The sequence below is a fragment of the Scomber japonicus genome, chromosome 5 (genome assembly GCF_027409825.1).
Source record: "Scomber japonicus isolate fScoJap1 chromosome 5, fScoJap1.pri, whole genome shotgun sequence".
Lineage (NCBI taxonomy): Eukaryota > Metazoa > Chordata > Actinopteri > Scombriformes > Scombridae > Scomber > Scomber japonicus.
The window spans coordinates 29,373,275-29,517,453 of NC_070582.1; the positions used below are offsets into that span (position 1 = coordinate 29,373,275).

At 39.4% G+C, this 144,179-nt stretch overlaps 7 protein-coding genes across 9 annotated transcripts in view; 3 read left to right on the forward strand and 4 right to left on the reverse strand.

Annotated features, from left to right (window-relative positions):
* The first annotated feature begins 18,689 nt into the window (after positions 1–18,689).
* On the forward strand, positions 18,690–47,886 carry LOC128359009 (fatty acid 2-hydroxylase-like). Of its 2 annotated transcripts, XR_008321424.1 has the most exons (8): positions 18,690–19,097; positions 40,157–40,267; positions 43,940–44,082; positions 44,382–44,482; positions 44,605–44,777; positions 44,988–45,240; positions 45,329–46,924; positions 46,965–47,886. XR_008321424.1 is itself a non-coding variant. In XM_053319422.1 (7 exons), the coding sequence occupies exons 1-7, from the start codon at positions 18,816–18,818 to the stop codon at positions 45,394–45,396; spliced, it is 1,131 nt and encodes a 376-aa protein (XP_053175397.1). In that variant the 5' UTR covers positions 18,690–18,815; the 3' UTR covers positions 45,397–47,886. The 2 variants fall into 2 exon arrangements, 1 of the variants encoding a protein (XP_053175397.1); XM_053319422.1 differs by having other exon boundaries at positions 45,329–47,886.
* A 3,734-nt stretch (positions 47,887–51,620) lies between these two features.
* On the forward strand, positions 51,621–61,261 carry LOC128358694 (fatty acid 2-hydroxylase-like). The gene is made up of 7 exons (XM_053319049.1): positions 51,621–51,914; positions 56,691–56,807; positions 57,920–58,062; positions 60,140–60,240; positions 60,380–60,552; positions 60,863–61,115; positions 61,194–61,261. The coding sequence occupies exons 1-7, from the start codon at positions 51,633–51,635 to the stop codon at positions 61,259–61,261; spliced, it is 1,137 nt and encodes a 378-aa protein (XP_053175024.1). The 5' UTR covers positions 51,621–51,632.
* A 2,547-nt stretch (positions 61,262–63,808) lies between these two features.
* Positions 63,809–76,942, forward strand: ano10b (anoctamin 10b). 2 transcript variants are annotated; one of them, XM_053319047.1, is made up of 16 exons: positions 63,809–63,877; positions 64,008–64,075; positions 65,314–65,585; positions 67,820–67,993; positions 69,354–69,491; positions 70,310–70,426; positions 70,668–70,784; positions 72,170–72,499; positions 72,713–72,895; positions 73,015–73,070; positions 73,157–73,231; positions 74,294–74,458; positions 74,556–74,747; positions 74,856–74,993; positions 75,096–75,212; positions 75,297–76,942. In XM_053319047.1, exons 3-16 carry the CDS (start codon positions 65,321–65,323, stop codon positions 75,318–75,320), a joined length of 2,091 nt encoding a protein of 696 aa, XP_053175022.1. In that variant the 5' UTR covers positions 63,809–63,877; positions 64,008–64,075; positions 65,314–65,320; the 3' UTR covers positions 75,321–76,942. The 2 variants fall into 2 exon arrangements, with proteins under 2 accessions (XP_053175022.1, XP_053175023.1); XM_053319048.1 differs by having other exon boundaries at positions 63,830–63,877; positions 64,005–64,075.
* Positions 76,943–79,965: 3,023 nt separating this feature from the next.
* snrkb (SNF related kinase b) lies at positions 79,966–92,402 on the reverse strand. Its single transcript, XM_053319234.1, has 5 exons — positions 92,276–92,402; positions 90,825–91,248; positions 90,161–90,555; positions 83,431–83,572; positions 79,966–82,061 (listed from the first exon to the last, which is right to left on the reverse strand). Exons 2-5 carry the CDS (start codon positions 91,058–91,060, stop codon positions 80,984–80,986), a joined length of 1,851 nt encoding a protein of 616 aa, XP_053175209.1. The 5' UTR covers positions 91,061–91,248; positions 92,276–92,402; the 3' UTR covers positions 79,966–80,983.
* A 2,062-nt stretch (positions 92,403–94,464) lies between these two features.
* LOC128358765 (probable E3 ubiquitin-protein ligase HERC4) lies at positions 94,465–103,219 on the reverse strand. The gene is made up of 23 exons (XM_053319149.1): positions 103,006–103,219; positions 102,732–102,852; positions 102,493–102,569; positions 101,812–102,033; positions 101,503–101,594; positions 101,065–101,195; positions 100,323–100,447; positions 100,145–100,221; positions 99,923–100,038; positions 99,742–99,801; positions 99,547–99,652; positions 99,239–99,434; positions 98,339–98,487; positions 98,102–98,218; positions 97,830–97,913; positions 97,349–97,504; positions 97,093–97,233; positions 96,823–96,992; positions 96,621–96,684; positions 96,434–96,504; positions 96,144–96,327; positions 95,916–96,018; positions 94,465–95,611 (listed from the first exon to the last, which is right to left on the reverse strand). Exons 1-23 carry the CDS (start codon positions 103,217–103,219, stop codon positions 95,379–95,381), a joined length of 3,009 nt encoding a protein of 1,002 aa, XP_053175124.1. The 3' UTR covers positions 94,465–95,378.
* A 4,055-nt stretch (positions 103,220–107,274) lies between these two features.
* Positions 107,275–127,538, reverse strand: LOC128359488 (uncharacterized). The gene is made up of 45 exons (XM_053319981.1): positions 127,294–127,538; positions 126,786–126,906; positions 126,505–126,581; positions 125,159–125,380; positions 124,931–125,022; positions 123,892–124,022; positions 123,560–123,684; positions 123,394–123,470; positions 122,928–123,043; positions 122,251–122,356; positions 121,916–122,111; positions 121,395–121,543; positions 120,804–120,902; positions 120,482–120,649; positions 120,219–120,287; positions 119,881–120,047; positions 119,715–119,772; positions 119,511–119,581; positions 118,744–118,927; positions 118,485–118,587; positions 118,031–118,222; positions 116,815–116,939; positions 116,064–116,295; positions 115,801–115,921; positions 115,565–115,656; positions 114,878–115,099; positions 114,657–114,748; positions 113,722–113,852; positions 113,358–113,482; positions 113,166–113,242; positions 112,935–113,050; positions 112,768–112,827; positions 112,449–112,554; positions 112,046–112,241; positions 111,746–111,894; positions 111,498–111,614; positions 111,179–111,277; positions 110,819–110,989; positions 110,544–110,693; positions 109,887–110,053; positions 109,721–109,778; positions 109,526–109,596; positions 108,255–108,438; positions 108,043–108,145; positions 107,275–107,590 (listed from the first exon to the last, which is right to left on the reverse strand). Exons 1-45 carry the CDS (start codon positions 127,508–127,510, stop codon positions 107,373–107,375), a joined length of 5,922 nt encoding a protein of 1,973 aa, XP_053175956.1. The 5' UTR covers positions 127,511–127,538; the 3' UTR covers positions 107,275–107,372.
* A 9,492-nt stretch (positions 127,539–137,030) lies between these two features.
* LOC128358766 (probable E3 ubiquitin-protein ligase HERC3) overlaps positions 137,031–144,179 on the reverse strand; it is a 10,650-nt gene continuing 3,501 nt past the window's right edge. The window contains exons 6-23 of the mRNA XM_053319150.1: positions 143,862–143,992; positions 143,478–143,602; positions 143,312–143,388; positions 143,081–143,196; positions 142,926–142,985; positions 142,217–142,322; positions 141,725–141,920; positions 141,490–141,638; positions 141,231–141,347; positions 140,992–141,090; positions 140,594–140,761; positions 140,329–140,478; positions 139,780–139,946; positions 139,629–139,695; positions 139,444–139,514; positions 138,308–138,491; positions 138,077–138,179; positions 137,031–137,880 (exon numbers count right to left, since the gene is read on the reverse strand). Coding sequence (XP_053175125.1) covers positions 137,660–137,880; positions 138,077–138,179; positions 138,308–138,491; positions 139,444–139,514; positions 139,629–139,695; positions 139,780–139,946; positions 140,329–140,478; positions 140,594–140,761; positions 140,992–141,090; positions 141,231–141,347; positions 141,490–141,638; positions 141,725–141,920; positions 142,217–142,322; positions 142,926–142,985; positions 143,081–143,196; positions 143,312–143,388; positions 143,478–143,602; positions 143,862–143,992 — 2,307 coding nt within the window. The 3' untranslated portion in view covers positions 137,031–137,659. The remainder of the gene's footprint in view (positions 137,881–138,076; positions 138,180–138,307; positions 138,492–139,443; positions 139,515–139,628; positions 139,696–139,779; positions 139,947–140,328; positions 140,479–140,593; positions 140,762–140,991; positions 141,091–141,230; positions 141,348–141,489; positions 141,639–141,724; positions 141,921–142,216; positions 142,323–142,925; positions 142,986–143,080; positions 143,197–143,311; positions 143,389–143,477; positions 143,603–143,861; positions 143,993–144,179) is intronic.

Consider the following 144,179-nt stretch of genomic DNA (forward strand, 5'->3'; position numbering starts at 1 on the left):
GTATGTTATTATTAAAGCAGCTAGCAGGAACTCTAAATTTACTCTAGAATGCATATTTTATAATAAATCATAGATTATAGATCTTTCTCACTGCAGACCCACAGGGCTCATCAATAGTATCATACACAAATACTCAGATTAGCACAGATTAGGGTAGACTTTCTGACTCGTCTGGTTCTATAAATACAAAGCTAAAATGAGAGTGTACGTGTGTGTCAGTGTGTGCGGACGTGTGCGTTCTTCGAGTATCAGCTTCCCCTTCGCGAAGAAACCAGAGCTTTGGCTTCCTGTTCTACAACCTGACTCCTTGCTCACGTTCTCACACACACACACACACACACACACACACACGAGTATATGGATGTATAGGAATACTGCATTACCCTGTAAGCATCTTGGCCATTAAACATTTAGCAGCAGTCTTGTCTGAACAGGTTTAAGGCTACTTTCCGATCATAGGGTCTCTGATCTCTCTGTCCCCACACACACACACACACACACCTTGCCAGCTCTTATTTTCTGTCTGCAGAAGAACAGGTGAGCTGTAGTTTCTACAGTATTTAGTAAACAGATGAATCACTCTGGGCAGGAAACACAGTGGTACTTGTGGCTCTTTTTCAGTACTTCCCATCTGACTGCTTTCAGTGTACTTCCTGTGACACTCATTTGCATAGTAAAAAGATACATGTCTTCTAAATTTAACCCAGAGGGAAACACATCAGATGTTGTACAGCTGAGTTTTATTTTTCATCTTTTGAGGTTTGAAAGGTACCCAATAGGAGATGGTCAATTTTTCACATCCAGTATATGCAATTGAGGTAGATTATAAATATATTAAAATGCACAGGACTTATTTTTGTCATTTCACAGTTTACACTACTACACTCACAATACTGCACTACAATATGTTCACCTTTGCTGTCAATTTGGAGGCTGCAGGTTATTCATTATTTTAGGATGTCAATGAAAGTTCATTTAATTTTGAATTATCTCAACAATTAAAACATCACTTATTTGATTCTTTTAATGTAAACTACTGAATATAAAACTTGAAGAGCAGGTAAAGTGTCCCAACTTCTTGTAAAGCCGTTGTTTATGATGATATCAGTGACACCTTTTTTTTCTGTTGTGGCATCCCAGCTTATCCGCTGTGAAATAGATCTGCTGAGCGTCATGTGAACATGCTGTGTCACATTGTCATCATGACTCACTGAGACACTTGAATAGAACTGAGCCGTTGTTAATCTTATAAGTAACAACTGTACTTCTCCTACGCTGACTAGTCCAATTACTCTTTGCTGTGTTCGACGTTTTAACCAAATTAACTCAAATTCCTCAAACTCGAAAGCAAAAATATTTTTTATTGATAAAATCAACCCAACTCTGCAGCTCTATTGAGCTTCTCAGCTTCTTTTAGCTCTTTGTTTTGCTTTGTAGACAGATTTACTGTTTGGTTCAGTTGGTGCTTTCATCAGCCCTGTTTCCTGTTGTTTAGTGAAAAGAAAGTACAGATAAACAGTGCACAGAAAAAGTTAGCGACTAGCCAGCCAGCCAGTTTAAGGCCTTTGCACAAACTTGATGTGACAATTACACAACATGAATCTGTGAAATACTTGCCTCTGAATATTTCGCATCAAAGCTATTCATAGCATATGGCAGCAGGGGCGGAGCTAGAGGGTGGCTTTTTGGGTTTCAGGCCCGAGTGTTTTCTCAGAAGCCCCACATCTTTTTTTCCCTTCACTTTTTCTGAACAGTGACTTCAACCAGCTGCTGACTGAATCTGACTGAATTTATAACAATTGTGATTAAAACTGAAACTTCTGAAGTCATTTCAGTTGTTGCAGAGTGAAATGCAATTAAAAATGTAATATTAATATTAAATATAATATAAATGTAATATGTATATTATATATATGTTTGTTTTCCTTTTGATCTAATCCCTTATTATCATTTATTTATTTATGTGCATTGTTTTTGGAAAATTGTTAATAAGGACTAAAATAAATCACTAGTATGTCTATTACTATGAATGTTTGCAGTCATACAATCAATGCAGTAAAATTAAATTCTGCATGTTAAAAATTGTCCAAGGCTGCGGTTGCATAATGTATTTAATTTAAGAATTACATTTGTGAAATAGTCCAATACATTTTGAAACTAAAGCTCACTATCATGAAATCCTGATTCCAGCATGTCACACCCATATGGCTCACATATAATGTAAATGATTCACAGTATGATTTAAGCCTGTAGAGAAAACGTGTAGCAAGGATTCAAGTGGTTACATATCTTAGTCATGGTTTACTTTGTTTTCATAGTAGCCAATCCATGTGACTCAAGTGCATATTAAAGAGCCATAGCAAGCCTTTGCTCTGTTTCTATAAAAATGGAATGTGAAGTTGGACATTTAGTCAGTTTAGTCTTTAAGTGACCAGATTGATTTCATTATAAATTATAAATCTGATAACTGTGGAAAACAAGTCAAAGTTATTCTGAGTAGCATATTTTAGATTTTATTTTTTTCCCCACACACAATATTAAAGACAAAGACCAAAACATGAACTGAACTCATTTTGAAGGGTTTTGACTTTTTATTTGCACTCTCTGATCATGCTAAATATTGGGGGAAACAAACAGTGGCCTGCATGTCTGCATGCTGAACTCCTGCCGCTCTCAACTGCTTCTTCTGCAACTGGTTTTCATCTTCATCAACTGGGTTTCTTCATGTTTGGGCTGCTGCTCATCTGTATTCTCATTCTTTTGCTCCTGGGGGCCTTGGAGTAACGTGAAGGAAATGCTGAAGGACCAAAAACACAGATAAACCTTTAATTTACTGCAAAATAAATCATAGCTTTTTCAGACAACAGGAGTATATACTTAGATTCATCTAGCGATCTCTTGCTGGAGCTGATTCTCACCCTTGGTCTCTTCTTGGCTATCTTCCACCTAGCTTTGACAGAAGGTAAAACACAAATACATTTAATAGACCCAGAGTTCAGTGCTGTAATACACAGTATCTTAATGGAAATGTTCCTTCCTGTGGTTACCTTTTTCTATACCGTGACTTTTCCTCATCTTCTTCTTCATCATGGTCCTGTTCCCTCATCGTCCTGGCGCTGTCCATCATCTTACATCTCCCGTTCAGGTCCTCTTCTTTTCATCCAAGTATAGCACTGACAGAAAAACAATCACAGACAAAACAACCAGTCAGAATTTAAAGCATAGTCTCTACTACTGTTCAAAAAGTGTACAATTTGTAGCTATTAAACTCACCTTTCATATTCCGTCTTGGCTGTCGGTCAGTTCTGCCTTCCAGTCAAATAATCACATCAAATGCTACCCTGAGTATATGATGCTCTTACCTGTTGACTCAGGGAAGAATTCACTTTACTTACCAAATTTGTACTTTTTTGTCTTTGTTTCCTTTTAGTAGCCTCTTATAGCTATTCAAATTGTCTTCCCGAATTGCACCATTGCACCAAGTTTCTTATCACTGTTGACACAGTTGTTATTCTGGGGTGATGTAGAATGATATGTCAACCTTGGTGGCATCCTTTTCTTATCTGCTAGAGAGGAGCTTCTCTGGGAGGGCATAATATGCGGGAGGTTCACATTATCCGCTCCCTGGATCACCCCCAACTCTAGGAGACACCCTGACCAGAGTCACGGCATGGCACGTCACCACAAAACTTCACATCACATTACAATGCATGGCCGTAAAACCTCATATTACATTGTGTTACCGTAAAACCTCATTTCGCATCAACACAAAACCTCGCATTACATCGCTTTGCTCACATAACATCTTAACATGTAACCATAAAACCTCATGTCGCAAAACCGCAAAACCGCGCAATATGTCACAACGCGCCAATACAAAACCTGGCGTCACATCTGAACATGTAAGCACAAAACTTTGCATCATGTCACAACACGCCAACGCAAAACCTCAAGTCACAACACGCCAACGCAAAACCTTGCATCATGTCACAACACGTCAACGCAAAACCTCACGTCACAACACGCCAACGCAAAACCTCACGTCACAACACGCCAACGCAAAACCTTGCATCACGTCACAACACGCCAACGGAAAACCTCACGATAAGTCACCACACGCCAACGCAAAACCTCGCATCAGGTCACAACACGCCAATGCAAAACCTCGCATCAGGTCACCACACGCCAACGGAAAAACCTCACGTCACAGCGCATAACCACAAAAACACGCGCCACATCACAATGCGTCACCAGAAAACCTCACATCACGAACTATCATCACAAGACGTCACATCGCAAACATTGGCCTGAATGTCAACAAAATAAAGGAGGGGAAGGAGGGGAAGAGGCGGCTCACTCCTCCCTACAGGTCAATGGTAAGACTGTAGAGATGGTACACAGTTTGAAGTTCTCAGGGATACACATCTTGGAGCTAGAACACCTCCTTAGTGAAGAAAGTTAATCAATGTCTGTACTTCCCAAAAAGGCTGGAGAGCTGGTCTGTACACATCCATCCTGTCCAGGTTCTACAGATGTACCACAGAGTCCATACTGAGTTGCTGCATCACTTTGCTGTTTCTGCACTTTAATCTTAAATATTGTTTAAAAGTTTGCTGCTCCTGTTGTTCTATGTTGGTTTTTGTTGCTTTGTCTTTGCTGTTTTTAGGATAACCTGTATGACATCAAATCACATCACGTCACATCACATCACATCACTTCACGTCACAGCACATCACGTCACAGCACGTCACAAAATGTAATGTAAAAGAAACTTAAACTATGTTTAAACATCAAACATTAAACATTTAACATCAAGTCACATCAAATCACATCAAATCACATCTAGTTACATCACGACACATCACATCACATCACAGCACATCACAAAATGTAAAAGAAATGTAAACTATTTTTAAACATCAAACATTTAACATTTAACATCAAGTCACATCAAATCACATCTAGTTACATCACGACACATCACAGCACATCACAGCACAAAATGTATAAGAAATGTAAACTATTTTTAAACATCAAACATTTAACATTAAACATCAAATCACATCACGTTACATCACTTCACAGCACGTCACGTCACATCACATCACATCACAACACGTCACAACACGTCACAAAATGTAATGTAAAAGAAACTTTTCTAAATTAGCTTTTAGTGCGTTTCCCTGGAGGGGCGCCTGCCGAGGGTCCAGCAGCTCTCCTCCGTCCACTGTTGCCACGCTGTCTGTTCCTCTCCTGAATTATGGCCCTCATTTTTTTCACCCACTTCGGTTCGGGACCGGTGCTGATGAGCCTGCTGTTGGTCCCCGTCTGAGGTCTCACAGGTGGGCCTGATGGTCCTGGCTGGGTGGGTGCTGCGGTCTCCAGGGGGGGTCTTGCGGTCTCCAGGGGGGGTCTTGCGGTCTCCAGGGGGGGTCTTGCAGTCTCCAGGGGGGGTCTTGCAGTCTCCAGGGGGGGTCTTGCGGTCTCCAGGGGGGGTCTTGCGGCTGGCAGCCTTCTCAGGATGATCTTGTTCCGATCCTGCACCACCTCGCAAGTCCAGTTTTCACTCTCTGGTACTGACAGGGGTAAGTAAGACCACGGTAAGATCCTAGGAGGGCTACAGGAGAAGCTGGAGGAAGAGTCGCAGACCGAGCTGGGGGAGACGCAAAGGGAAAGGGAAAAGGAGGAGGAAGAGGAAGAGCTGGGGGAAGAGCAAGGAGAAACTGAAAAAGAGGAGGAAGAGGAAGAGCTGGGGGAAGAGCAAGGGGAAACGGAAAAGGAGGAGGAAGAGGAAGAGTTGGGGGAGGAGCAAGGGGAAAAGGAGGAAGAAGAAGAAGAGCTGGGGGAGGAGCAAGGGGAAACAGAAAAGGAGGAGGGAGAGGAAGAGGGAGAGGGAGAGCTTAGATGGGAGGCAGAAGGAGTGTGAGAGGGTAACCTGGGTGTGGAGCTGCTAGAGAGCTCTGGTCCACGGACCCTCAGGAGAGCCGGTCTGGGACTGCCGGGCCTGCCGGGATTTGGGAGGAGGGCAGCAGTCCAAGTGAAGCGCTGGTCGACCTGAAAGTAGAAACAAAGCCAACATTTAATCAATATCACATGAACATATCAACTTTATTTTTACGACGACTTCCTGGAAAACATCCTGACTTCTTTAAATTACATGATTATTAACACATTACAATAAAACTCCATTAAAAGTCAAAGTCACTCATTAAAACATAAACAAATAAAGTTATAGAAGTGAATCTGAATCTTCATATCACCACATCAGCACTGATATATACTGAATGTACTTCATACTCTGTAATATTAGATGTAAAGCATCAGATACATATACAGTGGAGTAAAAAGGATAATATTTCAACAAGAGTCAACACATCACATCTCTATTTCAACACTGTACTTGAGTAAAAGGGTCAACTTTATCCATCCCCATCATATTGATTCAGATCATTGCCTTCACCCTCAATAAATGGTTAATCTGTTGTGTATTCTGATGCTTTACATCAGTAAAAGTGAAAATACCACACTTTAAAAATATTTTAAGTCAAAATGTACTTAAGTAAAATGACAAGAGTATAAGTAAAATAAGGTAAAGGCAAAATGACTGTCAATGCAATGTTACTAAATATATTATAATATATACAATTAACATGTATACAACATTACAGTATTGCATCTGGTCAAGGCACAGCTAATTTAACCATTTTACTTACTGTAGGTCATATTTTATAAGATAATGATTCAGTTTGCACATCATGTATTCATTTTTAAAGTGGTAGTAATTAAAGATAATAATAATAATAATGATAAAAAATTACAACATCAACCTTTATATACTGTTTCTGACTCATAATTAGTCTCTACACAAATTCACTTTCATAAATTCTGCATCAATAATTAATAAATGTTTGGATGATGAATTGGATTCACAATCACTATTTTCACATTTTATAGAATATGATTAATACAATATGTTTGAATACTGATTTTTCAATAAAAAATAAATAAAATAAAAAAACACAGGTCAAATTTGTACATTTGCATATAAAAAATGTGCATCAGCTGCACACAAATAAAAATAATTAATTGAATTGAATTGAATTTAAATAACATCTAATTATATTTTGCACAAGCCTTTCCTCACATTTTGAGTGGAAACAAGAAATCAACACCAAGTAATCTGCTTGTTTTGATTCTTTTAGTGTTAATTCATTCACCTTGATGTAAAAGAGAGCCTATTTTCATCTTGCAACATGTATTTTAAAGTTTTTTTTACCATAAAGCTGTATTATTAAGTAACATAATGTTTATACTGGTCCATGCAAGTCTTATGACTGTAGATAGTCTGCTGAGGAAAACATCCTCTGTAAAGGAAGAACATTGATCAAATTCCTGATATAACCATATATTATCATCATATATTATCAAAAGGGGTGGATCCTTAATTTCTGTTTAGAGTTGAAACACACCATATGAAATAGACTTCATGATTATTTTTTGCAATAGGAAGCTTTATTAATCCTTTTTCAAGACGTGTGTGCTCATGTAAACCTGGTGTAAACTCTGCACAGTCCCTATGAGCTCTTTAAAGAGTTTAGTTTGGTCAGCAGTCTGTCAGGTTTGATTAATTTACCCTCAGTTATAGCTTCTAAACGTCTCAGCAGTTTAATACACAGCAAAACAACATGGACTTTAAAATAATTAATCTCACATCTACATGATCTACCATAATGAAACCGGTTTGCTGCTGTCAGCTGCATCAGTCCATGTGTGGATGAAGACAGTTTATGAATATATGCAGCTTTTATAGGCTACTTGCAACATTTTGATAAAAATCTATCTATATGACTGGAAACTTCTTCCATGTGGTTCCTTTACTTAAAGAAAAAATTACAGTTCCATATAAAAAACTTTTGATGGCATTTGCTGTTTATAGCTTGATTGTTCCCTCTGAAATTGCTTCAAAAGGGATTTCTCTTCAAAAAACAATATAAATTTCGATTTACCAGCCTTTCATAAAAATACATGTGGCATATTTTCCACAGAGATTAAGGTAAAAATATATGAAATCAGGTCTGTATCTATGAATTTATGGTCATACCAACATAAAGCAACATTTGATTTTGACAGGAGCTTCATTTTCCTACATTTCATTAGTTAATTTGTGTTGTTAACATGTGATTTCAGGTTGGGGAGTGATCAAGTCTGAGTCTTTTGACTTAACATCAGTGTTTCTCAAAGTCTCTGTGGTCAAATACATTGAAAACACCATAGACTGTCATAGTGTTCAAATCTCACATTAGGCATGGTGAAAGTTAGTTTTCTCGCTGTCGTCAGTCTCTGTGAGTCTTTAGTTCTTGTCAGGAAGCAAGAAGTCCTCAGCAGAAGCGTTTATTTGCGAGAAATCGTCGAGTGAAAGTCGTGAAAAAACTTTTTTTTCTTGAGCGTTTGCTGTTGCTTGTGTTTAAAAGAGAATCATGTAGAAATGATTCACCATGGAGACGGATCCTAGCAACCATGGAATCCTCACTGTCCATTTTCTACACATCTGTTTTACACACCTTTTCTTACCTCTGTGATGTGAAGTTTCATCTAATCAACCTGAAAAAGGCCTGAGAAGTTGATATCTGAATATTAATAAATGTTTAAATCTCACAGCGCTCCTCAGTCATTCTGCTGGTTTGGTTTAATAAGCGTAAAAAAGCGTTTATTTAAAAAGCGACTTTATCTAAAGACTTTGGCAACATTTTGACTAATAAAGTACTTGTGAACTCGTTTATTTCCATCAGTTCAGAGAGTATTTTCATTCTCACTCAGTCTGTAGCTATCTCAGATTTGCAGCAGCTGCAGGATCTATACGTGCGTCTCCAAATTGAGAGATACGATAGCCTATGTGCGCATTTAACGCACTTGGCACAGTCGCGGTAAACTGACCTTCAACAATTTTGCTGTTGCGCTCAAATTCCTGTAAACACCGAACAGTCCTCAATAGAAAACGGTTCTTCCAGCCATCCAAAGCCCAAAGTCTTTAAATCGTTATTTCAGCACCAGCGGCGGAAGACACTGTTAATGAGTCCCAGAGAAAGCACAGCTGAGCAGAGATGTTATATTCTTACCTTTTATAGCCTAGTTTTTTTTCTCAATGCTTAAACTCTAACAGTGAATTCCTGAAGCACTATCTTTGAAACCATTACAATTTTTTCCTGATTACTTAGGCTTTATCTTCGAAACCTTAGGCAGTTTTTTTTTTACCTTAAAACTCTACACACTACCAACAAAACCAACATCAAACCAGCTAAACATCATACATCTCTTGCAAAAGCAAATAATTCTTCAAACTCTTTTAAAAAATGTGTTTTGTGTCAATACAGTGACACAAAACACTAACTACCTTTATTCATGGTGCGAAAGTCTGAAAAAATGTACCCCTTCTTTTGCCACATAACCGCTTTCTGTTTAAAAGTACTCATGACAGAAACAACAGTTAGAAAAAATATATTGACATACTTATGCATTAGTCATATGGACAAAAAGGCCCCAGTGTGTAAAGGCCATAGGAAATAAAGAGCTAATAGTAGAGTTTCACATGAGCTGGTGGAAACCAAAACAGAGCTAAAAGCAGAGTGAAAATTGTGTTTACATTTATCAGGTGGCCAAAAACAAGACTCCAAATGAATACTAATGTTGTCCCATGTCTGTAATATTATCAGTAAGAATGAGAATTACTGAAACAATGGGCTCTATCACCTGTAGTATAAATCCTCCAATGAGAATTCATCTCGGTCGCACACCTGCAGTAGCATATATTTGGACCCAAGACGACATTTAACGTCCCAGTGAAGATATTTCATCATTCAGCTTTTTACTGAGTGATGGGATCGTGTATGAGCATACCTGTTGGTCATTGTCTGTTAAATCTATTGAACCACACACATAATAGGAAGCTTTTTGAGTTTCTGAGTTAAACTCTTAATAAAAAAATATTTATTCTTAAACACATGTTGTATGTTAATGTCATACACAGAAATACTTTTCAAATTTTATTGCACAGAAATTCACAAATACAACACAGCATGCAAAGAAGAGAGGAGTGAGTCTCCTTTTAATTAATTTAGACATCAATTTTAGTAACATAATGCATCCTTAAAGCAGAAGATCCACTGATATTTAGAATTTTAAAAGGGTAGAGATTTTCCAAAAAAGTACACATCAAGTCCTAAAAGTAAAACTTAGTTAATCTTGACCACATGTACCAGACATGCTTATAGCTCTGTCAGTTTGTCATTGCCACATTTAAAGCCACAGTAATGATAAACAAAAGATTCATAAACTTTTTCTTTGATAAGCAACAGTGTACAAGTGAATAAGTCAAATTAATTCAAAGTTGTCCGGGTTTTATTTTGTAACATTTAACATCCACCCTGTCAGTTCAGGAACATTAAAACAAAAAGTCTGGAGGAGACGAGCAGGTAGCCTGATCCAGCCATTAATCCAGAGTTTGGTGGCTGAAATGGACCAAAACAGAAATAAAAATAATGACAGAAGTAAAAAAAGTTCCACTCTTGTAAACAACAACAAAATACACACAGGAATCTCTTTCAAACTTGCACTTTCTTTCTTTTAGTCATCAAAAAAACTTTCAGGAGAGCCTCCACTCTCTAAAGCAGAGATCACATCATCCTCTTCTGACGGACCACAAGCCAAGCAAACATCTTCCTCCAACATCCTCAGTCACATGTCAAGCTGTCCAAAGTGGAATAATCTGAATGAACTGTTCCATCGCAGGGGGACCAGATGAGGATCCCCCGTGTCACTGTGAGGGTCATAACTGGGTGGTAAATGGGGTAGGGGGTTAGGGTTAAAGGGTCAAGGCCAGGTGGTCAGGGCCAGGGCTCGTTGGTCAGCCGGCACGTTTTATACAGCGCTTGTGTCTGAGACAGCTGGGGATGCATCTTTTCTCCGACTTGGTACCGGGCGACGCCGGGGCCGGAGCTGCAGACCCCTGCTTTCTGTTTGAAGAGAGAGAGAGAGAAACCAGACACAAAGGCCGAGACATGAGAGGAGGAAGTGTGATTGAGTGTTTGTTCTGGCAACGACACGAGAGTATTTAATTATTTATTGACTCCTGTGGCCTCGGTCTCGACTTATTGAACCAGTGGTGTGATCACAGTCTGGAGCAGCTAAGACCAGCGCAAACAGGCTGCTTATAATGCTGTGTAAATACATCACTAATGTAATCATCAGCTGGGTGGATGGACACATAACTGTACACAATTGTTGGCACTTCTATCTTTAAAAAGTGTCACAGAGTGTTAGAGTTCAGAGTTCAAGTCACATTGTGTCTTTATATATTCATATTCTGTTTGTCTTTCAGAATACCCATCTAAATGAAATGAAATACCACCTCAGTACCACCTTCTAATGAGGTGGCATCATTTATAAAGAGCTTATAAGGTGTAACTTATGGCTTTATTAATGGTAAATAAATAATGTAATACAGCTCAGTAGATCAGATTCAAACCATTAATAAGATAAGATGCTTTATTCATGGCACAAGTTGTGAAAATTTACACTGATTGATTAGATTGTATGACCTGACTCATCTTTATGGAAAAAGGCTGTGGGGGATCAGGACCTGATTCCATTTGTTAATGACTCATTAAACATGTATTAATGACTCCCAACATTTTAAAGTGATTAAACAGAAAGGATTAACACCAGCCAGAAGGACTTTTCACAGCCTAATAACCCAAAAGTCATTCTGAAAGTGTTAATATAACTAATCTATAAATAGTTACAAACTGTTTATAATGGATGTTTAATTGGAAAGTGGTAATCGGATGTTTACGAATGAATGTGGCTGATTATTTTAATGTCTATTAAAATAGTACTAGGCCTATAATCATGGCTGGATCTACCATATTGGTGATCTGGGGCCCTTGAGCCCTCTTTTTTTTTGGCCTCTACAGAAATAAGAACCAAGGCTTGACCCATGTTGATAATTGGTCACTGTTGGAAACCTAGTATGTCCAAAACAAAATATGGAGTTACAAGGTTTCCACTGGACAGCAGCGTTATCCAATCACAGTATGTAAAAAATGTTGTTTAGGGGACATGAGCTTCAGTGTCAAAGGGCCCCTGGAGATACTAATGCAGCCTGGCCCTAGATATAATTGAGTGTGCCTAATACTATCTTTCTATTTTGTTGACAACACCTATCTTTTCTTTTTATCTTGATCTATTTCACATTAGGCTTAACATGTTATCATTGTCCAAGAACTTTGAAAGTAAAAGCTTTGACTCTTCCTGCCCCATCCTTTGGACATTTTAAAACTTCAACCTATTAAATACCAACTGCTGCTCAAGTTTCCTCCAGCATGAACTGCTTACAGGTTGTTCCAGTGGAGCCGCTCCTCACCTGGCAGCAGCGGTGGCGGCGGTGGCGGTGGCGGCCTCTCTGTTCCCGACCTGCTTCATCATCTTCAGCATGCGACAGATCTGCCTCAGGGTCAACTTGGGAGCATGGCCTGCCAGGCGGGGTCTCGGAGTGCAGCGAGGACCCCGGTACGTGAACAGTACCAGATAGGTGTCCCCTCTGGGTGCCTTCCCAAACAGCTGCAGGGGCTGAACACTGCTGTGAGCATAGCAGGATGCACACTGGGTAGAGAGAGAGAGAGAGAGAGAGAGAGAGAGAGAGAGAGAGAGAGAGAGAGAGAGAGAGAGAGAGAGAGAGAGAGAGAGAGAGAGAGAGAGAGAGAGAGAGAGAGAGAGAGAGAGAGAGCAGTGTGTTACAGATAGAGAAATACAGACAAACACATGCACACACATTGTTTGTGTATTATGCCAGCTTGTAATACATGAGAGAGATATTTCCATGCTGTCTAATTTTGTCTAACAGGCTTTGGAAACAGGATTAGGGGCATGCAAAATAACATTATTTGAAATTTTGAGGTTAAACAAATTCTAATAAGCCAAAAAAAAATATTTATAGGGAAGCAGTAATAACAATAGTACTAGAAATTATCTTTAATGCAACTTTTACTTCTAAAAATTATAACTTAAAATCATAGAATTAGGACACTATGATGTTTTTTCATGAGGTTTTCATCCTCAAACTAAACTCATTCATGGTACTTTCCTTTAATTCAACTTTTCTGGGTGAATTTGATATTTTACATACAAAGGTTAGAGTAAAAATAATACATGTACTATGCATTTAACTGTGTTTTTATGACTCATGTATTGCTCTGCTTATCTGTCTTCACACTTTAGCAGTAGGAAACTGGCCCTCGTCAAGATTTCCATGATACTGTGAATTTGACGGTATATATGTGCTTTAATAATAAGTGTGTGCATTTCACCCTTTATAGTCATCATACAACACCTACTCCAGTGTGTGACAATGAAGCATCACTCTGCAGCTGCAGAAGTTGCAGGTTGACTGTGTGTGTGAATGTGTCAGTCTGACTTGACACCATGTTCATTGAACTTCTACTGTGTGCTCATCTCCATCTTGACTATTTTTGACATATTTGTTACCTATGAAATCATTGTGGTGCATCACAGGTATCTATTTCATTACAAGTTGCTATTACTGGCCTCTAAACATGTTAATCTGCTGGAGCACAATGGATGCTGTGGTTCAAGCAGCCGACAAAATGAGGCCATGTGAGCAGCTACGGTCTCAGCTGTGTGCTTCTGTCATTCACACTTCAAACGTTACACTCAGGCACACACACACACAAACACACACACACACACACCTTTTTAATTAGCGTACGAGCCGCTGTTTTCCTCTTCCAGACTTAATCACCCTCACCATCAGAAACCCAAGACACCACACACACACACACACACGCACGCACACACACACACACACACGCACACACACACATACATACATGCACATACACACAAAGACAATTCAGCTGTGCAGATTCATTTACAGGACTGACACTAGATCATGTGTGTTTGCCTACCGACACTTGTTTACTCATGCACACGCACACACACGGACACAATAGCTGACCTGCTACTGTATCTTTGAATGGTTGTGTGCAAAGAAAAAAACTTTGATATACAATACAATCAGTATCAGCATGCACCACTATACAACTTCTTAAAAATCATATAAACCTCAGTCACACTGCAAGAATGGTACAACACTTACAAAACTTTTCACCATCACTAACCATCTGTAAATGCTATGACTGACCAGATTTGACCCATTTTTAAAGTTTGAGACACACACACACACACACACACACACACACAGGCACATATACTTACAGGGACGACAGTAGCCATAGAGGAGTGTTGATGCTCTGTAGTAAAGAAGTAATCATCAGTGTGGGAATTGTCGCCTTCTTTATACACACCGACATGACCAGGATAAACGATCAGCCAATCACTCTTTAGGAAACACAAAATAACCCTGCCTACTGCTGACATCACAGCAGTGAGGTCACTCTCAGCCTCACACACGCACACACACACACACACACACACACACACACACCCGTGGCTTCAGGTTTCAGACACTGACACGCAGTGTATTATTGAGGGCTCTTTTGTTATGTAGGGTATATTTAGAAGCAACTGTATTCTGGGAATGTGGGGGAAATATATAGGGGGGGGGGGGGTGGCTGGAAGAGAGGGATGCCGGAAAAGGGAATGAGAGGAGAAAAAGATGACAAAGGGAGAAAGAGGTGGACAACTAGACAGCCAGATGAACATCGCTGGGGCAATTGGTGCGTCACACACATCATCAGTCAGTACAATGTTGCACATCACTGACAGGAAGAGAGCTCACAACAGATCATTTAGCACATGCTGTGATGTGTGACAGAGATGGACCCGGACTGTTCAAAACATCATTCCAGTCATTGTCTCAACTCATTATTCAAGCATGCAATGATGCAATTATGAATTTTAAGTTCTAGGCAAGATGTACATGATGGGAAGCAATTCTAAAATGATGCACATAACATCTAAATTTCAAGATTCACTTTATTGTCATAAACAGAATGAAAGGAAATACTGTTTCCCACCAGCTCCAACAGTAATAAATAGGTACAAAAAATAGAAACCAAACAAATATTTCAGACACACAATTAGTAGTCATGCAATAAAACATTAAAAACACAACAATTTAGCAGCATTTCAGAGTTGAGAAAAAGGTGCATTAATGTGTGGATCTTCATCACAAGATATGTTTCATTTCAACAAATCTTAAGTATCCAATAGTTGCAAAAACAAAACAGAAGAATCAGAATTAAATTTTTGATTCTTGTCGTTTTAATCATCTTGTGACCCCTCAGATTTAATCTTGCGACCCTTTATTGGAGTCTCGACCCTTATGTTGCTTCACCAATGTTCTGATTCTCATTTGAGTTCAGATAGCTGGGTTTATACACAGTTACTGTTTGAAAGAATGAATCAATTCAAACCAAAATGGACTAATTATTCATTTGAATTATGTGAATTGTTTGTTTGTCAGTATACCACCTTCACATTCCTGTATGATCAGCTGACCTGCAGTGTGCTGACTAAAGGCTCTCCAGGTTACACTAGCAATTAGCTGATTGGAAGTGAACCAATTTGACACTGTCTCTGTTTTCTCTATAATCAGCACCAAATGACATTGTTGTTTCCATTCATGAAAAAAATAAATTGATAAGTTCATATAAAGTAACTCACCAAAAAAGCCATTACTGATCTTTACTGTTATTCTATATACAAAATTGCATCTTGGTCATTCATATTTTATGTGGTTTACATGGCTTACCAGCAGCTTCAATAAGGTCTGAAAAAAGCAGAGTGTGTGTGTGTGTGTGTGTGTGTGACTTTGGTTCAGTGTATTGCATGCTAAAACTTTTCCCCCTCACCCTGTAACTACCTTATTTGAATTGAAGGTTATAGATGCGCACATGTTCAAGTAAAATGTTGTGTTTAGATCAAGAACACAGATTATATTCATATTAATACAAGCACACGTCTGTTCTTTTCTCTCAAATGAACAAAATGAGTGACCATCCTGCAGTCATATAGCCATAAAGGTAGAGTAGACGTGAATATTTTAATATACAGATACAATCATAGATCTTTCTCACAGGAGACATTATGACTTGTGTGTTACTGCCTAACTGACATAGTTACCAGCACACATAAATAGAAAAGGAGCAGTGTTAATGATATTTAGCTGGCCTGTGCTTGTCCTGCAATGATAAGACCTGCTGTGTGTTATTGTTGCCTTGTATGGATTGTGTTATATAATATTAATCTCAGCTGTGTAGCATACACAAATACTCAGATTAGCACACGATTTATTCATTAGTGACCAAAGGAACGTTGAGACCTCATGACTCCTCTGGCTCTATAAGTGCAAAGCTAAAAGAAATGCTTGTGTGCACATGTGTGAATATTTTCTTATCGGCTAAAGCGTTGTTCCCTTTTGTCTTGCCTCTTTTAGACTGTCAGCTCAGCCCCATGATTAGGTTCTGTCTCATCACTCAGGACTTATAGACACGCTATAGAAATGAAAGAGTCAGCAGGGCGCCCTCGTGGCCTAATGCTTATAAAATGTCGTGTGTCTGACCCTTGTTGCATGCCACACTCCTCTCTCTGTCTTGTTTCCTGTCTAGCTACACTGATTCAACTAATGGAAAACTGCCACAAAGTGTTGCTGAGTCTTGTTATGGAAAAAAAGAAGTGAAATTATGCAGCTTGTTTCATTTAATAGCTCTTTTTGACCCCGTTGTGTTTCACTCTTCTATATGTTTTATATTATCATATAGCATTACTTTATGTGGACAATATTCTCTATTATTGCTATTCTGTTTTATTCATGGATGTAGATGAAATAACCCTCCTTAGAAAACATATGTAAGTTTTATACTGTTGTACAGTTATAGATACATACAGTTAGCATGTTTCATTAGTGTTACGGCCTAGAAAATGGTTAAATATTGCTCTTCTTCTTTTTCACCCTATCCCCACTTTCAATTTATCATAATATCAAAGCCAATGCTACAGACTGAAAAAAAAGCACCGTGCCAAAAAAAAGTGTTGAAATGCATGAATCATTAAGATTCAGTTCCTTCATTCACTTCCTAACTTTTAACTACTCTGAGAAACTCTCAATGTAACACTGCTCACTGACTGCTTCAGTGTATATAGTTCAGTTTAGATTCCGGGTCATTGGTGTGATGTAACTCCAACATTAGACATGAAATAGACACACAGCATTTATGTCTATCTTAAATATCTCAGTTACATTTTAATTTAATTTAGAATAAGACCCTCTCCATACATTCAGACTTTAACATTGACTGCCACTCTGGACTTATAATCAAACTGAAATAAATGAAAAATGAAAAACCTCTGCATGGAGCCAAACCTTAATATATTTTATATTTGTATTGATTGTTGGATTGAATTATGTCTAATTATAATAAACCTAATATTCGCATTGCCTTGCTCAGGACAGTGGGCTACAGCTCATGTTCACCAAAACACGCGGGTCGGCGCTCTTGGACCAGTGCTGGGTCTCACGCTGCATTCAAGAACTGTTTGTAATCTCCTAACCATGTCAAATAATATCATAAATTCAACTGGTGGCGCATTGAAAGCGATTTTTTTTTTACACAAATAAAAAGTATTTCCTAGTCTCTGCGTGTCCTCAGGTATCAGGTATTTGGATCTAATGGATACTTTTGAGCTATTTGCTGAACCTAGACTAGTCTATGTCATGTTCAAAACAGCTCGCCCACTTTGATATAATTTTTAAAAATCGTACTTTCACATTAGGACTTATTTTTACCATTGTGTTACAGGTCTCATTTTCGTTTTCACATGTGATATGGGGTATTTCCGACAGTACTTGAAGGCAGCAGTTGAGTTCATATGTTAGGTGAAGATAAAGATAAGGGAGACATGGGAACTACAAACACACCTGTTTTAGGAGAAAACATACCCAAACATACACTTTATTGAATATGATCAATAAATAACAAACATTTTTGGAGTTTTTAGGCTCACAACGACGTAGCTTAGCAAACATCTCTGTTAAGCATTTATTTAGATGTCAACACACTTACGAGCCAATCCAAACCTCATATTTGCATCATAGTGAAATTTCACTTAAGTCGGGTTGGCTTTTATCTGAGAGGTTAAATACCTGAAAGCCGCCTGTGGGCATTGACCTTATCTTATTGATCAGGAAGTGATGACTGACTATGACAAGCTCTTCATGTTATGTCACTCTCCACTTCACTTTCGCAGTCAACTTTAATTTCAACATATGATCTAAATTTTGAGTCATTCATGCATAAATAGAACACAGGTAAAGTTATTAGTTATCATCTAAGTGTGAGGTAAACTTTTAAAGTTATCTTTGCTGCTTTCGGAGCAGCAGGTGCGTCTGGATGCATGTGATGCATTCAATGAACAAATTGGAATCGGGCAAAATTGTACACTCGTTTCTCTTGAGATTTAAGGTGAAAATAATGTTATAAAATTGCGAACACTTGAGTATTATATAAGTACAAACCCTCTAGTGAAGCACACTCACATTTTGAAACCCATGTTAACTGTAGAGACTTGCGTTAACATCTAAGTAGCATCCTTTCCGAGCGTTTGAACGCCTCACAGACCCCGCCTCTCCTGGCTTGCTGTCATTTGTGAAGTTGAACTCTTGGTGTAGACAGCAGTTAGGTCGACGGCCCTCCGAGGAGGTATCTCTCTCTGTTCCCCTCCCTGTGTCTTCATTTTTTTTTCATTCAGGTGGACGCACTGCCTGCATCTCCACTGTCAAGATGTCTCCATCCACATCCCCCCAGTTCTTCACAGAGAGGGAGGTGGTCGGCCACTGCACCAAGGAGTCCTGCTGGGTGCTGCTGGGGACCAGGGTTTACGACGTGACCGCTTTCTTGCGGATGCATCCTGGAGGGGAGGCTCTGATACTTCGCAGGTCGGGTAAGGATGTGAGCCAGGAGATGGAGGGACCCCCGCACCGGCACTCAGAGAACGCTCGGCGGTGGATGGAGCAGTACTACATCGGGGAGCTGGACAGAGACAGCGGCAGCGAGGAGGCACAGGTAGAGTCCAGGATACCTGTCCCACATCACTGCCCTCACATTCATACAAACACCTGCAGAAATACCTGTTGCTATGGCTCTACTGCTGGATGTAGTTACTGAGTGTTAAATGTTATCAAAACTACACAAGATGATCTCTGTTTTGATTAGAGGTTTATCAATTTTGTAGTCCTTCTCCCACTTTAATATTTACATAGCATAAAATATGCAATTCTATATGAATTCAATGCATTATACCAACACCTAATATCATTATGAAACCCCTGTGATGTTTCCTTGTTAAATCAGAGGACAATTGTTAGATATTGTACTCAAAAGGAAAATGGCGCATATATTAATATTCCTAGTGTCAAATCATTATAGAATGAGTAGATTTTATAATCTGGGGCACTATTTTTTAGGCTTAGAAATACTTTGATTTATACAAAGCTGCCTTATCTGCCCAAACTGTGCATACTGTGTCTTGTACTGACACTCTGTATTGGCAGTGTAGTAGAAGAAACCTAGTAGTAGAGTTAAGGAGAGTTTATCAGCACAAATGTATAAATAAATGTAGTTAATTTGTAAAGTTTGAGCTTTATATTCTTCTATATTGCTGGATAGTTGAATCAATAATAATACATCATGTTTTAATTGTTCAATTTTGTGAGTAAGATCCAAATCTGCAGTGTAACAGTAACTTTACATCTGTCAGGTAAATGTAGTACAGCACAGTGTTTTCCTCTCCAGTAGAAATACACAGTTGTGTGTTTTAAAAGTGCTTTAGGCCTTTTGTGTGTATCACATCTAAACATTATAATCTATAGCTGTTTGGGGTCCTTTTATTTGGGCCCCTGGCAGTTGCCTATCTTGCGTAATGATTCAGTTGACCCTTGCGGAGACAGTGTCGCCCACATGCAGGACTGCCGCCTCTATGGAGCGAGAGCGGTTTTCCATTATTATGCAGTCAAACAAAAATACACACATTTGGTCTGGATGTTTCTGTCATGTTTGACATAGACGTCATTTGGTAAACATTCCCTTACGCCTGCCTGTGTTCAAATGTCACTGACGCCTCTTTAAAACCAGTCAAATCATAGTAAATATGTCCTGCTCTGAGCTGTAAGTATCCTTCACTGAGCTAATATCTTTCCCATCATTACATATTTTGGGTGCTGAGCAGGTGTTGGAGTTTTTATTAGTTGCTTTTGATACCAACACATTGACTTTGCCAAACACTTAGTGGTTTTGAAGTGGCGGGAAAGCTGATACTTGTGGTTTTGTGAGTTGCAGGTGTTTGTTTTTCTTTACTGGGTGTTTCTTTTTGACGTGTAGAAGGAAAGAACTCCCTGCTCTTCCTCTCCTCGTGGACTGTATTGATTTATAAGGGAGGGAATGAGGAGATTTCTTGTGTGTTCAGAGAGGAGCAGGGCAGGGAGGGGCGTACAGGTGATACGGTAGACCTGTGTGTGGGGGGTGGGGGGATGAGGGGGAACCAGCGGTGTTAATGAATGATTCAAGAGATGTGTGTGTGTGTGTATGTGTGTGTGTGTGTGCGAGAGAAAGAAACTGGTTTGTCTTGTCCCACTGGGGATAGAAAGACTACAAACACGGCCAATTTGAAAGAAGCGGAAACCTTCCATCACTTGTTGCCGGGTGAATCAACACTCAAATGAATGCTGTGTGTCCCTGTGTGTCCCTGTGTGTGTGTGTGTGTGTGTGTGTGTGTGTGTGTGTGTGTGTGTGTGTGTGTGTGTGTGTGTGTGTGTGTGTGTGTGTGTGTGTGTTTCCCTATAAATGTGAGGAGGGAGAAACAGGAGACTTTGCATGAATCTCTTAACAACAGAGTTGACATTTACATGGCTGGCCCACGCATGTGTTTGTGCGTGCGCCCGTGTATGTGTGTGTGTGTGTGTGTGTGTGTGCTCTCTTTTGTTAGGTGTATCCCTGCAAGCCCAAGTTTACACAATTACAGCAGCTAAAATTCTTATCCTCCTTTTGTTATGCTTCACGTTACAGTCACTGATAAGTCATATCTGTAAGAAAAAAAAATGTGACTTTTGTACTGATATGAAACTTGTGTTTAATGTAGGTTGGGTGGAGTATGTGTGAATAAGTGTGTTATGGTGAAGCAGAAGTTTGGACACATTTTCATGCACAATCACACAGGATGTAAACAGTCTTGGGACAATAGTAGTTTTTCTTATCTGCACTCCATGTTGTCCACTAATTACACACTTACCTTCTGATTCTGCATCAGTAGTACATCTTCCTTAATTCCAGCTCAAGGTGTGTGGAGAATGCCTCAGGGTGTAGCTGAGGTGTAGTAAAAATACTCTTTATGTGATATTGCTGAATGATAGAAGTGATGATGTTGAATGGATGCACATGTGGTCCTAATGAGGAACGTAGCAGTGAGCAGTTGCTGTGTGTCAATCTATGGTGACATGGAGGTCATGAGACTGATTTCAATCTGCTGACTGAGTCACAAGACATTCAAGTTCATTAAAAATCACCTCTGCAGTAATGTGTTGTTAAGGTACGGCTGGTAGTTATTCCTCTCTCTTTCTCCAGGTGTTTGATCACCTTGGTCTAACTACTAATATCAAAACTATCATGTGTTTCTGTTCTTTAATCATTGGCCTGATGACTTTGAATGAGTCACACAGTGTAACTTTAAAGGCATTTAAATAGTATTTTATACTTCATTGGACATGTAGGTCAATAACTGAAGCAGATGAATCATTGACTCATATGAAAATCATTAATCAATACAGTGATAAGGTTGGTAATGATATCTTATCAATATTGTATGTTTTTTTCTTCTTTTATGGCACACATTTACTCTCTCTACACTTCCACTTCCTGATAGTTCAACTGCCTCTCAGTTTATGGCTGTATCTATCTCATGAATAGATAGACAACATAAACATAGTCTGACTTATACATCAATCAGCTGATATTATCGACCGATGATGGCCTATCACAGATATATCAGTATTTTTTTCCTAAAGTTATATAGGCAGCTTTTTCTATATATTTCATCCTTTTTTCTTCATTTTTTTTGCTTTTTTAATTTATAGTTATTTATAATTATTAAATTCACAGTGAAGTTTACTGTTTCAGTGCACTGATGTCATTTTATACAGTTTATAGTTAAACTATAATGTCATATAAAATATAATGCCTGAAGTGTTTGATAACCACATGTGAGGGATCATTGTAAAATGTGTATCGGTATTGACACCAGCGCCAGTTTCAGTTATTGATTAATCTACTGAATGATCATTACCTTGAATACCAGAAATTGTTTGTCCATTGAATGTCATAAAACAGCGAAACTGCCCTTTACAATGTCCTGAAATTGTGTTTCCAGTTGTCTAATTTCTCCAATTAATGTTCCAAAACCAAGCTGGAGCCTATACAGTTTCTTATATACAGTCTATGGCTGGAACTGGAGAATATTTGGTGTGGTTTTTTCTTGAAAAATGACTTAAACCATAAGAACATCAAAATAGGGTCTGATTCTGATAGCACAGTGATACTACTGTTGTGGGCAAAGTTAGGGTTTTATACTGTGTGTTACCCCCCCAATTGCTTTTAAATACCCCAGCATGTTATTTTAAATAGACAACACTCTAAAATCCTACTTTTTGCTGCTTCACTTGTATAGACTGTATTTTGTCATGCCAAGTCTGATGTGGTTCTCTTGAGGCAACAGGTGCCACTGCCAGAGTAGGATATACTGCAGTGGTGTAGCACCCTTGTTCCCTTCGTTACTCAAAGGGTTAACCTCAGTGGAGCAGATGTAGAGATACAGGCTGCACTTTTCTGTTCCTCAGGGGAGCCTGCTGTACCAGTGTTTGAGTTTACTCAAAAAACATGCAGGAGGAGATTAAACTGGAGATTACAGAGATGGTGTCTCTCCTGCTTACATAAGTGATCACTGAGCATGCACATATTCTTTAGTAACTGGCATTTTTGTGTCCTTTATTTCCTCATTTCATCCCCTGAACAGAATCTCAGAAGCCAAAATGTGTGAATCAGTCCCAAATCTTTCCACACCAATGTTCAATAATTGATCACTTGTACGTTTTTAAATGTTCATTTGAGGACAGCAGTGGTAGCTTGAGGCAGGATTGAGTTCATGTTGCATTTTGCCTGCAGACACCAGAGGAGTACTAGAGAGCAGTTCCTCCAGGACTCAGTCCAAGATCTGCAGTAGGCCGTCGCTTCTAGTGTGTGTGTGTGTGTGTGTGTGCATGTGTGTGTGCGTTTGGGACCAGGTTTACAATCAAACAGGGATGCTGTTTATACCATCAACAATATAAACTGGTTTGTAATAAATGCAGATTTTCCTCCATTCAGAATCAGCGTTTGAAAGTGCTTTTCCACGATGAACATGAAACCAGGAACTGTCTGTCATAAAGTAAACAGCACACATTATAATATAAATCCTTGTTCATTTTGAGTCTCTCCGTCACTTATGAACCTAAGGGTAAAATTGTTAATTAAATATTACACAGTATTTCTGTTCGTTTCTGTTTGGGCTTTTCAAAATAAAGCTGGTGTAGAGGGAATTATGCATTTGCAGTCTGTCTTTAGGAAAAAATAGATTAAGGATTGGGAACGCAGCTGTGGTTTAACACAGTAGAAAATAGAAAGTCAAACTTGCTCAATAGAAAAATCAAAGCAAAGTGTCCACAGCGTTGGAGCTCATAATGTGTACAACTGGAGCATGTGTTCAGTAAATGATCCAGGTAGTTTAAAAAAACAAAACAAGCTGCATAAAAGTTATCAATCGCTGCATGCAGAGTTCAGTAACATGGAAAATAACACCTGCTTGATTATATTACTAACACAGACTCACTCTGGTTAGTGATTAACTAAAACAATTGGGACATGTAGTCCAAAGTTATTAATTAATACGTTGTTTAAGAAAAAAATATATCAGTGGTGACAATAATGATTAGTTATAGTTCTAATCATGCGCAGAGGGAGTTATTTTGGGTCAGAAAACATTTCACCTCTGAGTTTAATGATACACTTGACTCATTTTTATGTATACCTACTAGCACTGAGCAGCAATGATAAAAATGTAGAAATTCACTTCCAGATTTTAAAACTGATGCATCAGAAGTGGAGATAAGCTATCGTCTCTGTTATAGACCAAGCTTAACAAAATGCTGATCACGTCATACTAACATTAACATTTTAGTTTTGTCAATATTGGGCGCAGCCTCCCAATAAACTTAGCCTTGACCTCTAGTATCAGTGTAATGGTGTGTTACAGTGTGTCAGAACTGCCTACCCCTTTAAGTGTGTCAGTCATGACTGCACCTTTGTTTGCGCCTCGCTCCTGTCGCATTGTCTGGAAGGAATCGAGCCGCCGTGGCTTACATATATATACTGTAGGATGTGGAAATCGACTGCTCGACGGCCCTCGACGCATTCTTTTCATTATCATTTGACTCTCTTGCCACACTGCCTCTTTCATTAGTTGGACTTCGAATGTAAACACATTCAACGGAGCCGAGCGCAGAGACGGGCGTATTTATGGCCTGATGTGTAGGAGAATGTAACGGCACAGTCGTGACGTCAGGAAGATAGTGCTCGTATTGTTAAGCGAGCGGAATCACTAATGAGCGAGTGTGTGTGTGTGTGTGAGTGAATGAATGAATAAATGAACAACGGAGAGAGTATGGAAGAGCTCAGCAGACATGTGAGCAGATGGAGGTGAAGGGAAGCAGTCTGATAGAGGAGGAAAGAAAAACTAGAATAGTTTGGAGTAGCATACAAGCGAAGATGAGCGTGATGCCTGACGCAGATAGAAAGCAGAGAGAAAGTGTGAAGAAAGAAAGAAAGTGGAAATGTGTAGATTAGAGTGTGGAGTGAAGCATGGAGATCACAGTGGATGTTGATAAGTTTTAGTGGTTGAAATGCTGGAGGGCATGCTGGTCAGGCTGGTGGAGCTCTGGAATGTGGACTTTCATCTGCATGGATCTCTCTCTGCTCAATGATGTGATTGTCTTTCACCAAAGGGCACGGGGGAGGAAAGGGGGGGGGGGTGAGGGGGGATGAGTGAGGAGGGATGGTGGGTGTTGTAGTACAGTGTTAAGGAGTACTTTTTTATTTGAGTCATAAAGACTTAGTCCTTGAAATGGCAGTATAGACTTTACACTACAGATGAGCTGAACATAAACAGCCCCATCACTGTCCCCCCCCTCCTCTCCCCCTCCCCTTCCACCAAGCTGTCCGGTCACCCTGCCTCTTTTTTACCTGTGAAGAGCTGCTCTGAGTCTATCACTGTGGTGACACATTACCCGCCGCATTGTTTACCTTTGCTACCATAGAGACTGCCGACACTGCAATTATCGCTCAGGTGCAGGCCTCAGGTGGCTCCCCTCGTCGCCACGGTAACACCTGGGAAAAGAGAGAGGGCGAGGTGAGGTGAGGGGTGGGGGGGTGGGGCAGGGGGAACTGGATGGACACAGTCAGAGGGGATGGAGATGGAGGTGCAATTGATTTGAACAAACGTCTCACAGGACATTTAAGCCAACACTCTTTTCTCTCGGAAACGAGTCCTGAGATGCTCACTTGATTTTAGTTTTCTTTAATCATTATTTATTTCCTGGCATCATTATGCATCCTCATTAGTCTGTTGTGATCTATAATTAAAAACTAAACTACCTTCTGTCTTATTTTCTTTTCCTTTTAACCCAAACAGGAGCATCTATTTGGCTTAAAAAAAAAGATAATTAAACTAAATGGTAAATGGTAAATGGACTGTACTTATATAGCGCCTTTCTAGTCTGTGCGACCACTCAAAGCGCTTTACATGACAAGTCATTCACCCTTTCACACACATTCATACACTGATGGCAGGGGCTACCACGCAGGGTGCCAACCTGCTCATCAGAGGGAATCTAACCATTCATACACATTCATACACCGTTGGCACAGCAACGGGAGCAATTAGGGGTTAAGTGTCTTGCCCAAGGACACATCGACATGTGGACTGGAGGAGCCGGGAATCGAACCACCAATCTTCCAATTGAAGGACGACTGCTCTACCTCCTGAGCCACAGCCGCCCCTAACAACACTAACAAAATAGTGTTTAGGTTAAAACTGCAGTTAAAGGATAGATTGAGTGTCAAGTAATAGTTGAGGACGGGTATGTGATCCTGAAAATAACGCAACCGAGACTAGTTTGTCACTTAACAAGTTAATCTGCTTCCTTTCATTTGTTCTTCCTTGTAGTATCTGGCCATCTTGTCATCTTTACATATGTACAGGTCTCTCTCTCTCTGTGTGTGTGTGTGTGTGTGTGTGTGTGTGTGTGTGTGTGTATACAGTAATTGTGGATGGGATTCGTTGGCTCATAGCCCAGGGTGAGGGGGGGGGAGATACACACACACACACACACACACACACACACACACACACACACACACACACACACACAGACAGATGTGTTGTTGGAGAAAAACAAACCGTTTGAAGGTGTGAGAGAAACAGACAAGCTTTTCAGACACACCCAGAGGAGGAGGAAGGAGGAGATGGAGAGAAAGCTAGCCTGAAGGAGCCTGAAGGCCAATGTATGTGTGTGTGTGTGTGTGTGTGTGTATGGGGGGGGGGGGTAAAAGGACAGCGACATGTTCCTGGTCCATAAACAGCCTATCATATCCCTTGATAATGAAGCGCAGGTGTGTTGCTGCACCATGACCATGTGACACAACAACAGAAATAGCACAGAGTGAGAAAAGGAGTGCAGACTATGAGGAAATTACAAAATTAAATATGTTACCTGCCTTTTTTTCTGGTCTTCATTCATTTTGATTTTGATAATTATATCAACTGGAATGAAAGATTTTAAGATGATACATTTTCCAGCTATATCACCCAACCCTGCATACAGTGCACCTTAGCTGCTGGTTGAATATTTGACTTTCGGGGAGTAGCATGTATTCTTCTGATCAGACACCTCTGTGATGATGTGATGGTACATGACAGCTACTTAATTGTGTGTATGTGTGTGTGTGTGTGTGCGTGTGTGCGTGTGTGCGTGCGTGTGTGTGTGTGTGTGTACCTGGAGAACGACCTGCTGACTTTTGTTCTTTACACTCCGCCAGCTTGCCTTCCCTTATTTCTGCTCACTCAGTGTCATATTATACCACACACACCAAAACGGTGGATTAGTTATAGACTGATGTGAGTGTAAATAAAAGCTGCCACTGATGTCACCAACCCTTCTGTTTGCCTGGAGGTAGTTTACTTTACTTTACATGGCACATTGTGTGACACGGGTCTAATAAATGTAGCACTGTTCTTTTTAACTTGATTTAAAGATGGAATTTATATATATATATAACATCATGTTGGATGCTGGGTGTCTGACAATTCCTCAGTTTTACTTTTATCTCAAATAGCCAAAAATCACCCAGTGCAAAGAGTCTTTGTTCTGACTTGTGTCTGATGCAAAGATGATACAAGCTGTAATAATGTCCTCTGGTTGAACAGTACAGTTCAACAGTTCAATGAATTTGATTAGTGGTCAATTGTCCCTGTACATTGTCCCTGATAGTCTTGATGTACACTTTTGCTGTATGTCTTGCTTTATGACAATTTCTATTCATGAAATAACAATTTTAAAAAAATGTATTCAGAACATAGCAGCATGGTGTAGCGTTTATATGGCGCTTAGCTCACTAGTTGTCTTGTAACATGACACCATTGGCACAAACTGGCTAGCTACACAGAGCCTCTGATTCTTGTGCACACGCACGAGAGAGAGAGGGGGGGGGGGGGGGGGGGGGGGGGAGAATGGAATCTTGAGTCCTGGTCATTCTGGTTTGACAGGTTATTTTAGTTAAAGGGAGACGAGTGACATTGTTATTACACACACACACACACACACACACACACACACACACACACACAGCCTTTCTGTCCTCATGTATTGTGCTCTGTCCCCCCTCTTAAACTGCGTACACACACATTTGAGCAGGATGTAATATTGTCCGTCTCGGCGGTCTGGCTGCTTGGATTCCTCTGATGATGAAGAGGAAACAACATGAAGAAGACAGTGTATTTTACAGTATGAGGCTGTGTGCGACAGATCGATTATACACGTCAAGTAATCATGTTTACGTTCTGTCATTTGTGAAAGAGAGCTACGACAGGAAAGAGCTACCCTAAGGCACATTTTTGTTAGCTCCTAAGAAGTAGATGATTACTGAGCTATGCAGTATTTTATTCACCTTGTCATAATGTGTGACACAATCTAACTGTTACTATTATTTTAAGGGTGATCATCACTGAACCTCTTATTCCACTTTCTCCGTACTGTCTCCACTGTTAACACCTTCTACCAGCATTGGGGAAACATGGATGATATACTGTAACACAAGCAACCCACATAGTTGCATTTTTTGAGGCGCTGCTGAAATTGTAGTACAGAAAACGCTTGACTGCAGAACCTGTGACTTATCTGTGTTATTTGTGTTATCTGTGCGACCATCGCAAGAAACATTGAAAGAATGCCATGTCCCTTTCTCCGCTCTCGTTTCCCTGACCCACAAACAAACCCGCGCACACTCGTCACGGCTATCGACAACAGATGGATAGGCTTTATTTAATAAAGCTGTGTGGGGTTGAATGTTTTGTTTAATTAGATACTAATGAGTAAAGGTAGGTGTGTGTGTGTGTGTGTGTGTGTGTGTGTGTGTGTGTCTATCTCTATCTCTCCCTCATCTAGTGAGCTGTGGGAGCATTCAACCCTCACACACACGTCATGTGACCTTCCTGCTGACACTGATGTCATCGTCATTGTCAAATGTGAATAAGTTGTACCGCCTGTGCTGCTATTGATTTAGCTTCTTTCTTTTTTTTACACCCTACTTAATGAGCTATTATACATTTGAATGGCTGTCTCTGGTGTATTTGGCTGTCTCCACTGCCATCAGTGTTTTGTTGAGAGCTGATAAAAACTGAACACTGACAGGAGAAGAAAGTGGTTGTTCTCTGGCTCTCTGATCACATCTGAAGCTTCCGATTTTAACACATTTTTACGAAAATGACATGACATGGTTTTTAAGCATTTGATAATATGTGAAATATAAAGGTCAATAGACTTGGGTCAGTGATTATTGCCGGATGGTTAAATAAACTGCTTTCTCTTAGTTTTTCTGTAATATGTGGATCTGATCGATACACCGAAAGTGTTTGAGTGAGGACAGAATTCAGAGCTCCCGGCCTTTTTTCCCCCCTGTGTTCTTGAACTTCCCACTATGTCACTGAACTTCAACCCTGCTGTTTGCATCCATGCGTCCTACTTGCTCGTGACACACCAATGCAAACACGCATACGCATGTAAACAGGCACACGTATTCGTCACAGCAGGTATAATTTTACATGAGGAAATAATATTATTATTAGCTAGTTAGTTAGCTTTAAGTGTCAGTTTTTTCCTGGTGTCACCCTCTTGACTTTCCCCAACATCTGATATGTGTGTTATCTTGGATCCAAAATCACCAACCATCTCATCACAAAACAAAACACTCTCTCTCTCTCTATACTTGGATATGTTTTCAGCGCACTGTGATCGGACCTGACTGACGTGAAAGAAGAGTGGCAAATTAGAAAGTCGAAAAAGTGAAACTGAAGCTAGGATCCACATCCTGAATCCACAAGTTTGGAGCACTTGATCCCAAATGATAAAAGGACAAAGCCAGAATGAATAAACAAGACATATTTGTTTGATACAGATCTCTAGGTGATACCAGTAGAGGAAGGAGGTTGTAATGAGCTGCTCCTCCAGGTGACCGACTGACTGAACGGTCCTTCTCCTCTGCTGTGTAACCGGAGACCAGAGAGGTTAGGAAAGCATTTTCTAGCACTAAGGTCACCTGAAGAGCAGCTTCCTTTGATGATCCGTCATATGTTTGCTCTTACTTGTTTGCTAAAATCCAGGAGGGCTCCTTACTTGTCCTGAACATGGTCTATATAAATTATAGAAAACAGAAGGTGGATTGGGTTTTTTTTGTAGTTATTATATTATGTTATCTATGTTTGAAGCATATAAACAAAATATTTTTGTTGCCATGACGTTACATTCCTTCTTGGTGCATTATTATTGTAATATTGCTGCTCTCTCATATCTCGGCACATCAGGCTGCTGCCGGTGTTTGTGTTCTCTTTCTGTTCTGCATCCACCGCAGTTTGGATTGTGTCTGTTATATTCAGGTCTATTCGGGTCGGGTCTGAGTGGGTTCAGGTCAGGTCTCTTTTTTATGCAAGTTAATCCTCATGAAATCTTGAATGCACAAACCATGACCAGGTATGCTTACACACTACTGTATAGAGGCCACCGTGATGGCACACCAACTTGAACTTTTCCCTACACACAGTTGCAACACTCTTCTTATCACCAGTCGTAAAATGCAGTCATAAAATTACAGTTGTAATATATAACAATGAAAATCAGATAATAAAACACACACACACCCAAAGGAGAGAGTCAACACAGTTGACTGTTGGTCGTCTGTTGGTGCTTTGTATCCCACGCTGTGTTGTCCATCCTGTTTATATAAAGTTATATTAGAGTGACGTTCTTTGCAGCCAAACTCAGTCCCTTGCTGCCCTCAAATCTCATTTATTCATCTTCACCTCATTCATTAATTCCTCTACCCACACCCTCCTCCTCCTCCTCCTCCTCCTCCTCCTCCTCCCTCTCTCCCCATGGAGGCTGACTATAGTTTCTGTGTTGTGATGGTACCAGGCCACATCGCTGCCCAACCCTAAACCATCTCCTTTGTTTTTTGTCTCACATTCTTTTATATTTCTAATCCTCCTCCTGTGACAGAGAAGCCCAGTGTAGTTTCTTTCCCCCCTCCACTCCTCATCGCCTTTCTCCTTGACCTTTTTCTTCCCTGTAAAATAAGATTATTCATTTACCCTGCCCTCTTTTAACTAGCTATATTTGAAGTGTTTCGGTTCAACTGCGATAATGTATTACATCAACAAAATTAATAAAATATGGTAATTTATAAGCTGTGTGGTAGGAGGGGGAGCTCATGATTTTTTAAATGGGCAATTCTGAGTCAATAATCTACCTAAGCAGCAAACCAAGAAAACACTTCAAATTGTATAGTGGTAGGGAACATAATAAAACATGAACATAAAACCGAGACAAAATATTCATACAGGTGTGTTTTTAGCTACCGAGCATCAGCATTGACCACTGGTCAGGTCACCAGCAGCCCGGCGCTAGCTTGTTAGCATGGATGCTAGCTAGGGGAGGCTCCCACGAGACTCTGCGAAGTTCTACAAGCGAGAACTCAGTGTGTGTAATGTAATGCTGCACGTGGTGGGCTATGTTATATGAAAAGGCAGAGCGGCATTATAAAAAGAAAAAAAAATTGTGAACAGTGCATTTGTGGCGGTTGCTTGCCATTCACTGCGGTTAGCTTGTCTGTAGCGCGGTACATGTAGCAGTTATTTGCAACAGCTCTAGAAAATATATAATCAATGTTTGTCTTTCAAAAAGATTTTTTTAGATTTGTGATGTATATTATAGATGAATGTTGTGGTTTTAATCCCACTATATTACAAGTCAGAAATGTATTAAAGGTCTTTAATAATGTTCCTCTTCAGTAATGCCGTCAATAGGTAATTGATGACATGACAATGGGCTGATGTTAGATGATAGTTATATCAACAGCACAGGCATACCAGGTAGCTAGAGACCCATTGTCTCAGGTTAGGACTATAGAGTGTACACAGGCACTCCTGGATCTGCAGATACACACATAAAAGCCAACAATTACGGTACTGAGTGAACTCCCTCCTGCTTGTTTGCTTAACAACTCACAGTTGGTTTGCCATTAGTTCTTTAGTTTTCTGGCTTTACATTGAGGGAGTAAAACGTAGAAAATGTGTCATACACAGCAGAGGACTGAGACGGAGCTGACAGCTGTGAGGAAGTTAGACTAAAAGAAAAAGTGACAGACGGTGAGATGGAGAGCAGCAGGAGTCAGAGAGGGAAGGGTTATGGGGGTTACTTACATCCCTTGGAAACAGTTGATACAGTTGATATGTTGCCATGGGAGCCTTTACCTGAGTTTCCACACCTGAATTTTGACTGCAGTAGCAATAGGAGGATACATATCTATAAGTTTCCATTATTATTACAGCACACAATGCTGAATTTAGCCAAAAAATAATGGAAACCATAACAGATTGAACATGATTTAAAAATGCACGTAATAAATACTCCATCCTGCTCTGAGAGAGAGGTGTCAAATTAACATTTTTATATCTCTGTGCAGGCCACAGCCATTCCTGGAGGCATTATGTTTTCAGGTTGTCCATCTGCATGTCTGTCCCATTCTTGTGAACACCATATCAGGACCTGCTGGAAGTCAGGCACAAACGTCTATTTTGAACTCAGTGATGAACTTATCAGAATTTGGTGTTCAAAGTTCAAAGGTCACTGACCTCACAAAACATGTTTTTTGCCATGACTCAAGAATTCACCTGCTAATTATGACATAGTTTCACACCAATAGGATAAAATGTTGAAGTGATGACATTTTATACCCAAAAGGTGAAAGGTAAACTTCACTGTGATACCATAATGTTCAATAAAAATGCTTTTCTGTTTAAACCCCCCCAAAAAGGGTAGATAGTGACCATATTTCACATTTGGTCAGATAATGAATTGGTGACAATAATCTTTGGTGCCGACCCTAAAACTGTGGTGATTGTTTAGATCCTCTTTGCTGTCAGGTTTAAGATGTGTATGAAGGATCCATGTTTTAGAATATGTAGCTTCGTTGCTGGGACATCCATGTCTAAAAGGACATCTGCTGTCATGGCCACAACTTTGTGTTCTATCAGAAGCAGCTTTATTGGTTAAGCATGAGAACATATACAAGGAAAATACTCTTAACACCTTTTATTAAATTCCTTCAAAGGCTTCACTACAAATATTTTGAGTCTTGAAAGACATAGATGTGAACTACAACTTGACTGGTTGTCAGTGGCATACATACTCATGGTAGTACTTCTAGTTGAGACTGTAATTTGTGAAGATTTACGTGTGTGTGAACTGTATGTCAGTCAATATTTAATGTTAAGTCTTGCTATAAGCAACAGTCTGCTTAGCTGCTGTTCCTCGTTGGTTAAAAAAGCTGTCTGAAAAGCTCTCTTCTCCATCACCTTCTGTTTCTAAGTTCAATGAAGACAAGGTGATGAGCACTATTATGTCAGCTCAACTGTAGAGAACATTAACTGTCAGATATGTTTAGTGTTTGTGGTGTTGTTGCCTGTGGCTTTTTAGTTTGAGGCTACCATATTGCAGTTTTGCTTATCAAGAACATGCTCAGCTGGTGAAAGGGTGTTGGTATAGATATAGACATTTTTGGATGACCACAGGCAACCCCTACTTATACAATAAGAACGAATTAATAGAAACTCAAGTTAAACCAATGAAGTTGAGGCTTGTGCATACTCTGATGTGTAGATACTGGCACCAAATGGGTCAATCTTTGAAAAAGGGTTAGGGTTAGGGTCTTAAAACTTGACAAAGTTTTGTACAAACAACAACAAATGCTGGCTCTACAAGTCTGTACAAACCATGTCTACATATTAGACTCTGGGCATGACCACATGGAGAAATATAGATAGTGATCTGATTAAAATCTAGATCAAAGTACAGTTAGAGAAGAGGTTGTGGTTTCAGAAGTATACAACCCATGACGGGAAAAGTGCATGGTTCCATACCAATAAAATCGACCGTTGAGATATGTTTAGACAAGTTATTAATTTCTATTTCTGGCAGTGTGTCAAGTTTCTAGTGACCACCTCAGTAGAGGTGTAGAACACAGTTAATTATTATCAACTGTGATCTTCGTCAATCTGTCAGATTATGTAATAGTCAAAGGGGACCTACAGTATTATTAGCTTTTCCTTATTTTCAGTGATTTCAGAATATTCAATCAGAATGTTCATGCTATTCTAAAAAAAACCCTGCTTTTTATGTTGTTTAAAGGTCAGTCATATAAGTATAAATTGGTTGGTTGTTCCTGGTCAGTTGTGGAGTACAATAAAACTTTGGTGTTCTGGTGGATGAGCAGACTGAAGAACACTGTGTACTCATAGTGCTGTAGCTTTGAATATCCCCAATGAGCTGTGTTCCTTATCAGCCACTCACCTCTCTGTGCTCCATTATAAACTATAAATAATCTATGGCTAAATAATATAACACCTAATAATATACAGTTTTTGCCAGAGAAATTGCCTCTGTCTACTGTGTGTGTGTGTGTGTGTGTGTAAATGTGGTATCTTAAACGGGTTCAGTTAAAATTCAGCCCCATTTAAACTTCTGGAATCAAACTTTTATAGGGCTAGAAAATGAAAAAATGAAATTCTCTCAAGCTACACAGAGTGATTCAATAGCAGAAATCACCTCCCATTGAATTTCTTATCAGGGTAAATAACTTCTCTAAATTGGAACTTCAATGATCAATAGATGATCAATGGACTGTATTTGACTTCCCCCTACTGTAAGTGTTTGTCAATGCTGTTATTGTTGCTATTTCTTTTAATTGCTGGTATGAAATGATTTTGGGTATGTAAAATGTCCATAGCCACCTGAGAGTCAACAGATTACTTTGGCAAAATTCCTTTTTTTATGTTCTACTTACGCATTTTAGCCGTTCTTGCAGCTCTAGGCATGGCAAAGTCATGAGTCACTCTCTTGGTCCACCACTTTGGTCCAGACTCTTGCTACTGAATACTGGATGGACTGCCATTGAATTTGCCTCAGATATTTAAGGTCATCAAAGAATGTATTCCAATGACATTGGTGAAACCCAAGCTAGCGAGCTTCCTCTAGCGCCAGGTGGACATTTTTGTTTTTTATGTAAATATCTCAACCACTATTGCGTGGATTGCTATGAATTTTGATATTCACTTTCATGGTCCCCAGAGGATGAGTTGTCATAACTGTGATCTCTTGACTTTTCATCAGGTCTAATTTTCATACTGTCCAATACTTTGGTTTATGACTAAATACCTGCAAAACTAACAACATTACCGTCATTCTCAGGTGTACATTGTGTTTACTGGTAATTAGCAGTTAACTACATGCTAACATACTAAACTAAGATGCTAAGCTGCCTATGGTAAACTTAACATCTTCTAAACATCATCATGCTAGCATTGCCACTGCAAGCATGTGACCAAATACAGTAGCTGCAGATGACTATGCTTGTTAGAGTATTGAGTAATATAACCTGTGTTGACAGTTGCAACAAAAGAACTCATGTCATCCTGATATAACTCAGTTATCCACAAGACAAGACTCAGATCACTAGGTTTTGTTTTACTTTTTAGACTTTATGTTCCTCTTCTCAGAACCTGCTGACACATTGCATGTAACGTTTAGCACACACACACACAAACGCATAGGCAAATTTACCAACTATAAATGACCAATTGTTTCACGACAGCTAGCTTTTACTGTTAATTAGGGATGCAACAATTGTAAAATTGGTGAGCCAAATTAATTAACGTTATTCACTGCTTTTCACCACTTTATCTATCATGGCTGCCTGGTCTCCACAATACAGGCCATGTTCTTACCTCACCTCTCATGTATTCATCGTGTTGATAAACAGGGGTCTGTGATAGCATGTTATAAGCTATTAAAGGATTCCAAACTTTTATTTTGATGAATATTTTTTTTAAATATGAGTTTAAGCTACGCACTGTATAGTTTATCATTGACAACAGTAGCTGCATTGCTGCCTCTGATTTGGCAGCTTCACCATACATGTGAAAGATTGGCAGTTGTGGTTCTAAAAAGATTATAAGAAATCTCTGTTTTAGATTAGATTAGATTAGATTAATCTAACCCTAAAAAATAAAAATAACCCTTCCTCTTTGACAAAACTGCAGGTTTTGTTCAAATTATTCTGCTCACATAAAGGGCAAAATGACCCAATAGTGTGTGTTTGTTGCTCTTTTCATGTGCTGTTCTAATGGGTTGATATGAGCCATGTGATTGCAGATACTATTCACATGTCTGTTTCCACTGTCCATGGAGAGTGAGCCCGTGTGTTGTGCAGTCAGTATGATTTGCTTTATCAGATTATTATGCAATGCCGTGTGAATGCACTATGTATTTTCTTTACTCTGTATTGATAAATGTATGTGCAAGTGATGTGCGGAGGTGTGCACATATTTGCAGAGGCCGAGGCGTGACATGTGTGTTTGCATTGGATATTTGGCAAGCAAATTGAACGTGACTTGAGCATAAAGTATGTGAGTATATTTTATAATTAGGAGGAAGATTTGACTTGTGGTTGTGAGCAGAGGCGCTATTTGATTTTCTGATTGAAATAGCAAGTTCATATCAGTGTAGCAGACTACCTGTAAACATTTTAACAGGTGTCATAGCTCTTTCAGAAATGAACACCTTGATTTTAAAAATGCAAGCAGTAGATCTATGATTGTAGATTTTTGGCACGCACGTTGCATCTAATCATATTAGTGTTCATTCCAAGTCAAAATTCAAGGAGTGTCTAGAAAAATACCACAATTTGTACGATGATGCAACAGCCCAGTAAATACTGCTTTCTTGCCAAAAGTGTCAAGTTGTACATTCAGAGTATTTCAACAGTTTATGTGCTGAATCATTGCTGTGGTATGTGTTCAGGTTAAACTTTGTGGAACCATTGGATTGAATTGCACACCACAAGTTACAGCCTTGAGGATGAGTTTTAACATTTCACCTACAGACACATTTTATACAACAAGTAGTTTTATTGTAAAAGAGATTGTGTGAAACAGGGTCCAGGATCATCACAGTCATCATCACCGCCACGTCTTGCCAACTATGCCGCTCCTCCCATGTTGGCGAAAACCTGATCGGACTTTCACATTCCCCACACTGACCAACCTCCCGACAAAAAAAAAAAAGCACCACACCTGCAGAATTCACTGAAAGCCGAGAGCCAGCCTCATTTGTATAAAGTAGGGATGATGCAGAGCTTAATATACATTAGGATCTCACATCACTCAGAGGCTCACGTAGGCCATGGCTGCTGCTGATACAGAGGGTGTGTCAGCTAATTGCTTTCACCAATGTGTGTGTGTGTGTGTGTGTGTGTGTGTGTGTAGTCTTTGCTATTCAGATGTGATTTGTGTCCAAGTGTGACTGTTTAATAAGAGATCCATTACAACACTGAAGAAGTGACTCACTGATTGTACACTCTGATTGTCTTTTATTTCTTTTGCACAGTCCACGCGAGTTGTGTTAAAGCTTTAAATCTTTTTTTTTTTACTTGTGATTTTTCTCCTTCACTGCTTTACATGCTCACAATCAATTTGTACAGTCAAATATCTACTAATACTCTACTTTTCTTTTAAAAAAAGAGCTCTTAAATGTTACTTCTGGGCCATCACACCTGGTAATAATAGATTATAATGTGTTAATACAGTGTGCCATTTTGATACAGTATAATAACTCATCTTATTGTATTAACACTGCAAATGAGGCCCGGAGGATCACTTCAACTATTGATCTCATATTACTGGACGTTATTGTCTAGTGTAAGTTACGACATTAAAGTTTTTTTTTCCAAGGAAGAGAAAGGTTAAAGGTCAATTTGTGTCTTTTTTTTCTTTGTTTGAACACAATGTTATAATGGGGGGTGTAACGTTGCCCCTGTAGGTGTTGAATTGCTAAGGTAATGTTGGGGGCATGTGTGTAGGTGTGTTGTGTTATACACCCATCAGCCACAACATGAAAACCAAAGACAGGTGAAGAGGATAACATTATCCCGTTACAATGGCTCCTGTCACGGGTTTGAATTCACCTACCGAAACATTGTTGCAGACTTAGTACACCTCTTCATGTCAGCGGTGTTCCCTGATAGCAGTGGCCTCTCTCAGCAGGATAATGCACTCTGCTACACTGCAAACAAATGTTCACGAATGGTTTGAGGGACATGATAGAGTTTTAAGGTGTTGCCATGGCTTCCAGATTCCCCAGATCTCAACCTGATTGAGTTTCTGTGGGGTGTACAGGAAAAATAAGTCTGATCCATGGAGACCCCCACCTCGCAACTTACAGGACTTACAGGATCTGTTGCGAATGTCTTGGTATCAGATACCAGAGGACATCTTCAGAGACGCTGTGGAGTCCATGCATTGATGGGTCAGACTTGATTTGTCAGTATGAGGGGGACTTACACGATATTAGGCAGGTTTTTTCAATGTTGTGGCTGATAGGTGTACATACCTGTGTGTCTGTGTGCTTGTGTATCAACCAGCTAATAAATATTTCACTTGACTGACAGGAACTGGCAGCCAGTGGCAGTGGATGAGCAGGGGCAACCAATAGCATATCAGAAAAGGGATATAATGAGTTTTTAAAAACTAAAGTTTTTAAAACAATTTAATATAATAAGAATATAGTATATCTTTGCTACACAATGTGGTTGAGTATTCTTTATGTTTTTGTCAACGTATAATTAATCCAAAATATACTGTATATACATTTGAAAGGTGACTTTAAATATTTGAAAGCAGCTCTACTCAGCTTGGATTCATTTCAGTAACGATGGATTCCAACAACGACCCCAGTTTCATGACAAAAACTACTCCTTTTCTGAGTAAAACTGAGTCACTATAGGAAACTCTCCATGCTAACCTGAAGACCACACGTTTTTTGCAGTAGAGAGTTAGTTGTGTTTACTGTGAGTTCAGTCATATGGTTTATTTTCTTGCACATTGCATTAAAATAATCTGTTCTCATGTATGTGGATACTGGCTTTTAATGTCAGTAAATGTAAAATGTAAAAGTGCACAAGCCACTAATGTTTCATTCAAATAGGCTCATGATACCCATTTTTCCATTCAAATCTGATTTGGGAAAAAAAGCCAGTGAATTGAGCCTGCTTTCCATATTTTCATATTTGTTTTGCTTGAACTCTTAATGAATGACATCATATACTGTGTTTGAGGTGTGTGCCATCCATTAGAGCATCATCTGATAACCAGTCCTCATCTGAACAAACCATTGCTTCCTTTTCTGGCTCGTTATAGCTCACATGGTCTTCTTTCCAACTGCAGCCCACATTGCTGAGTGTACTCAGTCTGACTCTGTAATGAGGACTGAATACCCCTTTAGTGCTGCAACGATTAGTTGATTTATCCACAGAAAATCAATGTGCAATAAATCTTTTCAGTCATTTACCAATTAAAAATCATCACTCATTCATTGATTTCAGGTTCTCTAGAGGGAGGATTTGCTGTCGTTCTTTGTCACGTGTTTTTTTTTGCATATTTAAAATGTCACTGTGGTCTCTTTGAAGCAAACACCAGTCACATGTTGTGTCATTTAGATGTGTTGACTTTCTTACCAGCCTTACTAAGAAAGCCTGTCACTTAAAACACAAAATACTGTACAGCAGAATCATCGGAAAAGTGGTGATTGGCGTCCTGGCACCTCCTGTCATTGGGCAAGATACTGTGCCACAAATTGCTTCTGAGGGCTGCGCCATTGATGTGTGAATGTATGTGCAAATGATTAGAGCCTCAGGGTTGAGCAGTTGGCACTTTGCATGGCAGCCTGCCATCAGCGTGCATGTGGTCTTGGTGTAAAAGTGCTTTTAGTGGTCAGAAGATTAGAAAGTGCACTCCATTCATTTCTATCTAAACATCACACCAGATCAATGAAACTTTGACACAAGGGCCACTTGCAGGTTTTCACTTAATAGGCTAGAAATATGTTGTAAGGTTAAAGATTGTAAATGTAAGTTGTGGCTATAACCATATTAGTATGGTATATAACATGTTGATGAGGCTGTTACATAGACTCTACAGGGAAGAGCAAAGCACAGTTAGACTGAACGTAATGGACTATGTGTTCAATATGTTCACATATTGACTGTAACAGTGTGTAGCAAAGCAGAACTGTATTTCCTGTTAATACAATACAGTGCCTGAAAAGCACTTGTCCATGTTCTCCATCTGATCACATGTTTTTTTTTGTCTTATTCTGTTTCAGACTCTGAGAGAGAGGAGGAAGACCATTGAAGAGACAGCAGGGAAGATGGCAGAAAAGATGACAGAGGAGGACTCCCCGTACAACCGCCTCAGCTCTGTGGACCTGGACAAGGTGTGTGTGTGTGTGTGCGTACGTGCGTGTGTTGGTATGTGATAAAAAGAAGAGAGGGCATACATACTTTGTGTTTGTTGAAAGGTTGTGTGTTTTACACAGGAATGAGAGAGACTGAGCAAGTGTGTGTGTGTATGTGTGTGTGTGTGTGTGTGTGTGTGTGTGTGTGTGTGTGTGTGTGTGTGTGTTGATGATGGAGAGTAGCAGAAGGGTGAACAGTCACCAGGTTATTCACCCCACCCTGATCCAAAACTGTCCTTGTTTGTCAGTACACTGCCAGACTAGAGCGCATACACACACACACACACACACACATATCCCTCATTACTATTTGTGTATGTTTCCATGTTACCTTAACACTAAACCAAATCCTAACTCAAGTTTTAAGCCTAGAAAATCTTCAAGACAGTTTGTCCTCATCAGTATGGACATATACATTCACATATATTGAAACGCATGTATAACAGCTCATTCATTCACTGAAATCACGCTCATGTGATTAACTTAACTGACAAGTGTTTTTCCACTAAGTGCAGACATCCTCAACATACCAGCTCCTCATGCAGTACAATACAATGACAGATTCAACCAGTCTGTCTTGTTCACTGCGTTACCATGGACCAGTGTATATTGAATAACGTCGACTGTTCTTGACTGTTCACATTGTAAACCAGACCTTGACCGGACCTAGCAGAGCTTACAGCCACACTGTCTGATTTCCACTTTGAGTATTTGGGCTCTGATTGTAAGATGAATTATTTGCAGACACGCCCCTCACAGGAGCTGCAGCGTGGTGTGATTTCAGCAACCAAACTCGCATGCCGAATTTGTTTTAGTCCGGCGGCAGTATTGGCAGTCTCACCATACTCCTCATGTGCTTTCCTGCTTTGGTAATTTAAAAAAAACAACTCGAGTCACATGTTCTTTTCCAGTCAAGCATCAGGACAGCTCTGTGTGTGTGTGTGTGTGTGTGTGTGTGTGTGTGTGTGTGTGTGTGTGTGTGTGTGTGTGTGTGTGTGTGTGTGGGTGTGGGTGGATGTCTTACCACAATTTCTGGAAATGGAGCTGGAATGTGATGCATTTCTTCACACATGATCGTCTCCTTTTGTCTTTTTTCACCTGTTAATATTAGATTAAAAGAGCAGTTGCCTTATCTTTTGTTCTTGTGAGCAAACTTCAACTGTCACATTTTTTAGAATCATATTAAAATGACTGACATCATAGTCAGTCACAAGTGTGTTTATCCCCACCATGTGACAGACGATCTCACTTCTTTATTCTAAATGCTTTGTGAAGGTTTACTCAGTCTAATAGCAGATGGAGAACTAACTTATTGACACACAGCTGATCCAAAACGCACTCTCATCCTGCTAGACAAAGTTAAACAAGAGTTTGTCTGTCTTCAAGAGGCCAATCAGGACACAGAAGTATATCTACTTAAATTTACTTAATAGTACTTCAAATGTACTGCATGAGAATTATTTGTGCTACTTTGTACTTGTACTTTAAAATTCAGAAGGAAATATTCCTGTCTTTTACTACATTTATTTTTTCAGCTATAGTTTCTATTCACTTTTGAGGAAGAGCATGAAAAGAAAAAAAGAGGTGTCTTCAGATGTGTGAGCTGTTAGTGGTTTCATCAAAGAGACATTTCCTGTTAAGGACTGTAATGTCAGTGGCAGGGGGCTGATTAGGGACTTGAATGCAAGACTATTTACTTGTAAAGGAGTATTTTTACATTTACATTTTACATTAGTACTTTTAGTTACATGTGTACTATGCAGGATTATTCTAGAAGGAGAATCCCTCTCAATCATCACTCTGGGCATCAACCTTAGGGGAGTGGGTGTGTAGCCTCAGCAGCGTGCAGGGTGTGAGTTCGGGACTCATAGTGTAGCAACCAGGTTACATCACTGTAACCAGGTGGCTCTTTCTCTCCTCTGCTCCGCTCTGCTCTCTATCTCTGTGTCATGGATGTGTTAAGATCAGCAGGTCTGTGTGTCTGCTTGACTGAGGCTGAGCTACACACACACACACACACACACACACACACACACACACACACACACACACACACACACACACACACACACACACACACACACACACACACACACACAGAGCAGAGAGGCCACAGTGGACAGGATGCTCTGCACAAAATCCACACACAAATCCACACAAAATCCAGCAATACATCACCTTTTCACAGGGTTGTGCGGAGGTATAGGCGTGTTTATTTGCGCTTTAGAACGTAACCACGGTGAAATCAAATCTCTGATTCACGGCTTTGTTCCTGTCAACATTGCTCGCTCTTTTCAGTCACTCTTTAGCTTGCTCCACCACCGCTACTCTCTCTCTCTCTTGCTTGTTGAAGGAGAGGCCCACTTTAAATCCTTTGTTTACAAACAGTAACTGACAAATCCTGCATTATGTGCCTTTAAGTAAAGAACCTGAGTACATCTTCTGCCACTGCTGATCATATGCTCCTATACTTTTTACTGTAGTGCATTTGATTTAGCATTTGCTATTGTGATGGTCCCCAGGCTAGTAAAATTCAGAAAGGACACTTATGTTTTTTTATTAGAATATGGATATAATTGTACAGACAACAACACTTGAGGGAGATACTACAACATGTTAGAGTTTTCAACCGATTAAAGTCTCCAATTCACTTCAACTATGAATGAAACATATTTTCAATCACACAAAACCAAACTAGAGATACTGAATATTATTTATTCACTGAGCTCTGTAAGTATGTAGCAGTTTAAAAAATGTGACATAGCACCTTTTTGTGCAAAGAGAAAATGACCAGTCAGCACCAGCAAATGTGCCGTAGCACACTGAACTGTCAGTGTGAATGAACTGTGAGTGAATGTTTTTACACGACCCTCGCTGCTGAAGTCGTGGTGTAAAACACAGCAGCTTCACATTGTGGAATTGTGAATTTGCAACGTAGGAGGCTGAAGAGCATCCTCTCCTCGTCATTATCTAAATGAGAGTATGTGATAAACGCGTTATCATCCAGGCTGTGCTTGCTTACATATCTGTAATTACTTTTTAATTAGCCCCAGCTTAGTAATCAATATCTGGTGACTGTGATGGGGATGGATGTGTTGAGTGGAACAGCATCATAGTCAGCAACTATTAAAAGTGCAAGAGTTGACTTCATGTGTGTGATTTCAGCCTTGGCTCTATTGTATTCATCTTCCTCATGAATAAGCTTAAGATCAGCTAACCTGAAACATTCCTGTTGATGTTAGAAATCTGACCACAGATCAGTGTGAAATTGACTGCGCTATCTACATTGTTGACCCAGATCTCAGCTGCATGTCTCACGTGTGGCTGTAAACACAAAGAGCTTGTAAAAGCTGTGTGTTTTGTGGCATTTGGAAAAAAAAAGATCTTAAATTATTGCCAGAAACAATACAGTTCAACCACAGCGAAACCTGTAGAGTACGCAGATACACCAACAAACACACACACAAGCGGTCACTTCCTTGTTTGTCTGGTCTCTGAGCAGTTTGAGTGTTTATATCTCTCTGCTGACACCTGCTGGAGTCATGAGTTATTTTATCCCTTTTGATAAATCCATGTGCTCTCTTCAGCATTGTAACATTTACCTGAACCAGATAATCTTTCACTGATTTTTCATTGTTTGTATCTTGTCAGGATTTGGTAGACTGGAGGAAACCCCTGGCATGGCAGGTAGGCCACCTCAGAGAGAAGTATGACGAATGGGTTCACCAGCCGGTCGACAGGCCCATCAGACTGTTTGGAAACCCTTTCCTGGAGGCCAGCACCAAGACTTCCTGGTAAGACAGGAGGCTCTTCGTTACTGATGAGAATGTGTTAAAATAGAAACTAAGATATTACTTTTTTTATTTAAAAAGATTCACAGTTAATATTACACAAACATGATGGATTCAGTTGTGCAGACAAAACAGGAATGTGTCTCATTGGATGTGACAGGCTTGCGTTAGTGCACACATTACAAAACCTGCTTGTTCATTCCTGAAGCATCCACATAACGTGTAATAATTGGCTAAAACATGTATATTTCAATAAAGTTATGCAGTTTTTCCTCATATTGTTATATGCTCTCTTATTACAGGTACTGGGTACCAGTGGTGTGGCTTCCTATTGTGTTTTATCTCAGTTGGTATTGCTACACCTCGCTGGCAAAGGGCACTACCAGCCTACCTCTCACTTCAGGTAACACACATGCTTGCATGATGAGAACAAATTCACCAGAGACTCCAACACAATTTCAATTTCCAGCACATCCATATACATGTTTGTTCTCATAATTTTCACGTGTGCATGTGTGTTTCCAGACTTCTACATCCCGATCCATAAGTACACTTTCCCACTGCTCTTTTTGACGGGCTGGTTCTTGTGGTCATTCATCGAGTACTGCATCCATCGCTTTGTCTTTCATATGAAACCGCCAGCTCATAACTACTACCTCATCACGCTACACTTTCTGCTGCACGGACAGCACCACAAGGTACACACACCATGAGGAACAGGATCATAAAACTGATCATAAACATGGTTTCTGGTCTCAATGAATATTTACTTTGCATGTTTAAGAACAGTTATTTTATTATTTTGAAAAGCTGTACTAAACGAACTCAGGTTTTTTAACCCTTAATCTGCCCCAGAAAACAAACTCTCTGCTTGAGGCTTCTATCACATCAAACTTTTTTCTCCACAGTCTCCGTTTGATGGTTCCCGGCTGGTCTTTCCACCCGGGCTGGCTTCCCTGGTGATAGGAAGTTTCTACATGATCCTCAACCGCTTTCTTCCAGAGATCATCGGAGTATCCGTGTTTGTCGGAGGACTGTGTGGCTATGTTGTATACGACATGATCCATTACTATCTTCACTACGGTTCTCCAAAGAGAGGCTCGTACATGTACAGTTTGAAGGCCTACCACGTCAAACACCACTTTGAGCACCAGAGAGCAGGTGAGTGCAGGAAAAGGGACGATAGATGAACAGAACCTGTTTGATTCTCCCTGTCTTTTGTCTGATCTAACTTGATTTGTCTGTGCAGGTTTTGGAATCACCTCCACTTTCTGGGATCACCCCTTCAACACAGTCATCCCTGATGAGAAATTCTAACACAGAACCGGCTCTTCTGCAGGGCCACAGGACTTAGCAAGCAGCCCCCATGCTTAAAACCACCCTAACCACCTACTGTTAAGTGTCATGCAGCCATAGCTTTCACATCCATAGAGGAAGATGCACTTCTGAAGTCTCCTGGACCTCATGCCCATCCTGCTTTCTGATTCCAGCCGGTGCCACATGCTTTTCTTGTGCTCGATCATCTTGGTGTGGATCAAGCCACACGGTTTCCTCACTGTTTTTAAGGCATTTTTTTTATTAATAACCAAAATACATCTATCAGTACTGACCTGACCTGTCGAGTCATCACCCAATCGCCAGTCAGAACATCATAATGTGCAGCTGGGAGGAGAGAAAGAGAGGGACACACCCATGCATGCACATGACACAATAACAAAATAATAAGGTTTCATTTGAAGGATTATATGGAGTCCTCCATATATATTGAATACTGTAGAGTTGATTCAGAATTACTCACTGAAGAAACTCAACAAATAGTCAGACTATTCCTGCAACTTAAACATTGTCTGCTAGAATAAGACATGATTACACACACACACTGTTAGCTTCCCTCAGAGTGTGAGAGAGGATACAGGAAGTGACAGATGGTAGGTGAATGTTGAAGATGGTGAAGGAGGGGGAAGAAAGAGTGATAGTACTGTGTGATAGAGAGAGAGAGAGAGACAGAGATCTCCCAGACTGTATCATCTCACCAAGTAAACAAACTCAGGAAAAAAAATCTTATCCTTCCTCCTCACTATCTGCTGTTCTAATATTTTACATCACAGCTTTCAGGTTTTCACTGTTATCCACTGATCTACTCAGCTACACTGCTACATGCTGTTGTGCTGCAGGTTGATAACAGTTGACAGAAGTTCCCTCCTCCATGTTTGGCCTCAGTTCAGTTTTTGGAACAGTTGTGAACAGAAAACATGCACCGTTTGGTTCCAGATATTTGAACATGCTGAGATTATTTTGGCAGTTTAGATTTAACTCATTAATTATCAGCCAAGCTGGAGAAGTGAGATTATACTGTAGAGAGCTAATGCAATGCGCTGTTAATGTTATGTAAAGCAGAGCTCTGAATGTTTGAAACCACTGTGGAGATATATTTTTACAAGTCTGTTGTAATAATTCCTCCGTTTTCTTTCTTTTTGTCATTAATGATATAACAAAGATGTTAAAAAAAACTATTTTGTAAGATGCTTTGTACAGAAGAGGAGAATCTTTAATTGCAGCAGCTTTACGTTGTCAGCAGATGTTTTCTTATTGGTTAGATGACAGTGAACGCATGGGTGGATGGATGTGCTGCAGATGGATTTAAATACAAAAAGAAAGATGGATGGTAGAGTGTTGTCGCAGTGCCAGGGGGACATAGCTGAAGGCATGAAGTCAGCCTGTCAGACTTCCTGCTGTGGGGATCTTGGGGTCAAAGGTCACAGAGTCAGTCAGCTGACAAAAGTTGTTTGTTTTCATTGACCGTTTTATCTAGAAATGTTTCATTTTAAGATAAACTAAGCTCTCAGTACAGACTCGACAGAATTCGGGTCTTGGGAACGTGAAAGCTAAAAACATTTCATGGTGATTTTTAACTGGTTAGTTGTGAGAACTATATTTGGGTGTCACGAAATGACCCTGCAGATCCCCGCAGGATGAAGGTGAACCATCTGACTGGACAGCAGGAGGTCTTCATAGTGTCTGACGGATCCTCAAGATGCCTCCTCTAAACACTCGACAACACCACTGACAACCAAAGCAGAACAAACTTAATCAATATAGACACATATGTAGACTATATTACTATCAGAAAAATCTTTTTTTCTAGTTTGAATAAAGTCTCCCACTCACATAATATATATGTACATACATTCTTATATATGTAAAATAACATGCAGAATCTGTTTTCAGAGGCTTTTTTGAATGAGAGAAAGAATCAGTTATACAATAAACTGCTTGCATTTGCATTCATTGAACGTGTTCACTGCAGCAATAATAATGAAGTCTTCATGTAAACCTTTAATTTGAAAGGGCTCTGACACCAAAACACTGTTTCTAAGAAGAATCATGACTTTGATATGATGACTGTGTAACTCAAAGAGTACAGAAAGAACCAAAAATTATATTTTTTGACATTTTTAACAATGAGGGAGAGAGTGATGGACATGATGATGATGATGATGATGATGATGATGATGATGATGAGTGTAATAATACATACTGATTGTGATGGCTGCAAGGAAAAGTGAAATGACTCCACCTGTCGGAATGAATTACACACAGATCTTATTTATGTATATTTATATGATAAAGATGAAAACAGCTTGTAAGCTTTGATTCTGACAAGTGAACTTTTACCTGTGCTAAATTATGCAGCATAAAATATCTCATAAATCTGTTTACTATAATATCTTATCACTATTATTTTGCAACTTTAAATATCTATGCAAATGCAAACGTATTTGTAAATAAATACCTGTATATTTCTGATATCAGTCTGACTTGTAATTTTGAAGATGATGACTTTAAGGAACTTCCAAAAGATGGTATAAACAGCTCTATATTTTGTGTAACATAGACTATTTTTCCTAAACTTTTTTGCTCGTGACTAATACTAATTACCAGAAAGTATGAAACGCCTTGCAAACTGGTGCTCTGAAAAGTTGACCTACCTCCTCAGGATGACCTAACAGAGTATAATTTGAATATTTCAAAACATGCAAATAGATAGATTGATAGATGTATCCAGGCATTGGACAGTGAATACATACTTATTAACTGAAGAAAGGAATATCTACAGAAAAATAAACACAAAAAATTACAAATATAATCAAATATAAAATTAGACAAGTGTGCAAAAATGTTTAAGTTTTAAAAATGCAATGATGTGGAGAGGGAGTATATTAAGGGTCAACAGTGCTCTAACCAGACTGTGGGGTGGCTCAGGAGGTAGAGCGGTCGTCCACCAATTGGAATATTCCCGGCTCCTTCAGTCCACATGTCAATGTGTCCTTGAGCAAAATACTTAACCCCAAATTGCTGTGCCAAAGGTGCATGAATGTGTATGGATGATTAGCTTCCTCCTGATGAACAGGTTGAATGCTTTTTGGGCCGCAAGAGGATTTTTTGATGCAATACTGCGAGTGGCCACTGGGGAAAAATTGGCTGCTTATGCTTTTTCCCCATATATTGACCATATATGGACAGGAGGTTGGAGCTGACCCTAGTGCTACCATGTAGATTGGTTAGCACTGGTTAGCACAGTGGATTTATAGCCTTAGGTCAACTGCAATAATGCTAATGCAAATGTTTGCTAGCGAAAAACAGCCTAAAACTATTAAAACAAAATGGAAAAACTTAGCAGCTGAATCCTTAGAGAGTCTTTTAGTTTAACCAAACAGTGAATGAGTGGCCAAAATGTTAAAATTAACTTTAATGAACTCAAGACACCGTGTTTTAGCAGCTGTGCCTAGACTCTGTGAATCAGGGTTTACGCCTTGGTTACATTACCAACACTGTTGCTGTGGCAGCAACTTGCCTTGGGTCATTTATAGACTAGTAGTCATTCATAGACTTCTTTTTTCAACCACTGGAGCCGCCCCCTGCTGGCCATTCGAAAGATTTAAGACTATTTCACTTTTCAGACCCGTAGCTACCTGCCTGGCTCTAATCTAATCATGTTTAAAGTAACAGTTTTTCGAACTTTTACACCAAACTGTAGTTGCACAGAGCATCCTCAGGTTTGTGTGTGTGTGTTTGATGCTAAGGAGGGAGGAGCCCTAAATGAAAAAACCAAAAAACCACATCCTGCACTCTTGAGAGGCCCCCTGCATATCTGTGGTTCACTTCTTCTTCTCTTTGGTTGTACATGGAAATCTGATGACGACGTCAGACTCTTTTAACAGTGGGTTCTTTGGTGGCTGTACAGTCCTGTCCTGTTTATTTTAAGACTTCAAAAGTTACATCAAAATAAACCTGATCTGTATAGATAAAATGAAAAATGATTTGATCCATTGTTGTCCTTAAAATTCATTTTGGGATTTTCAGGGGATCTAAATAGTCAATTAAGTGGTCCCAGATGGTGGTGGTGGCAACCATGGCTGGAACTTTTATTCTCCTGGCTCTCCTCTGCTGTCCTCTGGTTATCCTCTTCTTGTCCAGCATACCATGACACTCACACACACACACACACACACACACACACACACACACACACGGCCTGGCTGGGTAAGTGCAGTCGGTCCATACTTATACTGCACTACTTTTTCATCACTGCTCTCTATACCGGCCATGAAAAGATCCTACATTTCCTCTTTCTTGGTCTTAGCTTAAAAAGAGAAAATAGAAAATAGTTTCAATACTTCCTCTCTGCTCCCCTGTACCACCACAGGTGCGGCCAACCAGGCGAGGGCGCCAATAGTAACATCATCGTGGTCACCACTCCACACCCCGCATTCTCTCACAATGACAGAGAACATGTTAAGGATTCAGGTATAGCAACATGAGAGAGGGCCTGTACAACATGTTCCTGCTTTAATACAACATTTACAATACAAATTACATCAACTATGTATCGTCAGCTACAGCTACAGGTAAGATTTCAATGTACAAGTTGCTCAGTGATTACTTTACCAGTTACTTAGATTTAAGGCTTTTAAGAGACTTTTTTTGTATCAGAATTTCTGTATCCTGTTGATCAACCATCAAATGTCCTTGTGTCCATTTTCCCAATTTGGTGCTCAGACATGCTGGTCCTTCCTCTCTACCCACCTCCTCATTAACATTGTGTGCTCTGTGTTTGATTGATTTGATGTGTTTTAGTGGTGATTTGCATTTCCTCTTATTACTCACAAGTGAACTTGATGTGTAGGTTGATGTGACTGGTATGTTGAATGAAGCAGTGCAGCAGTACAAGAGTAATATTTTAGGATGGTTTTATTTAAAAAGAAACTATGATAGTAGCATTTATGTTTTAATTTGTGCTTGTATTCATGCTTTAAAGGCTGTATCCATGTATCTGTGTCTATTCATGTGTGACAGACAACAAGGTGTTCCTGATGCTGGCGGAGAGAGAGTACTGTATATAGTATGAGCTGGATGGTCTGAGGGCACAGAGGGACCTAAGAATACCTGACATGCCTGACAACTACACACTGCAACACCGAGACAACATCTGTGAGTGCTGAGTGTGGACATTTTCAGATATAGAGTGCAGTACCATACAGAGACAAAGCAATACAGATTATATACATGAAATAAAGTGTAAAACTGTGGAGAAGCAGAATGTGTACACTGGAAAATTAAATAATAATGTAATTTATCACTAGAGCAATGTGAAGATAATCTGTCAGTGACCAGGAGGATTTCTGTTTCCTGATTTGTTTCTAAATTTAATATTTTCAGTTAATGGGAGAAAGAGACAGACAGACACACACACATACACAGTGTGTCAGAAGTCAGAAATTGAAGATTACCACTTTTTTAAAACTTGGTTTAGGCTTTTTTTCTTTTCTTTTTTACACTTTTAAAAAGACAACATTTTTTGCACTTGGACAAGAATATAGCCATAGATAGTTAGTCTCACTTAGATAGATAGATAGATAGATAGATAGATAGATAGATAGATAGATAGATAGATAGATAGATAGATAGATAGATAGATAGATAGATAGATAGATAGATAGATAGATACTTTATTGTCCCCGAAGGGAAATTTGTCTTGGGCTCTAAGTGCTGAGACCACTGCCGCCATAGTTAAGAACAAAGAAAGAAAATAAAATTAAAGTTGCACATTTGCACAACAATAATACATGACTGATGTATTTGTGTAAATAAAACTCTGAAATTTTTATTACACTTATAAGTGGGACCAAGAGTCTGTGTGGGCTAATGGACCCCAAGCAGAGTGAAGAACTTAGATTTACATGTGCTGCCATGCCCAGTCTTTTAGACCAGATTACATAATATGCTGTTACTTCCGTATTGATGACATACTGTTTGTTCCATGCCAAACTGGGGTGTAACATACATTTTAAGATTACATGTTACTCCACATCCTCATCCAACGGCTGGTAATTCCTTCTGTGATTATTAACAGTGGTTACATAACAGCAGTTATACAGGATCAAAAATTCCATCATATCTAAGTGAAACATAACAAGTAGAATTGGCTTTACATTGCTCTAATTCCTGTGTTCGGTTCAGGTGGACGCTCTGCCTGCATCTCCACTGTCAGGATGTCTCCATCCACATCCCCCCGGTTCTTCACAGAGAGGGAGGTGGCCCGCCACTGCACCAAGGAGTCCTGCTGGGTGCTGCTGGGGACCAGGGTTTACGACGTGACGGCTTTCTTGCGGATGCATCCTGGAGGGGAGGCTCTGATACTTCGCAGGTCGGGTAAGGATGTGAGCCAGGAGATGGAGGGACCCCCGCACCGGCACTCAGAGAACGCCCGGCGGTGGATGGAGCAGTACTACATCGGGGAGCTGGACAGAGACAGCGGCAGTGACGAGGCACAGGTAGAGTCCAGGATACCTGTCCCACATCACTGCCCTCACATTCATACAAACACCTGCAGAAATACCTGTTGCTACGGCTCTACTGCTGGATGTAGTTACTGAGTGTTAAATGCTATCAAAACTACTCTGTTTTGATTAGAGGTTTATCAATTTTGTAATCCTTCTCCCACTTTAATATTTATATAGGATAAAATATATAGAGATTCAAATATATATAGATTTAAATATAAAACATGCAAACTCATGCTTCACAGTGTTTTCCTCTGAAGTGAAAATATACAGTTGCATATTTTTAAAAGTGATTTGGGGGCCTTATGCATGTATCATATTTAAACATCATAATCTATAGCTGTTTGGGGTCCTTTTATAAGCTAGTTCCCTAGCTTGCCTAATGGTAAAGTCGGCCCCTGTCAATAGCTTTCCTTCAGGCTCCAGAGGTGCAGAGACAGTGTTTCCCTCATGCAGGGCTGCCACTTCTATGTGGCGAGAGTGGTTGTCAAACGACTCTAGCGACGCCTCCTCAAAATGAGTCAAATCAGAGGAGTAATGTTCAGCTCTGAGCTGTAAATATCACTCACACTGAGCTAAAATCATATCTGTCATGACATATTTTGGGTGCTAAGCAGGTGTGGTAATGTTCATTATTTTTTATTAGTGGTTTTAAGGCAGTGGAATTTGTCTCTCATTTTACTTGTCTCGACTTTACTGGGTGTTTCTGTGACACAGAGGGAAGGAGCACCCTGCTGTTTCCCTTCTCATGGACAGTATTGATTATAAGGGAGGGAATGAGGAGTCAGTATGTCAGCGCACATGTGTGTGTTTTCTCCTTTGTTGGCTGTATCCCTGTAAGCCAAAGTTATTATCCTAACTTCTTTGTAGTCTGTTCTAATCTTCAGCTTCAACTTGTGCTCATGAAGCAATCAAAGACTTTCTTGCTTCCTTATGGCAAGTGAAGTGCATCATGGAAAGTCTGGAGTTAGCCTAGATTTTCAGAAACATATACTACAATGCACTTCCCACATTTTGCCTAAAATAAAGCAACAAGTAAATGCATCTTTCTCATTCAGCAGAGACATGGAGTAACAGGGTTTTCACTAAGTAGCTGTGAATGCCCAGAAAATGTCGAGATATTGTCCTGCACACAACTCATCAAAATATTATTGGCTGTCTTTAGCCAACTGTCAAAAATCTAATTCATGACCACATTGCATTGAGTTATACAGGCATTCATTACAGCTACTGAATGTCCTGGCAGGGGGGAGCCACTGATTCATACCATTTGAACAAAAATTGTGATTGGTCCATTTTCTGTTCTGTTCTATTAACCCACTGTTTGCAAAGACATATTAGTCCCAGTTTATAATGATGATCTAATGGAAAATGATAAAAGTTAAGAAAATGTTAGTTCTTCTCTTACTGGATCATACTCCATCATATTTGATACTGTCTCATGATGGATGCAGCCAAGACCTTCATGCACTCTATGATCCTTTCCCACATGTCATATTCAATCACATGCTGGAGGCAGCTGGGGAAATAGTTATTCAAACTCTGTAGTCTCTATACAAACAAACCCTGAAAATTCTGGACAAAAAAAATCACTGTAGAATACTGGAGAAGCATCGTCTTCTTAGTTTTGAGAATTTTAGATAATTTTCAAACTTGTGTCAAACTTGTGATCCACAACTCAGTGGATCGCCCCCCACTTGATGCCATCAAGGACTGTGGCTCCATTTTTAGCTTTAAAATGAACTTGAAGACACTACTTAAGATTCGAGTTAATCCATTGTCTCAGCTCAGGACTAAAGAGTGTACACAGGCTGACCTAGATCCATAGAAACACACATAAAGGTCAACAATTTGTTTGTGAACTTCTGCTTTCAGTGTTTGCTCAACAAGTCACAGTTCATTTGAGAGATGGTGAGATGGGGAGTAGTGGGAGTCAGAGAGGGAAGGGTTGTGGGGGTTACTTAAGTCTTCACATCCCTTGGAAACAGTTGATATGTTACCATGGAAGCCTTGACCTGAGTTACCATTATTATCACAGCACACAATGCTGCTGTTCCTCAATGGTTAAAGGTTTTTGAAGACAAGGCGATGAGCACTATTAATTTTTTATTTCACGATTCATGATGCTTATCAGGAAAAAGTGAACCTGAGCATGCTCAGTAGGTGAACTTGTGTTGGTATAGATATATTGACATTTCTGGTTAACCACAGGCAGCCCTACATATTATGTAGTAAGAATAAATGAATAGAAACTCAAGTTAAAAAATGAAATTGAGACCTGTGCATACAGCTGGTCTGATGTATAGACACTGACACCAAATGGGTCAATCTTTGAAAAGAAACTCATAAAACTTAACATAAAGTTTTGTACAAACAACAACAAATGCTGGGTCTATAAGTCTATATAAACCATGTCTACATATTAGACTCTGGTCATGACCACATGGAGAAATATACATAGTGATCTGATTCAAATCTAGATCAAACTTCAGTTAGGGTTAGGGTTGTGGTTTCAGAAGTATACAACCCATGACACGGTTTGTTTTTTTTTCCAGGTCAATTACAGATATATTGTTCCATACCAATTAAAATCTATCAACCGTTGAGATATGTTTAGAAGTTATTAGTCTCTGTTTCTGGCAGTGTGTCAAGTTTCTAGTGGCCTCCTCATTTATAGAACACAATGAATTATTATCAGCCGTGATCTTCGTCAATCTGTGACATTAGATAATAGTTAAGGATTGATATAAAACGTGAATCTCACAAGAAAATCACAGCATGTGAAATCACACACTGTGTTGAGGATTGATTCATTGTAAGAAAGGACAGATCTTGTTGACAGGCATAATTGAAAGATGTATTACTCGTGCTCTGCTAACAAAAAACTGCCTTTTATGTTGTTCAAAAGTGAAGTCATATAAGTATAAATTGGTTGGTTGTTCCTGGTCAGTTGTGGAGTACAGTAAAACTTTGGTGTCCTGGTGGATGAGCAGACTGAAGAACATTGTGTACTCATAGTGCTGTAGCTTTGAATATCCCCAATGAGCTGTGTTCCTTATCAGCCACTCACCTCTCTGTGCTACACTACAAACTAAAAATAATATAATATATAGCTAAATTAAAGGAAAAAACAATATGAACTGATTTAGTAAATGGTTGTACCACTACATCCCATCAGAATAGCTTCAATGCTCCTTTGCAATGATTATACAGTCTGTGAACTCTACTGAAGGGATGAACAGCATTCCTCCATGATGGTGGTGTAGAGCGCTGGTGTTCATTTGGGTTGAGATCCGGTGACTGTAAAGGCCATAACATATTTGCATACCCATCAAATAATTCAGTGACCCCTTGTGTCCTTTGGCATTGTCATCCTGAAAGAGACCACTCCCATCAGGATAGAGATATTTCATCTACTGTATGGTAGGTTTGAAAGGTTACTTTAAATAGTTTTAGGCAGCTGTACTCAGCTTGGATTTATCTCAGTAACAGTGGATTCCAACAGTGAAACAACAACAAAAAGCAAAACAACTTTTTAAACTACTCCTGTGTCATAATCCGCTTTTGCACTGTTTCTCTGTACACATTTCATATCTTTTTTAAATGTATGACTAAAGACACCATTTGTTATTGTTCTTCAACATATTATCATGCTCGTGAGTACAGGAAAACCCAATGAGCAGTTTTTCTGGGTTAAACTGAGTCACAATAGGAAACCAATGTAACTGACCACTGGGTGTGAACCATTAACACCCTCCATGCTAGCCTGCAGGAGTGACACCACACATTTTTGCAGAAGGGTTCTCTTTACTGTAAGTTTCAATTCTAATGAAGACACTTTGTCTTTTCTTTGACATGAGTTATCATGCGTGTGAATACCAACCAGAAATGCAGGATGTGCCCTTATAGATATACTGCATTGTGGGGCAGACAGGCAGTAAATGACTGTCTGCCACACTGTCCTTAAATGGTTCTATCATATAATAACCAGTCCTCAACTGAACAAACCATTGCTTCTTCTTTTTCCCTTATGGCTCACATGGTCTTCTTTCCAACTGCAGCACACATTGCTGAGTGTACAAAGTCTGACTCTATAATGAGGATTGAATACCCCTTTATTGCTGCAACGATTAGTTGATCAATCCACAGAAAATTATTGTGCAGCTATTTTGATCATCAGTTAATATTCAGTAGTTTTCCAGTGTGAAGATTTATTGGTCAGACAAATCAAGCATACCATAGATGTCACCTCAGAGAATTTCTTTGAACATTTGATAGTTTTGAAAGTTGTATCACTTACTAGAGAAAATAATTGTCAGGTCAAAAAATAATAGAAATAATTGTTAGTTGCCACCCTATAATCTCTATTGACTGCAGTTGCAATGTAGACTCTTCAAGGTAAACACCAGTCACATGTTGTTTCATTTAGACATGAGGGTATATGCCGCATATGGCTATAACCATATACAGTAGTATATAACATGTTGATGAGGCTGTTAAATGCACTCTACAGGGAAAAGCAAAGCACAGTTAGACTGAATATAATGGACTGTGTAACTGTGTTGTACATAATATTGACTGTAGAGGTGTGTATCAAAGTAGAATGTGGGTTTATTGTATTTCCTCTTAACCAATGACAATGCAGTGACCTAAAAACATGAGGCCATCCGCTATAACCACCTTTCTGTACAAGAGGAACAAAAGAGACATTCACTTTTCCATCTCCTCACATCTGATCACAACTGTTTTTGTCTTATTCTGCTTCAGTCTCTGAGAGAGAAGAGGACAGCAGGGAAGATGGCAGAAAAGATGACAGAGGGGAAGGTGAAAGAGGAGGACAGGAACTCCCAGTACAACCCCCGCAGCTCTGTGGACCTGGACAAGGTGTGTGTGTATGTGTGTGTGTGTGTGTGTGTGTGTGTGTGTGTGTGTGTGTGTGTGTGTGTGTGTGTGTGTGTGTGTCCACAGCTAATCACATATAGTACTAGACTCATCAGCCTAACATTTAACTGTATGCTCAAAGACTTAGCTGCAGTGATTCACAAAACCTGTTTTATAACGCTTCTTATACTGCTGTTGAAGGCTGACTCTTCACTGCTCTTAATTGGCTGGTCCAGCCCGTGTGTGATGAACAACTGGAGCAAAAGCCATTTCCAACCATCAGCGTGTGTGTGTGTGTGTGTGTGTGTGTGTGTGTGTGTGTGTGTGTGTGTGTGCGTGTGCGTGTGTGTGCGTGTGTGTGTTTTCTACTTACGGACAAAAGCCATGTTGTCAATTCAGAACAAGCTGATTTTTGGGTCAGTGGTTAAGGTTAAGGTTAGGGTAAATTTCAAGGAAATGAATTAAGTATATGTCATGTCAAAAGTCACTTAGGTCAATGTGTAAGCCCCTTCTTGGCATGAAACACAATTTTAATATTATTACACATTATTATTATTAAATTATTTTATAGGATTTTTATTACTTATGTTATCTTTGTTTTGCTTTCATACTGTATGAGGATTAAAGAAAACTGAGGAGATACATGTCCTTGTACATAGCTGGCAGAGACCTGCAGTCTACTGAGTGCACTCTTCTAGTTAAATCTATCATTGTACTGCATGAGGAGCTGGTATGTTGAGGATGTCTGCACTTAGTGGAAAAACACTTGTCAGTTAAGTTAATCACATGAGCGTGATTTCAGTGAATGAATGAGCTGTTATACATGCATATCAATATATGTGAATGAATATGTCTATAGTGATGAGGACAAACTGTCTTGGATTTTGGATTTTCTGGGGTTAAGACATGAGTTAGGATTTGGTTTAGTATTAAGGTAATATGGAAACATGGATACACCAACAAACACACACAAGCTCTCACAAACTAGTTTGAGACTCTCTCCTGCCACCTGCTGGAGTCATTGTGTCTCTTTTGATAAAACACTGTGTGCTCTCTTCAGCACTGTAGGTACATTTACCTGAGCAGATAATTTTTCATTGTTTGTGTCTTGTCAGGACTTGGTGGACTGGCGGAAGCCCCTGTTATGGCAGGTAGGCCACCTCAGAGAGAAATATGACGAATGGGTTCACCAGCCGGTCAACAGGCCTATCAGACTGTTTGGAAACCCTTTCCTGGAGGCCAGCAGCAAGACTTCCTGGTAAGACAGGCTCTTATATTACTGATGAGAATATGATAAAATAAAAACTAAGATAATTAAATGTTTAACACTATTAATATGATGTTTACCCAATCACAAACATGATTTCAGTTCATCCATCTGTCCATCCATCGACCCACCATTCCATCCATTTTCCATTATTCATCTGCGACTGGGACACCCTCCGGCCTGGAAGTTTCCAGGTTGGGAAAGACGTGTGTTCTGGGTCTGTTCCGATATGTCCTGCCAGTTGGACATGCCTGGAACACCTCCAGAGGTGTCAAGGAGGCATTCTAACCAGGTGCCCAAACCACCACAGCCAGCTCCTCTTGATGCGAAAGAGCAGCTGCTCCACTGTGAGCTACCCCTGGATGTCCAAGCACCTCACCCTATCTCTAAGGCTGAGCTCAATCACTCTCCAAAAGAAACTCATTTAGGCTTCTTGTATCCACAATATCATTCTTTGAGTTTCTACTCGCTACGGCCGATTGGCCAACCTTGGAACCCACATTGTTTCCAAGGAACAATGTGGGTTCTGTTCCTTGGAAAAGTGAACCAGCTCTTCACCCTTGCAACGATACTTGAGGAGTCATGGGACTTCCCACATCCAGTCTTCATATTCTTTATGGACTTGGAGAAAGCTTACAACCGTGTCCTTTGGGGGCCATAGGGGGTGCTGTAGGAGCCATTCAGTCCTTATATACAGCGCCTGGCCCACTGGCTGTGTGAAGTCTGAGTCCGAGTTTTCTTTGACTCATACAGTATTGAAAGTGTGTGTCCATTGTCAGGTCAACATGTTACCTACACACAGTCATATCAGTGGAGAGCGGTAATATGTCATCAAGCTGTTATCAACTCAAGCTCTCTTTTAACTACGAGTCTTTGGGAGTAACATACATCCCTACCAACTTTTAAGTTTAATGTGTGTGTGTGAAGTGTGTGTACGTGCGCCCGCTGCATACATCATGCAGTATCATCCTCTACTCAGACCATTGTGGATCAGAGAGATAATTTTCCTTCTCACTTTTGCTCTGCTCATGTTTGGGACTTTTACAGTGTATGGTAGTATAACTTCTTTATTGTAAAATGTGTTTTAAAATTGTAATCCTGCTAAATAATTCCCATTTTTACAAAATATTCCTGTAATCTGATTACGTCTTTTTTTTCTGTAACTGTAGCAGAATACAATTGCCTTTTTATTGTATCCTAAATACATAACGCTGTTACATGTATTCCGTTACTCCCCAAACGTGACAGCAGTGAGAGCTGTGTCCACATTCTTGGTAGCAAGTCGGTGGGGTGTTGGGCCCTACCAGGTTTGTCCCTTGTTACTGATTCTGTTTGTGATTTTTATGGACAGAATCTCAAAGTGTTGGAGGGTGAAGGCTGTCTGGTTTGGGGACCTCAGGATTGCTTTTCTGCGTTTTGCAGATGATGTGATTCTATTGTTTTCAACACACCAGTCACTGGGAGTCAGCACCTCCATGTCTGAGGCCATGGTGGACTGCTTTCTCTGAGTTGGGAGTGAGTGGCCCAACTGAAGGAGTTTAGGCATCTTGGGGTCTTTTTCATGAGTAAGGGTAAGATGGAGTGTGAAGCTGCATTCAGTTGTGCAGACAAAACAGGCATGTGTCTCATTGGGTGTTACATTACAACACCTGTTTGTTCATTCCTGAAGTGTTCACATAAGAACATGTGTAATAACAAAAAAATGACAACAAAACATATATATATGTGGTGAGTTTAATATAAGTCACTAAAGTACTGTAGTTTTTCTCACCTCCAATAAACCAATAAGCATGACAAACAAAATGATGCAAGGCTGAGCTTTATCCTATGTTCTGCTGTTTCCCTCTAAACTGAGTCAGCTATAACAGTGCTTTAACTGAGAGTTCATAAAAACTGACATGTTTGTGTTGTTGAAGGGGTACTCAAGCTCATCTGAATGGGTATTGGAGCTCCATTTTCAGGTGGCTGCACCTTCAGTGTTCCAGCTCCATCCCACTCAATATGATATGAAAAAAATAACAGGAAGATTGAAAGTGTGACCATATTGTTATATGCTCTCTTATTACAGGTACTGGGTACCAGTGGTGTGGCTTCCTATTGTGTTTTATCTCAGTTGGTATTGCTACACCTCGCTGGCAAAGGGGACCACCAGCCTACCTCTCACTTCGGGTAACACACATGCTTGCATGATGAGAACAAATTCACCAGAGACTCCCACACAATTTAATTTTCACTTCCAGCACATCCATATACAAAATATATATATACATATATATCATAATTTTCATGTGTGTATGTGTGTTTCCAGATGTCTACATCCTGATCCATAAGTACACTTTCCCACTGCTCTTTTTGATGGGCTGGTTCTTGTGGTCCTTCATCGAGTACTGCATCCATCGCTTTGTCTTTCACATGAAAATGCCAGCTCATAACTACTACCTCATCACGCTACACTTTCTGCTGCACGGACAGCACCACAAGGTACACACACCATGAGGAACAGGATCATAAAACTGATCATAAACATGGTTTAATCATAAAACTAAACTAGTATTGGGCACAAAAGAGAGCTAATAATTAATGACTCATTTTGAATTTTAGGTTATAAACAGCTTTCTCCATGTTCCACATTGTTTCAATATCCTAAACTTTTTTGGTCTGAAGAATGTTTACTTTGCATGTTTAAGAACAGTTATTTCATTCTATTGAAAAGTAGGAAAAGTAACATACAGTATTGTGTTTGTTTGAATTCAGCTTTTTAACCCCACAGATCAAATTTTTTTCTCCACAGTCTCCTTTTGATGGTTCCCGGCTGGTCTTTCCACCCGTGGTGGCCTCCCTAGTGGTGGGAAGTTTTTATGTGATGCTCAGCAGCTTGCTCCCAGAGATCGTCGGGATATCCATATTTGTTGGCGCACTGTGGGGCTATGTTGCGTACGACATGAGCCATTACTACCTTCACTTCGGTTCTCCAAAGAGAGGCTCGTACATGTACAGTTTGAAGGCCTACCACATCAGACACCACTTTGAACACCAGAGAGCAGGTGAGTGCAGGAAAAGGGAGAGAACCTGTTTGATTTTTAGGTTTCTGTCTTTTGTCTGATCTAATTTTGTCTCTGTAGGTTTTGGAGTGAGCTCCATGTTGTGGGATTTCCCCTTCAACACAGTCATTCCTGATGAGAAATTCTAACGCAGAGCCAGCTCTCCTGTAGTGCCTTCTCACAGAAGCCAACATCTGACTGGATAGCAGGAGGTCTTCATAGTGACTGATGGATCCTCAAAATGTCTCTTCTCAGTCAACACTGCTCACAACCAAAGCAGAACAAATTTAATCAAGTCACATAAATATGTAGACAATGGTGAGAATACAAGCAGAAAATAATTTTTCATCAGCTTTTCTAGTTTGAGTAAATACAAACATTCATACATATGTAAAATAACATGCTGAATCTCTTTTCAGAGAAAATAGAGGAAAATAAAGTAATACAATAAGTTGCTTGCATTCATTGAATGTGTTTAAATGTTTTTTTTATTATTTAGTTATTTAGATATCAGAATTTTTTTACTCCTTAATATCGGTGTCAGCATTGGCACCAAAAATCCAGTGTCAGTCAGGCCCTATGGCAAAGTGACATTCCTGTTGAAATGAAGTACACGCAGATCTTATTTTTGTTTATTTATATGATAAAGATGAAAACAACAGCTTGTAAGCCACAAATGAACATTTCCTTGTGCTAAATTATGCAACATAAAATATCTTGTAATTCTGATTTCCTTATAGCTATTATTTTGCAATTTTAAATGTCTGTACAAATGCAAATATATTTGAAAATAAATGTCTATTTTTCATTGTCTATTTTTATTATACATGTAAGTGTCCTTTTTGAAGGGACACAAACAATTTTACACGTTAAAATTGGTTTCATGAAATTAGTGTATGATGTCTCATGTGCCTATGCAGGCTGCCAAGGCCTAGAAAATAACCCTGATGAGGGTTACCTGACTTTAACTATTAATACTTTTTTAATAGTTTTTTGCCTTATGTCTGCCTTACAAACTGGAGCCATGGAGTGAATGATCAATTATTAGGCAGGGGGTCTAATGTCTAATGTTATCAAATTGCATTATGGGAAATGCAGTATCTGGCATTTGTGAGTCTCTACTCATGCTAGAGACTAAAGGTCAGGATATGTCAGCCCCTGCTACATGGATTCTGGCCATTACTTTAAAAATAAATCTGTATGAAGCCATCCGACATTGTGGAAGTGTAAAACTAAATCACTGCTGTCAACCTTTAAAGCCTTAGACTGGTCCATCTATGTAGGGTGATATTAATTGCAGCTTAGGAACAATGTGAGATAATTATTTCTTCTTCTTCTTGTTATTATTATTATCATTATCATTATCATTATTATAACAATGTAACTTTACTTTCTACTTAGTGTGTACAATGTACACACTAAGTAGTGTCCAATGTACACACTTCTACATCGAATGTACAATGTAATCTAACATGACATCACAAAATAATGCATCAAAATGGCAGTTTACGGTCTTAACATCTATTAAATATTATAAGCCTCAAAGTTAGTATTTAACACAGAACTATTTTATGAATGGTTTTACGTGCTGAATATGCAGTATATATTTTCCTAAATATATTTACCCTAAATTAACATTACATTACTGATCTCCACTGAGATTTCTCTCCTCTCTCTTTTAGACCCCCATGTTGCACCACCCTCTTTCTACAGTAGCCCAGAATGGACAAACCAAACAGTGGCTCTAGAGAGGGCCTGCTGAGTTTCTCGGCCGCTGTAGCTTCTCCTACATGCTTATAAGGGCATGGGGAGGGGTATGCAGTTTGTTATAATCTGCAATCTAACCACTAGATGCCACTATCCATCCCACACACTGCACCTTTAAAGGATCTGGTGCCAAACACTGGTGGACACCTTCAGTGTTCTTGCAGAGTCCATGTCTTGATAGGATATGTGTAGGATATGCAAATGTATGACTTGACTCCTAGTGCCAATATATATATAGTAGAGTACAATTTGGTAGTGGTCTTGGTCTTTCAGTCATGTGCATCCTGGTGCCATTTCTTTCCCTCCCCTCTTGTGACTGATTGGTGTATACATGTATCTATGTATAGATACACAGTTTATTTATGATTACTCCCATGGATTCAACTCCCATGGATCAAAACATATATCATTAGAATAATTTGAAAGATGTTAAGCTTTAAGGATCTTTTTAATAATGTTTTTTCCTGAACTACTTATGATTAATGCTAATTAATACATAGTAAGGTCTTCTTGCAAACCCCTCATCGTATGGTGCATGTCAATGAGTTGTGAGTAGTTCATCCAAAGAGTAATCTCCCTTCCCAGACTTTTATTTGAGTATTTTAAAACATGTAGTGCACAAGAAAGAAATCAAAGAAAAAGTAAAAACAAATTTCAGTAGTAATCATATTGTGATCCCATGTGGGGGTCCTGAACCTTCACTGACAAAGAGCACTTCATGCAGTGCAACTTTGTCCAAGTTTCAAACCAAATTGTAGTTGTCCCAAATATGTGGAGTGGAGCAGTAGGACCCAGAGCAGCAGCAGCAGCAGCAGCAGCACTAAAGCAGAGGGTTGGCAAAGGGAGGAGCCTGAATAAAAACTAAACAACCCTCCACACCCTGCAGTCTCGGGGAAGTTCCTCCGCATTCCAGCCATACACACACACACACACACACACACACATATAGACAAACACACATACATAGAAAGCTGGGAGGATCCACACGCTGAAGCTGGGTAAGTCCTGGCAGAGAGAGTGTGTTGTTCCTGTTTTCCTTTCAGGGAAACTAAATGGATATTGTCTTATGTTTCTGTGTGTGTGTGTGTGTGTGTATGTGTGTGTGTCTGTGTGCGTGTGTTAAAACAGGAGTTTGCAGGGGCTGTGGGCCTGCTGTAGGACTGGAGACCAAATCCTCATCATCAACGCCCTGTCAGGTGCTGTATTTCCTGACTCATCCTCTCCTTTGCCCTTTATGTCACTCTCTGTTTTAATAAAACAACAGGAAGTGTACTATTATCAGCCCTAGCTCTGTCTCTTTCTTGAAATCCAGTGTGTCTCTGTATTTCTGTGTATCTTCAACTCAGTCAGAGGAAGTTTCTCATGTGCAGCTGCTACTAGAATAACTGCTGCTTCCTCTCAAGGAACTGAAAGATTTATAAAAGATTCATATCTTAAAGTTGCAGCAGCAAGTAGTCTGAATGACAGCACACAGATTCCTGGAAAATTATAGCTGCAACTGTATGGGATGAATATCATATTTTGAAACACAAAAAGCAAGCGTGGAGAGAAAATCAGTGGTTGACAGCTTGAAGAAAAAAAAAAGGGTTTTGCAAGATTGACAGTGAGTTGTGAAGGCTTGCATAATTTTGGGCAGTTTGTCAAGTGGATAGCAATGGGCTGCCAACTTGTTGTTGTCTTTTAAGAGGGAAGGAGAGCTCATCCTCATCCTCCTTACAGCTTGAAACGAGCCATTGTGCCCACTGCTGCAGGCATCGGTGTAGTTTGGAGGAAGCAGACAAACTCACGCACAAGACAGACAGAACAGGAGAGACATGAAGACAAACACTGAGTTTCAACCTTTCCTTTTTTAAAGTATGACATCATATTCATCCCATAAAGTTTCTGCATGTTCAGACTCAAATGCAAACCTAAGATCTCTATGACAGGGTTATAATGGTGTTATAATGTAATAACTGGTGATGCAAATGCAGAAATGAAAGATGAAAATGATTCATAACTGTCATCATGACTGCACTCAAGTATGTAAATAATGCATTATAATAGAGCTACTGAAGTGTGTCAGGAGACAGTTTTACAAGCACTGCACTGCAAAGAGTCCTGACAGCAGGTAAATACTGTAAATTTATGCCTCATGGCACTATTTTGATATTTTTTAATTTTCTACTGTGCTGTACTTCTTCTGTAAATGTTGAGATAATACTGCAAGCATCTGTCAGTTTTTTAGGGCCAGTGTCAGTTAAGTTTTGGATCTTTTAACTTTAATCTAAAATGTCAAATCGAAGAAGTAAAAGTCCAACAGTGTAACAGGAGAAGAAAACATCTTTTCTGTTGGGACATTGTAATGATGTAGAGGAAAAAAAAATTCCAGTACTGGAAGACTGGAGCTGCACCATGGTAAACTACAACTGTTTTTGTGATTATTTCTTCACAGTGTCACCATGAGTGAGGCAGGTGGTGATGAAGGTGGAGGAGGCAGCAGCAGTAGTAACACAGCCCAGCAGATAGAGGATACGTCTCCTGAGGAAAAGGTTCTGGGCAAACTGAGTGCTACCAGCATCGGACCAGGCTGGACTAAAGTCAGCTGCCCCTGCTGTGTGTCGGAGCAAGTTGAGCCATTAGTTGTAGTGAAGCTTGGGGAAAAAGTTCGCCCAGAGACCAAGAGGTGGCTCATCAGACTGATTGGAGCGCCTCAGAAAGATGGAGGTAAGGGCTCAGATAGCAAAGCATACAGTAGATCACTTTTCTCTCAGCCTTGCAAAAAACATGCAGATCAAACATTTCTGTCAGTCTGGTGTTGGAAATGTATTACACAAGAGAGTCAATGCCTGGAAGGTCTCTCACACTTAAACATTTGATTTGCATTTACAGTACATGCCAGTTGGAAGATCAGATACATTTAGTTCAATCTAAGGTGGCTAATATTTAACCAGGACAGAGAATATATATAACCAAAAACATAGTTATGTCTACTACATGTATTTCTTTGCAGCTAAATGTATCATTTCAATATTCAGACTACTTTATTAATGTATCATTCATTTGTAGCCTAATAATCAGATTCGATTCAGTTTGCTTTAATACCAAATATACTGGGGAATGTGTATACAATTAAAATTATGACATTTATGCAGAATATTTCCATTTTGTGCAGCCATAACAAACATGATTCTGAAAAATGCACTTGGTGTAAACATATCTTCACTCAAGAGTCAGAGCAAGCCAATGAAGGATACAATATATGGTAATACCCATAGAAACTACCGTTACATGATTTCAACAACATTCAGGAGAAACGTATATGGGGGACAAGTAGTGGGAGCTTTCTTAAGCTTTCCAAATCAGCTTAAAGTCCCCCTCTACACAAAAATGTGTTTTGCTTATTGTTGCTTCATTTGGATGTGTGAGCCTCACTGTGCAGCGCTTGACAATGTTGTCACATTCATCTACTGAAGGCGGCAAGTTTCTTCATGCTCACTTTAAGTTTAAGGTGTGTACCTATGAGCTTGATTTGTGACATCACATTAGTTTGGAGTCAATCGTGATCCAGTATGGAACTTACACATGCTGAGAAGTATGAAACATCTGGTGTCCAGTAGTTACACCTCTGAAATGAGACATATTTGTATATAGAGTTTGTTTTTTTCAGCAAAGTAACATTTTGTTAAAAAACCATATCGGACCAAATTATTTGAAGATATTTTGAAATGTCTTAAGACATGTCTGATTTATGTAAATCAACCAGAGTCTAAGTAAATACAGATATTATACTGCTGAATTAGCTGTGGTAGCTAACTGCACAGGAATGTACTTCCAGACAGCTAACTAGCAAAAGTTTGGCTAACCAAAGTAGCTGTTTGGCTAGCTAGCTAGCAAACAACCAGTTTTTCTTTAGTGATTCTATTTTTTGTGTACAATTAGGACTGTATGTTCAAGGTCCTCTCATGGTTTGGTGATTCATAATTTAAAACAAAAACTATTTTATAACACCATTCCTTATGAGCTGTAAAGCTTACACTTGCCTTTTTTCTGCAGTCTTTGCAATTTTACGTTATGCATTATGACACAGCAAAAGGTATTTTTGGAAATTCGCATGGCTAAAAACAAAGTTTACCTAGTCTGTTGGAGACCACATATTGGCTCAAAAACTGACATGAAAAGAAGTTTGGTCTCATCTTGAACCACAACATCTACATATTAATTCCATGTTATGATCCACTAAATTTAAGGTAGATGAATTAATCAGCATGTTTTGCCATCTTTACTATGAGGGAGACACATGTGTAGTAGGTCTGCTTTCTACTGACTCTTCTTGTTATGTATCATTTCATATGTAGAATAATCCAGGTAGCAGCAGAGGTTAGCATTAACCTTTAGTCAGAATGGCAACACTTATAACGATAAAACCCAGGTTTAAAATGACCACAGTTTTCCTTAATAACTACTTAAAGGAAAACAAAAATGGAAAGATAAATGATGAGGGGTTAATAACATACATTTCATATCACTGTCACTGTCCCAGTCATCCATATCATAGCTTAGCCTGAAAGAATTACACTTTGTTTCTTCTTTTCCGACTTGACCTCTTTGCTAAACCATCTTCGCAACCATCCCTTATCGTCTCACCTCCATCTGTCAGCAACCACTCCTTGACTAAATACACACCTCTGAAACAAGCAATTTCTCTGTGTGCAGTCCTGTGCCTAGTCTAGACGTGCTAGATTTGTCTGGTACTTTTACATTAAATATCATTGAGTCTTTTGTTTTGACCATAATACTGTACACCCCTACATTTTGGTTCCCCCTCTTACATTATCATCGCTTTGCTGACGACAACCATTATTATTTAGCTCTCCTGTTTCTGACGAGCAGATAAGGACATGCTCTCTTTTTTATTAAAAGCTTCAATATTTCCTCTCTACTCCACTGTGCAACCCCAGGTGCAGCATTACTGGCCCACCCAGGCGAGGACGCCAGTGGTGACATCATCATGGTTTCTGCCCCGCGCTGTACGTTACTACGGGCCACCGAAGAGTTGGGTCTATGTAAGACTTACCAAAGTGGGGACATGGAGGCTTTCTCCTACAATGACAGAGAACACTTTAAAGATTCAGGTACAGCAACACAAATTACATCAAAAATGATGGATACGGTTTCATCATGTTAAAAGTTAAAGTCATATTTTGTATCAGAATTTCAACAAACAGGAAGGTGTATTGTATAAATATAATAGGTTACTTATTGTTCATTTAATACTTTTAATAATTACATTCATCCTCCTGATCTAAAAAGAAGCATCCTGTTGCTTAGCCATAAAATGACATAAAATGACACATGTTCAAACAGTCCAGCAGGTGCAAACAATACAAAGTTCAGTTGTGTTGTATTTTTCCATTCCTGGTCTGTGTTCAAAGAGTACTCTTGCTGCAGTAAAAACTATGCATCTCTATATTTAGTGATGAATCGGTTGAGAAAATGTTCCAACTTCTCAAGCAAAATGAATTATTAACTATAACACCCAACAGGGTTATTTGAAAACAGGGCTGCTTTATCATGTCATGAAAAGGTGACATTTAGTTTTTCACATGATGTTTCATGGTGTGTTACTTTGCATATGTATCAGACTATGTATGTGTACTGTACCTATTTTATTGGGGCATTTTATGCCTTTATTAGGCAGTGACAGCGGAGAGATGAAAGGAGTCGAAGAAGAGAGAAGCAATAAAGGCCCCTGGTTAGATTAGCCATTATAATACAGCCATTATAATATTTTCTTGATATATACTTTTTTTAACCAGTAAAATGGTCATTATTATTGTTAAAATAGCATTATCTAAGCACAATTACACTAAAATAAACATGTGTCTCTAGTAAAGGCACAAAAAAAAACTTACTCAGAAATTTGTTTCTCAAACCTTCTGGCAAAAAATTGCTGAAGAAGGAAGGAGGAAAGAAAGGAGCTTCAAAACCTTTGAGACTAAATAAAATGAATAAATCATGGAGAATAGAAGGGCTGTTTAGTTGTGCTATCCTTAAATAAATGTTCAGATTTGGTCATTTTGACATGTACAGGTATACTACAACATGGAATTCTGACATATGATAACAGGGGTTGTATAAGGGGGAGATGGTGATTGTTTCTTCTGTTGAGAGATGTTCACTGATGTGACTGTCTGTCCACTAATGTCTGGTCAATGACCTTTGAACCCTGCCCAGTCTATGAAGTGGTCGCTGTTTACAGACTCATGTTTTCTGTTTCCATTGTTCATTCAGTCTCTTCCATCGATGTAGTGATCCCTACAGATGTTGCATGTAATGTCATACACCACACCTCTGCTGACGACCTGCAGTAGTTCAAGAGTAATATTTTAGGATGGTTTTGTTTCAAAAGAAACCATTTTTATTTCTTGTATGTGCTAGTATTCATGCATTGCAGACTATATCCATGTATCTGTGTCTATTCATGTGTGACAGACAACATGGAGGCGTTCCTGACACTGGCGGAGAGAGAGTATATAGTGAAGTATGAGCTGGATGGTCTGAGGGCACAGAAGGACCTGAGAATACCTGGCCTGTCTGACAACTACACACTGCAACACAGAGACAACATCTGTGAGTGCTCTCACTGTGTTTTCACTACCATATACTGTAGAACAGAATAGAATCAGTGAAAAAGTATAGAAGCAGCACAAGAACATGAACACGTAAGATATAAAACAAGTGATACCACTAAGATGAGTAGAGTTAACTGCAATACATGAGGAAAAATACAGATAAAAATACTTAAACATCACATAAACGTGGGGAAACTGACTTTGTGCACTGGAAAAATATCCATCGAGATTATTAGATTAATATTTTTTGTTTATTATCTGAGCATTACTGATCACTATTTATCTGGGGGGGGGGGGGGGGGGGGTATTTCTTTCTGAAGACAGAAATACTAACAATGACTCAGAAGCTGAAAATGATCACTTGTTAACTTTGTTTAAGCATTTTACAGTGCACTTATCGCTTGTGTTGTAGACTCTCATCCAAGTCATATTTTGAATGATTTAACCATCAATTACAATGTATATTTTTTTGGGACATACTGACAGCAATATGGTAAATATTTGTTGTTTACTGCTGTCTTCACATTCAGCCAGTATCCAGCTGCACTATGTGCATCCTGCTTAGCTGACCTCAGCTGTTCTTCTCTCCTCACATTCAATCATGAAAATGCCTCACTCAGCATCAGCCTCAGTGTCTGTGGTGTATACATGGGGGTGTGTGCCTATGTAGCTGTGTGTGTGTGTGTGTGTGTGTGTGTGTATGTCTGTTTATGTGTGGTTTAGTTATTGCTTACTTGTAAACTGCCCCTGCTTCACTCATATTCTCAAGTCACTGTTGGAGTGCTGTTGTGATAAAGTGACTGAACACTTTTGCAGGGCAGAAGATGAGGTCAGCCAGTGTGATTGTGGACACCTTGCCACTCCATAAATATGACAAACTGAAAGCTCTCAGTGAAGCCTGGTACTCTGGGAATCAACTGGCTCAGCCACTGGGTGGGTGGAAACACACCACACACATACGCACCAATACATTACTGTACATGAATGCAAAAGCAGATCCAAATACGGTCAAAGTCTCATTTCTTGATGCTCCCTGAGAGGAATTGTCAGTACATGGCTGTATGGGTGTTGGAGTGGAAAGTGGGTTACGGCTTCCATTTTCCACATGTGTACTGTAAGACCCATGAACCATGCATGCACGTACACCTGACACTTCTGTTTCTACTTTACCCAGATTCAGTCAATGCATATTTTGGAAGCCCAGTGGCCTTCTACTTCAGCTTCCTTGAATTCTACACCTGGTCCCTGCTGCCACCAGCGATATTGGGCCTGACCATCACATACTTCTCCGGTAGGTGTCTGGATTTCTATTAACACACTGCCATGTGTGATTATGATTATGACTATGATTATGATTATTAATGTTTACGGATGCAGCGAATAGCATTTATGCTTCATTCAGCATACAAAATCATCATCAGAAACTTGTTCAAACCTAACTATCTTAAAGCTTCACAAGGCAATTTTTTAATGTTAGCCTCATATGTGGCAAGGTGATGCAGTTCCAGCTTTAAAAGATTCAATAAGTTGAAAACAGACATATCAGGAAACTTCATATAACTGTCATGTATATATAACATTAATGTCTGGTGTTTGATGCTGTAAAACAAAAGTTGACAAAGAGACGAGAGCAGTGATACCGAAAGTGTGCTATGCTAGACCTGTGAGGCTGCAATACTTCTTAGGGATTTATAAAAAATAGAATAAAACCTGGCTATTCTTATCTGAAGAAACAAAGAATCCCTGGAGTGACAACTGTTTTATTTTGTGACATATCAAGATCACAAGTTAATCACCTTGTTAGCATTTGTTTTTAAGAAAATTTACTTGTACCATGAGACAACTGTTTTGTTTTCTCTGACCTAACAAGCTAATTAACTCATAACCTCGAGATAACACATTTTTTGTGGCTACTAGGCTACTCAGTTTAGCAGTAGTGCCAGTTAGCATACCAGTTTCAAGTTAGCATTCTGCTCAAAGCATAGCAAACACTAGCATATTGTTAATGCATGTTACAACTAGGTAGCTAGCTTTTATATTAGAACATTAACATGCAAATGTTAGTATCATTTAGAATGCTAATTTCTAGCTATGCAAAAGCCCATGCAACAAGTCTCTCAAAATGACATGTCACACAACTCTTCTGCAGTACAACATATTCACCAAGTCTAGATTTGCCTTTATTGGAGTGATGTCCATTTTCTGTTTCAGTATTATCAGTTATGCTACTGAGATATAACATAATAAGATAAGAGGAACGTTAAACTGAATGTCACCCTTACACAAAGACAGACAACATACAGGAAGGAAGCATACTAGACTCAGGCAGTACAAGATAAATTCAAGGCACCACATCAACCACATTCAACAATCAACAACAGTGTTTGTTGAAAGACCTCATTACATCGGGTAAAAAGGACCTTCTAAATCTTTCCGAGGAGCCCCTTGACATTGAAAGTAACTAACCCTTTCACTAAAGGAGTTCTTCAGCTCACTAAAAACATTGTACAATGGGGGGTCCTCAATGTTTATGACATTTAAGAAACAGTTTGAATTAGTGTTGTTTCATTACTCTCTTCTTTTAGGCTAATGGATGGTGTATTTAAGTCTTGTTTAGTGTAGCTGTAAGGTGAAAGGCAAACTAATTGGACACTAAGTTTCCTTTATTCATGACAGGTGAGGTTCAGAAGGAGATGGTGGAGTCAGTGTCTGGCTCACAGGTCACGATCGTTGATGATGACGCAGGACCTGGTCACATCATCCAGGCTGTGTTCAGCATGCTGTGGTCCACGGTGGTTATTGAGCTGTGGAAGCGTCGGAGCGCCTCCCTGTCCTACCGCTGGGGGACCCTGCACCTTGCTGAGCGCTTTGCAGAGCCCCGGCCTGGTTTCCATGGTGACCTCGGTGTCAACCCTGTTACAGGTCGTGTGGAGCCGCTGTTTCCTGAATGGCAGAGAGATCTCCGCATGGCATTGGTTTCAGTCCCAGTGGTGGGAATGTTTCTAGGTAGGGCTTGAATTGAATCTGCTGCTTTATGTGATGCTTCGAGTAAAAGATGAAGTGACATTGAATGTCATTTGAGGAGGAAGTTCAACCAAAGTGTGAAAACATGTAAAAGCACTTAGCAGCGGAAGTATTTTTTAAAATTGTAAAACCTTTTCTCAGCTCTGCCTCCCTTATCACCTCTACTTTCCTCTACTGTCATTTCTCCTCCTGCAGGGTTGGTGGTACTGGGTATGGTTTGTTTCTACTGGGGGGAGGGCCAGGTGAAACAGCTACACCAGGACTGGGACTCCCTGCTGACTCAGACATTGCTCTACATGCCTTCTGTGCTTCACATCATTTATACAAACATGCTAGCAAATGTCTACAAGACAGTGGCACAGTCTCTTACTGAATACGGTGAGTGAAGTACAGGTGGTACTAGAGGGAGAATGAAGACTCAGGAATGTATGAACACAATGATAGTGCTCTTTATAATGCTGATGGAAATCCAATGAACCCTCATTGTGTCCCTGTAGAAAACCACAGAGAAGAGTCGGCCTTTCAGAACCATCTAACAGCCAAAGTCTTAGTGGTTAGTTTCCCCTCTTGAAACACTAGCTCATACATCCTTTTCCAACAACAGGGTAATTCACTTGTTTCTTTTCTCTCTTCCTTCAGTTCACCTTCTTCAACTACTTCGCAGTGCTCTTCCACATTGCCTTCTTCAAGCAGGATGTGTCTCTGCTCCGTAAGGTAAAAGCTGAGTTCAGCAATTCTTCCACTCCAGGAAAGTGTTGTGTCTTTAAGGTTGTTTGCTGATAATTCGATTTTGCACTACTATGAAATTGACGAACGTGTATGAGACAGTTGGAAAATTGCAGCAATATCCTGACATTTTGTCCCTTACACAGGTCGATATCAAAAACAAACAATGCACCTTTACAGTGTGTTAGACCTTTGTTGTCCAAGTCTCTCCACTTCCACACATTTTGATTGAAACGTTGGAAATGTTTTTAAGCCCAGCTGAGATAATAGCCCCGTTTCCACTGCAGGTACGAGTCCCTGCCTCGGGGTATGTACTCCGAGCGGCCCCGAAAAACTCCTGGGTGGGGCTTGAGTTTGATGTCAACAGAAAGCACCAAAATAAGCGCCATTTTTAAAACCCAGCAGAAAAAGAACAGTGGTAGAAAGCGTTTACACTGCTGGAAAAAGTTTGTCCACCACAATGTACATGAACACACAAAGCAGAAACTTGGCAACCAACTCAGTTCCTTCCATGTTTACCTCCTCTTTGTAATTTTCTTTGTTATGCTTTCGGCGCGTCACATCGGTAGTCCGATGGGTCCTAACCTGCTATGGAGACAAAACGGCCTAGAGGACAGAGTAAGAGGACGTTCCTGTAAAGGTCCCGCCTCCTAAATTTTACCAGGAACTTCCTTAGTGGAAAAAGGACTAATGACATCAACCAACGCTTTGAAGGATACATAATATGCTTTTTGTGATTTTCGTTCATATCATCTATATACTGTTATAATATTCAAAGTTCAAGTTCATTGTTCAAGTTCCAAAACTTGAGATGAACACATGTAAAAACCCACCTTCAAGTCAAAAGCCAGGGCTTTTTTGCTGCGATGCTTTTTGCTGCGATGCTTTTTGCTGCGATACTGTTTGCTGCGATATTTCCTCTTCCTCATGAACTGACGTCAGATGCCAACAAAAGGCTGTCTGTTCCATAGTCTTCATTGCTAAGGTTGCTCATACAATCCCATAGTCACCACATATCTCACATATCACAATCTCTCTTTCTGTGTGAAGCGCCTGGCCTCTTTGCTGATAGTGAGCCAGCTCGTGAACCAGGTGACAGAGGTGGTCATACCCTTCCTTGTGGACCGGTTCATCAACGCCCCCCGCAGGACAGAGAGAGAAGATGACCCACAGGAGGACAAATTCAGGAACCAAATCACCCTGCCTGTTTTCCCTGTGTGTATACAGTTTTAAAGATTTACTGAAGCTGTACAACAAAACAAAGATTAAAATGCAGTTTGGCAGTGTATGACTGATTCATGTTTTGTCACAGGGCCTGTTTGGGGAGTACATTGAGCTCTTGGTGCAGTTTGGCTATTTGAGTCTTTTCTCCTGCGTGTATCCTCTGACGGCTGTGCTACTGCTCATCAACAACCTCACAGAGATCCGATCGGATGCCTACAAGATCTGCAATCTTTTCCGCAAGCCATTTTCTCCCCTTGCAGCGAACATGGGCGTGTGGCAGGTCAGCAGATCACACAACGCACAACAGAAATGAGAATGAGACGCACTCATCGTGTCACCACTCAGGCAATTATGGGTGAACAGCTTGTGTCATTGTCTTCTGTTTCAGTTAGCTTTTGAGGTCCTGAGTTTTGTCTCCGTCGTGTCTAACTGTTGGCTGCTGATACTGTCACCACGGTTACGAGAGCTGTGTCAGGGGGGTGAGATGAGCAGCACAAACTTCCTGCTGTTGGCTGTTTTGTTGGAGGTACAATGGAAACAAATGAAGATGTTGATGATTAGTAAGAGCTACATAACCACATCTATGTTTTTTCTTGACACTTTTTTTTAACCGTGTGTGTTTTTGCAGCATGTGCTCATCGTGATCAAGGTGGTTTTGGCCCTTCTGATCCCTGATGAACCGGATTGGATCAAGAAAAAGAAAGAGCATATAGAGTTCACATCCATGCAGGCCCTGAGAGAGCAGGTTAACACCCTCAACATTAATTTATCCTTATGTAGCATCTTGGTGTTTTCATCTGTATATCAACTTTTCTTTCTTTCCTTTCAGAAACTGCTATCCGAAGAGTCCTGATTGCGTTTCAAATGGTGGAGGTGGTGCTGTGCGGCTGCTACAATCAGTACCAGGATTCATACTGCTGTGCCCTTAGCTCCACCTTGTAAATTTAAAGTGTTGACCATAAGACTTCTGCTACTACCACTAAGTTACACGGTGCTTCTGCAATATACACCGTTTGAAATGCACCTTTATATCACACATACACTGCAAGTGCAATTCAAACAGTAGCTGAAAAGTGTTTTGGGTTCTTCGTTCAGTATTAGACGGCAAATGTTATGTTTACAGATTACGTTTATGATAAAGGATGGTTATTAATGCAGATATAATGAAGGGACAGTAAAGGGGTGAAGAGTTGTAGTACATATGGGACAGACGAGAAAGATTATTTAACGTAACTGGCGGGGAAAGGCCAACACAAAACACTTGCTGCAGTTTATTTTATCTGGTGAAGGACTCTTTCAGTTGTGTAGTATTTATTGCTCAGTGCTGCCACTTAGTGATAAGAAACAATATAGAAACAGAATAGTATCATCATTAGAGTGATTATCATTTAAAAGACAGCAAAATATAGAGAATCAGTCTTTAAACCTGCTCTATTCAACATTTTTATATGTGTTGCTCAAAGTGACAAACACAGAGAAATTTCAGCCAACAGTGCAGTTGCTCTCAGTTCTCCAGGGCATTTGAGTGTCTTTCAACTTCTTGTTTTGCCTTAGTGGCGAAAAAATAATTTATTGCCATTTTGTTAATGAAACAATGTTGTCTGTGAGTATTGATGTTTAAACATCTCCCATAAGCTTAAATGCAATGTGTTATTGCTGACATGACAAAAATCATATTCTTGTCAGATTGACCCTAATAAGTTGTGACTGATTGAACGGAAAGTGACTGCATTAGTGATACAGTGATACTGTTTTTTAATAAATAATCACACTAAGGCTATGGCTTGAGGTTCCTCAAATTACATCTGTAACGTGAGGGAAATGCAGTAAGCAATGTGTCAAAATGTACAATTTGCATTAAGTGATGGGTAGCAACCAAAGAACCGCTAGTGCTTTGCTATTAGAAATGTATTATTTTTTATGTGTGGATTTTGTCTTTACTCACTCTTCAATATGTGGTGTGCCTAAAAACAGCTACTTGAGTTCACTGTGCTGTAACAACTAATTATTCCTATAGTAAATATCACGAGTGTTGGCAGAATGCTGGCATATTTTACTTCATATAAAAACATGTAAATGAATCTGCTGGGGAAGTCCACCATTTCTTGCATTGTTGCTGAACTACTGTGTATTGTTCATTATATAAATTATTGATTGCTGAAGGTAGTATTTTAATGCAGCCACCAGGAGGCTCCATACACTTTCTATTTTATTCTTCATGCAGCTTTTCAGAGGCCCTGGTGGCTGCAGAAGGACTATGTCAGCAAAGATGCAGATAGTTGGTGAGACTTCTTCAGCCGACTGCAGCTGCACATGTACACTCTTGATACTAATTATAAACCTGTGTGTATGTGTGTGTGAGTCTTGTGTGTGTGCTTTGATCCGAGGGGTCCTATCTGGTCCTAGGATCGGGATTTCAGGTTAAAAACAGAGGTGACAGAGTTTGCTGGTTGTCCAATAAATTCACAAAAGAAAGCCGGCTGGTTGTCATGTCTACACTTTCAGAAAACATCTCTATACCTTTGTACAGTATATTCAGGGGTGCATTAATGAACAGACTAACCTGGGCTACAGCCCCAGGGCCTCCACCATGTGTGGATGACTCATAAAATCACAAAAACTGATTAGTCTACATCTAAGTAAGGCTATAACCTTACCTTGATGAGATCAATGTGTGGATGACTCATAAAATCACAACAATTGATTAGCCTACATCTAAGTGAGGCTACAGCCTTATTATAGCCCCTGCATCTAAGTAAGGCTATAGCCTTACCTTGATGAGATTAGTGTGTGGATGACTCATAAAATCACAACTGATTAGTCTACATCTAAGTAAGGCTATAACCTTACTAAAGCCCCTACATCTAAGTAAGGCTATAGCCTAACTACAGTCCCTACATCTAAGTAAGGCAAAAGCCTTACCTTGATGAGATCAATGTGTGGATGACTCATAAAATCACAACAACTTATTAGTCTACATTTAAGTAAGGCTATAGCCTTACTACAGCTCCTACATCTAAGTAAAGCTATAACTTTACCTTGATGAGATCAATGTGTGGATGACTCATAAAATCACAACAACAGATTAGTCTATGTCTAAGTAAGGCTATAGCCTTAGTACAACCCCTACATATAAGTAAGGCTATGGCCTTACCTTGATGAGATCAATGTGTGGATGACTCATAATATCACAACAACTGATTAGTCTACATCTAAGTAAGGCTATAGCCTTACCTTGATGAGATCAATGTGTGGATGACTCATAAAATCACAACAACTGATTAGTCTAAATCTAAGTAAGGCTATAGCCTTACCTTGATGAGATCAATGTGTGGATGACTCATAATATCACAACAACTGATTAGTCTACATCTAAGTAAGGCTATAGCCTTACCTTGATGAGATCAATGTGTGGATGACTCATAAAATCACAACAACTGATTAGTCTAAATCTAAGTAAGGCTATAGCCTTACCTTGATGAGATCAATGTGTGGATGACTCATAAAATCACAACATCTGATTAGTCTACATCCAAGTAAGGCTATAGCCGTACTACAGCCCCTACATCGAAGTAAGGCTATAGCCTAACTACAGCCCCTACATCTAAGTAAGGCTATAGCCTTACCTTGATGAGATCAATGTGTGGATGACTCATAAAATCACAACATCTGATTAGTCTACATCTAAGTAAAGCTATAGCCTTACATTGATGAGATCAATTGATGAGATCAATGTGTGGATGGCTCATAAAATCACAACAACTGATTAGTCTACATCTACATAAGGCTATAGCCTTACTACAGCCCCTACATCTTACCTTGATGAGATCAATGTGTGGATGACTCATAAAATCACAAAAACTGATTAGCCTACATTTAGGTGAGGCTACAGCCTTAGTACAGCCCCTACATCTAAGTAAGGCTATAGTCTTACATTGATGACATCAATGAGTGGATGACTCATAAAATCACAACAACTGATTAGTCTACATCTAAGTAAGGCTACATCCTTATTATAACCCCTGCATCTAAGTAAGGCTTACCTTGATGAGATCAATGTAGCCTTACTTAGATGTAGGGGCTGCAGTAAGGCTATAGCCTTACTTTGATGAGATCAATGTGTAGATGACTCATAAAATCACAACTGATTCGTCTACATCTAAGTACTGTAAGGCTATAGCCTTACCTTTATGAGATCAATGTGTGGATCAGGGTTTATCTTAGCCAGTATATGCCGGCTATTGGCCGGTATAACATGTAATTGGCCGGCAGATTCAAATATCAATGGCCAAAATGTCCGGCAGAAAAACTTAGAATAAATAAATACATGTATAAATTCATTAATAACATATTAAATACTAATATTATCATATAATATTATGTGATATAACCTATAAGATATGTTGCCTTGACAACAACAACAACAACAACAACAAAGTCATGCAAAAGTTCCATTTCCTTCCGTTTCATTGAGAACTTCACTGAGTGTTTGATCATGTCACTGACTGCAGCACTTATACATCATGCTGCAAATAAATGTGAATTATATGTGGAATTTGGACCGGACAAACATCTACTGTAGAATAATGTCTGTATTTAATACTGAGGAGTGATTTTCATAGTTATATCCGCAGGATCTGTTTTGTGAAATCAAGACACGGTACATGTTCATGCTGTTGATTTAATCCATTTTAATAAATAAATACAGAAAAATAAGTTCATGGCTCCAATAGAGACGTGGTCCTATAGTTACAATGCAGGTCAGTAGACACAGACACACTGGGGAGAGACAGGCTGCAATCACACACAAACAAATAATGGGATTTTATCCCTCTTCTGCACAGATTTTATGCTCCCGTGGCTGATGAAATATGAGCGATAATCAGATTTCACGTGACATCCGCTCCTTATATAGACAGAGAATATCTGCTCACAGGTCCTAAGTTAAAAATCCAATTTGTTGTACCCTGATGCTGCAGTGATGGACAGGATTAAGCTCTGTTTGCTGAACTATGAGGGGAAAAATGTAGCTTATTGTACAGCTTTGGCCTTCTGTTCCTTTACAAAACTTTACACTTCTTCTTGAGAACATATACAGTGTGTACATGAAAATATAGAAACACACAGAGGCATTATATAGCTAAATAAAACCATATGGAGAGAATCCTCTGTTACCCCGTCACGTCACTGACATTTGGTTAAAATGGTCAAGAAATCTATCCGTCCCAAAATACTTGTAGAAAGCTACTCTAGCTGCAGTAGTCATACTGTGTGCAATTCATCATTCAGTGGGTTACCTCAAGGTATTTACAGTTACACAAGAACAATGTCCTGTCAGATTCAAGACACATGGAGGTATATTGTGATAAATAACAGTAATAACATGCAAGTCAAACATCTCCCCTAAGGATGAGTCTTTGCCATTATAAAAAAATCAAGATACTTCATATGTTTTTATATCTGTACATCCAAAATAAAACTGTATGATCAAATGTTATTAAAATGTTTAGTAGAATTAAAAATAAGCACTTCAAATACAACGGAAGACCTGCATCCCAATCAATGGTCAATGATCCTATCAACATTATTATATAGTATGTTAGGACAAGCCATCAAATGAATAAGACTTTAGGATTAAGAGGACAGAAAATCATATATGCATCTCAATCTTAGGCATATATATTATACAGTATATCATATCATATCATATATCATATCTCAAATCAGATCATATAACAGTCTCAGTCTTTCATTATAAGAGCTTATATTAATAGCTTTCAAACAATGAGAAAAGCAGGTTGTGCAAAGGGAAGAGGAAATGAGTGCTACTCTGTAGCAGAAGCTGGTTCAAAGTTTATTCTAATCCATATAATATCAAATATGATCATAGTCATGGATCTACTGAGTGCTAACACATTCTGACTTTTAGAGCTTTTCGACTTTTTACAGTCAGAACCAGGTGACAGTTGCCACATACAGTATGAAATCCATTAATCGCAGTAGGCACCTTTTAAACACACAAAACAGACTATAGCTTATTTCAGTAATAAACTGTTGCACTAATTATGTCTCCTTGACCCCCTGTATATAAAGTCCCTCTCTTCAGTCTCACCACCTGTAGGTCCAGTATTGTTCCTACTGAGCTACATATTGAACACACCTGCTCCTGTACACAGCAGCAAATGGATGAGTTTCTACTACGTCTCAAAACTACTGTGCTGTACACAAACTCTAGCTTGACACAATGTTTATTACATGAGCACGATGCTAGAACCGAGTGTCTGTATGTATGAAGCCTTAGACGTCCAACCCTGTACACTTTGTATCTGCATGCTGAAGGCCTTTGCTCCTGTGCCTAAAGGTCCGTGTGGCAGCAAGGCTCAGCGCGGGGAGTTCAGCAATTTGCCACTTCACAAGGTTTGTGCTGTGTAGCTGGCTGCCTGCTGACTGCTAAACAGCCTGCGTGTCCCAAGTGAGCCAGCAGCACAACACATGTAGCACCCAGGCTGGCTCCACTTATAGCACATGGCAGCAGTTGTACTGAGCCAGCGGGAGGATCTTGGGTTTGTTGTGTGCCGGTATGTTGAAGGCCAGAGCTTTTTCACACAGAGGGAACTGAAAGAGTCTCTCGCGCAGCTTTAAGCTGTGCCGTTTTCCTGTCTCTACCCTTTGAGCAGCCTCATCACGAGCCCCCAGTGCATTGTGGGGTTGAGATCTGTCTGTTGAGAGGTCATCTCTCCCGCTTTTCTCCGTCCTCTCGTCTTGTTTTCCTTCCTGTTCTGTCTTTTGAGCTTCTTTCTCGTTCAGGCTGAGGCTAACAAAGGGATCGGGCATGGAGGGGACAGAAGAGACGGATTCAGGGAGAAGAGGAAGTTTGTTGGTGTTGTTGTTGGGTTCTGTCTCCCCGTCTTCTCTTCCCTCTGAGCTAATGGAGTCTGGCTGTCCCTGACAGCACGGGACCCCCAAACCAGGCAGAGATGATGGTGGGATTTCAGGACTCTGACTGACAGAATTGTCTCCATGACTGACAGGTTGGTCTGAAATCACACCCTCACTGTCTTCTTTCTCTGTTTCCATCTCAACCTCTGCTTTATCCTCCTCTTCCTCCTCCAATATTTCTTTCTCTTTCCTGCACTCTGGATCATCTGCTCCATCAAGCATCTCCTCAGCTTCTTCCTCCGGCTCTTCTACTAACAAAGATAACACCAAACCTTCACCCTCTTTTGCCAAACTGCCCTCCTCAACCCCTTCCTCCTCCTCTTCTTCTTCCTCCTCCTCACAGATCTGCTGTAATGCCGGGAGGTTCTTTGTGACAGGAGGCTCCTCAATCAGAGGTGGACGGAGGGTGTAGCTGAGGCTGGGCTGCCAAGTCCCAGGGAAAGCCAGCTGAGATGGGGGCCTCGCAGCGAGCAGGTCCCCACACTCAGGCACTCCTAAGCGTGGAGAGCTGGGAGAGAGGGCCCCTGAAAGCCAGTGGGGCGGAGCCTCTGGGCTGAGAAGGGCGTTATCCAGCCCTTGCAGCCAGTGGTGACCCTCGATCTCCTCGAGCGAGGCACGGAGAGATGGATCCTTCTGGAGCATGCTGGAGATGAGTCTGACAGGAAAAAGAGAGAGAGTTATTATTTTATGGAGCGGCCAGTTTGTTTGCATCACATTTTAATGATCTGCAATCAAAGCATCCGACTTGACATAGAATAACCTGATTTAGATCTTTGCGAACATTAGATGTATCTGTTAGTGAAACATCTCGACATGTTCAGTTTTCAATGTCCAGAAGGTTGTTCTGTTCTACGCTGCTCCTTTCCTGAAGTAAAAACACACCATCATATGACCGAGGGCTAAGTCATATGACAAGTACTGGGTGAGATGTTCCGGGATGTGTTTGCAGCCAAGGAGGATCTAACAAACCACTTGGTTGAGGGTATTTACGCATAATGCCTCCTAACCACCGCCGCTGAACAGAGAAGAACTGGTAATGAGTGTATAAAGGCGTTCATTCAGAACAAGAACAGCAAGTAGATATTTTAGTGTCTTTAAACATGAATGCTGCACTGCTCCTGTTTTTGCAATTTGTATCACACCGACAAACTTGGTTGTTATTGGCAACAAATCCCATTAAAACACAAAACCGCCAATGTGTTAAATCTATCTGAGTCACTTTCCAACCCTGATTGTTGCCCACATGTTCCAACTGAGGACATGAATCATTAAAATTGGGTCACAAATAGAAAAGCTTGCGGCACTGTCTAGACAACCTACACACATTTGGATTTTCATAGCACTTGAACTGAATGGAATAAATTGATAATGATAAAATCCTCGCCTACCATCTACTTTTTCCTTTGATCTGGGGATTTTGAAAAAAAATGACTATGAAATGATCTGGAACACTGTGTTTTTATGTTTTTATCTCACATTAATGTTCACTCTCCAAAACTGCAGCGGACAACAAACAAATGCTGCCGTCCTGTGAGCACTGTGAGGACTGTGTGTGCTTGTGTTGGAGGTGCCAGGAGTGAAGATTATGTGAGAAGACGCAAGTAAGTGTGAGTTGTATTTTGTTCCAGGAGTGTGCTCGTGTGTCTAACAAGATCGTAATAAAGTTCAAAGTTCATGAACACAGATATTCTTGTATTAATGAAATGAAAACGACTTGTTGTTGCATGCCAGAGCTGTATTTGCAGCAGACTGGAGAAGCCTCTGACAACTAGGACACTAAAATTATCCACCGATACGCACGCTAATGAGATAATTTTGCGGTCAGCGGCTCCTTATATAGTGTGACACACCACATCTATTCTACAGCAGAAAGTCTCTGATTGAGAGAATGCCTTTAAATGAAGAATCAATTTACAATCAACACAGTAAATGTCCAAGAATAACAAAATATTTTTATTCTGAAGCTGCTCAGAGAGGAACCTTGATGCTATGGTTGCGCCACACTATCATTCATCAGTACTCACTCTCTGCAGTCGTCTGAAACATGTTCGGGGACGGAGTAGCGACAGTCCAGAATCATGACCAGAGTCTCACTGTCATTGGTTTCCTGGAAGGGAGGGACTCCACACACCAACATGTACAGGATCACCCCAAGAGACCAGATATCTGGAACACACACACAAAAGCACAAAACTTAGCCTTAAATAGCAATTCGTCTCTGGCATTAAAATAGCCTGAAATCCCTCTGCTCTCTGATCAGATTTAGCATGCTGTGAACCTCATGTTCAATATTTAAAAAGATTTCCTAATTGAAAACATCAACAACATTTTTTTTTTGTCTCCTGAAAATCAGATTTTCTTCAATTACAGGTCCCAGTGTGGAAGTTCTATTTTCTCTCTCGCGCCTCCTCCACATCCTCCACAGGGAGGTCAGAGGTCAGGGTAAGACACAGAACGGCCTCCCCTGCTGAGTGTTACACGAGGATAGGAGGTCAGACTTATTCTTCAATGTATGAAATAACTAAATGAAAGGAAAGTAGATGTGTAACAGCTGGATGTCCGGTTTACGTGTCTAAGCTGAACACGTCTGGAATGGTGTTCTTGACCTCCGACTGAAACACACACACACACACACACACACACACACACACACACACACAGATCCAGGCTTCCTGGTGCTGACCGACTGCGATGACAGTGTGTTCTTTTCCCGTCTCCTCCCTTTCCTTTCCTTCCCCTTGTCCTACTACCCCTCCTCCACTCTCTTGTCCTCATGAACCAGGCGAGAACACTGTGGCCGGTTCAAGGAAACACGCACACGCATGCAGAGGAAAGGGAGCTGAAGGCTGAAGGCCATAACAAACAGAGGGCTTGTTATGGTGTTGTGCTATTCTGAGAATAATCTTGCTGTCCTTCTCTCTCTGTTCTTGTCTCTTCTTTTTCTGTTTCTCGCAAACACCGGGCAGAGGAACACTGCAACACTCTGTTCACACTGAATGTTAACTGTGATGTAATAAATCCACATCTTATATCTAATAAAGTGCTGCATCTGCTCATGTCACAAAAGTTCCCTGAGTAGTTGAAAAGGAGATTGTTCAGAATCAGAATACGTTTTTTTCTCTGTATAACTTTACAGGAAGCACCACCCTCCAGAAAGTGCTGACTTGTCACTTAATGTTTTTTTAAGCTGTCTTCACACATTTGGTGTTTTCTCACAGCTATTGATTTCTTTTACACGTTTTGCATGTGGCTCTGTGGGAAGCAACGCCGGTTTGTTGATCTTATCTTTGTGTCTATTCAGTCTTATAAGCACATACGCCCAAAAAAGCTTCTAGCTTCCAGGTTTACTTCCATATCATGCTGCCCACTGAATATGCGCAGAAGTGTAACCCCAACCCGGTCTATAGACTTTAAATTGTTATGATGTCACAGATTTTTAAATAGCTTTTTACGGCTCGAGGAAGTTTTTACCAATATAAAACCTCCATGTATCAAATGTATTGGGCTGCAGGGGAATTTTTCATTGCAATACCACGAGTGACCACTGGGGAAAATTCGCTAATGGCTACGCAGCGGAGTCATATCCAGCTCTTATACATCCATGGTACAACTTCACAGAGCTGCTAGCATGGCTGTAGATGCTTAATCTTGTTTAAGTTGATCAAAGAAATCTAATTTTCTACATGTATTTAGAAAATGTCAACATTAACATCCTGAGTGTTTATGTAAGTAGCATTAGGTATTAAGAATGCAGCATCATTGCTAATTCAAACCTGTTATGAATATTTTATACTTTATTTGTACTTATTGATTTATAATATCCCATGTAATAATTCACTATGCACAAGTTTCCAGATACAGATCTTTATTGTACTGGATAATTTTGTAGCTTCCTAAAACTACAGTGAAATTGTTAAGACTCTCCCCTAATGGCAAATAAACTTCCATAAATAACTTAGTTTTATTGCAATATCCTTCCTAGATAAGATTCAATGTGCTCTTTCACAATGTGATAAGGATCCATACAGTATGTATAGTTGCATTCCCACATGTACCAGTCCCATGTGTTATAAACATTCAACCATTGTCCCACATTACACTCATGATGGTCTAAACAACAGCCCTCAGTTCTCCTCATACAATGTACTAACATGCACGCTCATGAGCACGCTCATTCCTGTGTAGACAAGTGTTATGCAACAGGGAGGAGAAGCCACTGAGTGCTGGGAGTGTACTTTTCTCTGCTCGCTGGGGAATATCGCACATTCTCACCATGCATTAGTGGACTGCTGACAGCACAAACATGAACTACACACACAAAAGCACACACAGCACATATAAACCAGATGTGGATAGGCTGAATCTAGACAAGAAAATAATTTTAACTATAACTGAGATAAGATCCAGGATCTGTCACACTGGGACTGGGTCCCAAGGCGACTGATCGTGGGTCCGTGGCCCGGATGTGGCCCTTTCCAGAGGCTGTCTCTTTTGAAGTCCGCATTTCAAGGCCAAATACGTCATAAGGGGTCAATAAAGCCATGTTACTCCAACTGCTCCTCCAAGTTCATACAAGAAATGCAACCTTTTTTTGACCACATTTGGAAGGCAAAACCGGAGTATCCCAGCACTCACTGCATGCTCTTCACTTATTAAAAGGTGCATTTACGTCATCAGGGACTGATCAAATATAGTGCTTCACATAAACTGGACCAATTATGAAGCCATTTTCCCTCATAATCTTGATATATTTCATTTTTCTAATATGATTACCTCCTATTAACGCTGATGTAATGATCTTGATAGAGAAGGGAAGAGAATGATTGTACATAAATGTAGCGTGCATGCAGAGGTGTATTTTTGTTTTCATACAGGCATCACTATGGCTGTTTTATCTTCACTTTAAATCTTTGTGAAAGCACCGGTATATCTCAGGAATCAATCCAGCTTCATGGATTTGATATTTGTTCACTTTCTTCAAATAACAGTGATAGGTTTGTAAGATTTTTTTGTCAGATTTAAAGGTTTAAATTCAGTACATCTTATAAAGTTGGGGGACTTACTTAAGACCAATTTAAAAAAAATAATTGTCTAATCAATGCAGCTGAGGATAGGATATTATGAATTTTAGCTCCAAGTGACTGGATGATGACTGGATCCTAATGCAATTTCATAGAATCCTTTGTTAGACTGTTAATGGCTGGTAAATGTCAAGATCTTTCAAACTCAATGCCTTCAGTTTGTAATGCAGACTTTCAATTAAAATTTTAAATTCTTTAAACTCAGTGTGAGATAAACCTGATGACATCATCAAAATAATTTTGTCCTACTTCAGACGTCTTCCTCAGAGCCACAGAGGACATAATATAATTGCTTTCAAAAGCTGAGTATTACCTTGACAAGTAAACTGGTTTTTATGTGTAAAATTGGTGGTGTGCCCCTTTTTACACACGAAAGAAGCAGCACACACAAAAAGCAGTTATTTGGAGTATTGCCCCTTTATGTCTGCAGCATTGTTATTATTTCCAACACGCACATAGAGACAGCGTGTTGGATCTTGGCTTTGCGAGCTTTAGAGAAGTAGTTGTTCTTATAAAAAATCCAACAGCCTTCAGGTTGATATGAAAACACTGACAAAGAGGTTTTATCTGTGAAACTTTTCATCATTTCATGTGCTTCTTCCCGTCCAGTAACAAACAACCGACACTCTCCACCCTCGAGCAGAGAAATGAGTGGTGTACCATGAGGCAGCCTGCCCTAGACCAGGCGTAGAATTCTAAATGAAACTTTTTGCTGTGCTTTAATGTTTGACACGTTGTGGACAAGTTGTGGACACTTTGCGGACGTCGGACAGCACATCAAGGCGCTGTAACCCAACTTGAACTCGGTGTGTCAGACTAATTTTGAATAAAACATCCTGTAAATGCTCTTAAATGAACTGCTATTTGCTGTTTTTAGACGAGTTTAGGGAGCAAATTTGATTTTACCACATAACATTTCAGCTGCAATAAAAACTCTAAAAGTGATCTAACAAGCAAATAAGACAATTAGATCACAAAACAACAAAATAGTCAAAATCACACACTATGCTGTTTACAGTGTGCAGCTGACACACAAATAAGTCTTAAATGCAGAAGTTCCTGCTGCACGTAACATACTCCACTAATGTGGGTTTTCCTCTCTTCTTATCTGACATTTTGTGTATCTTTACAGCCAAGCAAAACTTCTCTGCCATAACTCACCAATAATTGACACACATTCACTGATACACTAGAATTTATTGTCTCCTATCTATGACAAACCAGGTGCTTTCATTTAATTCCATGTAGCCAAATGATTTCAAATCATTTTCTCGTCAGTGAACCTGACGTGAGCACTTAGACCTCAAAAACTGTCCACACATGCATGCCCACAGTAATGAGCAGATCTTATGTAACTTTGGCAGTGTTTATCTTTGTCAAAGGCAAGAGGCCCTGTAGACCTTCCTGTCTCTTCCCTGCATCATATGACTATCATCAAACACACACACACACGCAAAAACACATACACACTGTCCTCAAACAGAGCACACATGTATACTGCAGGACTCCCAACAGTGAAGGAACAGTGAATTAAACAGCAGCCTGTTTATACGAGACAGAAATATCAAACACACACAGAGGAGCCTATGTGTGTGTGTGAGTGTTAGTGTTAGTGTGTGTGTGTCTCTGTGTGTGTGTGTGTGTGTGTGTGTGTGTGTGTTTGTATAGAGAGGTTTATGAGTCACCTTACTAAGCTGAGATCACTGAGGGACATGTCTTCCTCTGTGCAGCTCTGGATTAGCACACACACACACACAAACACATACACATACACATACACACATTTGTGGGCGTGGGTGACAGAAGTGTACATTTCTATCGAAGTGATGACATAATCGTGGCATCTAAAGGTTGAGTCATGTTGGAGTAGAACAGAAAAGTGCACTTCGGTTGAAGTGAAGCAGAAAACCGTCTTGGAGGATGTAATAAAAGGCATTTAAATAGACGCCATCCGTGTGTCGCTTTTAGAAACAGGAACTAACATGAAAAAAGGAAACAAATGCAACTCACAACTTATATGGATGCATGTGAGCAGTGTTTCTTCACCGCCACACCCTTTCGTATTTATGTCATGTTCTTAGTTTGAAAATATTCATTCTAATAATCAAACTCAGGACAAGATTGCAGGATATGTAAGAGCAACTGCAAAACCCCTGATGTCCTTCTATATAAAACAGCTTCTAATTCCAGTTGAGACGCATTTGTATTCAGTGCAGATGCATTTGTAGTCACCGGAATAAATAGCGTCCAATCCCTGCCAAAATGCAGGCTAGTCCAGCTTAGCAGATAGGACCACCAACCTCCCTGAAGCGGATATACTGTGCCCACGCCACCCCCCACCCCCCTCTCATAAGAAATCCCTCTGATTCTGTTTCTATAACGTTAAATCCCCCAATCCATCTGCCTGCCTCACCTATGGTCATGTGGACCACATGACTATGGATAAACTGGGATGTATGCTACTTTCTCTTTCTGTTATCTATCTCTGTGTTTAGCTCTCTCTCTCACACACACACACACACACACACACACACACACACACACACACACACACACACACACACACACACACACATACACACACACACACACACACACACACACACACACACACACACAAATGCTTGCTGTGCAGTGTGAGAGGCCAGTGGTGAGCTGCAGTGTTTGGTTCCACTGCTGAACGTGCCCAGTTGGCTCATGACTGACTGGCTTTCCTAGACTGACCCAGATACAGACACTAATCCTTTGCACATACACACACACGCACACACACACAAATCCATACAATTCATTCACACTGGCACAAACACTTACAAGCACATACATATGAAAGGAAAAATAGAACAGGATCACACATTTAAATACACAAGGTAACACACATAGACACATAGGGTCAAGGGGACAAATATGGCCACACAGACACACACACAAACACTCACATACACACACACACACACACACACACACACAGACACACAGACACACAGAGTGAAAGTAATGAGCCCATAAACACATGTGCTCATGCACAAAGGTACAAACACAAACATGGCAGCCCTACAGCTGAATTTGCCACATGAATTTAGCAGTTTGTTGTTGCTGTGCCAAACACATAATCGTGCAATTTTGTCTAGTTTTGTTTCTTTTTGACCTTGGGAGACAGCGGCTTACAAAAATAAAAAATAAAAAAATAAAAAAGACCATATCTTACTAATCTGATCTAATGTGGCCTCACCTGCTGATGAGAGTAGTGTGATATAATCAAAAGCTCTCAGAACAGCCACTGAGAAGGACAGCTTTCTAAAATGCTGTTTCAAAAGGTCAAGAGGGTATTTTAAAGCCAACAAAAGGGATAAATCCTCCAAAAAAAATGGCATCTACTATTCCCATGACGACTGCTGATGAGGATTGTGATACAGAACAGCTGAGATTTGTTGTTTTCTTCTCAGTACAATAACTGAATTGCATTAATTGTGCTAAAGTAGATTTAAACTCAGATGCAGTGTTTCATATGATGGATGTTACATATGACCTCAGGCTCCAATTTTAATGAAACATCTGCATGTTTGTTCTATTATTGTCAACAGCACAGTTAAATTTGCATGACTTGAAGCCTGCACGTGCTTGTTTATTTAGGCCAAAACTTCATTTTCACTTCAATTGTTCTGTTTCTTACCCACAGCTGGAGCATCGTACTCTTCCCCCAGTAGAATCTCTGGAGCCGAGTACGCCAGTGACCCGCAGCTGGTGGCCAACATCATCCCCGGTTGGAATAAATTGCTGAACCCAAAGTCCGTCAGCTTCACGGCCCCCTGCTGGGGAAAGAACACCACATTCTCTGGCTTCAGGTCCCGGTGCACCACGTGGAGCTGATGGCAGTACGCCACAGCGCGCACGATCTGGGCAAAATGACGCTTGGCGGTTTCTTCGGCCACGCCTCCCTCGTGGCGCAGGATGTAGTCGTAGAGGTCACCCCCCTCAGCCAGCTCCATGACCAGGTAGAGGGTGGTGGGTGTGTCGATGACCTCGTAGAGGCGAACCACGTTGGGATGCTGCACCAGCCTCATGCACCTGAAAATAATTAGTGATGACGGTTAATTAACGGAGGAAGTATCAGCTTTTTATAGATTTTTAAATGAGGATACTGTGAGTGGTGAAACTCCTTCAGGGCACTTTTTTTATTTAGACAGAGCTTTCTCTTTTTGTTCAGATGGATCACACACAGGCTTCTGTTGGAGCTATTCAGAGTTTAAAATCAGTCTGTCTGTCTGTTTGAAATCCCATTAAAACATTTACTTCCAAAAAAAGCTACTTCTGCTTTTCACTCAGAAGTTATTTACCTCACTTCCTGTAAGAGGTGGCTTGTTGCCATGACATCAAGTTTTGTCTTGTCGATCATCTTGACGGCAACCAACTGCCCAGTGTTGATCTGACGAGCCAGTTTGACCACCGCAAAGTGGCCCCTGCCCAACGTCCGACCCAGATGGTACAGTCCGCTGAGATCATAGCGACCGGGGCTGGCCCTGAGCTCAGCATGTCCATCCTGGGCCGAGGTTATATCTCCAGAGGAATCCATGTTTGAAATAAAAATAAGGGTTGAAGGGTATGGGGGAGAGGAGGAGGAGTTGAAATGGAAACGCTTCAAGAAGATGGAGCGAGTGATATGAGTAAGAAGCAGATGTAAAATTGTCGTGTCAAGGTGTCAGGGACAAAGGGAGGAAGGGGGGTTGAGGATAAAAGTCTTCCTCACTGCTGGTGAATGGCCTGGCAGGACAAAAGAAAAGACAAAACAATGAGTCAAAATGACCGTGTTGATAATTTTGGCCTTTGGCCCAGAGGAAAAAGGGCTTTAGATGAGGTCAGCTGCTGCTAATTCCTCATCCCATCAGGCACTGAACCATAAATAGAATATTTCCCATCTTTTAACTGATCAGAAATAGGCAGAACAAGTTGAAATAAAGTAACGGAGAGCAGATCACAGGACCGTGGTGCAGTGAGAGCAGCAGAGAGTAAAATATTCTTTTATTGTCTGTGAGGTGGAGGACACCGTGTTTGGCTCCATCTCAAATAACACTCATCCAGCACAAATGGCACGCACAATCAATACTGTAACAAGAAACCATAATGTATGTCTGTGTATGTGTGTGTGTGTGCACCTTTGTGTTTGTGTGTCATTAGTTTGGCTAAGAGGGTCAGACCGTGGCATTAGATCTGATGATGTCATCATCATCTTCCCAAGGGTAACAAGTTCATCAGCTCCATCACAATCACTATCATCATCATCATCATCATCATCATCAATGCAATCACCACTGACAACTTCATTATTTTCTTCATCACGCTCGCCCTTCTAAATAGACATCATTAATACTTCATCAACAACATCATCATCATCACTTATTTATCACCATGGCAGCATCATTAAAGACAGCAGGAGCCTTTTCACAAACATGTTTAAAAGCCCCTCTCATTAGTGAACACTAGAAGGCCTCACCGTGTTAATATGCGTTGATATTCCTGGCTGTCCACTTTTTTATGTATTCATCTGATTGAGAAGCATGCGTAACGTTGCCCACGGGCTGCTACACTAGTGTTAAAGGCCAGCTGTTCTCTACTTGGCCTCAGCTGCAGTCCCGAGTTGGCACATACGTATGTAGTCATCCTGCTGGCTGCTGCTCAACACCTCCGAATCACTCACTGACACTGACAGCACCACAGGAACATACAGCGTCCCCCGGACCGGACAGGCAAGCTATGAAAAAACACAGTATAACGTCGGAGCTAAACTTACCATTGTTGTGCAAATATCCTGCAGATATATCCCAAAGCTGCGAGCTGCTGGTAGTGACAGCGGTCTGAATTCAAACGGAGTAGATGTCAAGCGCTTCTCTCTCTCTTTCTCTCCCTCTCTCTCTCTTTCTTTCATAATACTCCATGTTCTCCGTCCATGTGTGCGCATACTTTACTCATGACTGCTCGTCTCAATTCACTCCGGAGTCTCTCGCTCTCTCTCTCTCGAGCTCTGTGACTGGCCGCGCGCTCGCGTCGCAAAAAAAAAAAACAAAAACGCGAGAACATCCCGTGCGCGCGCATGCACGTACATAGGCGCGCGTGTGTGTGTGTGTGTCCAGCCAGCTTCCGTCTGACGTCAATGCATGCCAGCTCGCTCCCGAGGCGCAGCGGCGTGCCTGCTGTACACAGAGACTGAATGAGTGAATGAATGCTTCGAAGTCCAACAAATTATATAACTGATTAGTGTAGGGTTTTTACTCTAAATAGCAGGAATGCACAATGAGCTGTATCATAGGCTGATATACGCAATAACCTACATTCCCGAGATGCTTTTAATGCCATGACTCATTTGAGAGGTCTCAGAGGACCACAGGGGAAATACTTGGACAAAAAAAAAAAAGAAAAAAGTTGTTTCCATTTATATTTTTAGCCTCCTCTGCAATATCCTAAGGAAAATTCCCATAGTGTTCCCATTAACCAATAGCTCTCATTTACATATTTCTTTGTGAATTTCTTTTTTTCTTTTTGACATTATTTGGGATTACTTGATTTTATGAGTTATGCACCACAACACCAGGTAAATTCCTTGTGTGCTAACCTACTTGGCAATGGACCCGACACTGACTCTGATTGTGTGGGGTGTTTCAGTGTGCCAAACAGTTGCTATTCATGATCTCACTGTGTGTATTTATAAGTTTATTTTTGTGTGCATGTCAGTCTGTTTCTAGTCTAGGCTATTTATCTATTTTATTTAATCTGATGTCACACGTGACATCACCTCACACTGGATTATGACTCAAAAACAAAGGGGACTGCATTTAGAGACTGCATTTTTTAGTTTGTTTGGTATAATTCAATTTCAAGCATTGTTTTATTGTAAACCTGCTGAAGTCTGCTTGATGATCTCATCCCTGCTGCTCTTTGTTTCACCTAATGGCCAACCAGAAGAATAATGGCGCCATCTAGTGGTTATGATGGAGGTTTGGTATGACCATAAGCAACCTTGTAAAATTTCAGCCACTGTATGTACTTTTACTTTGGCACCATCTGGTGATAGTAGACATATAGTAATTTTAAAGGGGACATGTTATTCACTTCCCCTGGTCTATGTTTTTATTCTGGGGCTCTACTGGAATGTCGTTATCCCGATTGGTTAACCTCTTGGAAGGCTACTGCAACAAACTATAGTTGTAGTAGTCTATTTCACTACTTTCTTTTTCCTTTACTTGAAATGTCAACCTCTCAAATACATCAATACATGTTGGAGCCAAAATCCAATCTGAAAGGAAATGAGAGTGAACAATGCAAACGATACATGAAACAATCTTGGCAAACTGACAGTGTTTAGGGCAGGTTGAAGTTCACCTCAAGTTGAATAACTTTTGCCATGTTTTAAATGTTTGACATTATAACAGTATATAAATAACAGAAAGCCAGAAAAAGTATATGTCTCCTTTAAAGGCACCCTGTAGAATTCTCACTAGAAATGCATTATGTGTAGGTCTGATAATCAGAGGGACTGTGGTTCGATCCACAACTTGTCCTGTTTGTCCGCATGGCAGAGTGTCCTTGGATAACCCTAAATTAGTCCTGATGGTTGTGCCAGCACCTTGCATGGTAGCTTGTTTCCACTGCTGTGTGAGAGTGTGTGTGAATTTGAGTGTGACTGTGAGTGTGAATGGATGAATGAGCTGCAGAAACATTGTGAAGTGCTTTAGATAAAAGCATTATATAAATGCATTAAACTTTTCTAATATGTTAGTAATAATTTGTTTCTGTCCATGTGTTTATAGCTTTTTCTTCACTGCTTTGTGTTGGTGTGTTTCTACAACCAACTGTTAATCAATGGAATAACATCAATATGCATGTGCCTTCATGTGCATGCACAACACCAACAGAACAGGGACCCACTCATAAAACATTGCTTCATAGTTATTAGTGCTCACAAACACATGTTATTTAATGTCATTTCATCTATTATATACAATAGTGTACAGATGTATTGTGGAGTAAATCTTCCTTCATTGATTTTACAAACCAAACTTTTACATTGCATACGTTAAATTGCATTATACTGAAAACACCAAACAGACAATGGCCAGAATGAGATATAACCTTGAATGACATATTTTACATGTGATAAATCTGTTTTTAAACTAAGCCTTTTGACTCAAGACCATTGTTACGTTAAGTACAAAATATACAATAGTGATAAAATAACAGCACCCAGCAGGAATGGTATGCAATATAACATAAAGTTAGAACATTCTTCAAGAAGGCACCTGGCTATCATATACAGTAGCATTCAACCATTATAATACAGTATTTTGTCTGACTCCTTCATAGACCTGTAAAATACAATTCAACAGAACCACAACATAAACCGTAAAATCAAAAATACCATACAACCTATTTATCACCAATTTGACAAAGAATCAGCAACATTAGAATTTTAACAAAAATAATATTTAGTACAGGAATGCAGAAAGTATTGGATTATAAAAGGAAATATATATATTATTTCTGTTTATTGCAATTTGATCAATAAATAACCACAAATCACAAAAATGGACTTTGTCCCTGAGAATATGTAAAAGTCATGTGTATTAATAACTTCACTTAAATGATAGAATTGCAAGATAAATAATAATATATATAATAATATAAAGGAAAAAAACAAAGACTTTTAAAGTGACTTCAGTTTAAGAGGGAATGACTCCAAATGCTCTTTGGACATCCTTTTTAAATGTGCACGTGTATAGTATCAAGTCAAAGGCATTCGGCACAGTGAGTTTGTTTTTAAGGTGAGTTAATGCAGAAAGATGATAGAAATCAGGCCCACCCCACAGATACAGTACACGCTCCTGTCCAGCAGTTGATGATCAGTGAATCTGAGGAAGATCTGAGAATCCTCTCTCTGTTATCAGAGCCTCTTTCAGCTTCTCTTGCATGATCTCCTTGGTTGAGTATAAGGGCAACTCCAGAATAGAGTGACATGTGAGTGACTCAGGGAAGAGCTGATCGCTGGAGGTGCCTAGGACTTCCTTAACTCGAATTTTCATCTGGACATTTTCCATTCCAAGAATAGGAGCCCTCCTAAAACCGGTCAGGAACCCTGAGGAACACCCGTAAAGTCAGAGGTGTGGATGATGCTTCTTTACTACACTACAATATCTGTATTAAGTTACTACATCAGTATAGTCACAGTATTGTCTTAATCTGACTAAAATGAAATAGTTATTGTTTATAGAGACACACAGCTTAAATAATCAGATAGACATTTCTATTATTAATATGTCTTTGTTATTTTTACACCTAACATATGAATAAAATAATATATTTTTCAAAGACCTACATGTGACTTGTCTGGCTAAAAGCTTCCACAATGAAAAGCTGTCAACATTAGATAAAATACTTACAAAGGAAATCTTTCCTCAGTTCTTCTGTCAGTTCATCAAAAACCTCCCAAAACATCAGTATGTTGGGGTGACCACCATGATAGACCATTTCATAGACTGTGTTCTAATTAAATCCAAAACAGAAGGTTACAATGTTTGACATGATGAAATCAAGCACAGTAAGATATGCAAATCAGTAGTACGTTGCAGAGAACATTTTGAACAGGAGCAGCGCTTGTTATCCTGTACCTGTTTCAGTTTTGCCCAGTCGTACACATCTTGGCCCACCAGGAGTCCCTGCAGCTCATGTGGCCGGAACAGTTTCACCATACGCTGGTCACACACCTGGAAGAAGCCTCGCCTGAACTCCTGAAACACACCTTCCACTGACGTGTTGAAGGCATGATTCACGTAGGCATCCACAAACTCCTTCCTGTTTAGGAGGTTAAAGTTTTAAATTAAAAATCACATACACAACTTAGCTTGGTAGTATAGATTTAAATATGTATTAAATATTATTAGAATATCTTAAGTCTTACTTGTTTTGACATGTCACAGGCTTTCTTGGATTTTGGGGATCAAGGTCAACCTCTGTCCCATCCCAGTCAATCTGTTAATCAATAATTAAAGAGAACAGGTTTGTTATATCACTGCAAAGCTTTTAAAAAATGTAAGAAAGAAAAAATGAGACAGATTGTCTGCTGTATTGAAGAGTGAAATACCAACCAGAAAATCCAAGTCAAGGCTTTCTATGACATTGTCTTCATAGTCCAAGATGTCCTGCAGACTCCTTAAAACAGTAAAACATATTATATATTGTTATATTTAGAGAAATGTAAAGTATTTACAACATATTGCAACATTTCACGAATCACTGTGAAAAACCACATAATTGTGCATTATAAAAGTCAGATGAATTTCAACATACTTTCCAACTCTTGGGCTGAACTCTAACATGTCCTCCAGTGAAGGCTCTACATCAAGCAGTTTCTTGAACAGTGCCAGTGGGAAGGGTAAATGTATGATACTCTGGTTGTACAAGGCCAATCCACACAAACGTCCAAACAGAAAGAAGTTTGTCTTGTCCTCCTCTGTTGCCTGTTATTGAACACAACAGACACAATAAATAATCCATTAAATACAATGAAGCTTGAAACCAAATATTACTTCTACTGTATATGAGGATCAAATCTCTTACCTTGGAGGGGAACCAGGCCAGTGTATTGGAGTCATTGAACATGAACATCCCAGATTTAGTTGACACCATGTTATGAAACAAGTGATGAAAAAAGTCTCTTTTGTAGACATCTGTGACCTTTGGTTCCTCATCAAAATAGACCTGAGAGACAAGAAGTTACAAATAAAATGCATCATGTTAGATAGAAGCTTGCATAAGAGTCACCACAAAATGATTTGACAGTACTTTAACCATCAGGTAAAAACAAACTTATTACCACAAATGGTTTCTTGAGGGCGCTGGAATGAGCAGCAGCTAGTTGTTTGAAGGTGCCTTCCATGAGTGACGCACGCTTCAGCTTCAGTTCAAAGAAGCGAGGATTTGCCTGAGCAACCCATCCAAAGACCGTCCAAACCAACTGCTGTTGTTGCCCCTACAATACCATTTAAAATACAACCTTCACTTTAATTTTGAATACATCATTTGTGCTACAATTCAATCCATTTCTATACATTCATTGTTTTTTTTAACCACTGGGGAAACACAACAAGCTTTGAACATAACGCTGACATATTACAAATTTATGAAATTGTAAGCATGTACAAAAACTGTCAAATTTGCTTTGTCTATCAGGTTTGAAATGTTGCCATTACAGGAAACAAACTAACAAAAGTAGATTTGTTTGAGACTTCTTGATGACTGTGAGAATATTGTTTGCATGGATTAGTTTTGACAAGAAACAGTTCACAACTACTTGCCTGTGTCCAACCAGCATCAGTGTCAAAAGCTATTATCTTTGATTTCAGATCCATCACAAATGGGAAGTTACACATGATATGTGGCTGATTCACATCCTGAAAAAAAGATAAATACTTCACCAAACTGTGTTTTCAATGATCATGATTTTCACATGAATGAACACAATATGAAAAGTGTCAAACATTGAGAGAAAGATGAAGGAATGACCTGATTGCCATCAAGAAATGGGTTCAACCTTTTTCTTTTTTAAAATCAGTGTTATTTATCTTACCTTGTTTCTTGGCATTGAACGCCAAACTTTCAGATCCTCTTGAAGAAGTACTTGGTTAACCCCCATACAAAAAGTTTCATCTGGGATCCTCTGACATCCTTCAGTCCTGTTGTTGGCCTTTAAAACATAAATGTGAAGGTAATGTTCATTAGGTAAATGTACAAAACAGAAACAAAACAGAGACTTTTTGTCTGTGGTTTGAAATTCACAAGGAAACATAAGACAACTTGTACTTACATTGTACATATGTCGGAGGACCAGTAGCAGGTTCTTGACTCCAGAGTCACGAGGAACAGGGAAGGAGGACAGGATAGGTGCGAGGGCCCGCTTCCACACTTTGACATGTTTAATCTTAGTGGAGGGCCACAGTGAGCACCACCAGCCCACTGCGGAAGAAAACATTAATGTCAGTGTGATTTTCACAACTTACTAAGTAACTTATGTATATGGCTTCTGGAATATGCCACTGTAGTCTCAAAAAAAGAAGACTTTGATGAACATAAAGGCATTTATGAGCACACATTTAGTTACACACACTCTGCCAGTCACTAACTGGTAATCTGCCAGCTAATGTCAATCAAACAAGCCTCCGACATGACCCCACCTCCCCACCCCCCGATTTCTGATATTTTCCCAAAGACATTTTTTCTTCATTCTAATAATACAAACCTATTAGCAATACATTTAAAACCCTGTTGACATTATTTTTGACATCAAGATGGATGATTAAATGTGTTTTTAGTTGGACTTGAAAACCAGTTACTGTACATCTCGACCTCAACCACTACTTACACATTGATACATCTGTGTTTGCAAGCTAATAATATGTCAGTCACAGAGGCCATTTTCTGCAGAACAAGAACTGTTGCTGAGTACATTTTGCTACTTTGCTACTTCTATAATTTAACTTAAGTATGATTTTGAACGAGGCACTTAGCACTGTACTTTTAGACTGTGGTAGTGATACTTTTACTTATGTTAAAGTTAAATTACTTCTACTTCTACTGCTAGGGACTATGGATATCTGTCAAACAATTATCTCTGACTGCCACTTGGGGCTGCTAAATGGAGATGTAACATAGAGCTTTAATTTGTGGGCATACAGGGTCACACAGAGTGCAGGTGACAGTACTGTACCTATGACTTGGAGGTTGTCAGCAGACAGTCTTACTACAGCAGCAGCGACCAACTCAGCAAGGTGTGTGCCCTGTTGCTGTTTGTGTTTCTGGATCACATGCAGAAGCTCAATGAGTAGCAGATAGATCCTCAGCCCCTCCACTCCTACTGGTTTCTCATAAAGAGAGGGGATCAACTGTGTGACAGCAGCCTCAACCTGTTGAAAAAATGCAATACAATAACTGAGTGGAGTATACTGAATGGTTTTCTCTCCCTTGTTAATTACTGATCTGATACCATATATACATAGTCATATTTTAGTTACATACCTTTTCCCAAACATCATCCTTCTGTACCAGTTTCTGGAAAGCAAGTCGAGCAACTGACAAGTTCAAGCCGGAGAACTTTTGTGAGGTCTGGAAATGTTTATCATTGCTAAGAATGGCCAGAAAATGTATATGTTAATGTAATTCACCAAATATATTTTTAAAAAGTGATGATGATCATATGCAGATGGTGTTTACCTTTGATCAAGGAAGCTTTGATTCAGGCAGGATGCAGAGGAAAATGTCCTTTTGATTTCCCTGTGAAGGTTTGATATGATTGGTTAATACTACTAACAAAATAGTGCAGTTTCACTCATAGGACATGAGAGTTAAAATCACATACTGAGAAAAATAATAACTCCTATTTCAATATACTTACTGTTTGATTTTTTTCCATGACTTTGAATCATGTTCAGAGGTCCATCTGTCAATTAAACCTTCAAGACAGTGATGAACCTTGTTCATACTGTCACTGTTTGACCCTTTGTGAACATCCTGCTGAAGAAACAAGTTGAGTTGTTTAAAAAGTGACTTCACATATAAATCATCTCTGTAACCTCATTGCTAAACTGGTCTGTAATGGATGTATTATTATTGGTACCTTATTAGAGGAGCACATTGCAAATGAGCAGTTTCCTCCTGCGTAGATGTTCTGAATTTGTGAAACATCAGCAGCACCTGCAATAATGATAGAAAAATGTAATCTATCATTGAAATAAGTGAACTGAATTCTCTTAGTTTGGTTATTGTAATAGATACTATAGCATAAATGGAGTTACCTTGTGGTAGCTGAACAGGCAGCGGCACAGATGGATGACTCTCCTCTCCATGTCCCAGCTGGCCTTGCTCTCCACACCCAAAGGAGTAGACTCTCTTGGAGTCTGTCATCACTAATGTGTGATGTCTGATTAAAAGGACAATATAAAGCACAAACAGTATTTTTAATAACAACAAAGGCATAAAGATTGCATTTGAGAGGCTTTGCTGCTTCTAAGCCTCCTCTAATATTTCAAGTACATTTACAAATCGTGATTTACCTGCAGACATTCCTGTTGTCTGAAAAGACAATTATATATTTTTTCTCTTATATTAAGTTTTTGTCAAAGTGAAATTCTGCATCAAATCTTGTATATTATTAGGTACAATGTGAAATAATTTCTCTATTGTTGATGATCAAAGGAAGGAAGACTACCAGTAAAATTCTGAGAATATGAGCCAGCAGCTTAAGGTTGTACTGGATATTCTAAGTCTTCTCTCTGCTTCTGTGATGTCCTCAATGCAACAGTGAACATCTTTAAAAATGTTAAAGTTTATAGTCTTATTGAATACAATTATACAATTTTGGTGACTCTGCATTCTCCAGAGTCACCTCTCATCACCTGAGAGGTCTGGCAAACTTAACAGAGGCATTTTTATGCAAATAGTCGATATAGAGGATGTTTAAAAATTCAAATCATGCTGGAATTGCATCAGCAATGAGCCAAATTGTATTAGAGTGAAAAGTGTACAATTATAGCATACCGTCCACATGCAATCTTGATGACCTTGGCCCCCCAGAGCTCTGCAACAATACGAGGACGTAGTTCCTCACTGAATGAGTTGTGTCCAAGCTGTCCATACTGACTGGAGCCAAATGTAAACACTACACCATGCTGAGGAAGCAACCAGACAACCATATTTTAAAGGATAGGATTAGGGTGAGGGTAATCACTAATATTAAAACAACACAAATAAAAATAGCAAAAAGACAGTTAGAAATGAAATCAACTATAAAATAAAATAATTAAATATACTGAAAAAATGATCAGTTTTGCAACTTTTGTGTTGCAAAAATGATGCAATTTATCAAGACTAAGATTTTCATTTTAAACATATTTCTTCATTTCAGTGTCATTTGGAGAGTGAGTTAAAACTGTTTGCCTGGTACTGTTGAGAGTTGGAAAGCTTGTTTTGACTAACCTTTGTTAAAATGGCAGTGTGGTCCTTTCCACAGGAGATGTGAATAGTTTTCTTCGTGTCCAAAGAATGAACAGGGGTTGGTGTGTGTCTGTCTGTAGAAATATGTACTAAAATTCAGATTTGCATACCAAAGATGTAAATATTTGAAGAAATGTATCATTACATCATATTTTAATGCTCATAAAACATGCCTGAATACATAAAAAACAGGATAAATGCAAATATGACTCAAACTTAAGTCTACATTTCAGTGCAAATATAAAAAATAACAATCTCAGCATTAAGAAAACTAAAGTTTTGGTTCAGTACCTGTAGTGTCTCCCAACCCAAGCTGTCCACAGTCATTTCTGCCCCAGCTGAACACCCCTCCAGAGACAGAGAGGGCAAAGCTCTGCTCCCCCCCTGCAGCAATCTGGACCAGGGGGATCGATGACAGAGACTGGAGGAGTTGGGGTGAATTGGCATCAATCTTAATGTTTCCCAGACCCAGCTGGCCTCTGGAGTCCTGGCCCCATGTGTACACCTGACCATCTGTGGGGACATCATGATAACTGTAACCCTTTGCAAACCACTGTCTGACTACTGCATTGTACTGTATTCTGTAAGTGTTTTATTTTATTTGCACCACTATTATCTTGGACTTGGCCGTCATCTCAGCCATTATTGGACTTTGAGTCAACTTTGACTCAACGCTGTGTTTTTTCCCACTTGGTCAACTTTGTATAAATCCTTCCCAACAGTTAATTCAAGTTTTTACAAAATATAAGTGTGGGACACAAACTTATAATAAGAAGTGAATATTGATAAAAACTACAAGAAACATGCAAAATTAATGTTTTCTGATATTCACAATGATTTAAGCGTTTAAAAAAATAAAATAAAAATGTAGCTTTCAGTGTTTTGCCTGGATTCAACAAACAGCAGTTGCTATTGGAGTAGTACAGAGGGAAGTTGTACATTTGCAGCAGTCTAGTGTAAACTTTACTGTACCTTTGGTCAGAGCGATTGAATGCTGGCTCCCACAAGCAACCTGAGATACTGGTATGTTACACAAAGCTTCTGGAGTCCTGAGAGAACAGAAACAGGCAGAAATCAACCACCTTGTTCTGTACTTATGAGAAATAACAACCAATTTCAAAAATGAACCAAAATCTTTCAGTTTGTGCACTCAGCAGTACAAGAAAACAAACTTGGGTCACTGACTGACTGTCAAACAAGTTTCTTCTTACCTGGGAATGGGTGAAGTGTGAACTGGGCCCACACAGAGAACTTTGCCGGTCTGAGACAGCAGTGTGACCATGTCATCACTGCAACTCACTGCCTGAATCTTCTCTTTGTGTTTCACAAACTCTATAAGCACACAAGCCACAGACACACAGAAGGAGTTCATGGATCAATGAAGCAAAAAAAGAAAGAAAACGTCTTATTTCCAGAACTTTGTGAGTAAAAATTAACTTTTTATGCAAAATTTTGAATACAGACACAGAACGGACAGATACTCACTCTGTTTTCCTCTCATTCGTCTTCCATCGTTACTCTCGTTTGTGTGGATAATGAACGCGCTTCCATCACTTTTGACGCAAGCGAGCACACTATGACCTGCTGACAGATCCTTGATGTGAAAATTGAGCTTCAAAAAGTAAACTCCATCACCTGCTGCACCGGAGCCGTCTTTCACAAGAAAGCCCCCCTGACTGTCCTCTCCCCAGGAATACATGCTGCTGAAATGACTCTGCGGCTGTCACAGCAGACTTTTATATGGTTTCTCCGTCAGGCAGAAACGAAACTTGATTGGTCATAGAGCAAAGTCTGTTGTGATGACGGGAAAACAAAACTTAAACACACGCGCGCGCGCGCACACACAGCGAAACGAAAATAGCAAGCAAGAAGGAAAACGAAAGTGAAAGTTAATTGCAGTATGCAGACTGGTGCTCACTGATAACGCTGTTCACGTAAAACAGGTTATGGATCACGAAAAGTTACGTAAGTATAATCAAACACACAAATAACTTTAGAAATACAGTAGTCTAATAGCTCAAATAAAAATGGATGTGTGGAAATGTATGAAAATGAACTGAATTAAATGTGGATTTATGTCCCTCTATTTATCTCTTACAACTCCATACAACTTTATATAGCCTAATTTATAAGCTGTACTTTACAAGAGATCATGTTCTCAACCTATAATATACCAAAAGACTGTATGACATTGGTTATTAATCTGGAAATTTGTAGGAGAATTGGCACTGGTGAAATAAAATATTGACTACAGCAAATCCTGCATTATTAGGTAATTTCATGCCCATGTGTTGTACAGTTGCAGATGCCTAGTTTATTATTTCCTTCTAAGCATGGCCCGAAAAACCCTCCCAAACAACTTCCATATTCTCTTCAGTGGGCCCCTCTTAACTTTTGGAGCAGCGTCATCAGGTGACCCATTGTTAACTGCTGTCTCTTCTGTTTGGAGAGTCGAGGCTGGTCCCTCTGGAGCTGATAGAGTCATAACGGCAGCTGATTCTTATTATTCTGAGCCTTTTTAATAGTCATGGTTGTCTCATGCTCACTGGATTCATCAGCAGCTGATCCCTTTTTAGTTAGACCTGTACTGCCATCATGTTGATATCTGCCTCATCAGCAGCTGGGCCCTCTCGAGCTAAACCAGTATTGGCAGTGGCTGATCCCTCTTTAGTTGAACCAGTTGTGGTTGCGTCTTGGTCACATGATCCATCAGCAGCTGGTCCAGGCAGGTTTGAACTAGTGTCCTTGAGAGCCAGTTGAAGACAGGATGGCTGAGGTATCTACAACTTCAACCTTAATATCAGTTAGCTCCGCTTCCTCCTCATCCATCGGACAGACCAGCATTTTCTCAAGGGCATTGTCCACACTGAATAAAATATGGCAAGAAATTAATGAATCAGTCATTCTGTAAAAGCATCTGTCATGTGTCTATCCGTCCCTACTGATACCTAAACAGTCACATACTATGAGTTGGTGACAACTCATAGTACGTCAGCTGCTGGCAAGAAATCAGTGAATCAGTCATATGTCTATCTTTCCCTACTGATACCTAAAGTCACGTACTATGAGCTGGTGTCCATTTCATCAGTCAGATGAACCATTGAGATATACGAATGTTGAGAGCCTCTTCAGGACTAATTCTTTTGTTAAGATCCGTCTCCAGGTGACATTTCAGGATGTCCACACAAGCTCTCTGATCCTCTAGTTCAATGGACTCTTGTGTTTCTGGATAAAACTGGATATGGAAACAAAATACATAGCTCAGATTAGTGTCTTCTTGTCTCTCAGTGACAAAGAAAGAGCATATGAATACAGTCTGTACTCATGAAATGGACTACTTACAGTTGTCAGGTCGTCCAAACATTTAAACGGTGTCCTCCATACTTTAGGCTCAATGCCAGTTTCTTTCTGATATTGCTCTGGAGTCAAAATCAGTTTCTGACTCTTTGTTCTAAATCTTTGATTAGAAAAAAGGATGTTAACAAAGTGCAATATTGTTAAATACCCTCAGCAACCATTCTGTATGGTCTACATTCCAGGAAAGCCTGAAAAACCTCTGGCTGTATTTGCCAGCACAGATGAGATGGTCAGCTGGTTGGCCGATTGTCTCCACGATGTTTTTCATCTAGAGAGACAATATATAGAACCGCATCAGCCAACATCCTACATTATATCTCTGGATGTTTGTCTGGAACACTATCTCAGAAGCTGTGCAATCAAGTCTACATATACAGGGTTACTTACCATCTCATAGTCGCAGTGTACAGCAAATGGTTGTCTGGCCACAAACAAGTAAATCAGCACACAGCTGAGACCCCCACATCGATGGCTTCAGAGACTTGGAGGCCCAGGCTGATTTCAGGATCAGGTATCTACATGTGCTGCTGTGCAGGATGTCGTGCTTTTTTACCTCAAAGGTTTTCGGTTCTTCCTTTTTATCAGCTAGTGGTGACAGAAATGGAAAGAAAAGGAGAAAACGTTGCAACATGGAGTCAATCAGTCAACATGTATCAATATATTCAGTTTGCCCTGGCATTCATTCATTTTTGTATGATTATATGTTATATTATAGCATTATTATCACTAGTTCACTTTCATCTAAGCAGCATTGTATTGTTGATTTGAACTTTTTCAGAATATATTAAGTTACTTTAGTTTAGTCTATAATACAGTAGGTTTCCAAAATGTTAATCAGCAAAGTAACAAGTAGCTTCAACTTTGAATAAAATATAGTGGTGTAAAGACACTTTTCTCTAAAATGTGGGTAGACATTAAGTAATATGTATCTTCACTACAATGTAAATGTACTCAGTTACTCTCCACCACTTTGTGTATTTGTTGTCAGTTTACTTACCAGTTTTAGCTATCTGACATCGGTCTGCTGTCTAAGCTAAAAAAAAAGGCATTTTGTCAAAAAACAAATGTACTACACTCACGTACTAAACTTTGTAAACTAACTCAGTTTGTAGGCAGTGAAGTGACTGGGAGCTAAGTTTAGAACACTACAGGATTCTAAATGACGTCATCAAAGTACATAGGTTCCATTCCAAATACAGTTCGAACATTGTATGTTTTTTTGTGATTTGGTCAATCACTTGAGTTACAAATTATTTGTGCTTTTTGCATATGGACACTTCCCATCAATTAGTGTTGCTATCTCAATATAAAACATAATCTTAACAAAGAGATCCTTCTAGATTTAGAGCACAGAAACAGAATATATATATATATATATATATATATATATATATATATATATATATATATATATATTTATATATATATATATATATATATATATATAATTACAGTAGGCCCTTTTCACAAACAGGAGATGATGTGTGTGTGTGTGTGGGGGGTGGGGGGGGGATAATGTAATGTTCATATATTATTGCAAAGACCTTTTTCTCAGTAGTTTAATTATTTTAAAAAATAAGATATTCTTCCTATTAAACTGGATATCTTTATATTTATATTTTAGTACTAACATTGTGTTTGATAATGATTGTTTGTAATTTCAGTACACTTTTAAATAAATAAATTACATCATTCACAATCACTTGTTCAAATATATAGTTGTTGTTTATTTTTATTGTTTTACACGAGAGGGTGGGGGTGGGGGGGTTAAAAATAGCAAATTAATGTATTTCTATCATGTAAAAAAAAGGCTAAACTAAAAGCAGTTCAAGAAAAGGTTTCTTCTTTTGTTTAAATGGACCCTCTGCAAAAGCAGTGGCTCATATTGGCTCCCATGAATCAATAATACTGATAATGGCATTTAATACAATAACCATGAACCCCATTTCACATTTACAATTTTTCAACTGCTGCTAAATGGTCACCCAACCTTTATAATGCACTCAGCAACGGTAAAGGCAGGGAGTTTTTTTATTTATTGGTTTTATATATAATTTATGTAAAAGTTTATGCACCACAATTACTGTTTAAATCCATTTTATTTCTTTAGGAAGTATATCTAACAACATAGCTAATAACAAAATAAGCTAATCATTTCTAGATGTGTCATAATTTAAAAATATTTTCAATGACAACCTGTGAAAATAATAAAGATGCAGCACAAACTCTTTATTGTTCAAGTAGGCTCAGATTAAACAATACAAATAATATATATAATTATAATTTAAGCCCCTCTTTGTTCCCTGTGGGTATTCAACAATTACACCAGTTAAGACATCTCTGAGTAATACAAATGTACAATATATTTTCATCAGTATTTTCGCTCTGTGGCCTGAACTCAGCCATTTACAAAGTGCTCTCTAACAGTTCTCTGTTGGGGATCCCAACTAGAAAGCAGTATAGATACAGAGTTTCATTGGGGTACAGTGCAACCATCACTTGTGGCTATTTCTCTTGTTGCTCAGGGCCTCTGTCAGCCTGTCTCGCATGATCTCCTTGGTGGAGTATATGGGCAACTCTAGGATTGAGAAACACGTATGTGTCTCAGGGTAGTACCGGTCGTAGGCGAGGTCTTCAACTTGTTTGACTCGAACTGTCATCTTGATTGTATCCACACCAAGAATAGGAACCTTCTCAAAACCTGTCACAAACCCTAGTGGATGACAGAGAAAGAAAATAATAATATGTTTCTTCTTTTATAATTTATTTCCGTAACATTATCAGTGTTAAGCTCTGCATTGCCCTTTTTCTGCAGGTAATCTCTCTATTCAGCTATGATGTTATCACTGCTTGTGCTAACTAGACAAATTTGTTATTTAGATTTTAATCAACACGCATGCATTTTCCCACAAAAGACTTACCACATAGGCTACAGAACAGTAAATGTAACATTTTCATGAACCATTTCGACAGAAATAGCTCTGCGTGATTAAACAGATTTGAAAAATTACTTAATTTCATTACAATGATATTTTCCTTGAAATATGTGAAATCTTGTCTATCAGATTAAGAGTATAATTTAAATGTGATCGTATAAATTGTATTTGTTTTGGGGTTTTTTTAATTAAAAGTTTTTCATGTGTTAAAATGAGGTACAATACTTACAAAGCAAAGCTATCTTCTGATCCTCAGTTAGTTCTTCAACAACCTCCCAAAACATCTGTATGGTGGGGTGTCCGGCATGGTAACCCCACTCATAATGCGTGTTCTAATTACAGTGAAACAGAGTGTTGTAGTTAGTACAGTTTTAGATTGTTATAATTATTTTTCATATGTTCAAATCAAGCACATGAAGATGTGCTAAATCAGGACTGTACCTGTTTCAGCTTTGTCCAATCATGGAAGTCTTTGCCCACAAGAACTTCCTGTAGCTCCTTTGGCCGAAACAGCTTCACCAAATCCCGGTCACACACCTGGAAGAAGCCTCGCTTGAACTCCTGGAACAGCCTCACCACTGATGTGTTGAAGGCATAATTCACGTAGGCATCAACAAACTCCTTCCTGTTTAGTGGGTTTAAATTTCATATTAATTTTAAATGGGTTCACACATCTTAAGCTGCTCTCTCACTACAAACTCTGTTTCACTTCATTCAAACATGTTCTGGTCTTCCCACAGTAGGTTTAAAACGTAAACCTACTGTCTTAACTTGACTGCTCTTTGTAAATATTAACATATACCAAATTTCTTTCCCTTTCTTTCCTCCATTTTCTGTTGAAAGCATTGGAAAAAGTAGTTTATACCCATCTGTTAAATTATATGAGAAAAATCCCATCAGGTTTTAAGTCTGGGCATAGCACAGAGACAGCTTTGAATCATATGTTAACCGACCTTTGCTCTTTGTCCAACTTGACCTAACTGCTGCATTTAACACTGTCAATGATAACATCTCAATACTCAACTAATTAATCAGTTTGGAATAGGTGACTTGCCTCTTGACTATTTTCAATCCTAGCTCTATGAAAACCACTTTTCTGTGAACTCTATAGCTCCATTTCCTCATTTACAAAGCTTATGGTGCAACTCAAGGGTCAAGTCTGGGTCTCATTCTCTTCTCTATTTACATCCCTACCTTGGTAATATAAGCATAGCATAGATATCTGTTTCATTCCCATGCAGATGATACACACACATATCTTCATGTTAACCCTACTGGTAACAGCAGTTTGGCTGCCCTGAAACAACAAAACGAACTAACCCTAACCCTAACCTTCAGGGCTTTTAACTTTAACCAGCAGGAGAGAATAAATTATTTCAGTGTTAGCCATCTTTCATTAGCTTCTCTCTGCTTCAAGAATACAGTTCAAAATGTTGTAATTTGCTTTTAAGGCATTGAAATAGACTGGCTAAAAACTATATCTTAGACCTCCCACACAAGAGTGCACGCTTCACACATGTGAACAGTTCCCAGTCTAGATTGGTTATCAAGTATGCTCTCAAGCTTTTATAAACAGATAAATACAAAAAAATTTGGAACTTATTTATAATGTTATATTTGGCACCCTATAACGTGTATTCATGCTGATGTCACTTTTTAAAATCCTCACATAAATAACAAATGCAGAAGAATAAATGCTGTGATGGTCTTACTTATTTTGATTTGTCACCAGCTTTTCAGGATTGTCAGGATCAAGGTCAACCTCTGTGTCATCCCAGTTGATCTGTTGATCAGTTACGAGAGAAAACAAGTAAATTATGTCACGGCGTTAGGAAATGAAAGATTGCCTGTTAGATAGCAGAAAGCAAATAAATGAGATAAGTTATTGACCATATGTAAACACCTACTAAGAAATACATGTCCAGGTTTTCAATGTCATCATCTTCCAGGATGTACTGTAGAGTCCTTGAAATACAATAAAAGAAATAACATTTAGGGTCTGTATAATATTTACAGTTCAGCACCATAAAGTACACAGTTGTGTGATTTGAATTGACATTCATTTTCTCTTACTTTCCGACACATGGACTGAACTCCATCATATCTTCCAGTGAAGGCTTTACACCGAGCAGCTTCTTGAACAGTACCAATGGGAACGGTAAGTGGATGATGCACTGGTTGAACAAGGCCAATCCACACAGAACTCCAAACAGGAAGTATCTCTTCTCGTCCTGTGTTGCCTGTTATTGATGATGGTAGAGACTATCAGGAATCTATGAATTGCTTGGGTATATGATTGATCATTCATACATCTTATGAGTGAATATTGGGGGTGGCTGTGGCTCAGGAGGTATGGTATCAGTTTGGTATTGGTATTGGTTGCTCCTAATCAAAAGATCAGTGGTTCGATTCTCATCTCCTTCTATCCGCATGTCTATGTGTTCTTTGGGCAAGATACTTAACTCCAAATTGCTCCTGATGCCTGGGAATGTGTTTGAATGTTAGCTCTCTCCTGATTAGAAGGTTGGCACAATGTGTAGCAGCCCCTGCCATCTGTGCATGAATGTGTGTGAATGGGTGAATGTGACACATAGTGTAAAAGCACTTGGAGTAGTCGGAAGACTAGTAAAGCGCTATACAAGTACAGTCCATTTTAACATTTAATATCTATTGTTTAATTCATGCGTATCACCATCAAAAGCGATCTTGTATGAGGATCTGAAGTCTTACTTTTGAGGGGAACCATGCCAGCGTTTTCAAGTCGTTGAACATGAACATCTCAGATTCAGCAGAGAACATCTCATGAAACACGTCATGAAAAAAGTCTTTTACTTGGAGATTATCATCATCAACAGCAAAATAGTTTGCATCAAAGTAGACCTAGAAGACAGAGGGACACAATCTAAGTTTGAAACCACAGTTTAGGCAAGAGTAAACTAAATAGCAATACAACATTTTTAGTCTGACTTTGGCCATGCTATGGCTCTCAGATAATAACTGTTTACCATGAGAGCCCTCTTGTAGTTACTGTGATCAACAGCAGCCAGTTGTTGAAATGTGTCTTCCAAAACTGTTGCTCGCTTCAGGTCCAGTTCAAAAAGCAGCCTTTGAGGCAAAGGGGGAAACCATCCAAGTACCCAAAACAAATCAAAGATGACATGTTCCACTGCTTCATCCTAGAGCAAAGTTCAAGATTTCATTTGTCATAGCATCTTTTATTATTTTTCTATTGTCTAACTTCAGTTTCTCAAATGAATAACATGTTTTATAATAATAACATACGTTTTCTTGTGAGTTTTATTGACCCTGACAGTGTTGTGTGTAAAGGCTACTTCTCATGAGGCACAGTTTAAAGCTTCAGTTACCTTTGTGTATTCGGCATTCATGTCAAACACCCTTTTCTTTGATTTCAGATCCATCACAATTGGAAAGCTGCATAGGATAAGTGGCTCAACACGCATGTTCTGAAATGCAAAAAGCATACAAGTCCTTTAGGTTCAACAATAAATGACAACCACAGGAGATCAGATTTTGAGGTTTTACATTGATGGACAGTGTTTGAAAAGTGTCAGAAAAAGAGACAGAAAGAAGGAATAAGTTGACAGCCATCATTAATTTATTCACACCTATTACATATGACATGGCTTTAGCTTACAAACTAATTAACCATCAGTTTTTTTTTACCTTGCGATGTGACCGTAAACGCCAAAGCTGCAGATCCTGATTGAGAAAGCCTTCATCCATTGACAAACAAAAATCTCTTTCTGGCATCCTTCGAGGTTCTGTGATCCTGCTGTTGGCCTTTAAAACATGTTTTATTTATTAGGTGAAAAGTTGAAAATGAAAACTTCATGTAACAACCTTGAGTAGGATTTGGTTTGGGTTATACTGTGTGGCATTCACAAAAAATATAGTTAACCAGTGATACTTACATTGTACATGTATTGGAGGACCAGTAGCAGGTTTTTGACACTATTGTTGCGTGGAACTGGACGTAAGGACAGGATCACTGAGAGGGTCTGCTTCCACACTTTAACATATTTAACCATGGTGGAGGGTGACAGTGAGGACCACCAGTCCCCTGAGGAAGACACAGACTTTAATGTCAGTGAGTATTTCACAATTGACATACCTTGAAACTATTAAAAGTTTTAATCCTTATAATTTTAGTCATGGTTGATTTGACAGCACCTGCGGTTACTATGAAGTTTCTTGTATGGTAGTGACAGTACCTATGACCTGGAGGCTGTCAGCAGACAGTCTTACTACAGCAGCAGCAACGGCCTCAGGTAGGTGTGTGCTCTGTTGCCGTTTGTGTTTCTGGATCACATGCAGAAGCTCAATCAGAAGTAGATAGATCCTCAGCCCCTCAACTCCCACTGGTTTCTTATCAAGAGAGGGAAGCAAGTGCATGACAGCAGTTTCAACCTGTTGGTTTAAAAAGGATTTGAAAAGGTAAAAACAGTGCATTATTTTCAGACTCTGGTCATTTTACAAAAATATCAAAACAAGTCAACTCACTCATTATATAAAGGAGGATGACAGTGATTACATGCCTTTATACAAAATAAACCATGCCATTTTTAACAGTAACACTTTTCAAAGCATTTCATAACAGACATGTGAGTTACATACCTCTGCCAAAACATTTTCCTTCTTCACCAGTTTCTTGAAATTGCGGCGTGCAACTGACAAGTTCAAGCCAAAGTATGTTGGAGAGGTTTGGAAATGCTTATCTCTGCTAAAAACACAAAGAGACAAGACTAAGAGTCTACAACCACCAATTTCATCACAATCCATTCAATTAATGCAGAAATATCCCAGAGTGGACCAAAGTGGTGGACGAACCAGACACTAATACTTCCATCCCTAGAGCAATGCCACTGGTGTGGCCAAACATGTTACTATTCAACAGATAAAAAAAATTGATCATGCACAGAGATACTGCATTTACCTTTGCTCAAGGAAGCTTTGATTCACACAGGATGCAAAAGAAAATATCCTTTGGATTTCCCTGTGAAAATTTTATATTTCAGTGCATTGAATTGATAACATAGTCCTGATGGCTATGAAATGTTAAAACATCAAGTGTAAAACATCAAGCTACTTCAATATACTTACTGTTTTATCTTTTTCCATGACTTTGAATCATGTTCAGAGGTCCATCTGTCAATCAAACCATCAAGACAGTGCTGAACCTTGTTCATACTGTCACTGTTTGACCCCTCATGAACGTCCTGCTAAAGAAACAAGTTGAATTGTTTAAAAAGTGACTTTACACATATAAATCATCAGTGTAATCTTATTGTTACACTTCCCACCATCCTGTAATGGATGTATTATTGTTTGTACCTCAGTGGATGAGCATGTTGCAAACGAACAGCTTCCTCCTGCGTAGATGTCCCGTATTTGAGGAACATGAGTGGCATCTGCAATAATGAATGTAATACAATTTAAAAAATGTAATCTATCATTGAAGTAAGTGAACATTTTTAATATTCAGTTTGGTTATTGTAGTAGTTACTATAGCATAAATGGAGTTACCCTGTGGCAGTTGAACAGGCAGTGGCACAGATGGATGACTCTCCTCTCCATGTCCCAGCTGGTCTTGTTCTCCACACCCAAAGGAGTAGACTCTCTTGGAATCCGTCATCACTAATGTGTGATGTCTGAATAGATTTACAGTACAAAACAGCATGTTTAATATCATATGAGACATATAGAGACACTTTAATGTTCTACTTTTTAGTTTTCATTGGAGCAGCGTCCAGGCCTGTAATACTGAACTGCCACTGTTCACCAGCTACTGTTTAGTAGTCATCCCTGGTTTTAAAAGGCCATTACTTTCTTGACTCTTTTCATGTGATGTGAAAATAGTCATTGCATTATGTAAGGTGATGTACTGTACCGTCCACATGCAATCTGGATGACCTTTGCACCCCAGAGCTCTGCAACAATGCGAGGACGTAGTTCTTCACTGAATGAGTTGTGCCCAAGCTGTCCATACTGACTGGAGCCAAATGTGAACACTACACCATCCTGAAAAACCAACCAGACAACCATAGTTTAAAGTCCTGGAGTAATAATACTTCACACTTCCATATTTATCCACGGTAAGTCGGTATTTGAGAATCATCACCCAACTCTGCAGTTTCTCTGAACTGTGTTTTAGTGTTTAAGTATCATAACCAGCTTTGAGAATTAGAGTTGGAGTGTTTTAGTATCTCTCAACTCAGTGTTTTTGGTTTTAGGGCGTGCATCTTTACCATTTTACCATCGGGTATTAGCTGGTGAACACAACAGAGCATTTAGCAGCTAACGAGTCAATGGTTTCCTCGGGAGTTTGTTTAGACCAAAATAGAGGTAAAAAATTGTGATAAAATTAATATTGGACTTACATTTGCCCAGTGGCAAGAAACATGACTAAATGAATGCTCATGTTGCTCTGTATTTGCTGGATGTTTATAGCTTGTTTCTGCTGCCCCCAAGTGGTAAAAAGTTATTAGTGCAGGTTTAATTGTGTCTGGCAATAATAATATGACGTTATATTAATAAAATTACCAGAAACAACAGATTGGCTGATGAATCTGTATCTGCAAATGTTCTTTTATCTATTTTTGAGGCAATTCAAACTAATATTTTCATGATAGGGGATCTTGAAAATTTGAGGCTTAGGTTCACAAAACAATCCAGTATATATTTCATCATTATATAAGGGTTTCATTTGGTGAGTAAATTAGTAATGTTTTCATAATGTCAATTGGCTAAGAGATATGAAGCAGTAATACAATGTCCTACTGTAGGTTGCAACATGAGAGTGTTGGAAATCTTTCTTTGACTAACCTTTGTTAAAATGGCAGTGTGGTCCTTTCCACAGGAGATGTGAATAGTTTTTTTCATGTCCAGAGAATGAACAGGGGTTGGTGTGTGTCTGTCTATAGACAGGAAATGTCATGTTAGCAAAATATAATAAACACAGTTAAGGTTAAGATAGCCAGACCTTATTGCTTTTGCTGATAAAAAGAATATAGACTAAATCAATTGTAAAAATGTAGCAATATTACCTGTAGTGTCTCCCAGCCCGAGCTGTCCACAGTCATTTCTGCCCCAGCTGAACACCCCTCCAGAGACAGAGAGGGCAAAGCTCTGGTCCCCCCCTGCAGCGATCTGGACCAGGGGGATAGATGACAGGGATTGGAGGTGTTGGGGTGCATTGGTGTTGAGCTTTATCTTTCCCAGACCCAGCTGGCCTCTGGAGTCCTGGCCCCATGTGTACACTCGACCATCTGTGGAGGCATCACACTGTAAATACATATATATATGTACAGTACCAGTCAAAAGTGTGGGCACACTTTCCCATACACATCAATGAAAAAGTATGTCCAAACTTTTGACTGGTACTATATATACATATATATGTACATACATACATGTGTGTGTGTGTGTGTGTGTGTAATGCTATTCTATGCTGCTGTACAGGACATTGCTGCACTATTAATGCCCTCACCCTACTAAGGATCTAAGGGTCACGTTAAGTTATCTTTATAGCAACCTGATGTTCTTGTAATTGCTGTAATTGCCACAATTAAAGGTGACGTAGATGAGCGTGTCAACATTGTTTCTCTCACTGCCTGCTCAACAAGAGGACTGTGAGTAAATCACACTGAAACTGTATAAGTGGGGAGACAACAGGATTTTGTAAGACCTTACAATATGTTTTTTGTTCTAGTCTAGTGTAAACTTTACTGTACCTTTGGTCAGGGCGACTGAATGCTGGCTCCCACAAGCAACCTGAGATACTGGTATGTGGTACTGGTATGTGGTACACAACACATCCAGTGGCCTGGAAGACAACAGGAACAGCTTAGCTCAAATACATGGCTCTGTTATTATCAGAACTGTGGAAATTGCATGATCTAACTCTATTTGCACATGTTACTGTTAGTTTGGTTCCTTGATTGACAGCAACAATGTTATTTTTTCTTACCTGGGTGTAAAAGGAGGATGAGCTGAGTCCACAAAGAGAACTCTGCCTGTTTCAGACAGCAGTGTGACCACATCATCACCACAACTCACAGCCTCAATCTTCTCTTTGTATTTCACAAACTCTGGAAAAATACAGCTGAGGTTACAGTTGAAAGGTGCTCTATAATTATTACAAATATTATTAATGCTGCAACAAGAACATGTTGTTACCAGAGCTTTGTGAGTTAGAGTTGAAGTTACATGAATAAAAATAAATATGCTCACTCTGTTTTCCTCTCACTCTTCTTCCATCGTTCCTTTCATTTGTGCGTATGATGAACGCATTTCCATTTGTTTTGACAAAAGCGAGCACACTGTGACCTGCTGACAGATCCTTGATGTGAAAACTGAGCTTTAGAAAGTGAATTCCATCACCTGCTGCATCTACTGAGCCCTTTTCCACCCGAAACCCCCCCTGACTGTCCTCTCCCCATGTAAACATACTGCTGAAATGACTCTGCCAGATTCACAGCTGAGCTTAATACTGTGTGAATCAGCTCAGGAGGAGAAACGAAACTTACAGCTGACTGTATGTAAACAGTGATGAGTCATGCAAAACAAAACTTACACCAACAGACTGAAACGAAACAACGTGGTCAGGTGATTGTTACCTTTAATGAAAGTGAAATGCATTTATTTTTTTCATGAATACCGCAATATTTAGCCTAGATAGTTTTAATGATTTACAATAAACAATTCTGTGTAATGCTGTGACTGTAGAAGACAATCACGTTACAGTTTTTAAGTCATTGTTTACACCGGCTGAATGTGTCTAAAAGTCAGTTTTGTGTTGTGGAAAAAAAGTATTTGTTTAGTCTAGGTTTTGAAGCTGGTAAGGCTACTGAGGATGTGGTGAAGAAGGTTTCTTATGCCTGACCCTGCCCTGTGCATGTGAACATATCATGCAGAGTGAGTGAGACAGAGAGGTGAGGGCTGGCATTTTCAGCACTACATGCTGTGCAGTAATTAAATTCACACACTTGGCAACTGTGCCAAAGACTCCTTCACCGCTGAAGTCCAGGATCAGGTATCTACATGTGCTGCTGTGCAGGATGTTGTGCTTTTTTACCTCAAAGGGTTTCAGTTCTTCCTTTTTATCAGCTAGTGGTGACAGAAATGCAGCACATGGAAAGAAAAGGAGAAAATGTTTCAACATGGAGTCAATCAGTCAACACAACATGTATCAATATGTTCAGTTTGCCCTGGCACTACAAATATTCATTTTTATATGATTATATGTTATATTACAGCATTATTATCACTCGCTCACTTTCATTTAAGCAGCATTGTCTTGTATTAAGTTACTTTAGTTTAGTCTATAATACAGTAGGTTTCCAAAATGTTAATCAACAAAGCAACAAGTAGCTTCAACTTGAAATAAAATGGTGTAAAGACACTTTTCTCTAAAATGTGAGTAGACATGAAGTAATATATATCTTCACTACAATGTAAATGTACTCAGTTACTCTCCACCAATTTGTGTGTTTGTTTTCAGTTTACTTACCAGTTTTATCCTCTGCAACAGCAGTGGCTCCTACTGAGTCCCATGAGTCAATAATACTGATTATTGCCATTTAATACAATAACCATGAACCCCATTTCACATTTACAATTTTTCAACTGCTGCTAAATGGTCACCCAACCTTTATAATGCACTCAGCAACAGTAAGGGCAGGGAGTGCTTTTATTTATTGGTTTATATATAATTTATATAAAAGTTTATGCACCACAATTACTACTGTTTAAATCCATTTTATTACAACTAAACATTACAAATAAAGGTAATCATTTATAGATATATGTCAAAAAATGTTACAATGACAATCTGTTAAAAATAATACAGAGGAGTGGACAGCTCCTTAAGTTGCAGCAAAAACTGTTTTTGCACAATTGTGTTCAACTTTATTGTTCAACTCAGTCAAAGTAAACAATACAAATAAATCATTTTCACTAATATATATTATAATACTTTATCCCACTATTTGTTTACTGAGGATATTCCACAATTACATCAGTTACAAATGTACAGTATATTTTCATCAGTATTTTCCCTCTGAGGCTTGATCTCATTTAAAAAGTGCTGTCTAACAGTTCTTAGTCCTCTCCTGGTGATCCCCACTGGAAATCAGTATAGATACAGTGTATCATTGGGGTACAGTGCCACCATCAGTTGTGGGTGTTTCTCTTTTTGCTCAGGGCCTCTGTCAGCCTGTCTCGCATGATCTCCTTGGTGGAGTATATGGGCAACTCTAGGATTGAGAAACATGTATGTGTCTCAGGGTAGTACTGGTCGTAGGAGAGGTCTTCAACTTCTTTAACTCGAACTGTCATCTTGATCGTATCCACACCAAGAATAGGAATCTTCTCAAAACCTGTCAAAAACCCTAGTGGATGACAGAGAAAGAAATTAATGAGTGAGTGTCTTCTTTTTTAATTTATTTATTTTTATGATATCCTTAGTGTTAATATCAGAAATAGCTCTGGGAGACTAAACAATATTGATGAATGACTTAATTAGATTACAATGATTAGTTGCTTTTCCTTGAAATATGTGAAGGGTAGTCTAGTAGATTAAAAACTAATGTAAATGTGAGTGTATAAATTGTGTATGAAGTTTTTCATGTTAAAATGAGGTACTGTACTTACAAAGGAAAGCTGCCTTGCGATCCTCAGTGAGTTCATCAAAAACCTCCCAAAACATCTGTATGGTGGGGTGTCCGGCATGGCAATCCCCCTCATAACCTGTGTTCTAATTACAGTGAAACACAGCGTTATAGTTAGTACAGTTTTAGATTGTTATAATTATTTTTCATATGTTCAAATCAAGCACATGAAAATGTGCTAAACCAGTTGCATGCTGCAGAAAAAACATGGAAAAAAAAGGAGCTCTTGTTATGGACTGCACCTGTTTCAGCTTTGTCCAATCATGGAAGTCTTTGCCCACAAGAACTTCCTGTAGCTCCTTTGGCCGAAACAGCTTCACCAAATTCCGGTCACACACCTGGAAGAAGCCTCGCTCGAACTCCTGGAACAGCCTCACCACTGATGTGTTGAAGGCATAATTTACGTAGGCATCCACATATTCCTTCCTGTTTAGAAGTTTTATTTAATTTTAAACAAACAGGTTCACACAAAATGATTTTCAGTTGGTGTAAACTAAACCTGCTCTTTCAACTTTAACCAGCAGAAGAAAATAAATTAAACTTCAATATTAGCCACCATTCTTTAGCTTCTATCTGCTTCAAGAATACAGTTCAAAATTGTGTCACTTACTTATAAGGCTTTCATTAGACTGGCTCCAAACTATATCTTAGACATGCCAAGCCCATCCAAGAATGCACACTTGGATCAAAAGTTACGAAGTGTGGATTGGCTACCAAATATGTATCGCAACTTCTGCAATTTCACATTTCACATAAATTCACATAAGAATGCAGGTACGTTATTAATTAATAGCACATTATACGATTATATTATAGTATTAACCTTTCCTTCCCTGGGTGTCAAATAGAACCAGAAAATATTGATTGGAATTATATTTGGTAATGTTTTTGCAGGTATATTTATAGTGTATTGTGTCAGTATAACGTGTATTAATCCTGTTTCAGTTTTTAAAATTACACTTAATATACCAAAACACATGCAGAAGAATACATACTGTGATGGTCTTACTTATTTTGATTTGTCACCAGCTTTTCAGGATTGCCAGGATCAAGGTCAACATCTGTCTCATCCCAGTTGATCTGTTGATCAGTTACAAGAGAAAACAAGTAAATGACATCACTGCTTTAGGAAGTGAAAGAAGACTGTCAGTTACTGTAGATAGCAGAAAACAAATAAATGAGATAAGTTATTGACCATCTGTAAAACACCTACTAAGAAATACATGTCCAGGTTTTCGATGTCATCATCTTCCAGGATGTACTGTAGAGTCCTTGAAACACAATAAAAGAAATAACATTTAGAGTCTGTATAATATTTACAGTTCAGCACCTAAAAGTACACAGTTGTGCTATTTGAATTTACATTAATTTCTCCTTACTTTCCGACACATGGACTGAATTCCATCATATCCTCCAGTGAAGGCTTTACACCGAGCAGCTTCTTGAACAGTACCAATGGGAACGGTAAGTGGATGATGCACTGGTTGAACAAGGCCAATCCACACAGAAATCCAAACATGAAGTATCTCTTCTCATCTTGTGTTGCCTGTTATTGATGATGGTAGAGACAAAGGTAGGTGAGGTAGGACTTTTGAAGTGAATATTGTACAATTAATTGTGTTAATTAATGTAGATCACCATCAAAGGGAAATCCATTGAAAAAACAAAATCTTCAGTCTATGGTTCATTTTTTCTATATGAGGCTCTATAGTCTTACTCTTGAGGGGAACCATGCCAGCGTTGTGGAGTTGTTGAATATGAACATCTCAGATTCAGCAGAGAACATCTCATGAAACACATCATGAAAAAAATCTTTTATGTGGAGATTATCATCATCACCATGATGATTATTTGCATCAAAACAGACCTAGAAGACAGAAGTTTGTAATTATTCAGAAGTACAGTAACTGAACAATAATGCAACCTTTTTAGTCTCACTTTGGCCACGATGTGGTTTTCAGATCAAAATTACATGTTTACCACAAGTAGCTTCTTGTAGTCACTGTGGTCAACAGCAGCCAGTTGTTCAAAGGCGTCTTCCAAAACTGAAGCTTTGGTCAAGTCCAGTCTAAAGAGCAGCTCTTCAGGTAGCACCTCACGTCCACATTTACGAAATAAATCCCACCAGGAGCGACCCATTGTTTCCATCTAGAATACACATCAAGATTTTTGTTTTCATAACTGATAGATAATAATAGATAAGTTTCATGTGTTCTCAAATAGAGAAAATGTTTACCAGACACAAATAATGCACACTGATAAACTGGGATTGCTTATCAGTTTTATTATCAGTTTTAGTTACCCTGGTGTATGCAGCATTCCAGTCAAACACCTTTTTCTTTGTTTGCAAATCCATCACAATTGGAAAGCCACAAAGGATAAGTGGCTCAGCAGCCACCTTCTGGAAAAAAACATATAAGGGTACTTTAATCTTGCAATATGTGACAACCACTGAAGAACACAGGTTAAGAGGAAATTGTGTTTTCAACATTCATGAACAGGCATTTATAGACGAAAGCACATAACTTCAGCTCACTCACTACTCAACCAGTTGGTTTTTTTTTTTCTTTTTTCTTTTTTACCTTGTGCTGTGACCATGAACGCCAAAGCAACAGATCCTTTATAAGAAATTTTTGGTCAATCAACAAACAAAAGTTGCTGTCTGGAACTCTTCCATCTTCTGCAGTCCTGCTGTTGGCCTTTAAAACAAAAGTGTTTTATCAATCAGGTGATTGAAATGGTATAAACATAATCTTGATTTTCCCACTGTGGGATCAATACATTTATCCTTATCCTTAAATGTATCCTTATCCTTATTAAGTGTGTAGAATTCCTCATTGGGGATTATTCTGAGTGACATGAACAGAAAATACAAACAGCAACTGATACTAACATTGTACAAGTATTGGAGGACCAGTAGCAGGTTTTTGACTCCAGTGTTGCGTGGAACCGGATCTAAGGACAGGATCACTGAGAGGGTCTGCTTCCACACGTCAATATATTTAATCATGGTGGAAGCTGACAGTGAGGACCACCAGTCCCCTGAGGAAGAATGTGTGGAGATTAGCAAACATTATTGTCAGTGAGCATTTCAAAACAGAGCAGAAGTCAAGTTTAAGATTTCAGTCCAGAGGCCCACTTTACCAGATCTGCAAAATGTAGCAGCAAAAGGTTAATACAGAAAGCTCTGAATGAGCAGCTACTTTTTCATAAGTACCATAAGAGCAGCTGTTGTTTTAATAAAGAGATTGGTCAAAAATAATTGCAACCATGGTATCATTCCATGATGCTGACAACAGTAGTTTTTTCACTCAGCAAGAGAGAAGGTATGCAGCCTGTCGCCTGCTGCTCTTTATCTAACAGCTCTCTCTTTTTTTGTGATAAAAAATAAAATAAAAAACTGTATTATGGTACCTATGACCTGGAGGCTGTCAGCAGACAGTCCTACTATGGCGGCAGCAACAGCCTCAGCAAGATTTGTGCTCCATTGCCATTTCATTTTCTGGATCACATGCAGAAGCTCAATGAGAAGCAGATAGATCCTCAGCCCCTCCACACCCACTGGATTCTTATCAAGAGAGGGAAGCAAATGCATGACAGCAGTTTCAACCTGTTGGTTTAAAAAGGATTTGAATGGGTCACAAGTCATTTCACTTATTTTAAATGGGATAGTAAACGTGATTATATGCAGTAATACAAAATTAATCATGCCCTTTTTAATAGTAACACTTTTCAAAGCATTTACATACCTCTGCCAAAACAGTATCCTTCTTCACCAGTTTATTGAAATTGTGGTTTGCAACTGACAAGTTCAAGCCAAAGTATGTTGGAGAGGTTTGGAAATGCTTATCTCTGCTAAAAACACAAAGAGACAAAACTGAGAGTCTACATCCACACTAGCAGCTCTGTGCTTTGAGCTGAATGCTAACGTTAATATGTAAACTTGTCCACAATTACAGTGCTAACATTCTAATTCTTAGGAGCTATGTTTACAGTGACCAGTTTCTTAGTTAAGTGTGTAATTATGTAAATAGATAGATATTGAGATGCTTCACCCGCTGTTTATGCTTGATGAAAAGTGACTGCACTAATTTCCTCACAATCCGTCCAGTTGTTGAGATATTTCATTATGGACCAAAGTGGTGGACTTAACAAGCACTAACACTTCCATCCCTAGAGCAATGCTGCTGATATGGCCAAAAATGTTACTATTCACCAGATAAAAAAAGGTGATCATGCACAGAGGTACTGCATTTACCTTTGCTCAAGGAAGCTTTGATTCACACAAGATGCAGATGAAAACGTATTTTGGATTTCCCTGCGAAGATTTAATGTTATAAGTGTATTGTATTGATAACATAGTCTTGATAGCTATGAAGCCAAATTAATAATTTCAGTCAAAACCAAAGCTACTTCATTGTCTTACTGTTCTATTGTTTTCCATGACTCTGAATCATGTGCAGAGCTCCATTTGTCAATCAAACCATCAAGACAGTGCTGAACCTTGTTCATACTGTCACGGTTTGACCCCTCATGAATGTCCTGCGAAAGACACAAGTTGAGTTGTTTAAAAAGTGACTTTACACATACAGTCAAGCCCGAAATTATTCATACCCCTGGCAAATTTTGACTTAAAGTTATCTTTTATTCAACCAGCAAGTTGTTTTTTGACCGGAAGTGACACAGGCGTCTCCAAGAAGATAAAAAGACGATGTACAAAAGGCATCATTGTGGTAAAAAAAATATTTCAGTCAGCTTTTATTTACATTTGAACAAAAAGTGGCATGTCCAAAAGGGGTATGAATAATTTCGGGGTTGACTGTATAAATAATCTGTGTCACCTTGTTGTTACTCCTCCAACCATCATGTAATGGATGTATTATTGTTTGTACCTCAGTAGACGAACATGTTGCAAATGAACAGTTTCCTCCTGCGTAGATGTTCCGAATTTGGGGAACATCAGTGGTGTCTGCAGTAATGATAGAGTAAAAATATAAACCATCATTTTACTATTCAGTTTGATTATTGTACTAGATACTATAGCATAAATGGAGTTACCCTGTGGCAGTTGAACAGGCAGCGGCACAGATGGATGACTCTCCTCTCCATGTCCCAGCTGGCCTTGCTCTCTACACCCAAAGGAGTAGACTCTCTTGGAGTCCGTCATCACTAATGTGTGATGTCTGTATAGATTGTACATTTAAAAACAGCATTTTCAATATAATATGAGACATATAGACATACTTTCATGCACTATTTTTTAAAGGAGCAGCTTCCAGGCCTGTAATACTAAGCTGTCACTGTTTACCAATCACTGTTTAGTAGTCATCCCTGGTTCCCAAGCCCAATAGGCTCAGAGTTATTGCATTATGTAAGTTGATGTACTGTACCGTCCACATGCAATCTTGATGACCTTTGACCCCCAGAGCTCTGCAACAATACGAGGACGTAGTTCAACACTGAATGAGTTGTGCCCAAGCTGTCCATACTGACTGGAGCCAAATGTGAACACTATACCATCCTGAAAAACCAACCAGACAACCATAGTTTAAAGTCCTGGAGTAATTATACTTCACACTTCCATATTTATCCACGGTAAGTCGGTATTTTAGTGTTTCAGTATCTTTCAACTCAGTGCTTTTGGTTTTCCGGCTTGCAACTTAAGTGTTTTGGTCCCTCTTATAGCTCTCAGCAGCTTCCCAAATGCAGCAGGCTGCTTTCAGCAATAAGCACCCTGTACACTATCACGCCAGCACCAAACAGCAGACAGAGTCAGGTGCTAGCTGGTGAACATATTTAGCAGCTAACGAGTCAATATTTCCCTCAGGAGTTTGTATTGACCAAAATAGAAAAGAAAAGAAAAAGTGATTACTGAGTATATATTGGACCTACATTTGTCCAGTGGCAATAAACATGACTATACATTAATGCTCATGTTGCTCTGTATTTGCTGGACATGTAAATAAGAAACTGTTATTGAACAAGTTTCCTTTAACCTAAAAGATGATGTGTGTATAGCTTGTTTCTGTTGCCCCCATGTGGTCAAAAAATTAGTTAATGGAGGGTTAATGGTGCCTGTCAATATGATGTTACAGTATATTAAGGTAATTAAAAGGAAACAACTGATTGGCTGATGAATAAGTATCTATGCTTTGCATCTGGTAACTGCACATTTTCTTTTATTTATGTTTGAGGCAATTCAAATTAATGTTTTCATGACAGGTGACCTTGAAAAATTGAGGCTTAGGTTCACAAAACCATCCAGAATATGTCTCATCATTCCAGTTATATAAGGGTTTCATTTGGTGAGTAAATTTTAAAGTTATTTTCTTCATTATGTCCACTGTCTAGGAGATCAGTCTTTTCCATCAATAAATGTCCTACTGTAGGTTACAACATGAGAGTGTTGGAAATCTTTCTTTGACTAACCTTTGTCAAAATGGCAGTGTGGTCCTTTCCACAAGAGATGTGAATAGTTTTTTTCATGTCCAGAGAATGAACAGGGGTTGGTGTGTGTCTGTCTATAGACAGGAAATGTTATGTTAGCAAAATATAATATATTGAAAAACACAGCTAAGGTAGCCGGACCGTATGGCTTTGGCTAATAAAATGAATATAGACTGAATTAATTCAAATAAAAAAATTTAGCAACATTACCTGTAGTGTCTCCCAGCCCGAGCTGTCCACAGTCATTTCTGCCCCAGCTGAACACCCCTCCAGAGACAGAGAGGGCAAAGCTCTGCTCCCCCCCTGCAGCGATCTGGACCAGGGGGATCGATGACAGAGATCTGAGATGTTGGGGTGAATCGCCACCGAGTTTCCTCCTTCCCAGACCCAGCTGGCCTCTGAAGTCCTGGCCCCATGTATACACCTGACCATCTATGAGGACATCATACTGACTCATGATATGACTCATGCTAATTTTGATAATTAAATAATGTATGCACATGTACGTCTGATTTTCAAGATCATCAACAATACTGCACCTCCACCCCTTAAGTGCTTTGTACAACTAACCTCGGAGCAGATGAGCAGAACTACAAGGTCGACCTCAGTGTGGCAGTGTAGTATTCCCATACAGTACGAAGAACTGTTCTTGCTCAATCAGCTTTCTCATACAAAGCTATTAAAGAGTGGAACAAGCCCCCTGCAGATTTGAAAACCTGCACAGATTTCAAAGTCTTCTCTAGAGAAACAAAAACATGGATTCTAAGGAACCAAACGTGCCAGCATTATTATAAAATAATATTATTATAATCCATTTAGTTTATTTTATTATTAGTATTTTTATCATATTTCCTTACGTTAAGTGAGTTTCTGTTGCTATGGTATTGTTTTGTGCTGTTCTGCGTCTAATGACCCATGTTTCTTGTATCCTTCCTGATGTATTTTGTGTTTGTCTTTCTACCCACCTTGCCCAACTATATACCCTGTCTAGTGTTTGTAGTCTTTGCGTTGGACTATCACAGGGACAGTTGATGGAAACTACCCAATGGCTATACTCTGGTGCAATGCATCTTTTCTCTTTGAGATTAATGTCAATTGTACATGGTCCCTGACAAATAAACAAATAAAATAAATAACTAAATAAAAAATGATATAATTTTAACATACAAGCATCTGCATTAACTGCTCAAATCTATCTGCATTAAAGTTCAGCACTGGTGGGCAGACAGCACTTGTTGTTTGAATGTGTATATGTACATATATAATATTCTTTGTATATTTATGTTAACCTAGTAAATTATATAACAGTATAAGATTGTGCTTTTCATAATAATTACATTATGCTGTATTCTATGCTGCTGTGCAGGACATCGCTGCACTATTAATGCGTAGATGAGCATGTCAACATTTTTATCTTGTTTCTCTCACTGCCTGCTCAACAAGAGGACACTGTGAGTAAATCACACCGAAACTGTATAAGTGGGGAGATTTTGTATGACCTTACAATATGTTTTTTGTTATTTTTTTGTTCTAGTCTAGTGTAAACTTTACTGTACCTTTGGTCAGGGCGACTGAATGCTGGCTCCCACAAGCAACCTGAGATACTGGTATGTTACACAACACTTCCAGTGGCCTGAGAGACAAGGAGGAAACAGCTCAATTCAAATACATCGCTCTGTAAGTATCAGAACTATGGCTGTCAAGATTTCAAATGCAGGCTTTACACACAAAAAAGTTAACAATATACCAATAAATACAATGTTATAATCCAAATCCATTCTGCACAGGTTGCTGGGTTGGCTCTTTGATTGACAGCAATAATGTTGTTTTTTCTTACCTGGGTGTAAAAGGAGGGTGAGCTGAGTCCACATAGAGAACTCTGCCTGTTTCAGACAGCAGTGTGACCACATCATCACCACAACTCACAGCCTCAATCTTCTCTTTGTATTTCACAGACTCTGGAAAAAGCAGATATTAGTGGTTGTCTTCTGATCAGACTTAAAAATAAAGGGAACCTCTGCTGTTAAGGCCCCAATACAGTGGACATTAGTCTTCTGATCTTGTTGACATCCCAGCCTTTCTGCATTAACTTTATCATTAATGAATTCATTCATTTATTTATTTATTAGGGCTGGAGGACTAACAGTGCATCATGCACTCTGGCTGTTTTTTAGCCTATGATTTTAGTTATTTGAGTTTCTTCTGTTTATGGGGGGTGCGGGTAGGGGATAAAACTGTTTTGAGAGGTGCTCTATAAATAAAGGTTATAATTAGTAGTATTGTTAATGCTGCAACAAGAAAATGTCAACAGTGATTGTGTTATAAAATAAAATTAAAATGCTCACTCTGGTTTCCTCTCACTCTTCTTCCATCGTTGCTCTCGTTTGTGCGGATGATGAACACGTTTCCATCACTTTTGACGAAAGCGAGCACATTATGACCTGCTGACAGATCCTTAATGTGAAAACCGAGCTTCAGAAAGTAAACTCCATCACCTGCTGCACTTACTGAACCCTTTTTCACCCGAAACCCGCCCTGACTGTCCTCTCCCCATGTAAACATACTGCTGAAATGACTTTGCAGAAGTCACAGCTGAGTTTAAGACTTTGTGAGGAGAAACGAAACTTACCGCTGAACGTCAACAGTGATGAATGGTGCAAAACAAAACTCACACCAACAGGCTGAAACGAAACAATAACACTAGGTCAGCTGACCGTCAGTTTAAAAACGACTGCCCCCGACGGGAACGCGCATCAGTTCAGAGGAAGTGTAGGTCGACTCGTAGATATACGAGTCAGCTGACAGAGAGAAGCTAAGACAACCAGATAATAAAGGAAATTTGTAAATAATAATATTTCTGAAAAAATATGCTCAAGTGAAAAGTATTAAGTATGACCTTTTGCACTTTGCAGGTCTTTCTCTTGAGCAGATACGGGAGACTAACTGCTCTAATTTTCTTTTGGAGCATACCACTTTCATCACAAAAGACTCTCATCAGTTGTGTGTACGTTTCACTAACAAAAGATCCCAACAATAAGATGCATTTGAAGTAGTTCATTGTATGGTGGAGAACCAGGTGATGCAGGAGTGATAGACTGTCACTCCAGAGGGAGGGATGAGGGTGAGATTAGTCGAGGTACTGACCCAGCCTGTTTGTCTTCCCTTTGTCTGTGCATCTACCTGGTTTTGGACTGCTCTTTGTGTTTTTGACCCTTTGTTTTGATGTGGAAATAGGATGTATTTGAGGCTGTGTCTTGGTCTGCTTCACAGCTGATGCTTTTATTTAATGATACTACTAATGTAGCCTGTTTAATTCCCAAAGATGAAAAACTCTTCTACAAAAAGAAGGGTAATGTCACTGAGGTGGTGTGTGGGCCTGATAAAGCTGAAGAAATATTCAAAGACTTTCATGCCAGCAGCACTGGGGCACACTGTGGGCAAAAGAAAACCCTGGACGCAATTGACAGGCGGTTTTACTGGCCTGGCATGTCAGATGACCTTGACACATGGGTAAGTATCTAAAGTCACCTATGAAGTCCTAAGTGCACTATAGTTTTAAAATCCATAATAATAAGATGATTTTACATCTGATGTCAGTCTGCATCTATATAGTGTGTCCATTTTGTGGAATGTTAGACAAGTGAATAGTTACTCTGTCATGATAGATTACTTGACCAAATGGCCACAAGCCTACCCTTTAAAAAAGTAAAAGTGCTGAAGAGGTGGCTGACTGCCTACTCAAATTCTTTTATCAGTTTGAGGCTTCTCACTGATCAAGGGAAGGAATTTGTGAATGAGGTATGATGAAATTACTACAAGCAATATTTTGTGAAGTAGACTGAATTTTCACTTAAATTAACATTTAATGTGTGTATGCAATTTCTTTCGCAAACACAGGTTAACACTAACATCTGCAATATTCTTTCTATAAAAAGAAGCCTATGTGCCCCTTACTACCCCCAAACAAATGGTCTGGTGGAAAAAATGAATGGAACCATACAAAAAGTAAGTAAAATGCAGTTGCATATTAAGTATATTTTCTTGCATGAAATTTTTATAAACTTTCACCATCTCCTCATATTGATGTGTCAATATTTAGCAAACTATTATTTGAAGGTCATTGCAAAGTGACATTCAACAAATATATACATGTACAGATACCCTTATTCTAATAGTTTTGTAAATACTTTTAAGCAGTTGTAAAAAATACAATTATTTTTCCTATTGCATTTCAGGGCACTTAGAAAACTGGTGGGAGACAGGCCCGATACGTGGGACAAACACTTGGATGCAGTGATGTTTGGTTTACGTACCAAAACACAGCTGACCACCATTTGATGTTTGGCAGGGAAGCCCGCTACCCATCACAGGTCCCCGCAGAATATATGGTATCTTCTGTTGTAACTAGTAGCTTTAATTTATAGATGTTTCAGAATTTTTACAAGTATTTTGTTTTATTGCTTATAAAACTTTTTGAAAAGGTCGACAGCATTGTGGAAAATGATAGCCCCACAGATGACATCCTCCATCTAAGTGATGCCTTGCAGACTTGCAGATGCCATTGCAAATAGAAGACCAAAAAGGGCAAACTGCCACCTCCAAATTTCAAGGTGGGTGACAAATTGTGGAGGCAAAACGTAAGGAGCCAGCAGTGAAAGGGAGGAAAGCTGGACCCTGATTACCTGGGGCCTTTCACTATTAAGACACTCTAAAATAAAAATGCAGATCTTGCGAATGAGGAGGGTTGTATTTTTAAAAAGATCAGCACTGATGACTTAAAAATTCATGTGGAGGGAATGCCACACAAGTCAGTCAACTCTGCTTCCACCTTTTCAGCCACCCCCGCCCCTGCCATCCCTGCCTCTACCACCACAGCCACCTCAGGTTCGTCTAGCTAGCACCACAGCCACTCCCCTGACAAGAGCTTCTCCATGACGCACCCATTTTCTAAACAATAAGCCCCCCTGAATAAAATAGCCATGAGCAGAATTAAGTATCTCACTAAGCGGAAGCGCTTTGTCAAGCAGTTCTTTTAAGCTAGCATCATTTTCCTGCTCTGCAACCAACTCAGATCGTGACAGACTTAAACTGATCAGGCAAAGTCACACAAACTTCGGCTTCCAACTCTGACTTCTTGGTAGTAAGACTGTGCGTCACACGCACTGGTCATGGCACGCATAACAGCACAGGCCTGATACACAAAAGACAACATCTGATACTCTGTCTAGCTGACCATACTTTTAGTGACTATACTGGGAGGAGGACCATCGGCCCACACCCGCACCCCAGTAAGACCGTTCCCCAGAATTATGTCCACCCCATCCACCGGCAACTCAGTGCGCACACCCATCCTAACATCTCCATTCACCAAACCTGAGACAAGACAGACTATGCACAGGTGCAGGGAACACCACCATCCTCATCCCTCTGACCATCACAAAGTCTCCTGTGTTAGTCTCAGATGAGAAGGGTAAAACAGACTCGCAAAAATGAGTCCAATGAGCCGGTATCCCACGGTATCTTTACTGGCACCTGTTCAACACTACCCGGCAAAGACACCAAACCCTCAGAAATGAATGGTCGAAAATCCTGCATGCTCTTCTGCTGTCTGGGTTCAACCTGCTGCACGTCCACTATGCCTGGGCTGAGTGAACTGGTCAGAGCAGCTGGTCTTACATGTGCACTGGAGAATTTACTTTTTGATTTGAGGACTGGACACTCACTCTTCCAATGCCCACTGCCTTTGCAATAGTTACATGTTCTACCTTCTGCCTGCTTTTCTCACATGCCATGCTCACTCTTAGCATAAGAGTCTGATGCACCTTTTTGATGAACATAACTCTCCCTGCGCACATTATCTGAACTTGACGCACTGAAATTGCTTTGTGAATTAACACATACTCATCGGCCAACACTGCCGCCTGACCTGGAGTACCTACTTTATGCTCTGTGATGTAAGTAGCCACATTTCAGGTACAGAGTTTTTAAACTGTTCTAATATCACCAGGTCACAGTTTCTCAAATGTGTCAACCTCTGACGCTGCACACCGACGACCAAAATGGGTAGTCAGATCTCGCACAAATTCCACACAAGACTGTTTCTCCTCTTTTCCAACCACAGAACCGCTGCCGGTACGCCTCATGCACCAACTCATATGCTTTAAGCACCACAGACTTAATTCACTTGTACACTTCACAATCCTCAGTGTTCAAAGTTGAGTACACCTCCTGGGCTCTACCGGTCAGGATGCATTGTAACATTAATGCCTGATCACCCTCCGGCCATTTCCTGGACTCTGCTATTCGCTCAAATAATGAAAAGAATGAATCAGGGTCTTTGTCATTGAATTTTGGAAACAGGCGCAAATTACTGAATATATCAAAAGATGCCACTGGTGCACCAGACTGAAACATAAGGCTCTCAGTATCAGACAAACCTGGCAATATACCCTGTTCAATTAAGTTTAGTTTCTTATTCTGCACCTCTAACCTAGCCATCTCAGTCTTTTGCTTCATCTCTTCCAAAGCCAAGTCCTTTTGCCGTTTCATTTTTTCAAGTTGTACTTGTAGCTGTAATTCATGAGTTTGCTTTAACAGAACAGAAGTTCCTTTTGCTGCTCAAAACAGTACCTGCAGAAACCAAAGAGGTTGAATAATTCTCTGTTCCAACAAACCTGCCTTCAAACTGCCCTTAACAGACTCCTTTAACTTTCTGACCAATATCTCAATCTCATATTTCTCAGCAATTAGCAGTAACTGGTCCTTAGTACATTGATCCAGTAGTGCTACTGACAGCGAGTCAACAAATTCATCCACTATAGATGCCATACCTACACATACTGACAAAATAGAAGAGAAAAACCAATCAGCTGGAACCACTAAGAAAGTCTGGGACAGCCAAACCAAAATGGAACCTCCCCAGGCCTGATTAACATATTAGCAACCTCATAACTACCTTAACTCCCTCCCTAGTTTTCGTGCCGCAACTGATGGGGGGTATTTATGCACTGTAGCCCACTGGGAAGAGAAAGCAACTGTTTCCAGCAACGCTCTCTTACACCATGGATGTGCCCCAAGACAACTGCTCTACCCACTTTTGCAGCCATATTAAAATTCCCCAAGACCTGTCCCCCTCATGGAAACCAGTCTTCTTAGCCTCACAGGTGATTCATGGTTCCATCCCACGTTAAAAGACTGTCCCAACCAAACCAAACTCAAAGTTCCAACCTTTATTTTATTTATTACAACCAAAACATTACAAATCTTTAAATCAAAACAAAACTAAGGACAAAAATGCTCTACTACTTCCAAAATCCACCAACCAAATCCCTCCTCAAAACTGAAATCCAAGACACATGTGGACCTCCCAACACTGGCAGCTACCTAATTGGCTTCAACAGGTGCTACCAATAAGCCAATCAACAAAAACCAATATATAACCAATCAGGCTGAATTTTAACAAATTATCCCTTACAAAAACTAACTAGACTTTCACTTGTCTACCAAATAAATTTAAACAATCGGACAAGCCCCCATTTTGTCACAAACCAGCCAGTTAGTGGCAAAAAGGGAGTCAACACATGAAATAACCAATCAAAATTAATTAATTATTAAATCATTTTCACTTGAAAGTAAATAATGGTTAAATTATTTAAGTTGAAATTAGGTCATACTAAACAGATAAGGTAAACTTACATAAAAAATAAACCAAAAGTATGTGTGAAATGTAATGTTAAGGGTCAGTCATGTACGCAGTGTATGGATGAGTGAAATATGTTGTGTGAATGCAGGAGGAAATAATTCTTAGTTCCACATGTCAGGTGAAAGCCTGAAACCAAGTCTCAGTCTGGAGGCAGCAAGAGACTGAACAAGTGGTCATACAGCCCTTAAATCCCCAGTTCCCCATACACCCACAGGTGAGGCAAATTGGCCCGACGACCTATCCCAACTTCCACCCAGGGAAGTCACATAGCCAATAAGCAGACAGAGGGGTAAGCCGTCACAATGTTGACCTGGTTTCCTCTACTATTCATGCTGAAAAGACAGAGAATGTAACCCCTTCCAATCCAGAGTTACAGGGTACAGTCACTTTTCGGCAGGGATTCTCCTGCTGAAAAGTGACAGCATTCTGTAACTCTTTATTGCAAGGAGTGATTATTAATGTAATTCATCATAATTGTGATTTTGTGAGGGTAGAGTATTTTAAAGTTAAGTGAGCACAAGAAAACAATGAATTATGCAGAGTTATTTATTATGTAGTTGGTATAAGAAGTTTGATACACAGATACAATTCAGTTGAATGCATTTTTATTTGCATAGCAACAACACAAAACAACAGAATTACAGAAGTTATAGGGGTGGAGGGGGTCCAGGACTGAAGACAGGCAGGTGAAGGCTGGAGCTGGAGACAGGAGTTGGGCTGAGGGTCTGCAATGAGAAACAGGCATTAATACAACTTGATGGCAGCTGTGGCAGCTGGTGCCCGGTTTCCACCACCTGACTCCAACCCTGCAATCACACACACAAAGAGGCTATGAGGCAAAGGGCATAACAAGAAAGCACAAAAACTGAGATGATTGTTACCTGAGAAGAAGTGAGAGATGGATGGGGGGTGGGTGCGGTTGAGCCTAACTTACCATTTCCTTCTAAGCATGGCCTGAAAAACCCTACCAAAAAAGCTTGATATCCTCTTCAGTGGGCCCCTCTCAACTTTTGGTTCAGCAGGTGAGCCATCGTCAGCTGCTGTCTTCTCTGCTTGGCCAGTCAAGGCTGGTCCCTCTGTAGCTGATACACTGTTGGTCACAGCTGATCCCTTCTCAATAGTACTAGTTATGGTTAGCTCCTGCTCACTTGATCTATCAGCAGTTGATCCCTTTTTAGTTAGACCTGCAATGCCATCATGTTGGTCCTCTGCCTCATCAGCATCTGGGCCCTCTGGAGCTAAACCAGTATTGGTGGCAACAGCTGATTCCTCTTTAGTTGGATCAATTGTGGCTGTGTCTTGGTCACATGATCTATCAGTAGCTAGTCCAGGCATGTTTGAACTAGCATCCTGGGAGCCATTTGAAGACAGGATGGCTGAGGTATCTACAATTTCAATCTTAACATCGGTTAGCTCCGCTTCCTCCTCATCCATCGGACAGACCAGCATTTTCTCGAGGGCATTGTCCACACTGAATAAAATATGGCAAGAAATTAATGAATCAGTCATATGTCTATCTTTCCCTACTGATAAACACAGTCACGTACTATGAGCTGGTGTCCATTTCATCAGTCAGATGAGCCATTGAGATATATGAATGTTTGAGAGCCTCTTCAGGACTAATTCTCCTGTTAGGATCTGTCTCCAAGAGACATTTCAGGAGGTCCACACAAGCTCTCTGATCCTCTAGTTCAATGGACTCCTGTGTCTCTGGGTAAAACTGGATATGGAAACAAAATAGATAGCTCAGATCAGCATCTTCTTGTCTCTCAGTGACAAAGAAAGAGCATATGAATACAGTCTGTACTCATGAAATGGACTACTTACAGTTGTCAGGTCGTCCAAACATTTAAACGATGTCCTCCATACTTTAGGCTCAATGCCAGTTTCTTTCTGATATTGCTCTGGAGTCTAAAGGGAACAAAATCAGTTTCCGATTCTTTGTTCTAAATATTTGATTAGAAAAAGGGATGTTAACAAAGTGCAATATTGTTAAATACCTTCAGCAACCATTCTGTATGGTCTACATTCCAGGAAAGCCTGAAAAACCTCTGGCTGTATTTGCCAGCACAGATGAGATGGTCAGCTGGTTGGCCGATTGTCTCCACGATGTTCCTCATCTGGAGAGACAATATATAGAACCGCATCAGCCAACATCCTACATCATATCTCTGGATGTTTGTCTGGAACACTATGTCAGAAGCTACACAATCGAGTCTATATACAGTATACAGGGTTACTTACCATCCCATATTCGCAGCGCACAGCAAATGGTTGTCTGGCCACAAACAAGTAAATCAGCACACAGCCGAGACCCCACATATCGATTGCTTCAGTGATGGGGAGGCCGAGGCTGGCTTCAGGTGCTCTGTTTATAGCATACAAGAGCCAAAATTGCTTTTAAGTACATTGTCAAATTCAGCATGTGTGTGAACAATTGACACAACTTATAATGGTTAATTTACCTCTGCAACACAAAACTGCAAACGTGTGAAAAGATGAGTCTTGCAGATTGAACCTACCTATAGCCCACAGGCTGGATTTTGACACCCCGTTTAACCTCAGAAATACCACGGGCCAGGCCGAAGTCTATTAATTTCACCCTGAAGGGCTCGTCCTGATGGTTTACCAGCATTATATTGTCTGGCTTCAGGTCCGAGTGGATGACTCCTATTCCCTTCAGGGCATCCAAGGCCGTCAACAACTGCAGGGACCGAGGAAGAAATGTGAACATTCAAAAATACCATTGACCAGGGTGCAGGCTTATCAACAAGACATTTTTGAATATTTTTCTCTGTGTATGTGTCTGTACACAGTTGTCATTCTGTGTTAATGTATGAGTTTTAAATATGCAACGCGTTACTGAGTACATTGCCATAATTTGTGAATACGGTGATCAAACCCACAGAGTCTTTACCTGATGTGCAATTGGCCGTAGCTCACTGGGAGATAGCCGCTTCCGCTGTCTGTCCTTGATCAGCTGGTACAGACTCCTGTCTAACATTTCAAACACTAGACAGGTATGACCTTCAATCTCGAACATTTCGAAAAATTGTACAATGTTCTTTTCAATAGGATTAAGAACACTCACAACTTCCAACATGTCAATCTATGAGGAAAATAAAGATAATTTCATGACACAGTGATACAGATTGCTATCAATGTTAATTTAACTGCTGAACATAAATCAAGCAAGTCAAAAAGTATAACAATTAAAAACACTGATGATCTACCTCTCTTTTAGCCTCGGCAGTATCTTGAGTTTTTTGAATCTTCAGTGCCACATGCTGTGCACTGATTAAATTCACACACTTGGCAACTGTGCCAAAGACTCCTTCACCGCTAACGTCCAGAATCAGGTATCTACATGTGCTGCTGTGCAGGATGTTGTGCTTTTTTACCTCAAAGGGTTTCGGTTCTTCCTTTTTATCAGCTAGTGGTGACAGAAATGCAGCACATGGAGAGAAAAGGAGAAAATGTTTCAACATTGAGTCAATCAGTCAACACAACATGTATCAATATGTTCAGTTTGCCCTGGCACTACAAACATTCATTTTTATATGATTACATGTTCTATTACAGCATTATTATCACTGGCTCACTTTCATTTAAGCAGCATTGTCTTGCAGATTTTTTTCTGAATATATTAAGTTACAAGTAGCTTCAACTTGTGTAGACACTTTTCTCTAAAATGTGAGTAGACATAAAGTAATATGCATCTTAACTACAATGTGAATGTACTCAGTTACTCTTCATCACTTTGTGTTTGTTTTCAGTTTACTTACCAGTTTGATCAGACATCGGACTGCTGTCTAAGCTCGAACTTAAACTTGAAGACTTTTTTTCAGAAAATGTCATTAAATCGAAAAAAGACATTTTGTCAAAAAAGCAAGGTTTTTCTAAACATACTACACTGTAACTTTGTAAACTAGCTCAGTTTGTAGGCAGTGAAGTGACTTTGAGCTAAGTTTAGAACACTACAGAATTCTAAATGACATCATCAAAGTACATCAGTTCCAACCCAAAGTCATTAGGAACATTGTATGTTTTTTTCCTGGTGTTTGTTTTTGAGAAATATGGCCGATAACTTGAGTTACAAACAAATTGTCTGTGATCTGTGTCTGTAAATATTTTATTAATCAAAAACAGGATATGAAGTTAAGCATTTCTGATTTAAAAAAGATTCATATTTTATATTCTTCCTATTAAACTGGATGTATTTACATTTATAGTTAGTACTTACATTGAGCTTGATACATTTGTTTAGTAACTCCAGTCAAACAATATATAAATAAATATATTTAAAAAATAGTATACATGCATAATTTCATTAATGCAACAAATGAATATAAACATTGAGGTAAGATTTTAAAAAAGATTTAAAAAGGACAGTTACAAGAAAACAAATATAAACATATAAAAGAAAAATGCAAACAAAGGGGGAAAACAAAACTAGAAAATGAATGCATTTCTATAATGTAAAAAACAGACAAAAAAGCAGTTCCATCACTGAAAACAATGAATAAAGTGCAAGAAAGACCACAATCATTACTGTGTAAATCCATTCTGTGTCTACAGGAAGCACATCTCCACATCATTGTATAAGAAGGTAATCATTTCTACATACATGTCATTAAATATTTCAATAACAATCTGAGAAAATAAAGTAGAGTGACGGTTCTTCAAGTTTATCATGGTTCAACAAAGGCAAAAATAAACACTACAAATAAATTATTTAAAAAAATAATAATTTTAATAATAATTTTCCCATTCATTGTTCCCTGAGGATATTCAACATACAGGAGTTAAGACATCTCTGCAGAATACAAATGTACATTATATTTTCATCAGTGTTTTCCCTCAGATATACCCTCTCCACACAAATCACCACCACATTAAGTTTTAAACCATTCAAGTCTGCTCAAAGTGCACTGTAAGAGTTATTTTAGTCCTTTGTTGGGGATCCCCACTGGAATTCTGTAGTGTATCATCAGGGTACAGTCCCACCATCAGTTGTGGGTGTTTCTCTTTTTGCTCAGGGTCTCTGTTAGCTTGTCTCGCATGATCTCCTTGGTGGAGTATATGGGCAACTCTAGGGTAGAGTTACATGTATGTGCCTTAGGGTAGTACCAGTCATAGGTAAGGTGTGTGTCAATTTGTGTAACTTGAACTGTCATCATGATTGTATCCACACCAAGAATAGGAACCCTCTCAAAACCTGTCAAAAACCCTAGTGGATGACAGACAAAGAGATAGTAATGAGTGATTTATTTATTTTTGTGACATCCTTAGTGTTAAGCTCTACACTGCCCTTTCTCTGCAGGCAGTCTCTGTATTTAGCCATGATTACTTTTTGTATAGAGTGTATAAATTGTAGTGAAGTGTTTTCATACGTTTTTCATGTTAAAATGAGGTACAATACTTACAAAGGAAAGTTGTCTTCTGATCCTCAGTGAGTTCATCAAAAACCTCCCAAAACATCTGTATGGTGGGGTGTCCGGCATAGTAACCCCATGCATAACGTGTGTTCTAATTACAGTGAAACAGAGTGTTATAGTTACTACAGTTTATTTTTCATGTTCAAATGAAGATGTGCTAAAGCAGTTGCATGCTGCAGAGAAAATTTGAAAAAAAGGAGCTCTTGTTATGGACTGTACCTGTTTCAGCTTTGTCCAATCATGGAAGTCTTTGCTCACAAGAATGTCCTGTAGCTCCTTTGGCCGAAACAGCTTCACCAAATCCCGGTCACACACCTGGAAGAAGCCTCGCTCGAACTCCTGGAACAGCCTCACCACTGATGTGTTGAAGGCATAATTTACGTAGGCATCCACATATTCCTTCCTGTTTAGTGGGTTAGCATTTTAATTCAACAAATATGTCCATCTTTAGCTGCTCTCTCACTATAGGCTCTGTTTCATTTTATTTCAAACATGTTTTAGTCCTCCCACTCATCGAAAAGCAAACATACTGTGTTGACCTTACTGCTCTTTGTAAAAATCAACATATACCAAAACTCTTCTTTTGAAAGCCTTGGAAAAAGTAGTTTATACCCAACTGAAAAATTATATGAGTTCCAAAAATCCCAAAACCTCTACTTTTCAGCAGGTAGTTGCCTTCACTCTTAGTCCAACTTGACCTAACTGACAATTGACATTGTCGATCATCAACATTTTACTCAATCAACTCAGTTGTTAGCCTGGGTAAACCCATGCTCTCATTCCACCAAGACAAAATCTTCGCCTGAGATAGGTAACCAATCACAGAACGGGGAGGCGGGCTCAAGGCGATGACGACCGTAGAGCGACTCTGTTTACATCCACCATGGCAGCCACGGAGGTTCAGTAACCGTTCGAAGCGGCAGTTGATTTTGTGTTAAATAAATTGGAAGGCAAGTTCACTTTGAAAATAGAACAAAAACTTGTGCTACATGATTTCTCCTTCATAAAAAGGATGTGTTTGCGCTGCTCCCTACAGGCTCTGAATACGTCATTGTCTATTGTTGATATGATTGGCTGTAAGTTTGTCCAGTAGCGTACAGATGCATTTGATCGACATTCATTGATCCTGCCTCAAATACGAGTAAATGAACAGTTCCTCACCGTAGTAACAAAAGTAACTAAATCAAAATTTAGTTACTTACTTTTGAGGCTCCGAACTATACTTAGCTTTTATAAGCAAATCAATTCCATTAGTATTCTGTTAGTATAATGTGTATTAATGCTGATTTCACTTTTTAAAATTACATTTAAATAACAAAACGCATGCAGAAGAATAAATGTTGTAAAGGTCTTACTTATTTTGACTTGTCAGCGGTTTTTCAGGATTGTCAGGATCAAGGTCAACCTCTGTGTCATCCCAGTTGATCTGTTGATCAGTTACAAGAGAGAACAAGTAAATGACATCACTGCTTTGGGAAGGAGTTGGATAGCAGAAAGCAAGTAAATGAGATAAGTTATTGACCATCTGTAAAACACCTACTGTGAAATCCAAATACAATTTTTCAATTCCATCATCACTGCAGTCTTGCAGGATGTACTGCAGATGCCTTGAAACACAATAAAAGGAATTATATTTATATATTATTATTTACATATATTTGTGATTTGAATTTACATTAAGTTCTTCTTACTTTCCAAGATCTGGGCTGAATTCCATCATATCCTCCAGTGAAGGCTTTACACCGAGCAGCTTCTTGAACAGTACCAATGGGAATGGTAAGTATATGATGCACTTGTAGAACAAGGCCAATCCACACAGAACTCCAAATAGGAAGTATCTCTGCTCCTCCTGTGTTGCCTGTTATTGATGATGGTAGAGAAAATTAAAATCAGGAATCTATGCATTGCTTAGGTATATGATTGATGATTGATGATTCATTCATTCATGTGAGGTAGATCACCATCAAAGGGAAATCCATTGAAAAAACAAAATCTTCATTCTATGGTTCAATTTTTCTTTTTTCTTTTTTTGCGATCAAATTTTTATTTTCATTTCCATTAAGTCCAACAGAAATATTTCAGGGGATACAATATTATTACAATGGATTCTCAAAGAAAGATAGTTGGCCCAAGACATAAGAACGTGTCATGGGAAAGAACACAGTGAAAGTATTGACGATAATAATAACAACAATAATAGTAGTGGATCATTTTTTCTATATGAGGATCTGAAGTCTTACTCTTGAGGGGAACCATGCCAGTGTTTTGGAGTCATTGAATATGAACATCCCAGATTTGGCAGAGGACATCTCATGAAACACGTCATGAAAAAAATCTTTCATGTGGAGTTTATCATCATGAAAATGATGATCGTTTGCATCAAAATAGACCTAGAAGACAGAAGGGCACAAACTAAGTACATACTAAAAGTTACTAAACAATAATGCAACCCTTTTTACTTGACTTGGCCATGATGTGGCTTTCAGATCAAAATTACATGTTTACCACAAGCAGCTTCTTGTAGTCACTGTGTTCAACAGCAGCCAGTTGTTCGAAGGTGTCTTCCAAAACTGATGCTTTCATCAAGTCCAGTCTAAGGAGCAGCTCTTCAGGTAGCACCTCACGTCCATGTTCCGAATATAAATCCCACCAGGAGCGACCCATTGTTTCCATCTAGGATAAAGATCAAGATTTCACTGTTTATATATTCTTTGACCATTTTTGTTTTCATAACCAATAGATAATAATAGGTAACTTTCATGTGTTTCTCAAATAGAGAAAATGTTTATCAGGCACAAATAATGCACACTGATAATAAGGGAATTTTTATCAGTTATATTATCCGACACAGAAATGTGTGAAAAGGTATGTTCTCATGAGGCACAGTTCAAGGCTTTAGTTACCATGGTGCATGCAATATTCCCCTCAAATACATTTTTCTTTGTTTGCAGATCCAACACAATAGGGAAGCTACAAAGGATAAGTGGCTCAACAGACACATTCTGAAAAACAAACAAACAAACATAAACTTAATTTTGCAATATGTGACTTGTTTTCACATGCATGAACAAGCACATGTATGTAAAGCAAATGACTTCAGCTCACTCACTACTCAACCACTTGTTCTTTTTTTCTTTTTTACCTTGTGCTGTGACCATGAACGCCAAAGCCACAGATCCGCTTTAAGAAATTTTTGGTCAATCAACAAACAAAAGTTGCTGTCTGGGATTCTTCTAGCTTCTGCAATCCTGTTGTTGGCCTTTAAAACAAAAGTGTTTCATCAATTAGGTGATTATAATGGTATAAAATAATCTTGATTTTGTATTGAGTGTGTAGAATACCTGATTGAGGATTATTCTGAGTGACATGAACAGAAAATACAAACAGCAACTGATACTAACATTGTACAAGTATTGGAGGACCAGTAGCAGGTTTTTGACTCCAGTGTTGCGTGGAACCGGATCTAAGGACAGGATCACTGAGAGGGTCTGCTTCCACACGTCAATATATTCAATCATGGTGGAAGCTGACAGTGAGGACCACCAGTCTCCTGAGGAAGAATGTGTGGAGATTAGCAAACACTATTGTCAGTGAGCATTTCAAAACAGCAGAAGTCAAGTTTAAGATTTCAGTTACCTATGACCTGGAGGCTGTCAGCAGACAGTCTTACTATGGCAGCAGCAACTGCCTTGGCGAGATTTGTGCTCTCTGGTTGTTTGTGTTTCTGGATCACATGCAGAAGCTCAATGAGAAGCAGATAGATCCTCAGCCCCTCCACTCCTACTGGATTCTCATTAAGGGAAGGAATCAACTGTGTGACAGCAGCCTCAACCTGTTAGTTTGAAATTAGTTTGAAATGGTCACTACAGCAATTGAGTGTTCAGTTCAGTGTTTGTGTGTGTGTCTATGTTCAGGCTGGTGTTGGTGTTAAATATCAGGACATTACAGCACATTATTTCAGACCAAAAAAGTCAAGGTGCTCATTATAAACAGGGTTTGTATTAATTATATACTGTATAGTTGTACAAAATAAACACTGGTAGTTTTAACTGTAACACTTCTCATACTGTAGATCACTGTGGCAAGACAAAACATTTCATACACATAACATATATGTGAGTTACATACCTCTGCCAGAACACTGTCCTTCTTGACCAATATCTTGAAATTGCTGCGTGCAACTAACAAGTTCAAGCCGGAGTATGTTGGAGAGGTTTGGAAATGCTTATCTCTGCTAAAAACACAGAGACAAGACTGAGAGTCCACATCTACACTATCAGCTCAGTTGTGGACATGCTTATATGCTAATGTTTAGCAGGTATGTTTACTATGACTTCTTAGTTAATTGCATCATTATGCTAACATATGATATTAGCACTGAACACAAAGTACAGCTGAGGCTGGTAGAAATGTGATTAGTTTGGTCATAACATAAAGTGCTGGACAAATAAAACTTTGACCTGCTAATGGTGCTAATGAAAGTTTGAATGCTCACCAAAGTTATTTGAATATACTGTATTGTCTGGGACAACCATAATTGTGTGGAAGAAGAAATGTTGTATGTAGATATATTTCAGTGGATAAGTGAAAATTTGACCTGCTGTCAAATTAATGAAAAGTGACCTAAATTAGTAGGATTAATCCCATGGAGACCATGGTTATCTGCACCAATTTCATCACAATCCATTCAATTGTTGAGATATCTCAGTCTGGACCAAAGTGGTGGACTAACCAGACACTAACATTTCCATCTCTAGAGCAATGCCACTGGTGTGGGCAAAAATGTTACTATTCATCACATAAAAAAATTGATCATGCACAGAGGTACTGCCTTTACCTTTGCTCAAGGAAGCTTTGATTCACACAGGATGCAGATGAAAACGTCCTTTGGATTTCCCTGTGAAGATTTATTTATTCTAAGTGTATTGCATTGATAACATAGTCCTGAGAGCTATGAAGTGTTAAAACATCAAGCTACTTCAATATACTTACTGTTTTATTTTTTTCCATGACTTTGAATCATGTTCAGAGGTCCATCTGTCAATCAAACCATCAAGACAGTGATGAACCTTGTTCATACTGTCACTGTTTGACCCCTCATGAACGTCCTGCTGAAGAAACAAGTTGAATTGTTTAAAAAGTGACTTTACACATATAAATCACCAGTGTCACCTTGTTGTTACACCTCCAACCATCATGTAATGGATGTATTATTGTTTGTACCTCAGTAGACGAACATGTTGCAAATGAACAGTTTCCTCCTGCGTAGATGTTCCGAATTTGGGGAACATCAGTGATGTCTGCAGTAATGATAGAGTAAAAATATAAACCATCATTTTACTATTCAGTTTGATTATTGTAGTAGTTACTATAGCATAAATGGAGTTACCCTGTGGCAGTTGAACAGGCAGCGGCACAGATGGATGACTCTCCTCTCCATGTCCCAGCTGGCCTTGCTCTCCACACCCAAAGGAGTAGACTCTCTTGGAGTCCGTCATCACTAATGTATGATGTCTGTATAGATTGTACATTTAAAACAGCATGTTTAATATCAGATGAGACATGTTGACATACACTGTTACACTACTTTTCAAGTTTCATTGGAGCAGAGTCCAGGCCTGTAATACTGTACTGCCACTGTTTACCAGTTACTGTTTAGTAGTCATCCCTGGCTTTAAAAGACCATTATTATCTTGACTCTTGTGATGTGATTTGAAGATACTGAGCAAAACAGGCTCAGAATAATTGCATTATGTAAGGTGATGTACTGTACCGTCCACATGCAATCTTGATGACCTTTGACCCCTGGAGCTCTGCAACAATGCGAGGACATAGTTCATCACTGAACAAGTTGTGTCCAAGCTGTCCATACTGACCAGATCCAAACGTGAACACTTCACCATCCTGGGAGAGCAACCAGACAACCATAGTTTGAAGTCCTGCAGTAATTGTTGTACTTACAGTCAAGCCCGAAATTATTCATACCCCTGGCAAATTTTGACTTAAAGTTACTTTTATTCAACCAGCAAGTTGTTTTTTGACCGGAAGTGACACAGGCGTCTCCAAGAAGATAAAAAGACGATGTACAAAA

Excerpts from the sequence above, each read along its gene's own strand:
- LOC128359009 (XM_053319422.1), top strand. The coding sequence starts at position 18,816 with ATGTCTCCATCCACATCCCCCCAGTTCTTCACAGAGAGGGAGGTGGTC. Across the intron at positions 19,098-40,156 it reads GCGGCAGCGAGGAGGCACAG|ACTCTGAGAGAGAGGAGGAA; the intron begins GTAGAGTCCAGG and ends ATTCTGTTTCAG. Across the intron at positions 44,778-44,987 it reads TGCACGGACAGCACCACAAG|TCTCCGTTTGATGGTTCCCG; the intron begins GTACACACACCA and ends TTTTCTCCACAG.
- LOC128358694 (XM_053319049.1), top strand. The coding sequence starts at position 51,633 with ATGTCTCCATCCACATCCCCCCGGTTCTTCACAGAGAGGGAGGTGGCC. Across the intron at positions 60,553-60,862 it reads TGCACGGACAGCACCACAAG|TCTCCTTTTGATGGTTCCCG; the intron begins GTACACACACCA and ends TTTTCTCCACAG. Across the intron at positions 61,116-61,193 it reads CTTTGAACACCAGAGAGCAG|GTTTTGGAGTGAGCTCCATG; the intron begins GTGAGTGCAGGA and ends TTGTCTCTGTAG.
- LOC128358765 (XM_053319149.1), bottom strand. The coding sequence starts at position 103,219 with ATGTATTCCTGGGGAGAGGACAGTCAGGGGGGCTTTCTTGTGAAAGAC. Across the intron at positions 98,219-98,338 it reads TCCTCCGACATATGTACAAT|GCCAACAACAGGACTGAAGG; the intron begins GTAAGTACAAGT and ends TATGTTTTAAAG. Across the intron at positions 96,993-97,092 it reads TGGCCTGGTTCCCCTCCAAG|GCAACAGAGGAGGACAAGAC; the intron begins GTAAGAGATTTG and ends GTTCAATAACAG.
- LOC128359488 (XM_053319981.1), bottom strand. The coding sequence starts at position 127,510 with ATGTTTACATGGGGAGAGGACAGTCAGGGCGGGTTTCGGGTGAAAAAG. Across the intron at positions 123,471-123,559 it reads GCCTGTTCAACTGCCACAGG|ACACCACTGATGTTCCCCAA; the intron begins GTAACTCCATTT and ends TCATTACTGCAG. Across the intron at positions 114,749-114,877 it reads CGGGCTGGGAGACACTACAG|ACAGACACACACCAACCCCT; the intron begins GTAATATTGCTA and ends TCCTGTCTATAG.
- ano10b (XM_053319047.1), top strand. The coding sequence starts at position 65,321 with ATGAGTGAGGCAGGTGGTGATGAAGGTGGAGGAGGCAGCAGCAGTAGT. Across the intron at positions 69,492-70,309 it reads GCAACACAGAGACAACATCT|GGCAGAAGATGAGGTCAGCC; the intron begins GTGAGTGCTCTC and ends ACACTTTTGCAG. Across the intron at positions 72,500-72,712 it reads AGTGGTGGGAATGTTTCTAG|GGTTGGTGGTACTGGGTATG; the intron begins GTAGGGCTTGAA and ends CTCCTCCTGCAG.
- snrkb (XM_053319234.1), bottom strand. The coding sequence starts at position 91,060 with ATGGATTCCTCTGGAGATATAACCTCGGCCCAGGATGGACATGCTGAG. Across the intron at positions 90,556-90,824 it reads CACCTCTTACAGGAAGTGAG|GTGCATGAGGCTGGTGCAGC; the intron begins GTAAATAACTTC and ends AATTATTTTCAG. Across the intron at positions 83,573-90,160 it reads GTACGATGCTCCAGCTGTGG|ATATCTGGTCTCTTGGGGTG; the intron begins GTAAGAAACAGA and ends TGTGTGTTCCAG.